This window comes from Rattus rattus, chromosome 4 (genome assembly GCF_011064425.1).
Source record: "Rattus rattus isolate New Zealand chromosome 4, Rrattus_CSIRO_v1, whole genome shotgun sequence".
Lineage (NCBI taxonomy): Eukaryota > Metazoa > Chordata > Mammalia > Rodentia > Muridae > Rattus > Rattus rattus.
The window spans coordinates 82,365,359-82,487,385 of NC_046157.1; the positions used below are offsets into that span (position 1 = coordinate 82,365,359).

At 51.2% G+C, this 122,027-nt stretch overlaps 4 protein-coding genes across 5 annotated transcripts; 3 read left to right on the plus strand and 1 right to left on the minus strand.

The window, feature by feature from the left end:
• Positions 1–14,384: 14,384 nt before the first annotated feature.
• Positions 14,385–26,946, plus strand: Taf8 (TATA-box binding protein associated factor 8). Its single transcript, XM_032900585.1, has 8 exons — positions 14,385–14,429; positions 15,780–15,936; positions 17,858–17,956; positions 18,258–18,320; positions 19,976–20,100; positions 24,000–24,147; positions 24,816–24,958; positions 26,803–26,946. Exons 1-8 carry the CDS (start codon positions 14,391–14,393, stop codon positions 26,944–26,946), a joined length of 918 nt encoding a protein of 305 aa, XP_032756476.1. The 5' UTR covers positions 14,385–14,390.
• A 20,403-nt stretch (positions 26,947–47,349) lies between these two features.
• On the minus strand, positions 47,350–83,271 carry C4H6orf132 (chromosome 4 C6orf132 homolog). The gene is made up of 6 exons (XM_032900588.1): positions 83,110–83,271; positions 72,332–72,438; positions 53,240–53,315; positions 49,977–51,601; positions 48,058–49,556; positions 47,350–47,654 (listed from the first exon to the last, which is right to left on the minus strand). Exons 1-6 carry the CDS (start codon positions 83,252–83,254, stop codon positions 47,537–47,539), a joined length of 3,570 nt encoding a protein of 1,189 aa, XP_032756479.1. The 5' UTR covers positions 83,255–83,271; the 3' UTR covers positions 47,350–47,536.
• On the plus strand, positions 83,215–104,314 carry LOC116899085 (uncharacterized protein 114841037). Of its 2 annotated transcripts, XM_032900586.1 has the most exons (3): positions 83,215–83,452; positions 86,338–86,425; positions 103,795–104,314. In XM_032900586.1, exons 1-3 carry the CDS (start codon positions 83,235–83,237, stop codon positions 104,140–104,142), a joined length of 654 nt encoding a protein of 217 aa, XP_032756477.1. In that variant the 5' UTR covers positions 83,215–83,234; the 3' UTR covers positions 104,143–104,314. The 2 variants fall into 2 exon arrangements, with proteins under 2 accessions (XP_032756477.1, XP_032756478.1); XM_032900587.1 differs by lacking the exons at positions 83,215–83,452; positions 86,338–86,425 and adding an exon at positions 98,408–98,416.
• A 6,869-nt stretch (positions 104,315–111,183) lies between these two features.
• On the plus strand, positions 111,184–120,846 carry Guca1a (guanylate cyclase activator 1A). The gene is made up of 4 exons (XM_032899433.1): positions 111,184–111,542; positions 119,183–119,332; positions 120,200–120,293; positions 120,580–120,846. The coding sequence occupies exons 1-4, from the start codon at positions 111,342–111,344 to the stop codon at positions 120,741–120,743; spliced, it is 609 nt and encodes a 202-aa protein (XP_032755324.1). The 5' UTR covers positions 111,184–111,341; the 3' UTR covers positions 120,744–120,846.
• The last annotated feature ends 1,181 nt before the right edge of the window (positions 120,847–122,027 follow it).

Consider the following 122,027-nt stretch of genomic DNA (forward strand, 5'->3'; position numbering starts at 1 on the left):
CTGGAAAAAATGACAACAAACCTGCTCTTTGACAACCTCAGGCTTGGTGGCACATGCCTGCGATCCCAGCATTTGGAGTCACGTGTTCGAGACAAGTCGTGGACGACTGAGTGACTTAGTCTGAGACACTGTCTCAGAAAATCAAAACCAAAAGCTGCTCTTGGATCATTTCTCACCAAAACCTCTTCTTGGGGCTGAGGATTATGGCTCTGCAGTCGGGGACTTGTCTAGCAAGGGTAGACAGTGGGTTTGATTCCCCAGCATGGAAGCAGGGGGCACACCCGCACAGAATACAAAACCAAAACCTCTCCTCTTTGATTTCCTCACTTTCCAGTGAGAGGAAGTCCCTGGTCAACCTAATGGTGTGCAAAAGTAACCAATCCTTCCTCCAATTCCCACAGGACTGCCACATGGACCCTTCCTGTGGCCCCGCTAGCCCACAAGACTGTGCACAGTGAACTTCTAAATACAAACACTTCACAGTGACTAATTCAAGTGGAGGGGCCAACGGGTTGGTGGGTATACTGTAGTTCCTGGTCCTGAGTTCAACGTAAGAATCACATGAAGACTTGGTTGGGTACACCAGAGAAAACCAGCTGTGTTACAGTCTTAGATGTAGCCTGGGTTTTATGAGAAGATCAAGGTTATTTTAATAATGGTATCTGGAGGGGAACTGGTAGAGAGAGAGAGAGATACAGATATAGACAGACAGAGTCTCAAGTGTCACAGGCTAGTCTCAAACTCATTATATAGCCAATGTTAGCCTTGAACTCATGAACCTCCTGTGTCTAATTCCCAGGGACCAGGTTCACAGGAGAAAACCCATCATACATGGCTTTAATAGTTTTTGCCTCGGGGGGGGGGGGTGGGGGGATTAAGATTTGTAACAATGTGTATGTGTAGGTGTGTGGACTTATGCATGGGAATGCAGTGTCCATAGAGGCCAGAAGAGGGCAGCAGATCTCCTGGGGGGCTTATAGGGTGTTGTGAGCCACCTGACTTGGGTGCTGAGAATTATTGGCCTATAGCAGAACAGAGAATGCTCCTAACCAAGCACCAAGTCATCTCTGCAGTCCTATGATAGCTTTGATGTTTGTTTTTTTCCCTGACTTTGAACCCAGTACTGAATACGTCATAGCATTCTGCACATTTAATACAGACAAATGGATACTTTCAAAGCCTCTGAGTATTTTTCGATGACGCTGGATGACTCTATGAGGTGGCTGAGCCCTATATCCCTTCAGTCCTGTCCTCTGGATGGGACATGGATAGCCCTAGGCAAGGCTACTGCCTATCTCTAGGTGAACTATGAGAAGCCTCAAACCTTCCTCAGAGGCCAAGTCACCATTTCAGTTCCAGGACCCACCCAGCTTAACCAGGAGCTTCAGTTGGACCCTCAGCTACTGCCCCAGTGCCACACCCCAGTAAAGCTGTGATGGGAAAGCCTGAGAAAAAAGGAAATGAACGTTAGAGGAGGGGTCAGAAGAAAATGTCTGCACCTTCGTTTCAGTTGGGTGGCTGTGGTCTGGCTGATTCATCCAGGGCTCCACAGATAGGTCAGAAACCCAGCTCCACCTAGCAAAGCGCACATCCACCATCACTCGCTCCTGCTTCCTGGGTCCTCTGTGATACCTGACCTGGCTGCTGGGGCAAGGCCAAGACAACTCTGTTCTATCTGGTTTGGCTTAGTGAATGTTGCTGGGGCTCTGGCTAGGACACCTAAGGGGTCCAGGATGCAGGATGCTCTGTGGATGTGGGGTCCAGGATGTAGGATGCCCTGGTATGCTATGAGTGGAGGACAACACTCCCTACACCACCTACTTCCAAGACACATGTGCATGTGATGTCCAGAAGCTCCGGTCCTCTGTGTTACTACCTAAAACTATCTCATTAAGAAACCTGGTGTCATCTCTCGCACACCCTCCATGGGACATACATGTGCCAACCAAGCTGGCCTTGAACTCATCGAGGTCCATCTGGCTCTGCCTCCCAGGTACTGGGATCACAGGTGTAAGCCATCAAGGCCCCGGGCACTGGGCTTTCCATACTGACCATGGGCTAAGCTGTTTGGCCTCTTCACTTTCATTCTTCACGCATGCAATAAGAAACCTCAGCACTCGCTCATTGTATGTGCATGTGTGTGTACACGTGTGGAGGGCACAGGATAATCCTGGGTGTCATCCTCAGGAAGGCCAACTGCTCTTCTGAGGCGGGGTCTCTCAGTGGCCTAGAGATCACAACCTGGGCTAACTGGTCAACCTGGTAGAATTCTGTCTTTGCCTCCCAGGCCCTTGATGACACATAAGGCATAACACATAACACGTGTTATGAGGCTCAAACTCACGCCTTCATGCTTGTGGGCCAAACACCTCCCTGACCTAGCAGCCTTCCAGCCTTTTGTTCTGTTTTTCTTTTTTGAGACAGGGTCCCAGGTTGGTCTCTCTCTCTCTCTCTCTCTCTCTCTCTCTCTCTCTCTCTCACACACACACACACACACACACACACACACACACACACACACACACGTAAAAAAAAGCTGTATGCTCATAACAACAGCCAAAAAGGACTCTCAGCAGTTATGATGTCTGAGGAAACTTTCTGAGGGCCATCCAGAGGCACCAAGGTCAAGTTCAGTGGTTATACCAAGTCTGAGCCAACCGCTAAAAGACCATCTCTCCAGAGATCTGAGAGGCCGATTCAGCTGGTCTTATGAGCAGAAGCTAAGTCGATCGAAGAAAAGACAGATGCTGGACCTAGGACCAGCAGGGACCAGCTGACTGGAGAGAAGGGAGGGCTCAGAGAATGCCCTACATCTCTGCTCTTGCTTGGTCTTCTAGTATATCTGAAGGTCCGTGACTCCAAGACCCTTGCCACTGTGGGTCGTGGGTCTGTAGGGGGCTTGTCTTAGGAGGAGGGGAGAGCAGAGAGGGAAGATGAGGGAACCTTCTGAGCTTCCCCTTCCCTCCCCAGCTTCCCCAAGCTACCTTGGTGGAGTCCACTCGCTAAAGGTCCAACCCTCCCGGGGTCGCATTCAAAGTGGACTCCAACCATAGCAAGCTCGGCAAACTAGAGGTCAGGAAAGTTTCTGGGACAGTGGACAAAAACCTTCATGGGACAAGCGGACGGGACCTACAGGTGCCCTGTCCTCCCCGAGCCGGGCCCCCCTCCTCCAGCTGGAGCTTACGCTGATGCTCAAGGCCTGCATCTGTCTGAGGCCCCGGCCCTGACTTCCTTTCCCAGAACTCAGGGAGCCCAGGGGAGGGGCAGGGAGGAGCAGCCTGGAGAGAAGGGAACAGAGATCCGGATGGAGGGTGGGCTGGAAGCAGAAAACGAACACTGGGGCCAGAATTGGGAGTTTCTGGGATTGCCCCAACTTCAAGGACTCTGTCCAACCATCTCCCCACAGGCCAGAACTTTCAGGTCTATTTTTACTCAAGAAGAAAACAGGCTGGGAAGCAGGAGCTAGGGCTGGGTGGTAGAGCATTTGCCTAGCGCACATACCGAGCCCTGGGATCAATCCCCAGCACCATATGAGAAAGGTGTGGTGGTGCAAGCCTGCAATCTCAGCACAGGGGAGAGGGAGGGGAGAGAGTCAGAAATTCAAGGTCAGCCTTGGCTACAGAGCAAGCTTGAGGCTAGCCTAGGCTACGTGAATCCATGTCTGAGAACAAGCAAAGCAAAACCAAACCAAGCCACACTGAAGTGCATTAGCACACATACTTCTAATCCTGGTACCCGGGAGTCAGAGGCAGGCACTGCGAGTTCAAGACCAGCCTAGTCTAAAAAGGGAGTTTCGGGTCAGCCAGAACTACAAAGTAAAGTCTTGTCTCAAAAATAAAAGTGTAAGAGTGTATGTGTGTGTGTGTGTGTGTGTGTGTGTGTGTGTGTGTGTGTGTGTGTGTGAGAGAGAGAGAGAGAGAGAGAGAGAGAGAGAGAGAGAGAGAGAGATATGTGTGTGTGTGTAATGGAGCCATAGGCAAATTGGGGCCAACCCCGTTTCCCACCCCAAGGAGGATAGGCTGGAAACTTATTTTGTCACAAAGACAGAAACTATCACTCATCAGAACCCGTGGCCTGCCTGGCACAGGGCAGGACTCTGTTTCATCTCTGAAGTCCTGGAGGTTAGGCTCTTTACCCGGCCATATCCTATGCCTTGTTAGAATAACATCCATCTTACCAGGGATGTAGCTGAGTGACTGAGTACTTGACAACACGTACAAGGGCCTGGGTTTGAGCCTCAGCATGCGTGCGAGCACACACACACACACACACACACACACACACACACACACACACACTGGCTTCCTTGAGCTGTGAGGCCATAAAGATGCTCCTTAGCATATAGGAAACATTTAGCTAGTGTTAGCCACCATGAGGGAGGGTCACAGATGAGGAAACAGAAGCCAGAAAGGAACCTAGCAAGAACAAAGCCAGGCAGTGGCAGTTTATCTGTACGGGCTGCTCTCTGGCCAGCCTACCGTAGAGTGAAAATGGACAGCAGGTTACCATTTGAGGCCAAACAACCCTATCAGCCTGTCAGCTGTGTGAAACTTAGCAAGACGTTTAACTTCTCTGTGCAGCGGCTTCTTGGCCTGTAAGATACGCTTCCTGTCCATGTCTCTTGAGCGGGTGGGGGAAAGAATGGATTATTAAATGCTTGGAAATCCCAGCCAGACTCTGTTCAGGGGCTGTCCTCCGCACGGCAGCCATCTTGCTCATTCTGGGCTGTATCTGCTGTGTCCTGTAGCCCACTGACTGTATAGCTTTCTTAGTACTCTGTCTCTGAAACGAGTTCTTGCCCAGTAGCCCTGGCAGGCCTGAGATTGCCTTCATGGAAAGCAGGCTGGCCTCAAATTCACAGAGATCCACCTGCCTCTGCCTCCCCAGTGCTGAGGCTAAAGGCCTGTGCCATCAAGCCAAGCATGTGACAGTCCTTAATGGGTCTGACAGGCAGCACTAAGATCTGGCCCGGATACTGGAAGAACCAGCACCTTCCTTCTGCCTCACCTTCAGAGAGCCATGGTTCAGCCTTTGCTTTCTAATCTCAGGAGAGGCTGCTGGAGAACTTTACCCAACAGGGGAGAACTGGCCAAGCTGTAGAGGGCTAATACACCTTTCAGAAAGGTGTGGTTTCCGAGGTCCCTTGCAAGCAACAATGTAAGTGTTACACCCTTTGAAGGGTAGGAAGGGTCATTCCCTGACTTGCTGGCCCTGGCAGGCGTTTGGGTCCCTCTGTGACAAGGACACGGGAAGGTCAGGAATCGGAAGACGAGTGGGAGGGCCCCTGCCTGGGGAGCGGAGCACATTCTCCCAGGACTGCACACTTGGGCCAGAGTACATTTTATGGAGATTCTGACGGGTCCGGTCAGAACAGCTCTCTGTGTAAACAGCTGGGAATGATGGGGTGGGGACAGAGGTCCCAGGAAACCAGCTGGCGCCTGAAGGGCCAGGTGGGGTTCTTCACCCAATCCGGGGCCCCTGAGGCGACACTCTGGGCTACAGCTCCATCTGGTGGACAGAGTGCGAGTACCATGGGCCAGGGCCACCGCAGGCCGAGCGATGACGCAAGGGGGCCTCGGTGAGTAACCCAAGTTTCTAGGCAGAAAGGGGTGGAGTCTTCACATTGACACTCTGGCAGAGGCCCTAGGTGCATGCGCTCTAGACTCCTGTGGCTGGGACTCACGTCATTAGGCTGGGATCACAGAGCTATTTGTTAGAAAGTCCTTACATGTTTGCCAAGTGGGCGTGGTACTTTCCATGTCTCTGATCCCAGATCCCAGAAAGACAGAGATTGCTCCAAGTTCAAGGACACCCAGGTCTATTTACTATAGTACTGGGGGCTATATGGCAAGGCTCAAACAACAACAACAACAACAATAATAATAATAATAACAACAACATTATTATTGTTGTTGTTGTTGTTATTATTATTATTATTAAAAACTAATGCGTCCCAGAACTACCTCAAACATTTAAATACTTCTTGTATCTCCTTCAGTTTCTGGAGTCTAACTTCATTTTTTGATGCTGCCTTGCTTTCTGCCTTGGTTGTTTTGAGACAAAGTCTTACTCCACAGCCTAGGCCCCTTCCGACTTCCAATGATCCTCCTGCCTCAGCTTCCTGAGTGCTGGGACCACGAGCAGTCACCACCTCAAAAATCACTGTTTATCTTTTCCCTACTTAGCTCTCCTGTTTTTAAACTAAAAATATTACTTATATGGTTGTAAGGTGTGTGTGGGTACCAACTGGGGCCCAGAGAGGGCATCAGATCCCTTGTAGCTGGAGTACCAGGCGAAATGGATACTGGGACCCTGCCCTGGGTCTGCTGGAAAAACAGCGATAACCACTCCACTGGGTGTTCTTTTCTGAAGTATTTACTTGCAAAGACTCCCTCCCTGTTCTACCCCAAGGCCTCCCCTTCTCCACACGTTACACAGCATCACCGTGTTATGTGTTTGCTTAAAATTGTATTCGTATTGGGGTTCGTCTCTATCTGGGTCTGTGCGCCACGTGTGTGTCCGGTGCCCAGGAAGGTCAGAAGGACAGAGTTACACAGACTTCCTCTCAGTAGGTGGACAGATAGGGAGAGGGGATGAGGCTAGGTAATACCTGTAGTGAATTCCAACTTCCCAAAGTGCACCGCCTCCTCCTCACCCTCCGGACTTGAGACAAAAGCCGGGCAGCTTAAAACAAAGGCTTTGTTTGCTCCCGCCCCCGAACCCCCAGCTGATGGACCCGCTCAACTACTTCAAGTCCTGGATTTTTTTTTTTTTTTACTCAACAGTTGTAGGCTAATCAAGCATCCTACCTTTCTTCAAATTGACCAATCCTAAATTAGGGGAGAAGGACTTTTCCAGAGACTTAAAAGGCCTCCACCCCTCCATTTTTTTGTTTCCCAGGTCTGCGCTCTGCCTTGCAGGGTCTTTCCTCTCTGTCTGCTACATGTGTGTTTCCTCGTTCTGAACACATGCCCTTCTTCAACTGCCCACTCTGCCGCTGTCTGCTTGCAGTGTTTTGAGATTTCCCCGATGCTACCAGCTGCTTCCTGCTTTCTAAGTGGCAGAGAACATGAAGCTGATCAAAACTTGTAGACCTTAAGAAAAGGGCATTGGGGGGTTGGGGATTTAGCTCAGTGGTAGAGCGCTTGCCTAGCAAATGCAAGGCCCTGGGTTCGGTCCCCAGCTCCGGAAAAAAACAAAAAACCCAAAAAAAAAAAAACAAGAAAAGGGCATTGGAGGGGCTGGGGATTTAGCTCAGTGGTAGAGCGCTTACCTAGGAAGCGCAAGGCCCTGGGTTCGGTCCCCAGTTCTGAAAAAAAAAAAAAAAAAAAAAAAGGGCATTGAGCCCCCTGGAACTGCAGTGACAGAGGGACAGTTGTGAGTTGCCATGGGAGTGCTGGGACTCGAACCTGGGTCATCTGGAAGAATGCCCTGTGCTTTTCTGGTGTTGTTTCTGAGACAGGGTCTCTCTGGCTGTCTATGAGGACTCACGGAGATCTCCTGCTTCTACTAGCATTAAAGGCGTGTTCCTCCACACTCAGCTGCAGCATTATTTAATGTATTTTATTTTACACAGATGGGTGTTTGGCCTGCATGTGCACATTCAATGTGGATGCTGGGAATTGAACCAAGTCCTCCGGAAGAGCGATCGGTTGCTCTTAACCACCGAGGCATCTCCAGTCCTGGCAGCGTTATTTAAAAACAAAGAGATCTTTAGATCTCAACTTCCATTACTGAAAGTAGAAAGTGCATTGTCTGAATTGAGATAGACCCATCTTCCACTCTGAACTCTGTCACTTACTAGCTGTGCGACTTTGGCAGGGTCCTAACCCTCTCTGGATTCTGTTTTCCATGATAATACACTGAGATAGAGGCATGCACACCTAGAATTACGGTGCGCATCAAATAAGAGAAACACTTAGGTGCCCCTGGGGACACTACAAACCAAACCCCTAAATGGGTTGAAGCCACATTCCCCAGAGTTGAAAGGTCGGAGAGGTGCGTTAGGGAGAAAGTGAGGGGCAGAGACCAGAGACAACACAGACGCCAATCTTAGAGCAGAAAGACCAGGACAGGAATTGACAGTTCTTTGAAACTCGGAGGATTTAAACTTTATGTCTTTGTGGGCAGGATAAACACACCTACCGCTCAGCAGGGAAAGGGAAACTTGGCAGAGGTCCCAGAACTTTCCCCACCCACAAGCCGCCTTAAACTTCCTCTTGTGGTTTCTCAAGGGTACAATCTGTTCTTCCCCAGCAAATGAGGGTGGAGGACAGGGGGCGTGCCCAGGATTCCACGGACCGACCGAGCTGAGGGGAAGGGGTGGGCGGAGCCAGAGGACCTCTGTTTGCATTATTCATAAGCTTCAAAACCGCGGCTCCCTCACCTTCAACATCAACACCCATCTCAATACCCATCCCTTCTCAGGATCAATGCTTAGCCGTTCTTCATGGATGTTTTGCCTGAGTGTGTGTTTGAATACCCTGTGCATGTACCCTCCAAGGGAGGGGCTTTAGATTCCCCGGATATTGTGAGCAGACACATGGGTGCTGGGAACTGAACCTAGGTCCTCTAGAATCTCAGCCAGTGCCCTTAACCTCTGAGCCAACTCTCCAGCCCCATAAGTTGGTATTTTTTAATGCAGGGTCTCACTTATGTAGACCAGGCTATCCTCAAGCTCAACTCGCTGACACTAGCCTGTCTCTACCTTGTGAGTGCTGGGATTATAAATTGGTTTTTGATCATAGCAGGCATAGAGACCTCCCCTGGGCATTTCCAAATCTATACAGAGAGTTCCTCAGAGAAACAGAGTTTCAGAGAGGAGGCAGAGAAAATAGAATTCAGGTATTGTTCCCCCTGTGGGGAGTAGAGCCGAGGGCACTACTCATGAAGTGACACGGGAGATTTGGGGGACAGTACCTTAAGCTTCTCCCACTCCTATATCATGTCCTTAATCAGATTCCAAGTGCGAGTGTTCTCCTTGAGATCTAGGATGAGAGGGATCTTAAGTCTGAACGTCAGGACAAAGCAAGTGTGGTAGATAGCACACGCCCTTAACCCCGGCACTCTTCAGAGGCGACGCGGGCCAGAGAGGCTTGAAGTTCAAAGTCAGCTCACCTACATAGTTTCTGGCCAACTCAGGTTACAAGACTTGTCCTCAAAGGACAAATGGAACTGAGGACGTAGCTTGTGGGGACAGGAGTGGGTGGGCACGTTCAGATCCGAAGCAATCGTGTAAAAGCTGCAAATATCAGTGATCCAAGCACAGTGAGGAAGGACGAGGAGGGCGTCAGGCGGATACCAGGGGTTGGGGCCAGGGCTTCCTGACTAGCCAGGCTACCCCCACAGCAAGATCTAGGTTCAGTGAGAAACTCAGAGAGCTCGGAGGCAGGTGACTGGCAGCTCTTCCAGAAGACCCAGATTCGGTTCCCAGTACCCACACAGCAGCTCACAGCAACCTAACTCCAGTTTAAAGGGATCCAGCACCTTCTTCTGGCTTCTGTGTACACCAGGCACACATGTGGTACAGAGACGTGGATGCAGAAAAGACATGCATACACATAACATAAATACTGTGTTTGAGACATGGTCTCTCGCTGTAGCACTGGCTGGCTTGGAATTTGTTAAGTAGACACTGGCTGACAGTCAACACCAATATTCCCGTCCTTCCCTCCCAAGTGCTGGGGCTAAAGGCATGTGATATCACATCCCCCGGGCACACGCCTATATGAGAAGGATCCTATCTCTGCTGTGCTGTCCCCAGACTCCTGAGCAGGCCTTTGAGGGACTCTCTTTGAGCAGTACTAAGATCTGAGCTCTTCTACAAGAGACCTGCCTTAGTCCAGTCACATTGGCTGTACCACAGGTCTATGAAGGACCACATACTGACTTTAAACAGCACCCAGCTTAACTGCATGTTCTGCATGCCTAAGGAGGCAGGGTGACCTGGCAATCAAGAGCAGGGACTCTGACCTGGATGTAATGATGGGTACCTGTCATCTTAGCACAGGCTAGGAGGTTGAGTTAGCATTGGGTTGGAAGCCAGCCTGGGATACAGCAAGACCTTGCCTCGAGGGGAAAAAAAGGATAGGATCTCTTAAGTCAAGCGACTTGCACTTAAGTCCATCTGTGACATCCTTTCACTTTTTATTTTATTTTATTTTATTTTCTGGAGCTGGGGACCGAACCCTAGCAAGCCTTGAGCTTGCTAGGCAAGTGCTCTACCACTGAGCTAAATCCCCAACCCCCTTTCACTTTTTAAAAAGAGACTTATTAGAGCACCAGTGGAAGGGGAAGCCCTTGGTCCTGCCAAGACTGAACCCCCAGTGAACGTGATTGTAGGGGTAATGGGGGGAGGATGGGGAGGGAAACACCCATAGAGAAGGGGAGGGGGAGGGTTTAGGGGGATGTTGGCCCAGAAACCCGGAAAGGGAATAACAATCAAAATGTAAATAAGAAATACTCAAGTTAATAAAGATGAAAAGAGAGAGAGAGAGAGAGAGAGAGAGAGAGAGAGAGACTTATTTATTTTGTTTATGTGTATGCACCATGCTCGTGTCTGGTACCTGCAGAGACCAGAAGAGGGCATGAGAACCCCTGGGTATAGGGAGTGCCAGAAAAAAAAAAAAGGCAGAAGAACCTCTTCTACCCCGGGGACTAGTCCCAGAGGACACAGTGGTGACAGCCATGAGACAAGGCTTGTTGAAGAAAACAATCCCAGGGTCCAGGATGGGGAGCGGGTGTCTGGCATGGTGAGGACTGCCCAGCTTCAGCCGCATCCAACTGGGAGTTCAGGGGATCCAGCTTGTCTTTCCCAGAACTGCTTCCTGTTCCTACTTCCTTATGCTGGGAAGTGAGTGGAACAAGAGGGAACTGTTTCCCATTTACCAGTCTATCCCAGTGCCCAATAATTGCCTAGAGGCAATTCAGTTTGCCTCTAGGGGAAATAGTTCCCCAAAGACTCTCAATCTAATACCCTGAAGCCACCCCAAACATCTCCTTCCCAGCCAGAGGCTAGCCCTTCATCTGCGTGGTCCCTCATAAGACACCAGCTATGACTGAGTAAGTGGGCAGCATATTCCGGCATCTGAAACAATACTGAGCACACAGTAAGTGTTCAGGTGGTGCAAATGAATGCTGCTTCTTGATACCCTCTCAAGACCTTCAGGAAAGTTCTATCCTTTGGCTTCCCTCCTTGGCTCTAGCAGATTCAAATGCCACCGCCTCCCTAAGGCAAGCTGCTTTGCCCTCCAACCCCAAAAGCTGATATTTGTAGCTAAACCCCTTGGGCTTGCACGTGAGCCTGGAGGAAGGCTGTGCGGAGGACCTACACACGTTTTCCGGGCTCGGGGACAACTGGGGGGCTTCTCTGACCCTTAGCTCTGGTCAATAGATCATACACAGTAGGAAAGTAAGCTAAGCGTTTGCGGCAAAAACTGAGGTAAGAGGGACGAGGTGATCCACTGAACCCACACACCTGCTGTGTCCATTTCCAGATCTCCGGCCTGAACATCTTAGTAACATCCTAGGCAAAGCTGGCAATACGGACATCATCACATGTATTCTGGCTTCTCCAGCCCCAAGCCTACCTCTTGGCAGATGAACTCCCCGAGCTTTGATGGTGGCCTCTCGTTCTCTCCCGCTGCGGGACATCCATCTGTTTTGGGCCAGTAAGGGTGATCACAACCGCCAGCCACAGACAGGCCAGGGGCGTGCACTCCATTTCCTGGGCACCCAAACAGAGCGAGTGTCCACCCCCACCGGCGCGCGGTGTTTACAAAGTCCTCGCTGCACCGCAGATCGCGAGCTGGAAGCTGGGCAGGAAGTGGGGACGAGGGGGCGGGTGAGACAAAGGCGCTGGGTGCTGGGCTCTGCTTGGGTCTGGTCTCTGACACCCAGAGAAGCAGTCCGAAAAAGAGTCATTCAGCTCTGAACTCTACCCCACCACCGGGGTCTACAGACCTTGTGTGTGGGGGTTGGGAGGGGAGCGGGGTTTGCCGCTCCGTCAGGCTGAGGGGTACACACTGCAGAGGAATGCCTTCCGGGCATCTGCAATTCCTGGCAAACGCTGCCCAGGAAGTAAACAGTAGTTCTTAACTCTTACTACAGAGCCAGGTACCGTGACACCTGTTATCTCACCCATTATTTCACCTCGTCCCCAGTCATCACGTGGGGGAAACTGAGGTTAGGTAATGTGACCTGAGTCTGAGGGCTAACACGCATTAGGATTCAAACCCAGTGACTGCATCTGGCCAGGTATACCCATCCCCTACCCTTGCCCCCCCAGATCAAGATGGATAAGGAGAAGCAATCTCTCTCCAAGAGTTCCCAGACCAGAGAGGCTGATGGGTAACATGGACACAAAGTTCTGGGAGTGAGAGGGACAAGGGACAAGTTTTCATGCTCACTTAGCAAACACACAGTCGGCTGAGGGCTAGAGGCAACAGTGCAGGGGAATCACCCAAGGAGCCTGGTAGGGAGACAAAAGCCTGTGCACAGGTATAGGCTGTTTTCAAGAGTACTTGGCTAGCACGCAAAACACCCCTGGGTTCCCCCAGCACTACTTATGTTGAGTATGATGGTGAGTTATTGTAGCCCCGGCTCTCTGGAGAAGGAATGGGTAGGAAAATCAGGGTAGAATGTCTGTCTCAGTCATTGTTCTCTTGCCTAAAGACACCACGACTAAGGCAACTCTTATAAAAGGAAGCATTTAATTGGGGTCTCACTCACAGTTTCAGGTTTACTCCACTGCCATCGTGGTGGGGAGCGTGGCAGCGTAAATGGCGCTGGAGCCGTAGCTGAGAACCCTATGCTATATCCTGATGTTCAGGTTGAGAGAGGCACAGGGGGCCGGGGGGAGAGAGACAGACAGACAGACAGAGACACACACACAGAGACAGACAGAGAGACAGAGAGAGAAAGAGGCAGAGAGAGAGACACAGAGAGAGAGACAGACAGAGACAGACAGACAGAGAGAGAGAGAGAGAGAGAGACAGACAGAGACAGACAGACAGAGAGAGAGAGAGAGCAGAGAGAGAGACAGAGACAGACAGAGAGAGAGAGAGAGAGAGAGAGAGAGAGAGAGAGAGAGAGAGAGAGAGAGAGAGAGAGAGAGAGAGAGAGAGAGAGAGAGAGAGAGAGAGAGAGAGAGAGAGAGAGAGAGAGACAGACAGAGACACACACACACATACACAGAGAGAGAGAGAGAGAGAGAGAGAGAGAGAGAGAGAGAGAGAGAGAGAGAGAGAGAGAGAGCGCGCCTGGGACAGGTGCAGGTTTTGAAACCTCTAAGCCCACCTCTAGTGACACCTCTCCTCCAACAAGGTGTCCAAGTACCTTGGTGACTGGTGACTAGGTATTCAAATATTTGAGCCTAGGAGGTGGGATTCATATTCAAACCATCTCGATGTTCAAGGTCATCCTCAGATACAGAGTAAGGTTGAGACCAGAGTAAGGTGAAACCCAGGCTCACACTAAATAAAACAACCATACAGAGGCCCTCTCTTGAGCGAGTGAGATCACTGGAACTGGGCTGGCCCAGTTCGGCAAAGCTAAAAACCGGGAAAGTTGGGAAATCCGGGCTTATGTAAACGACCTCTTGAGTCTTTTCAAAAACACCTTTAAGGGCTGGAGAGATGTGCTGCAGTTAAGAGCACTTGTTCTCTTCCTGAGATCCAATTCCCATCATCCACCTGGTAGCTCACGACAGACTGTAACTCTAATTTTAGGGCATGCTAAGCCCCCTTCTGGCCTTCTCTGGCACCAGACACACAAGTAGTTCACAGACATACAAGCATGCAAAATGGTCATACTCATAAAATGAATTTATTCGTGTGTGTGTGTGTGTGTGTATACATGTGAGTGTCCCCAAAGCCCAGAAGAGGGATTTGATGTCACAGGCATGTTGTGAGTCAACAAGAGTGCTGATGTTTTCCTAACCACTGGGCCACCTCTCTGCCCCAAAGTGTATTCTCTGACAACTTACTTAATATCAATGGCTTTGGTTTTGTTTTTATTCTATTCTTTTAGGAAAGGTCTCTTTATGTAGTCCTAAGCTAGCCTGGAACTCCAGATCCTTTGGCCTCAGCCTCAAAGTGCGAGGATTATAGATAGCAGGCTCTGGCCAAAATATGTTTCTTTTAACTCAGTGCAACCCACAAAGCGCCTTCCAGATCAATTGCTACAGCTGCTGAAGTGCCGACGAAAGCTTGGGTCACACAGAGTCACATGAGCTTGGGATATCCCGACCTCACTCCATAGTGCAAGACTCACACATGTTCACAGAGCTTTTCTACAAGGCGGGGCCTCATGCCCCGCCTTTCGCTACCTCCCCACCCCACAACTACAAGTCCCGTCGTGCCCCGCGCTCACGCACATTACGCGAGAGCAAGATGGCTGACACGGCGGCCGGGCCTGGTGGCTCCGGAACGGTAAGGTTGGAGAGGCGCGGCATGAAGTCAAAAGAGCTTCTGGACTTTTCCCACGGTTTTGGCCACAGTCTCTTATGGAGAAACCCAGGCCGGCTCTGAGATCCGGGGCTGGAGAATATCTTTGGCCGTAGGCGTTCCCCGCTGCTTGGCACTTGGCAGCGGCCTCCTAGATTGCTGTACCTGAGACTTGATTGGCTTGTTCCTTGTTGAGGGGAACCCGGAACACCTTCTGATTGGTCGGAAGAGGCGCTTACTGGGCAGCCAAAGTTGGTTGTCCCTTCGCAAAATACTTATTTGCTTTGCCTTTCTTTGCGGTTATTCCTAGCTCTCCTCCGCATCTGGTGGTGTTACTATTTTAATTTTCTTTGTTATTGAAATGGTATGATGGGACAAGAAGATAGTAAATTCATTCGTCCAATACCATCATTCGTGTATATATTCTTTCTCTCTTTTTCCCTCCCTTCCTCCTTCTCTACCTTCTCTCGTGCCTGCTTCTGCCTTCCACGTGCTGGGAATAAAGGCGTGCCCACCACCAACCAGCTAGTGTGTGAATATTCTGATAATTTGCTCCAGAAAGAAGTGAATGGGGCTGGAGAGATGGCTTAGTGGTTAAGTCAGACTTGCTCTTTCAAAGGACCTGAGTTTGGTGGAGTGGCTCACAACCACCTGTAATTCCTTCACGTGATCCGGGCCTCTGGGATGCGGTACCTGCACTCACAGGAACACACACACACCCCATACATATCTATCTACAAGTAAAAAAAAAAAAATTGAGCAAGTAACGTTTATCCTATTGGAAGTCTCTGGATTTGGATACTCAGTTATTACTCATTTGGTAAGATTTCTAAGTCTTAAGTATTAAACGCTGATCGATGTTTACCAAAAGAGAACTTTTACTGTCCAGGCAAAAGTTAGTACACACTTGTAATTTGTGGGCTTGGCAGGAAGAAATAAGAGGATTGTAGTTTCAGTCTAGGCTATGTATCTAGTGTTAGGCCACACTGAGTGAACTGCAGAGTAACCCTTGGGGGAGGGGAGAAAAACACTGGACATTTTGTTTGTTGTTGTTCTTACTGGTGTGAATTCTGTGGTTTCATTCTCTTTTTCTTTTTAAAGATTTATTTACTTCTTATATATGAGTACACTGTAGCTGTCTTCAGACACACCAGAAGAGGGACTTGGATCCCATTACAGATGGTTGTGAGCCACCATGTGGTTGCTGGGATCTGAACTCAGGACCTCTGGAAGAGCAGTCAGTGTTCTTAACCACTGAGCCATCTCTCCAGCCCCTGTGGTTTCATTCTTGTCTACTAGTTCAAAGTCTCCTCTCTCTGGGCTTCTGATTTCCAGAGACCAGGAAATAAACAGTCCACCAACCCGGCTGATAACTACCATCTGGCCCGGAGGAGGACCCTGCAAGTGGTTGTGAGCTCTTTGCTGACAGAGGCGGGATTTGAGAGCGCGGAGAAAGCATCTGTGGAGACGTTGACAGAGATGCTGCAGAGCTGTGAGTACCGAGAACCACTAGGCCTGCTGTCTCCTTTACAGACCCCAGCTCCATAAACTCCATCCCACATACTGTCCGACCTTCTCTAGGAAGACTGTTAGAGACTCAGCTTCAGGCAGAAGAAAGGAAAATGTCCATTATAGGATTAAACTGTTTTGATGTTTGTCCATGCCCAGAGCCCTGTACCCCTGCACAGAAGTGGGTTCTGTCTTCTCCACAGCCCCAAGAACTTCCATCTACTCTCTGTCTCTGAATTTGTTCTTCAAGACAGGGTTCTCTGTGCACCCCTGGCTTTCCTAGAACTCACTCTGTAGACCAGGCTGGCTTTGAACTCACAGATCCACCTGCCTCTGCTGGGATCAAAGGCATGTGCCACCACCACTTAGCCTGAGCCCTCTTCAGACACAGCAGAAGAGTGCATCAGATCCCATTAAAGATGGTCGTGAGCCACCATGTGGTTGCTGGGATCTGAACTCAGGACCCCTGGAAGATCAGTCAGTGCCCTTAACCACTGAGCCATCTCTCCAGCCCTACATATCTCTTTAAAAATCATTCTTTATTTCCTTGTTTGTGTGTGTGGTAGGGACTGCATGCATGTCATAGCACAAATATGGAGGTCAAAGGATAACATGTGGGAATCAGTTTACTCCTTCCACCACATGAGCCCCAGAGACGAAACTCAGGTGGGTCAGTGACAGCAAACACCTTTACCGTGAGCCGTTTCACAGGCTCTGCTTTTGATTTGTGTCTATTTTTTCCTCTGTTCTTCAGATGAATGGAATCGGAAGATATTTGTCCTTCTGTGCCTGGCTTTTTTCATTTACATAGTGTTTCAAAGCTTATCCGTGTTATAGTTTTCATTCCATTTGAAGAATTTCATTCCTTTTGAAGGCTGACCAAATACTCCATTGTGTAGCTGGGTATGGTGGGCACACTGAAATCCTAGCCCTTGGGAGGTAGGTAGAGGCAGGAATATCAGGAGTTCAAGTCCAGTGTCTGCTGCCCATGGAGTTTGAGGCTATATGAGAACTTTTCTCAAAACTAACAAACAAAACCACTCCATTGTGTGTGTATATCCGAGTTGATTTATCCATGTGTCAGAGGATAGATTCTTTCCCACCTTTTGATTGTTGTGAATTTTGTAAATGTATCTTTTATTTGTCTGATGTAATTGTTACCTTTGGGGCTTACCACCTCAGTCTGCTAACCGAGGCCTAGTCCTGGGAGCTTCTAGTCTGCATACAATCTTATCTGGGTCTAGAATGTTTTCAGCCTCTGAGACTTGCTGCTGAATAAGCTCACCCCTTCCTAGTTCTTTCTGAAGTCTGACTGGCTGCTCAGCTCAGCTGTTCTCACTCAAACTCCTTTCTAAGTTGACTGAATCTGGCTTCTCTCAGTTTCTTACTGAAATGCTCGGCTTGGCCTCATACTTGCTTGGGCAATCTGTTCCAATCTCTGGCTCCTTCTCTTTCTCTGGCTAATTCTATTTGTTCTCTTCTAACCGTCCCGTAAAACAACCTGCCTTCCCCCCCCTCTGCACTGCCCCTGACTTAGCTTCCCTTTCCTCTCGAGAGTTGGGCGTACCCTATTTTGTCAGACCTTTCTCTGATTCCTCACTTTGTCTGCCACTCAATTAGACATCACTTCCTTCTACAAATTAACTTTACCTCCATTGTTTGGGATTAAGGCTGAGCCACAGCACAGCTAGAAACAGGTTTTCCTAGTAAACACCACAATGTTAGGCTTCACAGTGTGATCAGATATCCTGCAGCAGAATGTGTGCTGCTGTGTGTGAATGCACACTAGGGCCTGTCTGAGCCCTGCCTTTGGTCGTTTGGGCATGTATATAAAGTATCGCTGGCGGCCCACCCGGTAATCTTATTTTGAACTTTGGAGAAACTCTGGCCTTTGACTCTTATAGACATCTCAGAAATTGGGAGAAGCGCCAAGTCATACTGCGAGCACACAGCCAGGACCCAGCCCACGCTGTCGGACATCGTGGTCACACTGGTTGAAATGGGTAAGTGCGTGTCCTGCGTAGGATCACCAGGGAGGGAGGAAAGCCTGGTGGTTCCATGTCTGCTGAGTGTTCTTGGATTCCACCCTGTTTCCCCTGACCTGCTTTTAGTTGGAAAGTTACGAGGAAGGAGTCCTTTGACCCCGTCTTAGAGAGCTCCTGAGTCCTATGGGAGTTCTTTTGAGGGGCAGAATAGTGGCTAAGTTGGGAGTTTAAGCCCCCTTTCCACACAGGAATCTCCCTGTTCCTGTTCAGTATTATGCCGATATCAGGACATGGCAACAACTGGTTTTCTTGTCCCTAGGGTTCAATGTTGACACTCTACCTGCTTATGCAAAACGATCTCAGAGGATGGTCATCACTGCACGTAAGTAGCTTCGAACCCAGGTACTTAGTACGTACTCAGTGACTGTAGTGTGCCTTGGTGAGAGAAGGCAGGCCTCAGAGTGGCAGCTGCTTTCCTGTTTCGGGGTCTCTTCCGGGCTCTAGGGTTGTGAGCTACTCGCAGCCTGGTTTTGTCTGAGCCGTGGGATTAGAATGTGAAGCCCAGTCTCCAGGCAGCAGAGAGAACCATGTCTGAGCTGCCGCGTTACTTCAGGGCTGGCAGCCTGCGGCCTGTGGATGAACCGCGCTGGCTTTTGTAACAGTTCCTTGGGTGCAGCTTGCTCACTCACCCCGTGGTTGCCTTCACCTTACAGGGCAGAGCTTTGTGGCTCACACAGTCGGAGCTGCTGCTGGTTGATGGATGTACCTGTAACCCTAGCACTTGTGAGGGTGTGGGGGTGCTCTAGAGTCTAGTGCGTGGTAGATAGTGATTTCTATCCTAGCCTGAGCTACATAGGTGGGACTCAAGCTCAAAGAACAAGCAAACAAACGAAGTCTAAAATAGTTATCATGTATCCTTTTATGAAGGAAGTTTTAGTCTGCTTTAGAGAAAAGTAGGTCCTTTAAGGCAAATAGGGAGTAACTGCTGTAGGGTTAGGACTTGACGGGGAAATGTTGTGCTTGGTTTTGTTTCGTTGGTTTGAGTTTTCGAGACAGAGTTTCTCTGTGTAGCCCTGGCTGTCCTGGGACTCACTCTGCAGACCAGGCTGGCCTCAAACCGGGAGCTCTGCCTGCCTCTGCCTCCTGAGCACTGGGATTAAGTGTGCGCCACCAGCTCCTGGCTCTGCTCCTTTCTTTTTTTTTTTCTTCGTTTTTCTTTTTTTCGGAGCTGGGGACCGAGCTCAGGGCCGCGCTCTACCACTGAGCTAAATCCCCAACCCCTCTGCTCGTTTCTTAAAGTCACTTTTTCCCTGCATTGGCATCTTTGTAGACATTGGATCTACTTGTCTGCGTGTGTGCGTGTGTGTGTGCACGTGTACGTGTATGTGTGTGTGTGTGCACACGCATGCTCATGCCATATGCAGGTGGAGGTCAGAGGACAACTTTGTGGAGTTGGCTGTCTCCCTGCACCATGTCAGTCCTAGAGACTGGCTCGGTGACAAGCTCCTTTCCCACTTCCCGACCCGCACTGGAGAGGAACGTGGGAAGTGCTGTGTCTTCCCTCTTGCAGGTGTTAGCTCACACTTCCCCAGCTTAGTGTTGGTTATTTGGTGTGAATGCTGAACAGTGTATGTGCTAAGGTCCAGTCCCCAGGGTGTCCTGCACGCCGACCATATGCTGCACCACTGAGTGCTGTTCCTCGTGCCCACCTACCCTCTGGAAAGACAGCCAGCAGCCCACCACAGTCCTCGTGAGCCTCAGCGTGTCCTTTTTATGTAGTGGCTTTGGGGACAGGCACTCCTGCTGATGCAAGAGGATTGCAGACAGATTGTCACAGATTGAAATATCAAGCAAGATTACTGGGCAGGGCAGGGCAGGGCTGGGCAGGACTGGGTATTGTGTGCTGATCTGGAAGGCCTTTGGTCAATAGAATTACAAAGTGCCTAATTGTGTCCGGTGAGAAGGCAGGGATTTGACAGAGACCATCATCTGTAGAGTGAAGGGGTTGGAAACTAACTAGTTGCAATTCTGTTGCAGCTCCGGTGACCAATCAGCCAGTGACACCCAAGGCCCTCACTGCAGGACAGAACCGACCTCACCCGCCACACATCCCCAGCCATTTTCCTGAATTTCCGGATCCACACACGTACATAAAAACTCCGGTGAGTTCTGGAGCTGTGCAGGGCCATGTGCCTGTGCAACACAGCTGATGGAGGTTGCAGGGGAGAGTACCCTTCCGCTCTCCTGCAGGGATGCCATCTTGTTATGGGGCATGGTGGCTCGCCCCTGTCACTGTGGCCCTTGGAAGACTAAGGCAGAAGGATTGCTATGTATTTGAGGCTAGCCTGGGCTACAGGGTAAGATGTTGTCTCACAAAGAGAGATAGAAAGGGGAGAAGAGGGGTTGGGGATTTAGCTCAGTGGTAGAGCGCTTGCCTAGGAAGCGCAAGGCCCTGGGTTCGGTCCCCAGCTCCGAAAAAAAAAAAACCAAAAAAAAAAAAAAAAAAAAAAAAAAAAAAAAAAAAGAAAGGGAGAAGCACAGAGTAAAGCAATCTGGCCAGTAAGAGGATTTATTTAAAACGTTTTATGTATGTGGGTGTTTTGTCTGTGTGTATGTCTGCACTGATTGTCCACAAAGGTCAGGAGAAGGCATTGAATCCCCTGGAATTGGATGTGGGTGCTGGGAATTGAACCCAGGTCCTTTGAAAGAGTGGCCAGTGCTTTTAACCACTGAACCATCTCTCCAGCCCCTAGAATTATGATCTTCACGTTGCTAGCACAAGGATAGTTGACAAGAAATCACCCCTCCCACCAAACACAGCTCCTTAGCCACACAGAGCAAAACTGGGAGGCTGTCCCACACGTTCGTACTGATTCTTGGGGAGGTTACTGCTTGCTGTGGTGGTCCTGCATGGACTTTCTGGATTTTCCAAATTTCTCATTACCCGAGAGTCATTTTGACCCAGGAGAAGTTGCTTGAAATACGTGAATTACTTGAATACCATGAAGAACTGGCTGTAATAGGCTCATGCTGACCTTTGGTGTGCTTGGCGAACAATTCCGCCATCCCTCAGGCATGTTGGTGCCTCCACAGATAGAACTTGCCACATGTCCTTGGAGAAGGAGTGCTGGTGCGGAACGTACAGCGAGCCTTGGGTGGTCTCCCCCAGTGTAGGCTGGGACTGTCAGGGAAGGGACTGACACAGCCATTGGCCTGGACTGCAGCCTCTCACAGTGGCCACAAACTAGATGACTTAGCACAGTACAAAACGTATTAGATCACAGGCCTAAGGGCCAGAAGTTCCCTGTGAAACCTCTAGGGAGCCTGTGCTCACCTTGCTCTAGGTGAGGGGCTGGGGAAGGGGCAGCATTTCTCCAGCATTTCTTGGTTTATAGTCCCATATGGTGCTGGCTACACCATACCTCTACAGTTTAAAATACTTTGTCCCAAAAAAAAAAAAGTTATGGGGTTGGGGATTTAGCTCAGTGGTAGAGCGCTTGCCTAGCAAGCGCAAGGCCCTGGGTTCGGTCCCCAGCTCCGGAAAAAAAAGAAAAGAAAAAAAAAAAAGTTATTTGCTGACAGTAGTGGTGCACATATTTAACGCAGCTCTCTGGAGGCAGGGCATCTGTGTGAGGTAAACCAACCCACTTTGCAGAGTGAGCCCAGGACAGCCAAGGCTACTCAGTGAAACCCTGTCTCAGAAAACAAAACTCAGTGGAGTACTTTGTCTTCCCAATGGCACCATTTGTCTTCACTCCATGACTTCTTCCTAACTGATGGCATCTTTGGTGACTCTGTTGCCAAGTAAGGTCATGTGAGAGGCCAGGAATTAGAGGTTCTCTACATCTAAACACTTGAGGGAGTACAATTCAATACATAGTGTTAGTCCCTCTTTTACACAGTGCATTAGTGGATCCTGACAATAAAAATAACTGGAGAGGCTCCCTTTAGTGTCGGTCGTCTGGGACTGCGTCTCAGCAGTGTCACAGTGTGCAGTTAAAGGTGACGTCAGACTGCCGGTCCTCCAGCCTCTACCTCTGAGGTGCATTGTCACGCCCGCGTCAGCGTTCTTCTTTATGAGGTCTGCTCAGTCTACTACAAAATAGTGTAGATTAAGAGATAACCTTGGACTGGAGAGATGGCTCAGCGGTTATGAGCTCCGACTGCTCTTCCTGAGGTCCTGAGTTCAATTCCCAGCACCCACATGGTGGCTCACAACCATCTGTGATAGGCTCTGATGCCCTCCTCTGGTGTGTCTGAAGGCACTGACAGTGTACTCATATACATAACATAAATAAATCTTTTTTTTTTTTTTCGGATCTGGAGACCGAACCCAGGGCCTTGCGCTTGCTAGGCAAGCGCTCTACCACTGAGCTAAATCCCCAACCCCATAAATAAATCTTAAGAGATAACCTCACTCTCCCTGAAGGTTCACAAAGTCTGTGACGTGAGTAGGAGCCTTGGTGTAGGATATTAAGTTGCAAGCCCGATCTTTAGATCAGTTTACTTCAGTTCTTTAATGCTTCTAGTAAAAAACAAGTTGTGTACCAAAAGATGTGTCCAGGCATGGTGGCCCACGCCTCTAGTCACAGCACTTGGGAGGCAGAGGCAGGTGAATGTCTGAGTACCAAGCCAGCCAGAGCTACATACTGAGATACTGTCTCAAAAAATAATAATAAAATAAAAAACTGAAAGGACTCAGTGTGTAGGAGTGCTTGCTGGTCTCTCAGAGGGGCAGAGTTCAGTTCCCAGCACCCGTGCAGGGCAGTCCACAGCCGCTGTAACTGGTTCCAGGGCATTTGCCATCCACTTCCGGCCTCCACAGGCACCTGCATGGCCATGAGCATTCCCTTCTCTCTCCTTCTCTTTCCTCCCTTTCTCTTTAACATTTTTAAGATTATTTTATTAGCATATAAGAGTTTTTGCCTGCATGTGTGTCTGTGCACCACATGCATGCTGGTGCCTGCGGAAGTGACGAGCCTTCCTGTGGGTACTGGGTATCAAACCCAGGTCCTTCATAAGAACAACAAGTGCTCTTAACCCCTGAGCCAACTCTCCAGCCCCGGAAAAAGTCTTTAGAAGTTTAAAACCTGCCTTTCTGTGATGACAAGCTGGTTTTGGTCAGTGTTGCAATGTCATTTCCGCCATTACATTGTAAAACATGTTGAAGTCCTTCTCCTCCTTCCTGGATCCTGAACATTGACCCGAGATGCCCAACATGGGCAAGCTTGGCGGAGTCTCCTGTCCTCGGCCTTCTCAGTCCTACTTACAGTAACAGCCTCAATCGGGTTTTCCTTCCTTTTTTAACAATTACATTTATTTCATTTATCTGTGTGGGTGGCCACTCACCACAGTGTGTGTGGTGTGCACAGATGTGTGGCAGTCAGAGAAGGTGAGGGAGTTGCCTCCCCTTTGAGCTACGTGGTCCTGATGAGAGCTCGGGTTCTCAGGGCTCACACCTTTACCTACCGTGAGCCGTATCACCCCCCACCTGTATTTCATTTCCCCTCCCTCCTTCCCTCCCTCCCCGCCTCCCCCTCTCTGCGTCCCTCCCTGGCCTCAACCTCACTGATACCTGCCTGAATGTGCCACCAGGGCCAGCATTTTGTACTTCTAGGGGAGTCTTTGGGACCAGTGTGTCTTTTTGGAGAAGTGGATTTAAGACAAGGGGATGGTACAGTGTGCAAATGCACCTGGGCCACCACTCATACACTGTAGGTGCCAAGTTTCTCTGATGGGATGCAGTCTCCTTTTAGGGCTCCTTGAGAGTTCCAAGTCTTCTTTTAGGATCTGTCCTACAACTAAAGCTAGCTGCCTTAGAAGCTGAGTGAAGACACAGTCACCTGTGTAGTAAATAGTCGTTTTCTTAGTGAATGTGTGTACACTGAGACGGTCCTCCATTGTGCGCTGTTCTTCACGCACCTTTGCTCTAATGTTAGTGAGCAGGCCATGTTCTCGGAAGGAAGGTCTCTGTCCTTCCGAGAATGCGACCTGCAGCAAGGCAGGCTCTGAGGGGAGCAGAAGGCAACAGGAACTCAGCCTGGTATCTCTGTTCTCCTAGACATACCGCGAGCCAGTGTCTGACTACCAGGTCCTCCGAGAGAAGGCCGCGTCTCAGAGGCGAGACGTGGAGCGAGCACTCACCCGCTTCATGGCCAAGACAGGCGAGACCCAGAGTCTCTTCAAGGATGACGTCAGCACTTTCCCCTGTGAGAGTCACCCCTCTGGACCCTGTTGTTTGACATAGTGACGCCATCTTCCCTTTGTCTCGGTGCGGTGGGGACAGACGAGTATGCCTTCATGATTTTCTCTAGTGCACCTTCTCTAGGTCTGTGGCCCTTTCCCCACATCCCATGCGCCTGTTCCTACCTGGTGATTCCCAAGCACAAAGCTTTTCTCTCGTTTCTTGGCTGCAGTGAGTGTAGGCTAGCTTGTGGGGCCTGAGCCCGGGCGGCAGAGAGCCTCTTGTGGGAGTGGGGTCTCAGGTGGCAGGAGGAACACTGGTGTCTGCGGCCAGTTGCCCATCAGTGTCCTTTCTTGGGTCACATGTAGGCTTCGTTGACCAACTCCCTTACCTCTAAGGGCCCTCGGGTGACGTGGAGCTGAGTGAGGAGATTGGCCCATTTAGTCAGCAAGCATCCGCTTGGTGCCTGCCAGGTGCCTGGCTCTGCAGTCACTGGGGACAGAGATGAGCAGGTGCTAACCGTGCCCACACAGCACCTCACACAGCCCTTACAGACCCGTGGGTTAATAACCCTTAGCTTAGAACTCGGGAGTGTGGGAAAGGGAAATTAACTGAAGGTTGTGGTGACGGGACAGCACTCGGACCTGGCTCCCTCTGCCTGCTTGACAGACTCACTTCTTGTCCAATTCCTAGTGATTGCAGCCAGACCTTTCACCATCCCCTACCTCACGGCCTTGCTCCCCTCCGAGCTGGAGATACAGCAGATGGAAGAGACGGACTCCTCGGAGCAGGACGAGCAGACAGATACCGAGAACATCGCGCTTCACATCAGCACGGTGGGTTCCCCTCTGCCTGCCACACTCCACCCCTGCCCTGGGATCTCTGCCTGTCTCTTAGAAGCTCGCACGGTAGGGTGCGTGACCAGTCTCCATCTTGAGAGACACATCCTGGGGAGTCACACATTCAGCAAATGTTGAGCGAGCACTGCCAGGTCCAGACCCTGGTCCCGGTGCTGAGGAACCAGGAGGCACGACAGACAAAGCACTGCCCTCAGGACGAAAAGATTAGACGTGAGCTGTGGAGTGGTGGAGGGATTGGAGGTGACATTTGGGTAAAGACTTGAATAGGCTGACACCTGCACACATCTCTGGCGTTTTCAGGCGGGGAGAGCACTTGCAGGGTCCGTCTGAGGCAGAGTGAGTGAGCTCGTGGTACCCTCTGCTGGGTCAGGCTGCATGCCACACTCTCCGTATGAAGCACAATCAAGACTGTTACTTAGATTTGTCACTATTCTGGTGGCCTGCAAATGAAATCCCATGCTAGAGATCCTGACCCTGCCTCTGCCAGCCAAGTGCTGGGACTAACGCTGTCACCTCTCGTCCCGTGACCAATGTTAAACTGCCCCCACCTCCTGGCGTGTGGGCGTCTCTCAGGGACTGTGGCTGTGGGGCACCTTAACCCTGACCCTTCCTCCATGCCCTTGAACATAAAGGAACGATGAGTTTAGAGTAGCCAGTGGTTTTGTTCTGTTCTCTCATTTGAACTAGCTCTTGTGCAGGCAGCCCGGAAGTTTAAACTGTTCTTCCTTATAAAAAGCCAAGTTCTCAGTGAGCAGATGTGCAGCGAGCATGCATCTGATCCTGCTGTGGCTGCTCAGGGTACAGCAGCCACCCCCATATGGAAAACCTGCTCCTGAGAGCCTGTAGAGCCATCCCTCACACATTCAAGATGGAGCAGTGCTTCCAGGAACAGCGCACTCAGGGTGGATCATCCCAAGTGTTGAGGCCCAGTAAGCCAGAGCCTGCTGTCTGCTCCCAACGCAGCAGTCCCTAGAGACCAAGCCTCTACTCCTCTTTTGCCATCTGGTCACAGTATGATGGTGACAGCCGCTCCTGGTTGGAGTCTGAGGCCTCCTTTAAACTCAGTTCCTCCAGGGCACCGTGGTGTCACCAGGGGGCACTACAGGTCAGCTTCTGGTCACTGGGCCTGAGTGGCCAGGTCAGGCTTTGAGTGTGGTGGTCCATGCCCTGGCCCTGCTGCCACTGCTCAAATAAAGAGGAACAAAAACAAAATGACAGACAGTGTGGGACTGGGAGAGTATACAGAAAGGAGACTCATCAGCCACGCCTCCAGGACAGTTTCTAAATTTAAAGTCATGGACTCTGCCTTGCTGAGCTTCACTTCAGGATTCCAGAAAGTTCTTGAATATGCTGGAATATGCTCATTGGTTCTGTGTTCCAAGTGCCAGAAATGAGAGATTTGGGGAAATGTATTAGACCCATGTTAGTTTGGGTCTAGGAGATTTATACCCTGTGCATTGATTGTTCTGGTCTGTGTCCCTTACTCCAAGATTCCCATGGTCACTTCCTTTCCTCATCCTATTGGTTAGACTTCCTCCCAGAAGCATGTAAATTCTAACCTTCTAGGTCTCCATTCTTCATATCCCCACTTCTGAAGATGCCAAGGACCCTGGAGTATTGTTTTGTCAGAGTTCACAGTTTCTCCCTGTAGAGCCGGTCACTGCCCGGGCGGTGTCATCGAGGCGTGCAGAGGCAGCACTGGAAAGACGGTGCTCCTGTCTCCTCATTTCTCAGTAGAAACACCAGAGGTGGTTCTTGTCCCGGGCAGTCTCCCTCCTCATGCCACTGGTGTTCTGCTTTATTCCGGCTTTTGCCCAAAGGACGAATCCGGAGCTGAGAAGGAGAACACTTCTGTCCTGCAGCAGAACTCCTCCTTGTCCGGCAGCCGGAACGGGGAGGAGAGCATCATTGATAACCCCTATCTGCGGCCTGTGAAGAAGCCCAAGATCCGGAGGAAGAAGTGAGTGGGAGGCTCCAGCCTGCTCCAGCCTGCCTGTCTGCCCCTTGGTAGGAATAGGCGCGTCAGTGGGTGTAGCTTGCTGGGCACTGCTTGGGCGAGAGGAAGGCTTCCTCGCTTCTCTTCCTTGGCTCCCTCGTGCACTTCGATGGCTGTGTCCTGCCAGCCCTATGCTGCTCTCCTCCAGGAGAGCAGGAGGGGCCCACAGCAACCTCTGTGGTTCTTGTTCTTTCTAGGTCCCTCTCGTGACCTGAGAAGGAAGCCGCCCTGTAAAGGGGAGAACACTGCTTTCCTGGGGGAGTGGAACCACAGAGGGAAGAGGAGGGGGCATCCGTCTTCTGGCCGTGTCCAGGCCATGCCATTTAGTAGCACCTTTCTCTGAAGACAGCCTGTTGAGCTTGAGTACGTGGAAATCATGGTGCAACAGGGCCAGGACCGCTGGTGACTCCATTGATCAATCACGGGACGTGATTCCTTTGGAACTGGAGGGCCATGGAAGAGCTAGAAAGAAGGTTCATGTCTCTGTGGCTTGCCGAGAAGACGGCCAAGTGTATCTTCCGGACCTCTCAGATCCCTGGCCATACAAACCCATCAAGTTCTCCCTTCTCACCTGGGCCCCAAGGTCCTGGCTGAGCAGATGGAAAGTGACTTTGTAGCTCACCTCTGATCTGGGGCTGCCAGAAGCTAGGAGCACAGGAGTCAGTATCAATGACAGTGGCCATGGGGCAGCACTTGATTAGAGCTGACCACAAAGGTGAAGCGCCCCTCTGGGAAAGCTGGTCTGCCCAGAGGCTGGGATAGAGTTCTTATCCTGTGACTTAAAAAGGAGCCGTGGATTTCAGGCTCCACAAAGAGGACTTAGCAGGTAGGAGAGGACTGAGCTTAGCTGAGAAAGCCAGCTGTGGTAGGAAGCTCCGTGCCTCCTGCCTGTGGGAGGGGCTGAGAGGACCCTGCTGAGGCATCGGAATCCGCCCTCTGCCTCCTCCCTGGCGAGAAGACGCCACCCCACACTTCCCCACGAATCATGAATCGGGCCTCCAAGGAAGGATGGTGGGACACGTGGAAATTGAGATAACATGGAGAAGGTGTTCCTTGGTTGGAATGCCTCCTCCATCCTGGCGGCTGCGGCTTCTCCTTCAGTCTTGCTCACTCTTTCTCTCCCTGCCCCTCATGTTTCAGAGACAGGCTCTCTGTAGCCCAAGCTATCCCAGAACTCTGTGTCCCAGGCTCAGTGTCGTCCTGCCCCTGCTGCAGGTCCAGGTGTGCACCCCATGCTTGCCATCCGGAAGCTGGCAGAGGCCCCGCCTTCCCTGCTGGTCTTTGGTCCCCTTCTGGAGGAACAGAGCTCTGTGTCTGGAATCGAAGGACAAGGAATGGTGAGGAAATGAGCTTTCTCACCTCCTGGCCAAACAGGAATTTTCACTGTGACTCAGAACTTCCAGGTCAGAACAGGAAGACTGACCTGGGTGGCTCCCGAGAGCTCTTGACAACTTGGTGCCAGTCAGTTGGGATCTAGTCAGGGTCAGACAGGAGGTGCTTCTAGTGAGCACGTCTGTAAATCCTTCACTATTCCCGCTGCCGGGGGCCAGTGCCTGTTGAGAATATTGGGGGAGGAGCGGGGTTCTTACCTGAGGCCTCAGAACTGCGGGCTTTCTTTCTTCCTCTAGGAAGAAAGATGCTGGGACGTGGGCCTGAGTGCTGATGTGCTGAAGCATATAACTCTCATTGTGTGTACGTTTATAGATTTCTATTTTTTATAATTGGGGGTCTTATCGGAAGGAAAAATACAGTGTGAAAGGCCTGTAATAAAAATTCAGAATAAAAACTTTGTAGGTGAATCAGACATAAGGCCTATCGAGCGGTAGGCAAAAGAGCACTGTACACAGCTTTTCCTGTGACTTTATTTCCTGTGTTTCTGCATGTTGAGCGGTGGTAACACACACCTGTGCTTGGGATACTGAGCTCAGGTCAACCTGCACTACATAGCAGGCCCCAGCCTCAAAACCAGAGCAAGTTGTTGGTGCTTATTTGTTTGTTTTTAAGACTTTTAAAATTTTGTGTGTGTGACTGTTTTATCTGCGTGTGGGTATGCATGTGCTTGGCTCCCTCAGAGGTCAGAAGATAGACCTCAGGTCAGGTCGATATGCTGGAGCTGGAGACAGAGCTCCCGTGTGACTACTGAGCCTCTCCAAGAGCAACAGTGCTCTAAACCACCGAGCCATCTCTCCAGCCCCAAGTTTTTAGGTTGTTTTGTTTCTGTAAATGGCCCTGGTAGAACTTGTCCTCCTTCCTAGGTAGCTGTGGTCACAGTCCTCAGCCCAGCCTCTATAATAAAATTTCAAACACAGAAATGGATAGGTGTCCTTTGCCCAACTCCATCTTGTCAGTTCTAATTCATCTCTCTCCCTCCACACACTGACTCATTGTGTATCCCTACCTGTCCTAAGTCAGGCTGGCTTCAAACTCAGATTCTGGGATCCAAGGGGAGGCTCCTTGGAGGCCCGAAGAGGGCACTGGACCTCTTGGGAGAAATTGAGATCTGCCAACTGTGGAAGCTGAGAATCCATCTGACATTTTTGGCAAGAGTAGTAGTCATTCTTAACTCCTTAAATCTCTCTAGCTGCTCTTCCAGCAACTACCTTTGAGGGTGTGTGTGTGTGTGTGTGCACTGTGGATGCTAGACAAACCCCCTTCCACTGAGCTACACTCCCGTCTCAGAGGGTAATCCTCTTGCCACAGTTGTGTTTTATACATCCCAGATCATGAACACTCATTTATCTTCTAAAAGCAAATGTTCTGGGTCTGCAGCAGAGAACACCGTGGTGCTCAGGCCTTCTGCCCCAGACTCTGCTGTTTTCTTTAGAGGCTTGGATAGATGCTTTCCAGTGGTCGGGGACTCTGTCCCTCTGATCACTCCATCAGGTCCACGTACTGACTGACTGGCCCTCTGGTAGAAGAGATTGAACATGGACCCAGTGGAGAGTGGCTTAAGTCAGAAGTCCATGCCTAACTCTAGCAGGCCATTCTGGAGTATATAGACCTTGTCTCAAACACCTCCACCACCTCCACACACACACGCACACACACACACACACACACACACTATGCACACACACACGCACACACACATACTCCTCCACATATAAGCACCCCCCCATGTGGCATCCTTCCCCCCCACCCCCAGAAATAAAGCATCTGCTTTCCATGAAATGTGTAGCTCGCACAATGACTGGGTCATGCTGCAGGAACTCCTCTGCATGTCGACTCCTCCATCCCCTGGGGTTCAGATCACAGTCACAGGACAGGAGGTAGAAGCCACCATCTCCTGGGTGCATGTTCCAGGGAACAGATTGCGAAGAGGCCTAGGTAAATGGATCTTTGACTTTCCTTCTAACAGCAAGACCCAGAAGCCGTATCGTGCCCCTGCCCCCCACCTTCCAAACGTGAGGTTGCTTTCTTGCAGAGGAAGTTAGAGTGTGTGACTTTAGTTAAATGGCTCTGTGCCTAAGTAAAGAAGTGAGCTTTTCACTGCAGAAAGAAGGAGCTGGTGGCTGGTGGGCAGCTGAGAACCTGTCACTAAGGTGTTTTTCAGAGTGCGTTCAGGGGAGTCCTGTCAGGACAGAAGCACACTGCTCAGCAGTGCTGAGCACCTTATGTGACAGTCACTTTTGCAGCCAGTCCTACCCGCCCACTGCCCTTTAGGCCCTGGGTCAGGCCAGCTTCTCCTGGCGTGTGTGGTCACTTCCTCTTTGACCCTGTTCCTTTGCCTTCTTTGCCGATGTCCTGGACCAACACCCTGGTCTTTCTTCAATGGCTTTTCCATTGAGCCTGCCCAACCAGCTAGGGTCCTGGAAGTGCCATCTCTCATGTCAGGGACATGGTCCCTCCTGTTCTCCACCTCCACACATTACCCTGCCCACCCAGCTGGTCTCACATCAGCTGTTTGTACCCAGTCGTCTGGGTATTTGTTGTCGCTGATGTTGTTTGGTTTTTGTTTGCTTGTTTTTGAGATAGGGGCTCCCTATGTAGTCCTATCATGGGCTATCCTAGAACTCTGTGAAGAGCAGGGTGACTCCACACTCACAGAGATCCTCCTGCACTGTCCCCCAGTGCTGGAATTAAACATGGATATACTTACAATATCACATCAGATTTAGCTTGACTTAATGGTTGCCCCCAGCCACATGCACTTCAGGTAGAGGTCAGAGACCAGCACTGAGAGCAGGCAGCCCTGACTTGCTGACTTTGGGACAGGGCTGCAGGCTGGGCAATGTGGCCTGACTTCCAAATCCTCTGCATAGACCACACTAGGTGCTAGGGTCTTACTCATTTGTATCCAGACAGTGCACTCTGCCTCCTTGCGAGTCTGATGCTGCCCCACCCAAACGCGCAGTCTCCCTGCTCTTCTCCAGCCGCATCCCCTGCAGAGGAGACCTCATCTGCCCCTTCTCCGCCCTGCAGTAAGACCGAAGGTCCTCCCAGAGACCGGCCACCCCTAGTCCAGACAGCTCCAGCGCAAACCTGGCCGACGAGGTTCCCCGACAGCTCTGTGTTCCTGCAGGTCACTCATCCTCCTGTGATCCAGTTAGCAAATAGGGACCCAGAGTCTCCTGTGTATGCATGGCACTGTGCCAACCCTGAGACACTCTGCTGAACAAGACATAGTTCCTGCCTCCAGGGAATTCACTCTAGTGGGAAACTACCCAAGACAAAACGAAACGCATTATAGGCTGTAGAGGTGCCAGACGGGGGCTTCTACCCTGCAGGGAGAAAGTCTTCACTTGGTTCCTGGGTGTCATCTGCCTCTCCTTCCCTTCTCCAGTCACTCACACTGCAGTTGAGCTGCTTCTAAGGGGGACCATTTGGATCCAGATGCTGACAAGCACCAGGGTGGTCCTAGGTCCCTGCTTCCTCAGCTGACAAGCACCAGGGTGGTCCTAGGTCCCTGCTTCCTCAGCTCTTACAGTGTGTGTGTGTGTGTGTGTGTGTGTGTGTGTGTGTGTGTGTGTGTGTGAACAACACACAACACACATCGTATGTCAGATCCATGGTACCATTAGAGCGCTGGAGGAGAGCAGTGCGGGCCACAGTGCTGGAGACAAGGGGACAAGTGAGGTCACAGTGAGGACAGGGGACGAGAAAATAAGAGCCACAGTGGGTAGGTGGTGTGCAAAGCCTAGGCTTGCACAGGGAGCAGGCAGTTGGCTTCCACAGAAGCCCAGCAGGCACTGTGGCCTGGGGGGAGAGGCCAGTGGAGAGGCCAGCCAGAGGTCTGAAGGACCTGCCCTCCACCCCACTTCTTTCAGGATCTCTGACGGACTTGAGAGCTGTCGATGTAGATGTGGGCCATACAAGCAGCCACCTTGTGGGGACAGGGTTTGGGGCGGCTCTGGCAGGGCAGACCGAGGCAGCGCTTGTCACAAAACAGGGCAGGAGGAGTTGCTGTGAGAGCTGCCCTTTATAAAAACACCATGACTTGCTCTCGTTGAGCAGAGCAGGAATTGCAGCCATGTCTGTGGAAAGGGAACAGCAAACAAGCATTCTCTCGGTCAGAGGCAGGAGCGTGTGTGCCCCAGACTGTGGACAGAAGAGCAGGGAGGGCTGAGGAGGACGGTCAGCAGGGTTTGGGGGTGCTCTTCAGAGGGAGACGCCAAGGCAGGGGACCACAGGCAGGACTGGGAGTAAGGTTCCAGGTAGCATGAGAAACTCCACACAGAGGGCAGCATTTTCCAATTATGATGCATGGTGGGGTAGGGGCTGGAGCAACCAGCCATTCAGAAACTGGGGGAGAACGGATCCAGGCCCAGGGAGCCAGAGTGTACCTGTACCTAAGGAGAGGCAGGAAACAGAAACCTGCTGATAACCTGATGACACCCCCCTGCCAAGGCCTGTGTTGCCAGGGAGATGGGTAAACACACAGGAACCTGTTCTGCCTCCTCTGACCAAGAGGAAGGAGGAGAGGCTGCTCTGAGGCCTGAAGCCTCTACTGAAATCCCAGTGGGTGGGGTTGGCCAAGTGAGCCTTAGGAAGAGCAGGGTAAGCAGAGGGAGGTGGGAGGGCAAGTGGGTGAGCTTGGAGAGGCCTGAGAGGCCTGAGAGGCCTTGTTCCTGTTGTCTCTGGAGACCAGTGTAGTGTCAGTTGTGAGGAGCCTTCGCCCTTATGAAACAGGATTATACCAGACTGAGGAGGGCAGGGGTTGGGGCATTTCTGTCACTGAATCAGGGAATCAGGGCTGTCCTAGGAAAGGGGCAGAAGGAGTTGATGAGACTTCCTTAACTCTGGGAAGCACCACACTCCTGTATCCTGAGGATCCCAGGCCTCCAAATGCTTTACCTAACTTCCCTTTCTCTTTCTTGGAGCTGGGGATGGAGGTCCAGGGCCTTGTGCCCTGCTGGGCACACTGTCTACCACTGCGTGGCATCTCCAGCCCAGGGCACAAGAGGGTCCTCAGAGTTTCTCCCAGTGTCTTCGTAGGAACAAGGAGAGCCTGAGCCTTGTCATTTATTGCTCCTCTGAATTTTCCTGGTGACAGGTTTATCCTTCTTCTGTTTTACTCAGGCTCACCCGGAAGCGAGTGCTTGAGTCTCTGACCATCAGCGTCCACAGCCCCAGCTGCAGGTCTAGGGAGAGGAACCAGCCTGCAGGTACAGCTTTGTCATGGACCCTTCCGGCTCTGGAAACAAGAGCAAGGTATTTCCCCTCCTGGTGCTCATGGTTTAGGTCCTCTCCAGTTTGCTTGTGTCGTCGTTCCCTCTTTGTCAGAAGTTGTTTTATTTAATTGTGAGCAGACGATATATGTATTCAGCACAGAACTTGAGAGGCAGAAAAAGATATAATAAATTCCTTCCTCTCCCATGCCAGCTCTCGGGCCGCACCCCTGGAGACTCCTGATGAGTCATTGCGGTTTGGTGTGCCAAACACACGTGTCAATATGTCCCTTTTATAGCATGATAGATACCATCTAAACAGTATTTTCTCCTTAGTGTGTCCTCCGTGCTAATAATAAAGACCTTCTTTCTGATTCCAAGGCTGTACTGCTGTGACGTAGGCTCTCCCTCCACTCACCTCTGCTTTGGGGGAAGGGGTTGTTTATTTGTCAAGACAGACTTTCTCAGTGTAGCCCTGGATGTCACAGAACTCGCTGTGTAGACCAGGCTGGCCTCAAACTCAGGGATTTGCCTGTCTCTGCCTCCCAAGTGCTGGGACTTAAGGTGAGGTGCTTTTTTTTTTTTTTTAAGATTTAGTTTTAGCCGGGCATGGTGGCACACATATTTAATCCCAGCATTTGGGAGGGAGAGGCAGGCAGATCTCTGTGAGTTCAAGGCTAGCCTAGGGAATTCCAGGATAGCCAGGGCTATTTAGAGATACTCTGTCTCAGAATAAATACAAAGATTTATTTTCTTAGAGAGAGAGAGAGAGAGAGAGAGAGAGAGAGAGAGAGAGAGAGAGAGAGAGAGAGAGAGAGAGCGCGAGCTCGGTCTGTGCATGTGGGACAGGTACCCACTGTAGCCAGTAGAGGGCGCCAGAAGCCCTGGAGTTGGAGATGCAGGCAGTTTGTAAACTGGAAAGGAAACTTGCATCTTCTGGAAGGGAAGCAGTGCCTGTTCTTTTCCATTCTGAGGATCCGTCCGTTTCATTCTGTGTACCAGTGCTTTGCTTGTATGTGCGCATGAGCACCACCTGTGCCTAGTACCCACAGCGGTCAGAAGGGGGCATCAGATCCCCTAGAACGGGAGTTATAGGTGGCTGTGAACCACCATGAGGATGCTGGGAACTGAACCCGGCCCCTCTGTAAAAGCAACAAGTGCTCTTTAAGTACAGAGCCATTTTGTCAACAGCACCTGCCGCCCCCGCCCCCCCGCCCCCCGCCCGCTCTTTTGTGTGTCCATTCAGTGAATCTCTGTGCGTGTTGCTTTGCTTCATACACCTGCTAAACAGGTCACCCAGTTCTTTTTTTCCCGGAGCTGGGGACCGAACCCAGGGCCTTGCGCTTCCTAGGCAAGCGCTCTACCACTGAGCTAAATCCCCAACCCCAGGTCACCCAGTTCTGATCCTGCCGTTCTGCACTCCTCCTGCCTCTTCGCCATGCCAGTGGCCTGGAACCTGTGGAAGTTTCCTGGTCTGATGGCAGGAAACTGTCTTACCAGGGCATCGTCCCAGGGCAGTCAAGTGCTCCTGTGTGGGATCGTCACAGACCAGCGAGGGCGCATCTGCGTGGTGACATCTGCAGACACACACTATAGTACCTGGCCTCTCAGAGGAGGGTGCACAGCCTTTTTTCTGGGCTGCACTGGTGACAATTGAGTTGGACACTCAAGTTGACCAAGCCAAAGGAAGGAGGAAGGGAAGGAAGGGAAGGAGGGAGGGAAGGAAGGACAGACATCTAGGTAGAGAGGAGAGAACACAGGAGTGGCCCAGACTGAGTATAGCTGAGGCAATAAGGCCGTGAACAGACCTGAGAGCTCTCTGGCCTCACTGTGGAGTCTGCATTTTTGATCAGAAACCACAATACACTTGGTTTTTGTCTTGTTTTTAATTTTGCTATCCTTTATATTTGCTATGGATGCTGGCTTTGAACCGAGAACCCTCCTGTGCATCGTCTAAGTGCACAGGGATTGCAGATGAAGGCATGCACCTGGTCCAAGATGGCCCTTGTTTTATCTTTATTTCTGTTCTTTTTTTCGTTTGTTTTTGTTTTTATTTCTTTGAATCAGTTGTCTCCCTTCCACCATGTGGGTCCCAGGGATCAAACTCAGGTTTTCGGTTCTGACAGTCAGTGTCTTTCCCACTGAGCCACCGTCTCCCCAGCCCCCAGGATGCTGGAACTTATAAACAGACCAAATCTCACTCCTCACCTCAGCCCAGGAGTGGAGAACAATTCTCCTGGGTGACACGTACGTCCCTTCATTTCTTAGCACCAGAAGAAATGAGCTATGAAGCTAAGTGGCTTGCACGAGGTCACCATGCTGTCAGTTGCTGGGGGCGGGCAGCACCTTGAGGGCATGCACACTTCTGTATTGATGTACCTTCAGAGTGTCCCTTCCTTTATGGTGCAGGCTGAACATGTCCACAGTCATTCCTGCCCATCGCCCTAACCCACTGAGCATGTCCCATACTCTTGGCACCTATGTTGCCCTTAACTCGCTAGAGAACCCAGGCTGACCTCAAAGTCAAACGATGCTGCCCCAGCCTTCTGAGAGCACACTGCAACACGTGACCCTCCCCCTCCTTACTAAACAGACCCTGAGCTGAGCATAGCTCAGTACTGCTCAGTTCACTATGTGGTCCAGGCTGGCCTCCAGCTCACAGAAATCCTCCTGTCTCAGGCTCCCAAATGTTGGGATTACAGGGGTTACACCTACATGCCCAGCTTATTACACACTCCTACCCCCCACCCCCGACACACATGCACACCTTGCTATTTCTTGGAGGTCATTCCTGGTACATAAGCAGCGTCCTTATTGGCTTGTGCGGGTGCAAAGCATCCTATCACATGCCTTACCATAACAGATGGCCTGTCGTTCACAGAAACTGAGCTCTTGTCAGCAAACAATGCTAGGATGGCATGATGTCGTTGTATTAGTCTAGCGGGAGCCACCATCATCAACTCGTGTGCATACGTGCTCTGTGTGTGTGTGTGATGTGTGTCTGAGTGTGTGCCTGTGTGTGTGTGCCTGAGTGTGTACTCGTGTGTGTGCTCATGTGTATGTCTGAATATGTGCCTGAGTGTGTACTCATGTGTGTGTGCTCACATGTGTGTCTGAGTATGTGCCTGTGTGCATGTGTGTGTGCTCACATGTGTGTCTGAGTGTGTGTGTGCCTGTGTGCATGTGTGTGTGCTCACGTGTGTGTCTGAGTGAGTGTGTGTGCATGTGTGTGTGCTCACGTGTGTGTCTGAGTGAGTGTGTGTGCATGTGTGTGTGCTCACGTGTGTGTCTGAGTGAGTGTGTGCCTGTGTGCATGTGTGTGCTCACGTGTGTGTCTGAGTGAGTGTGTGTGCATGTGTGTGTGCTCACGTGTGTGTCTGAGTGAGTGTGTGCGTGTGTGCATGTGTGTGCTCACGTGTGTGTCTGAGTGAGTGTGTGTGCATGTGTGTGTGCTGACGTGTGTGTCTGAGTGAGTGTGTGCCTGTGTGCATGTGTGTGCTCACGTGTGTGTCTGAGTGAGTGTGTGCCTGTGTGCATGTGCGTGTGCTCATATGTGTGTCTGAGTGTGTGCCCGTGTGCATGTGCGTGTCTGCTGAGACCAGAAGCAGTCGTCAGTGACCGCTGGGTGCTGGGTCTGAACTCCTATCCTCAAGACCAAGCAGCAAGCACTCTCATTGGATGAGGCATCTCTCTGGTCTCAGTGCTAATTTTAGCCTTCAAACCCTCAGGACCTGTTTTTTTTTTTTTTTTTTTTTTTTAAGTTCCTCATGCCCGTGAGTCTCCATGGGTGGAGCTTTGTCCCAGCAACCTGAGCAGCTTGAGACAGTGACTACTGCCGAATGCCCTCACTAGGGTTGTGGCACATTAGCCTCCCTCCAGGAGGGAAAAAAAAAAAAAAAAACAAACCAAAACCCAAAAATCCTGGTTTCCCACACTGCAGCCAACACCGCGTGTTTTAATCTGCGGCCAATCTGATGAGTGAGAAAGAGTTTCAGAAGCGTTTCATATTGTGCTTAATGAGATAATGAGGGGGCGTTCCCAGAGTGATGTTTGAGATAGAATCCCTAGTGGGCAGCTCACCTGAGGGCCGGCCGAGCCAGGATATTCTCTGAGTGTGGAGTTCTCGCCTCCCCTGGAATGCCTGGCAGCTGCCAGTCATTCAGGAACAACCCTGGTGTGCACAAGTGTGAAGCTACTGAAACCCAGCCTTCCCACAGGGTGAGCTCCCCTCTGCTCCCCCAGGCTACACCTTCTCTCCAGAGCCAGCATCTGTCTCTTCCCTGGTGACTAAAGAATCAAGCAAAGTGGTGTTCCTTTCACTGCTGTTCTCTGGGGAAAATGCACTAATTTTATTTGTATTTATTTGTCTGTCACTTCTTTATTGAGGCAGCGTTTCTCTGTGTAGCCCTGACCGTCCTGGAATTTTCTTGGCAGACCAGGCTGGCCTTGAACTCAGAGATCTGCCTGCCTCTGCTTCCTGAGTGCTGGGATTAAAGATTTGGGCCACCAGTGCCTGGCTCGTTTTAATTTTAAAAATCGTCTATTATTAATTTTTGTCTGGGTATCTTGCTTGCCTTTATATCTGTGCTCTGTGTGTGCAGAGCCCACAGAATCCAGAAGAGGGAGTGAGACCCCCTGGAGCTGGGCGGCTGTAACATGGGTGCTGGGCACTTTGCAGGAGCACTGGGCACTCTCATCCTCCCAGTGGCCTTTGCAGCCCTTGTGGGCTGGTTATGTATTCACTTCTCTGCCGACGTTGTTCTTTAGACAGAGTTTGGATTGGGCAAGAACGACACAAGGCATCCAGCCTCCCTCTTGTGGGGTTAATTTAGGACCAACCTTTTTTTTTTTTTTTCTTTTCTTTTTTTTATTCAAGACAAGGTCTTGTGTAGCCCAGGTTGGCCTTGAGCATAGTAGATAGCCTTGGTATCAGGAATGGTGACCAATGTCTGAAAACTCAGTGCCTAGAGGCAGAGGCTGGAGGACCAGCCTTAGCTGCATCTCTGAGTTTGAAACAAGCCTGAGCTAATGAGACACGATTTCCACACAAGTCCAGCTGAAGATAGCCTCGCTCTTCCTGTCCTTCTGCCTCCTGTTCCCAGCGACAAGGGAACACTTGGTGGGCAAGTTTTCAAGTTGGGTTTGTGTAAATGAACCAGGAGGTAAGTAAGAAGCAGAATGTCCAGGAAAAGTAAAGCCCCAAAATGTATGATGGTGTGGTGTGTATGTGTTTGTGTATGCACATCTGTGTGCACATGTCTGCATGTGTGCACATGTGTCTGTGCATGTGTGTACACATCTGTATGTGCCCGTCTGCATGTATGTGAACATGTGTGAGCACATGTGTATGTGGTGGTATGTGTACGTGTCTACACAGGTGTATGTCTACACAGGTGGTCTGTGTGCATGTCTGTGTACATGTGTCACATGGCTTTTTGTCCCAGTTTTCTGCTGGGAGTCCTGGTAGAAAGGCATTAGAAACACAAATCTAATAAACAGGCCTATTATTCAATAATAATAAGTATTTTCATACTTTTGATTAGGTAATAACTTAAAAGCACTTTATTTGGTCGGGGTTGAGGCAGGATTTCTCTGTATAACAACCCTGGCTGTCCTGGAATTCACTCTCTAGACCAGGGTAGCCTCAAACTCACAGAGATCCGCTTGCCTCTGCCTCCCAGGTGCTGGGACTAAAGTTGTGCCCCACCAGCACCTGGCTTTAAAGGCACTTTATAACAAAAACAGTAAACCACAAAATATATGAAATTAAAAAGTAGAGAGCGGCTGGAGAGATGGCTCAGCAGTTAAGAGAATTCCCTGCTCTCACAGAGGACCAGTGTTTGTTTCCCAGCACTCAAGTTACAACCAAGGCTCACAACTCCAGCTCCAGGGGGTTCAGTGCCCTCTTATGGCCTCTCTGAGCATGTGCACATATGCAGAATTACACACACACACACACACACACACACACATACGTAAATTTTTTAAAAATCCTTTTAAAAAATTAGAGTCCAGAGCCTGTGTTGGTTAAATATACCTGTCACACCAACATTCCAGAGTCAGAGGCAGGAGGATTGCCTTAGTTGCCTGGACTATAGGAAGACTTCCCTGCCCCCCAACCCCCACCCCCAATAAAAACCTAATGAAAGAAAGAAAAATAGAGTCAAGCTTGAGGGTGTACACCTTTAATTCCCACACCCAAGAAGCTGAGGCAGGAGGATTTTTCAAACTGCCAAATTTGAGGGCAACCTGGGATACACAGTGTCAACCAGCCAGAGTTATGTAACAAGAGCTTGTGTCAAACTGCTGTTAAAGCAAGGAAGCACACAAAGCAAGATGTGGAGGATGGTGGTGAATAACTCAGCATGGAAGTCAGGACACCAGGCTTGGAATAAATAAATAAATGCAGGGTGTTAGCAGATGGTGGAAAATGCTAAGGAACAAACCATAAAGGAGGGTGTTGAGACTAATGTATGCATGAACAGGGTAAATGCTTTTTATGGGGTGTTTAAGGAAGGCTTGTGGGCTCCAGGAGGGGGACATTTGAATCTAGACTGGGAAAATAACTTTGGGGTAAAGGTCCCAAGCGGGAGCAGGCTTAGCTAGACGGGACTCAGTTCACCTGGGCAGTTGTCAGACGTCAGGTAACGTCAGATGGCCACGTGGAAATAAATACTGGGTTGCCAGCTGGTGTTGAGGGAAGAGTTGTGGGAGTCGGGGTGAGAGTGGGGGCTGCGGGATTAGACGTGGGTGTGCTAGAGTCTCCCAGACACCTCGAGCCATGCTGAATTAACATGGGAGGTTTACTGGGGAAGCCAAGTGTGATACTCGCTCCTATAATCCCAGCACTCTGGAAGCTAAGGTAGGAAAATTGTCTGTAGTGCAAGATCTGCATTAGTACAACTTTAGCCCCAGCACAAGGGAGGTAGAGGCAGGTGGATCCCTAGGCTGTAAGGTTCCCAGCGTCCACACGATGGCTCAAAACCATCCTGAATTCACATTCCAGAAGATCGGACGCCCTCTTCTGGTCAACTCAGGTACTGCATGCATGTGCGCACGCGCGAGCGCGCACACACAAAAGCAGGCAACACAAACACATAAAATAAATCTTTTATTTTTTTAAAAAAAGTGTGCTGAATGTATAATTTGATTAGTAGAATTCTTCCTTTGCATGAACAAGGGCCAGGGTTCAATCCCCAGCAGTGCATAAACCGTTGTGCTATCACGTGTCTAATCCCAGAGCTTGGAAGGCGGAGGCAGAAATTCAGCGTCATCCTCAGCTGCTGTCGTTCTAGCCTAGCCTGGGTTAGCAGGTTTGGTGGCAAGCACCTTTACCCACTGAGCCATTTCTCCAGTCCAAAGTGTAGGGCTTCTCATCTTCAATGCTGCTGACGTTTGGGGCTCAATACTGGGGAACGGCCCTGTGTGCTAATATTAGCTCGACCTAATATTAGCATCCCTAGCCTCTGCCTAGAGAAGGCTGGTAGGCTTCTCCTCCATGGTCAGCAAAACAGTGTCTCCAGACATTGCCACTGCCCTGCTGGGGACCAAAGTCAACCCTAGACAAGGAGCACTGAACTTAAGTCTAACCCCAGGGCTGTGTCCAGGTGCCAAGGAGACACTGCTGGAAGAGAAGTTCAGTCAGCAGAGACCTCCTGCAGGCCAGAGCACGCCTTCCTCGCCCTCTGAATGTTCCTGGGGAGGTTTTCAAAGCCTTCAATGCTCAAAGCTTGACTTTTCCCACAGGAATCCTGGTTCTGCTCATGCCAGCTCTGTCTGATGTCTTATTGTACTTACTTTTCAGTCAGAGTCTCACAGTGTAGCCTAGAACTCTTGCTATGTACACAAGGCTGGTAAAATGTCTGTGTGCATATATCTGTGAGGGGTGTGTGTGTGTGTGTGTTGCAAGAAACCTTGGGTCAGATTTCTTCACCATTTGGTGATGAAGGAGCTTATGTCCTGGGGTCATAAGGAAGACCACGAGAAAGGGGGAGAAAGGGCGTGAGGGAAGCGGCTGTAACCATGCCTGGTTCTGAGCCAGCTGCTGTGAGAGCAGCCCCGCTGGAGATCGAGGCTTATGTGTAAAGGAGCTCTGTGGAAGTGCCCTAGGGCTATACTGGGAAGGAGAGGAGAAGGAGTGGGGGGCAGAGATGCCATGATCCTCCAGGACTGAGGGAAAAGAATGGTCAACAGTGGGAGGTGTGGCCCTGGGTGGGGCGGTGCCTTAAGGGAGAGACTCCCATGAGATCAGCAGGGAAGCTTCTGGCCTCTGGAGTGTTTCTCTTGGCCTCCAGAAGTCTGAGGGCTTCAAGCTAGGGGTGTGGCTCAGTGATGGAGAACTTTCCTGTACCAAGCAAGCGTAGCCCCAGTGTCCACCCCCAGTACCACAAAGCGTGTCCCTGGTGTGTGGATGTGATGCCAGTCCATGCAGAGTCCACCCTGTGAGCTGATGCCTCTGGGATTGAAAGTGCCTCTGCACATTGTAGATGCCAGGGAGTTACTCTCAGTCTAATGGTCGCCATGTTCCTGGCTGTTCCCAAGCCACCTCCCCTTCCCTCTCTGTCTCTCTTGGAACAAGAATCTGGACAGGCGCAACCACACACACCACACTGCCTTGGAGGCAGAGGGCAGATCTGGAGGTGGTCCAGCTGTGTGGCCTGGGATGGTCGTTTGCACCATGGGGACTGTAGTTTTTCACAGGGAGCTGAGCGCGATTATCTGCTGAGAGAGCTGAGCAGACAGTTCTCAGATGTGTACCCACCATATCTGGGAACCAGTTAGAAATAAGTCTCAGGAGCTTATTTTTCAGGAGAACTCCAGTGCATCCCATACCCCGAGAAGTCAGGTCAACCAACAATCCTTGGGTCTAAATCTGAACTCAGAACCTCATCTGTGCTGGGGGAAGTACGGGCGGCGGTGGGCACAGCGCCCCCTGCTGGCCGATTCAGGAGTGCTGCCGGGGCAGCTAGGACAGCAGGGCCAATGCACGGATGGGGATGCACTCTCCTTCGCTCTACCCTGGAAAATCAGGTGCAAGTGAATGTCAAGAGAAGCAGTAAGTGCCCAAGAGAGTCACCAAAGTACAACAGCCAAGCGCTTATGCTTACATCAGGCCACCTAGATGTTAGGTCACTTACCTCTGTCAAGTGTTTGAATGTGACAAGCATGAGAGGCGACCCTCCTTCCCCAGCACAGCTGCAGTCCCAGTACTACCACAAGCCCCTGTCCCACAGGGCCATCTCTCACCTTCCTGGTTAAAAGGCAGCTAACAGGTCCCAAAGCAATTCCACAGTGCCTGGCTGCCCAGGGCCTTTGCAAGGAGGTACAGGACGAGGCCCCAGATCAACCCATCCAGGCTTGCTGACTAATGGTGGGAAGCCGGCCCCACCCTTTAGCTGTAGCGATGAAAGGGGCCACAGTGTCAGAGGGTAGGCAGGTGCGGTTGGCAGGTCAGGACTGGCTTGCTTGGCAGCTCAGCCCTCACCCCTTTGGCTCCAAAATTACCTGAACCACTGGGTTTGATACCCAGTGCCACAAGAATGAACAATAAGTCAATAAAACAGATGCGGACATTTGGCATCCAGGAGGTTGAGGCAGGAGGATTGGGAGTTCGAGGCTGTCCCCTGCTTCATAGCAAGCTCGTGTCCAGCCTGGGTTATAAGAAACCATGTCTGAAGGGGGTGGGCAGAGGCAGATGCGGGGTCCATCTCTTCTGCTGAGGGAAGCTTCCTCTCTTGAGTCTGACTCAGAAGCAGCTTGTTCCTCAGGGGTGCCAGGCCCTGGGCTCCAAACACAACCATCCTTTGGACCCGCCCGCCCTTGCTGCTTTAGGCCAGGCTGGCTCACTGGGTCTGAGGTCACAACTAAGGTGTGGCCAACCAGACCCTGGCACACAAGCATACCCTCAGCTGCTCACTTATTAGCATGGAGCGGCTTCCCCCATCTGCGTCCTGATCTCACTGTGCTGGGCGAATGGAAGGTATGTGGGTTGGCGCCCTTGGAAAAGCCTGAGCCACGGAATGGTCATAGCTCGAACACAGGCAGCTGCGATGAAACAGGGCCAGGGTGTGAGTCAGGTCGGCTATTTGGAGCAACATGATTCCTGCGTTGGAGGCTTGATTTCCTCATCACCGCAATGCAAACAGGAGTCTAACACCCCAGTAAATGTTAGAGGACTGTCCTAAGCAACCAGGCTGAGCAAACTTTCCAAACAGCCAGGGTTATGTAAGTGTTGGTAGTCCCGGCTGCCACATCGGGAGTTTTCACCCTGAAGTACATGGATGGGGCAAGTGTGAGGGCGTAGGAATGGCTATCCCTGTGATGGGAAACTCTCAAGAACTCAGGCCTGGAACCAACAAAGGATCAGACTCACACACCTGAAGTCCAGACCTGCCATTTTCAGACCAGCGAGTGAAAACGCAAGGACACAGCGTTAGGAGGGGCAGCAGGGGGTACAGCTCAATGCTAGAGGGTATCCCTAGGCATGCAGGGGCCCTGGGTTCAGACCTCAGTACTACAAAATTAAAAGAAATAAATAGAACCTTAAAGCCCAGCATGGTGGCGTCCAGCACTCTTGAAGGCGGAGGCAGGAGGATTTGAGAGTCCAAAGCCATTCTTGCCACACAGCCATTTGTAGCCAGTCTGGGCAACATGAGACCTTGCCCAGAGGGGGGAAAAAGCAGCAAACATGGGGTCCTTATCCTGGGTTCGCCTCCATGTCCTCCTGCTACACTTCCAGTGCTCCATGAAGGGAGACGTTCAGTGGCAAATCAGATGTGTGGCAAGAGGCCAGATATGGAAGGACCATAGAGACGGGACAGACCCTGAAGGATTGAGAGACCGGAAACCTGGCCCGTTGGCTTCATCACCCCAAGACTCCCCCCAAAATCTCCAAGGAGAAAATGCATTTGCTTCCCCAACACGTCCTGAGATGACCTCTATGATTCAGTTTCCCCTTCTAAAGAAAACTAAGGTGGAGGAGGTGGGATGGTCAGAAACAGCTCAGTAGAGCATGGTCAGGGGTTTGGGGAAGACGGCTTTACTGAAACTGTTGAGCCAACCATAATGTAAGAGGATTGCGGTTCAGATGGAAGCCAGTGTTTTCTGCACCCCAGCAACACCACCTGGGGTTCCCTCCCTATTGCATCTTATAGGTTTGTATTTTTTTAAAATGTATCTCTATGTATCCCAGACCGGCCTTGAACTCATAGTGATCCTCCTGTCTCACTTTCCTAGCTTGCTAGAGATGGAAACCAATGCGCTCTACCACTAAACCACATCCCCAGTCTTTTTCTTGTTATCATTAATGAGATAGTCTCGAATGAGATAGTCTCGCTATGTAGCCCAGGCTAGCCTTGAACTCAGAGAGCTTCCTGCCTCCGCCTCCCAGGTGCTGGGATCAAAGGCATGTGCCTGCACCACCACAACCAGCCTCTTGTGTGTTAATTTATTTTGTGCATGTGAGAGGGAAAACCATGTAGAAGCCAGAGGACAACCCTCCCATGACGCGGATCCCCGGGTCTGAACTCAGGTTGCCACATCAGCAAATTTGCTTTACCCCTGGGTCATCTCACCAGCATTTTAAAAAAAATAATAGTTAACATTTCTGTGTGCTCTTTTTTTGTTTTGTTTGTTTAAATACAGTCCTGTTTGTCCTGGAATTTGCTATGTAGACGAGGTTAGCCTTGAACTCACAGAAACCCACCAGCCTCTTTCTCCGAATGCTGGGATTAAAGGTGTGCACCACCACGCCTGGCTTGTGTGTCCCTTTTTATCGGCATGTGTGTGTGAAATCTGGAGGACAGCCTCAGGTATAACCTCAGGAAGGTCCTCTACCTTGAGACAGGTTCCCTCACCGGCCTGGGTCTTAAAAGTTAGGGCCAGGCTGTGTGGCCAGATCCCCCTGTCTCGGCACCAGGATTACAAGCAGGCACCAAGCATAGAGTTTTTTTTTTTTTTTTTTTTTGGTTCTTTTTTTTTTTCTGAGCTGGGGATCGAACCCAGGGGCCTTGGGCTTCCTAGGCAAGCGCTCTACCACTGAGCTAAATCCCCAACCCCGAAGCATAGAGTTTTAATGTGGGCTCTGAGGACTGTGCTAAGGCAAGTGCTTCACGGAGGGCGTGGGGGGGGGCATTGCTCCTCCCCGGGGCTGAGTGCAAGTCCTTATGCTGCAGGCAAGCGCTTTACCTGCTGGCCCAGCCCACAGCCGCTGCGAGCTCTGTGCCTATTCTGACTTCTTGCCTCTTCAAAACTGTAATTATTTTTATTTCCGTTCCCAATTCCTGCGGCTCTTGTTTGTTTCAGTTTGAGGTGGGGGGTCTCACGTAGCCAGTATTGATGCTTTAGACTGTACGGACCTGCCTGCACTTCCTCAGTGCTGGGATTCTAGGTCTGTACCACCACGCCAGGTTTTAGACTATGGCTCAGGACACAGACCCGCTGTCAGGGCTGTCCCAGAAGGAACACCAGGCTGTCTCTGTTCCTCAGCATTGATGAGGTACGGTTACTACGAAGGAGGAGTCTGAGGCTCAGGCCGAGACTTGCTTAAGGACAGTCTCTTTATCATGTGACTTCACCTCTGTGCCTGGTCCCCTGTGCTTAGCACCGTCCAGCCGAGCACCCATAGCATCCCATGATGCCTGGGTAGATTTAAGTCACCAATCTATAGCTGCAGAGCAGAGGCCAGTCCAAACTGGCTATTTATTCCCATGCCGAGTGAGACCAAGCCCTTCTCCACCCACGCCAGAGCACTCCCACAACTGGGAGACCACACCCTACTCTTCCCAGGGCAGCAGGTGAATTAGCAAACTCTTCCCCACTTAAGGAAAACCCATTTATAGACTAGCTGTGTTGACGGGCTTGGCTTTGTGAGCACAGCGAAGCTGTCTGCCGGCCCGAGCCACCTGGGTGCCAGCCATCTATGTGAGATCTTTACCTGAAGTGGTTCACCTGCTGTCCCAGCCACCTGGTACTGCAGCTGGTACCACAGGTCACAAAGCCTCCAAACGAGGCTTCCTCTTGTCTGCACCTGCTCATCTGAGACGGGACAATCTCCCCTTCCGTTCCCATCTGCCTTGACCTAGTTCCAGGTCCAGCCACTCCCCACCTGAAGAACTATTGCTCCTGTCATACTTGACATAACACACAAACACATATTAGAATATATTATACATATATTCCAGTTCACTGGTATAACCCTGGGCCGGCCAGGCAGAAGACAAATGGTCACCCTATTGACAAGTGTCCCCTGCTCTGAACTGGCCTTAGCAGACTACCTTGATTTTACAAGACCCATCTCTATGTTCTACATACTTCCTGAGTCCAATAGCTTGAGTCCAATCCCTTGAACCAGGACTTCAAGGGCCTGAAAGGAAAAGCAAGCCTTCATCCTCCACCTCCCATTGCAGACTTCTCAGGGCCTCCTTGTGAGTGAACGCCAAGGAGCAATGACCTGCTCCTTGCATGAGGCGTCTGATGCAGAGTCTGTGTTGTGCAAACGGCCTTGAACTCATCCCCAACTGTCTAGGAAGGTCAGCCATTATCTGCTCAGTGTAACAGGCAGAAGTTAAAGACAAGCTACACTATCCTTTGTGAGGTTTGGACAGGCAAACTGTCACCCCCGTGGGTTTCAATAAACCTTGCTAACACAGACAGTACCAGATAACAGTACCAGATAGCAGAAACGGCCCAGAGAGCTCCTCCCCCCACCCCTATCTGCAACATGTCCCTAGCCAAGCTGTCCCTCGGTGCTTTCAGAGCCAGATGTTTCCGTCTTCTTCCACAGGCCTCTGCTATTCATACATCCGTTCGTCTGTCTGTCTTCCAGAACAAAGGCTGTCAGTGGTGTCCGAGCTGGGACCTGTAATACCTTGTGCGACCTGACCTCCCACCCCCCCGCAAAACAACTGCCCAGATCCAACCCCTAGAAGTCAGCCGAGTGAACCGCGTGGCTCAGGAAGTGGCTTTCCGATGGGTCCCAGAGTAAGCGTAGGAGATGGGATGGCGCGTCCCAGGCCTCACCGTGAACGTATTGATGGGGCTTCCATAGTGGGCGTTGCCGTGAGGAGACCTGGAAGGAGAGGAGAGCAGAGTGGAGGTTCACAGGCAGCTTGGTTGGTCCTCACTCTACCGCCCGCCCCAAAGCAGATGTTCTAGATTTCTGCCCTCCAGAGCGGAACCACAGAACACCCTTTTTTGTATCCTCTGCTTACTCAAACTCCTTTGCTCTCACTCTGGGTCTTTCTACCCGGTGCCACTAGGTCTCCTTTTCCTCTACACTGATTCGCAGCCCTGAAGCTCCAGAGGATGAGGTGGGTGAAGAGGTGTGCAGGGAAGGAAGGTGCTAGTTAACAGCACCCTCTCCAGGTCTCTGGGCCTTCCTCTCTTAGTCGCAGGCGATGGCCCGTGACCTTGGCCTTAGCTCTGTTCACGCACCCCCAGAGATCCTTCTACCTTAAGAGAACCCAGCTCACCTGCTGACTTTGTGAGGGACAAAGCCATAGTCCCCAGTTTTGCTGCCACTACCACCGCCTCCGCCAGGCGCCTTGTACTTGACCTCGGCCGCGCCCCGGGCGCCCTCCAGCGACAACCTCCGGGCGTTCAGGCCACCGGGGGCCGCGCGGCCCGCAGAGTTGACTCGTCGCATCTCAGGTCCTCCTGGCTGCGGTCCGAAGCAGTTAGGGGAGCTCAGGCTGCGGCCAGTAGAACCACGGGACGTCCCGGGATTGCGATGGGGCTCCCCGACGTACAGGCGTTTCTTGATGAGCGAGCGTCCGCTGCCCGAGAAGCGATCCAGGCCCCCGGGCTCGGGGTATTGAGTCCCCGGGAAGCGCGAGAAGCCACGAGCCGGACTGGATCTCGAGGACTGCCCCAAGTCGGAGAAGTTGTTCCTGGGTGGGGACCCGCGGCGGCCCTGCTGCTGCAGCCCAGAGACCGGAGGCTCTGGGTCATTGCTGAACTCTGGCGGCGGAGGAATGATATCAAAGCTGAACTCCTCCTCCTCCTCTTCCCTCTTGTAGGAAGGAGAGGGCGGAGAAGAGAAGGACTTGGGGAGGGCGCGGCCGTAGGGTAAGCTTGAGGGAGCTGGTCTTTCCCGGGCCACAGGGGCTGGGGATTCGTCCTTGGTCCACCCAGGTCTGTAGGTTGGATCTGAGGCTTGTGTGTCTCGTCCCTGCTGGGGCTTCCACTGACTGGGCCCAGTGGGCCGTGCTGAGGCCACCTGGGAGTCCTCTGTCTCACTGGGCACCTTAGGGACCACAATGAAGGAGTTGGGCCGGCTACCTCTGTAAAAGATGCTGTCAGAGCTGGCCTCTGGTTGGTTGCTATGGTCACGGAGACTCCCTGGCAAAGAGGACCGTCCAATTGCAGTCCCTCCAGGTCTAGTCTTCTGTGCCCTTTGTCTGGCTGCGAGGAGCAGGGCCATTGGGGAGCCCCGCTCCACCACTTCCCCAGTCACCGGGTGTCTGAGGACTTGGTCAGCTGGCTGAACTGGCGAGAGAGGTTTGGCTGGATGGTTTTGGAGCTCCTTTTCGTCCACTAGATCCCCTGAGTCTGTAGCCTCCCCCCTGGTCCTAGTGGGAGTCACTATAGCAATCCCTCGGCTGTGGCTATTCTGGCTGCGATGGGGTCTGTAGAGAAACGGCGCTTCTTCTCCACCGGTGGATATCTTTGGTGGGAGAGCTGGAGGAGAGAGGGCGCCATTTCTGGACAGTTGGGTAGCCACCGAGTTTTCTTGAGATTCTGGTTTTTCTCTCTGCCTCATGGAGGCAAGATCCTTCTCTGCCATCGGCTGAGATAATGGGGTGGGCAGCCGGGGTGTGTCCTTGAGTAGCGTGGCCTGCCCAGGTGCATCTTTGGGTGGTGTGCCCTGCCCAGGTGCATCTTTGGGTGGTGTGGCCTGCCCAGGTGTGACCTTGGGTGGTGTGGCCTGCCCAGGTGCATCTTTGGGTGGTATGGCCTGCCCAGGTGTGACCTTGGGTGGTGTGACCTGCCCAGGTGCGTCCTTGGTTGGTGTGGCCTGCCCAGGTGCATCTTTGGGTGGTATGGCCTGCCCAGGTGTGACCTTGGGTGGTGTGCCCTGCCCAGGTGCATCTTTGGGTGGTGTGGCCTGCCCAGGTGTGACCTTGGGTGGTGTGGCCTGCCCAGGTGCATCTTTGGGTGGTGTGGCCTGCCCAGGTGTGACCTTGGGTGGTGTGACCTGCCCAGGTGCGTCCTTGGTTGGTGTGGCCTGCCCAGGTGCATCTTTGGGTGGTATGGCCTGCCTAGGTGTGTTCTTGGGTGATGTGGTCTGCTCAGATGTAGGCTTGAGTGGTAAGGCTAGCCCAGGTGTGGCCTTAGGTGGTATGGCCTGCCCAGGTATAGGCTTGAATGGTGTGGCTGACCCAAGTGTGACCTTGGGTGGTGTTGCTGGACCATGTACGACCTTGGACTGGAGTGTTGTGGCAGGCAGAGGGGCGGTAGACGGCTGGGGTGGATTCTTGGTGGCAGGCTTATGGAATCTGCCATTTTCAGTCCTGTTTTCAAAGGTTCTTCCCCCTTCCAGCCGGGGTTTGGGGGGCAGAGACGCTAAGCTGGGCTTGGCTTCTTTCTCTGCTGAGGAGGCAAATCGAGCCTCTAGCTCATTCCGGATCTGCCTGACACTGGGGGCTGGAGTATCCTGGGGGATGTAGTCCACAGGGGGTAGGGCCAGGCTGCTGGCGGCTTCTCTCTCTGGCAGGCTGCTGGAGGCTTCTCTCTCTGGCAGGCTGCTGCTGGAGGGGCTCTTCTCAGGAGCACGGGGGTGTATCTTCTCAGGCAGGCTTGGAGGTACCTCCTCTGATGGGCTGGTGCCCTTCTTGTTCTCCTTGTCCTTCGAGGCCACTGTAGGGACTGGCCTGTGATTGAGTGACCGATCCTCTTTCCTGGTCCCACAGAGATAGGCTGCCAGCTCACTTCGAAGCTTTTCCATCTGCCGGGGGTCTCTCCAGTCAACAGGTTCTGACGAGGCTGTGTCCTCCGGACTGGGCGGGTTGGGTTTGGGGTTGAGAGCAGGTGAGCTGGATTTAGAGGTCTTCGGAAATCCAGAAGATGGAGGGGCTGCCCGCTCAGTAGAGGGCAAAGGAGGAGCAGCTGGGGGCAGAGAAGATGCTGGCCGAGGGAGTGGGGGAGCGGGCGGAGGCAGGGGAGGAGCTGGGGGTGGAGCTCCTGCTTGTCCATTTGTCTGAGGTTCAGACTGCCTGAGCCTTGGGCTGCCTGGTGTCTCGGGCCTGGGCTCTCTGGGCTGCTCGGGCTCCAGGGCTCTGTCTGGGTAAACCAGAGATGCAGGGCGGACATTGATGCTGTGAGGCAGTGGGAGGTGGGCGGAGGTCTTCTGGGTGGCTTCATCCTCCTCTGGAGAAGCTCCTGGTGCTTCCTGAACTGGGATAGATGAGGTTCTGATTGGGGTTGGGGGCGGCACCTTCGGTGACCTGGGGAAGGTGAGGTGGGGCTCTGGGCTAGGCCCTAGAGGGCTCCTCTTTAGTTCAGCAGGACTTTTAGGGGGGCTGCTTCTGGGGTCCTCCGGCTGCTGGCCATTGAGTGCCACTTCTGATTTCCATTTGATGATAGCCCCAGTGGGGAAGAGACGAGTTCCAGTTGTATGAAGAGAGACCGGAACTGGGGGTCCCGGGGCTTGCAAAGAAGGTGGAGGCGGGGTTTGAAAAGCTGACGGTGGGGCAGGAGGGATGAAGTCAGGAGGGGTAGGTGTGGAAGGTGGGGAGAATGCAGATGAGGGGGATAAGGTATCTAATGCTGGGGGTGGAGGTGGGGCTGTGCTGGGTGGGGGTGGGGGTTCCACCAGCAGCGGAGGGGGAGGAGGAGGAACAGGAGGAGGTGGTGGTGGAGAGGACGCCTCTGGAGGCTGTGAAGTGTCCTGGGGTGGCCCTGGGGCTGGGCCCGGGGGAGGTGGGGGGATGGATGAGTCCAGATCATAGTGTACGGGCCTCAGGTCACCCACAGAGCTGTACAGTCGGAGGTTGCCATTCACTAGTGTGCTGGTACCTGAAAGAGGGAGGCAGAGGTAAGAGCTGGGCCAGTCCCCATCTCTCTCACTGTTTTAACATCGGGTGTGGGAGGGCGGGCACCAGGGCGCACCTGTGGAGGACTAAGGGCTTATGGAAATTAGTCCTCTCCACCCACCCTGTGGGCTCTGGAGACCGAACTCAGCTCAGATTTGGTGGTTCACCTTATCTGCTGAGCCATCTTTCCCACCCAAAGCCGGTCTCTGTGCCTGGCACAGGGAGAGGGGCTGGCCTAGGGAAACACTAGTTCCAGCCCTTTCCTCCTAAGCCGGACCGTGGAAGCAGCAACACCCGCCAGGTGCAGGTGCCGAGCTGTCCCGAGTGGTCCTCTTCTTATGTTAATGGAACACTTCCTGCTCAGGGCCCTGGAGCTGCCCTGGGTGCTTACAGGAGGAAGCTGTCTACACAAGCAGCCGACTCTCGCTTTTGGGACACCCCGAGTCTACCGAACCCCACTGCAGCCTTTAGAACCCCTGTATCGGAGTGTTTGGTGGACAGTGGAAAGGAAGGAAGGTAGCCAGGGCAATGTCGCTACAGAGATGGACACCCAGACAGCAGCCAGTTCTGCATCCCAGTCCCTGAAGAGTCCACCTCTCCCCCCACCCCCTCCACCCCCCAACCCTCCACCATGCTCATCTTCCCTTTCCCCTCCTCGTCGTGCTTAGGAGAGAGCAGTGAGCCTGGAGCAGGGCTGCCTGGGAAGGCTCCTCCCAGCTGTGTGACGCCGGGGACCTGAAAGGAGCACCCAGGGCGTCACAACCACAATAAACAAAAGAGGGACACTACCCACTAAAGCTGATTCTCGGTCTGTTCTAGGGATCAAATCTGGGGCCCTGCTCATGGTAGGTAATGTTGATCTCTGGTCTCCACACACTCCTCCACTGGCTGTCTACTCTGCCCCTGAAGCTTACTCCATAAGGGGTCAAGCCGATAATTCCATAAACTAGTAAATCATTACCACGGAGAAGGCAGTAATAAAACCAGCCAGGGAGGGGTGCCGAGAGTTGCCACTTAATTAGGAAGGCCCATTGGGAAGGTGACCTCGGAGCAGGACACTGGGAGTGGGCCGCAGTGCAGACCCTGGGGTGAAAACCTGCCCGGGCAAGCTAAGGAAATGCCTTTCGCCAAAGGTGGGGGAGGGGCAGGGAATCGGTGGCCGGGCCGTGCAGTTCTCAGGAACCTTTGCTCACAGTCACACAGGGTGTCACGCGCCTGGTTTCACTAAGTGGCACATGTCTATCCCATACATACATTGAGCCTTCTGGAGTTGGCACTGCTGTTCTCAAGCAGGGCAAGCGTCCCAGCAACAGTGACAGCTAACCAGGCTGAGTCAGGATAGATTCAGAGATAGGTCTGTCTGACCCTGAGGTCTTCCTGCCGCCCTCTCTCCTGCTGTGACCTGGGCACACTCTCTAAAATGGGTCTTAGCCAGCCACAGACTCCGCATCTCCCAGGCCCACTATTCCCACCCACCAGCCCAGTCGCTAGAGGCCTGAGGACGATGGCTTTGCCTCCAGCTGGGGAAAACGAGAGGTTTGCTTGTTTGTTTTGCTTTAAATTCAGGGCCCAAGCAGGGAGGAAAAGAAGATGAAGAAGCACAAGATCAGGGTTCTCTTACCTCTCACTTCTTTGTCTGCAAACTCTTCTGGGACAGACGGGGTGGGCACTGCCAGCCCATGGTTCTCCTGGGCATTCTGAAAGAGACCAGGGGACATGGAGAGATGAGCAGACGCCTCAAACCCCGCCTGTGAGTCTCGTATTACTGAAGAAACTGCAGGACTGGTAGTGGCCGAACGACTTCATAAGTGAACCCATTTGTTTTTAGATTAATTAATTATCTGGGCAGTGCTCTCAGAGGCCAGAAGAAGGCAAACCGGAGTCACACACAGTTGGGAAAGAACGTGTGGGCGCTGGGCATTGAAATGGTCCTCTGCACGAGCAGCAAACGCTACTAACGGATAAACCATCTCTCCTGTCCCGGGAGTGAATCTGAAAAATGAATGTGGGTCGGGGATATTTTTCAGTTGGTAGAGCGTTTGCCTAGTCGTGTAGACAAGGCCCTGAGTTCGAGCCCTCGCAGGGTAAGAACTGCGTGTGGCAGGGTATGCCCAGAATCTCAGCACGCAGGGCATGCTCGAGGACATCCTCTGCCGCATAGTGAGTTCGAGGCCATCCTGTGATACAGGAGACTTTGGGGGAAAAATGCCAAATGTCCTGTTGGTTTTTTCTCAGCTAGAGATGTATGCGTTGGGGCTCCCATTCAAATTGTTCACTGCTCTACGCACATACGAGAACAACCACGAAAACAGTGTTAGTTCCAGATCAAATTTGCCAATGCAGAATCGGCGAAGATGAGGATCAACTACGTTTGAATAAAAATCTCACTTAAAAGCAAACCAAGGAGCCAGGCATGCTCAGGGCCATCCTGGTCTACATCACGAGCGTCAGGCTACAGTGAGCCCTGTCAAAACCAAATCCAACCGATAAATCCAAAATGAGGGCTGGCGAGACGTCTCAGACGGTAAAGGTGCTTGCCACGACCTGAGCTGAGCTGAGCTGGTCTCTGGGGCCCAGAATGGAAGGAGAGAACCAGCTCCTGGAAACAGTCCCCAAACCTAACACAAAGAACCCTGCAGTGACTCAGCTGTCAAAAGCTAGCACCCTCATCCTGACCTCCAGTTGACTCCGGTTTCCATCGGGAGTTTACAGAAGAGTAACTAAGTGTCGAGCAAGGCTCTGCAAGCCCGGCAGGCGCCTCTGATCTCTAACTCAACCAAGCAGAGTGTTTGCACAGCTGTCCGCCTCTGAGTCTATTTTGCATTCTATCCGTGCTCCCCCAACCCCGGCACATTTCCATAGATCAACAAAGCACACACAGCTGCCATTTGGAAGCTTAGCAGAGCGGTGGTGCATGTGCTTCTCAGGGGTCTCGGTGGCCTGGCCTCTGGTCCCCAAGCCCACTCTCTTTTCCTGCTCACCTAGCTTTCTTTACCAGCTAACATTCTAGCCTGACAGGCTCTCTCCTAAGCCGCAGTCTGCGTTCCTCCTGGGGCTGGAGTTGGGCAAGCCGTCTCTCTATCCCTTTATTTCCTTTCTTCCAGTCACCATCCTTGGTCTCAGAGACACTATGTAACCTCCAGTTCTCCTGCCTTCACCTCCCCAATGTTGGGATCACAGCTCTCACCACCACACCTGGCTCGTGTGGTACTGAGGATTAAACTGGGCTCTGTGCCTGTGAGACAAGCGCTCTACCAACCCCTTCCATTAATTTCTAATAATACCAACCACGTGTCTTGTGCTCTGTTCAGAACCATCTCAGTCACCACTCAATGGGAAAGATGTCCCCTGCCTATGCCTACTGGATGAGGAAACACACCAAAAATGTCTCAGAAGTAATTTAAAACATATAGCTATAGCTGGCACTGCCAGACCCAGGTCCTGGGCATTTTGCATCAGCACAGCCTTTCCTTTAAGGACTACCCAGCCACAGGACTGAGAAAAAGACTTCTACCCTCCGTGTCTGCATCTCTACCTGTGAACTTGTGCTAAAACCAGAAGGTACCATGCACCCCTCCGTGATGGTTTGAAAAGGAGCAGCCCCCATAGACTCCTGTATTTGAATGCTTGGTCCACGGGGAGTGGCACTATTAGGAGGTGTGGCCTTGTTGGAGGGGGTGTGTGACTATGGAGTCCGGCTTGGAGGTCTCATATGCTCTTAAGTAGGCCTTGTGGGGCAGTCCCCTGCTGCAGATTGAGATGTAAAACTAACTCGAGCTCCCACTCCACAGTCATGTCTGCCTGTATGCTGCATGGTGTTTCTCACCATGATGAAGATAATGGACCGAACCTTTGAAACTGTGAGCCAGCCCCGATTAACTGTTTTCCGTTTTAAGAGTAGCCATGGTCACCGTGTCTCTTGACAGCGATAAAACCCTAACGGAGACACAGCTAGGAGGTTATGAAGAGTGAGTGAGGCCATGTCCGGAAAGCACTGGGCTCATGGCACAGGGAAGTCAATAATGCTCCTAATGTTACAAAGGAGCTACCGGACCCCTGTGCAAGCCAGGCCCTCCTAACCCGATGCTGTCCTGAGCCACCCAGGCAAGGCTCCGCCCTCCAGAAGTACCGCCCACTTCACCGTCTCCATTCACAAGGCAAAAACACCTTTTGTTTGGTGTGTGTGTGTGTGTGTGTGTGTGTGTGTGTGTGTGTGTGTGTGTGTGTGTGTGTGTCTGCAGGAGCCCTTGAAGGATAGAACTTCTTCAGAATCCCCTGGGAACTGGAATTATACTGGTTATGAATCACCATGTGGGAACTAGAACTAAGTTCTTTATAGGAGGAGCGAATTCTCCTGACCATCTCTCCAGCCCCTGATGATTGGACTTTTTTATTTTTATTTTATTTTATTTTATTTTATTTTGAGACAAGGTCTCTACATATAGCCTAGCTGTTCTGGAACTTACTCTGAGGACCAGACTGGCCTTGAACTCACAGAGTTTTGCCTACCTCAGCCTTCTGAGTGCTGGAATTAAAGGTGTAAGCCAATACACTCAGCTCTAGATGATTCTTGATTCCCTCCGATAAAACTGGGGGACTTCTTGGCATTCTTAGACCTGCTGGATCTTAGGCATCCTCAAATGAGATGCGGAAAGTCCAGTTGTTACTAGTGGCCTGATGTTAACCCCTAGGCTTAGGGGCTTAGTGAGGTAGATGCTCTCCAACTATCAGAATCTGGTTGCCAGGGCCCTCAGAGCCTTTCTGTGGCAGCCACGCCCTTTTCATAGTGGTAAACGACTCTGACGTTAGGCCGACCTGGAGGTGCATTCCGACTTATCTACTTCAGTGACGTCCATGCTCTTTACTGACTCTGTCCCTGCCCAGCAGAGGAGTCTCCCCAGACCTTCTGAGAAGCACCATGGAATAATCTTCACTGAAGACAGGCTCTCTGGTGTGAGGGGGCCAGGGTTGAGCCTCTCTCTCTGAAGCCTAAGTGGGAATCCAAGGCTTGAGACTTACAGCAAAAGTCTCAGGTGCCGTTTGTGTGCAGCTTTGGCCGACCCTGGGCAGTGACGAGTTAGAGTGGAGACAGTGCTGCTGCCCGTGACCCACAATGGAACGGGGAGCTTGCCCTACCTTCTCCCTCAAATCGCTTAACGCAGCCAGCATACTGATACTTAAAAGGACAAAACAAACAAAAACAAGGTCTTGCTGCGTAGTCTCACTCACGTTCACAATCCCCCTGCCTCAGCATCCTGAGTGCTAGAATTACAGTGTGCTACCGCAGAGATCCATTCAACTCTCTCACGTGTATGGGTCTTTGGCCCTCGCGCATGCGTGTGCACCAGGCACATGCCTAGTGTCTCCAAAGAGCAGGAGAGGGGATTAGATCCGGAGTTACGGACGGTTGTGAGCCACCATGTGGATGCTGCAACTGAACCCAGGTCCTCTGCAAAGTCAAGTGCTCTTAAGCCATCCAGACACCAACGCTTGCTTTTCTACGAATCCGTGAAACCCACTTTCCTGGCATAAAATGCAGAGACTAGGAGGCTCACGTACAAGTGAAAGCGAAATGCTCTTAGGCAAACCCACAAAGACAATGTTGCCCGAAGCCAATATCCTCTGTTTCCCCAACAAAGGCAAAAAGATACAAACCACCAAAGCCAAGCTTGCTGGGATCCTCCGCACCTGAAGGCACTCTCTCTCTCTCTCCCTCTCCCTCTCTCTTTCTCTCTCCCCTTGCTTCCTTTATTTGTTTTTTTGAGACAGGGTTTCTCTGTGTAGCCCTAGCTGTCCTGAAACTCCCCATGTAGACCAGGCCGGCCTCAAACTCAGAGCTCCACCTGCCTCTGCCTCCCGACTGCTGGGATTAAAGTCGTGCACCACCACCACCCAAACTGCTTGCTTGTTTTGAGGTGCTGGGGATGAACCCTAGATTTTCAGGGTTTCGCTCTGCAGGTGAGGTGGCCTCGAACTCCTGCCGAAGCCTCCTGAGTGCAGGATTTTGGATATGTACAGTGTCCAGCCGTTTTGATCCTAAAACGCTGTGAACAAGTCAGCCTCCCCAGACCGCAGCACGGAAGCCTGTCATCATAGCGTGACTTGCAGTAGCAGCTCAGGCGCGCGCACACACACACACACACACACACAGAGAAGCCCCGAAGTCCAGCCTCATCCCTCTGGTATCTCCCAGGCTGCCCAAGCCCCTGTGTTTTCCTCTCACTGCTTTAGCTTTTCACAGCTGCCTGCAGCACACTGGACAGGGGGTGAATACGAACTCATTTGAATCTCAGCCCCGGGAAAACAAATGGGGAGTTTCCTTCTTTGGTGTGGGCCCAGGACTGCTGGGATCAAGAGTACAGGCTGGAGTGGGGGATAGGGTCGGGGTAGGGGCTGAGATGGCTCAGTGGTTAAGAGCACTGACTACTCTTCCAGAGGTCCTGAGTTCAATTCCCAGCAACCACATGGTGGCTCACAACCATCTGTAATGGGATCCGATGCGCTCTTCTGGTGTGTCTGAAGACGGCTACAGTGTACTCATATAATAAATAAATAAATCAGTTCAGTGTGGACAGGGCAGCTTTGTAGGGCACCGCCCTCATGGCTGCCCAATGCCTCACCATCCTCCTTAGGCTCTGGGAACTGAGGATGCTGAGAGGGCTCAGCGGGGAAAGGGCTTGCTGTGTAAGCATGGGGCAAGTACCCTGGCACATGTGCTGGAGTTCCGTGTCGGGGTTGGTCGGGTGCTACTGTGTATTCAAATGTTAAACACCGGCCCCCGAGATCAGGTCACCTCCCCCGCCCTCCCCACCGCGAGCAGAGCCTCACTCACACCAAAGGATGCTACATAAACCCTGCTGCCCATCTAAAGCTAATCGGTTACTAAAGGGCCTGCGATTGGGCAGTAACGAGAGGAAGGTGGGACTTGAAGATCAAGTGACAGGTCTCAGGAGAGACCAGGAGAGAAGGAGAAAGGAGTTGGAGAGAGAAGCCAGCCTTGGGAGGGTACTGACCACAAGCACGTGCTCAAGTGAAATGTCCCCGAGGATGGACCGATGGAGCAGAGATAATCCCTCTAGATTCAAACAGCAAGGAACAAAGGACATATGGCTGGGCTGTAAGTTAGAACCTGCCTGATCTTTTATATGGGCTAGCTAAAATGAATGTTTTTACAGTTGCAGGCCAGTGAGAGACTCGAACAGCAGGTGGAAGACTGGCGGCTAGCTTACTCTCTACTTGACAGAAGCTAGAGTCACCTGGTTAGGGTCTCAGTGATGGACTGTCGAGAGTTGGTTGGCCTGGGGAATATTTGTGGGAACTGTCTTGAAAACAAAGAAGACCCAGCTTAAAGGCAGGTGGCACCAGGCCTGGTTTGGAGCCCTGGACTGTACAGACAGAAAGCTGCGTGAGCTCTAAGTGTGCACTCACTCTCTGCTTTTGGCTGAGCTCCTGCCGCTGTGATTTCCCCACAGTGATGGACTGGCCTGGCACTGTGAACCCAGCAAACCCTTCCTCATCTGTGGTGCTTCCTGTCACTTCTGTGCTTGGTCACAGTCACAGAAATGAAACTAGGAGAACTGCCAAGGACTGACACCGGAGGTTGCCCTCTGACCTTCACGTGCATACCCACACTCCCACACGCACCACCCAACCATCCACACAAAAAGCACGGGAACATTTAAAACCGCAGATCACACACACACATTAAACTTATCTGAAAAAAGAAAAGAAAAGCCGGGAGGTGGTAGCATACATCTTTAATCCCAGCGTTTGGGAAGGCAGAGGCAGAGGGATCTCTGTGAGTTTCAGGACAGCCTGGTCTACACAAAGAAACCCTGCCTGGAAAAACAAAACGACCAAATCAAACCAAACCAAGAGTTTAGCTGGGCGTCATGGTACATACCTGTAATTCTAGCACTTGGGAAGTAAAGGCAGAAGAATCCCGTTTAGCAGTTGTAACCCGGGCTGTATGAGACCTGTCTCAGAAATCTAAAAGCACAGTTCCATCCTTTGGTTATATCCTTCCTCGGGGCCAACGAGATGTGGTGCCTGCCAATGTAGACCTACAAACTGAATTCACTTCCCAGAACCCAATGGAGGTGCGAAGAGAGAAATCCACAAAGTTGTCCTCCAGCCTCCTACGAGTACTCATTATGCATCATGTATGTATGTATACATGTGTGCATGTATGTATATGTGTGTATGTGGTATGTGTATGTATGATGTATAAATGCACACACACATAATAATAATAAATAAAAATCTAAAAGAAAAGACGGAAGAAAGCGGGCCAGTGGGATGCTCTCTCAATGCAAACCTGACAACCCAAGTGAGATGCCCCAGATGTGGAAAGCTGGGAACAGTGGCATGCGTCTGTCCTCTCAGCCCACTGTGAGATGGGAGGCACACATGGGAGAATTGACAGGGAGGACTCAGGTCAGCTATCCTGGAGTACACTGCATAGCGCTCAAAACAAAGGAGACCTCTCCCCAAACAAGTGGAAGGCAAGGACGGTGCCCCCAAACTGTCCTTTGACCTTCACACACATGTCCTGGCACACATACCTACACTCACATATCTACACACACAAGAATGAAAGGAAGGAAGAAACTTGTCATTTACTCTAGCACTTCTATCTGGGCTACTCCTCTGTCCCAGCTACTCCTCTGTCCCAGCTACTCCTCTGTCCCAGCTACTCTGTCATTTTCCATTTTCCAGTCACTCCCACTTCACAGCAGTCCAGTGAGCCTTTGAGTCTTTATAATACCTCTCTTTCTGCAGCGTTTCCAAATGGTCCTGATGATACAGGGTCTGCAATCCCAGGGCTCCAGAGGCAGGAGCATGATTGTAAACCTGAGGCCATCATGGATTACACCAAGAGAGCCTTCTTAAACCAGTGAACAACAAAAAACAGGCTTTGGCAATGTACCAGTTGGTAAGGGCTTGTCATAAAAGCTCAAGCACATGAGTGCAGCACCCCAGCTCCCAGGGATAGCCAGGCATGCGTCTGTAATCCTCACACTGGAGAAGCAGAGACCGGAGAATCCCTGGAGCTCACTGGCTGCCCAGCCCAGGGGATGCATGATGAGGTATGGCATGGTTGAGGTGGACAGTGGACACTGACATCTGCCCTCCACACACGTACACATACCTATGCACATGGCCACATGTACACAATCAAGGACGCATTCCATGCAAAGAAAAGGACAGCGCCTGAGATGCAGCTCTGTTTCCACAGTGCATGGTGTGATGTCTAGGTTGGATCCCGAGCTCTGCAGACGCTAAGTATGGCAGCAAACGCTACAGTCGCAGCATGGAGATGGGAGGACCACAAGTTCAAGAGAATTACCCTCAGCTGCAGAATGAATTCTGTCTGAGTCCAGGTTGGACCCAAAACTGTCTCAACACCACAAACAGAACCTCTGCATTACAGTTCAGGGGTAGCTCCCTTGCCTGACACACGTGAAGCCCTGGGCTCACTTCCAGCACAAACAACATAACATTTTGCAGGACACTGTGGACGGCTGTCTATTTGCAGGTGAGGGCGGGCACAGGATAAGGGGAGAGCCTGTGATTGGGCAGTGGAAAAGGAAGGCGGGCTGAGAGTTTTAGAGATGAGCACAGAGAGTACAGGGAGACAGAGGAAGGGACAGAGAGAAGACAAGATGGGACCTATAGGAGAGGAAGAGGAGCCAGAACACACAGTCCTGGGGGCCATAAGTGTTGGGGATTTCTTAGGTAGAGGATAAGAAGTAGGATGTGTTTGCCCCACCTAGTGCGTAGCTTGTGTCTATAACAGTTGAGTTTTGAGGTCATCGTGCGGGCGTTTTGTGGGTTGAGAATTTACTGATATAAATCTGACTGATAAGTCACAAGTCTCTAGAGTTTTGGTTTTACCTGGTTATGGGGATTTGTGACAGCTAACCACGGGGAGCGGACGGTTGGGAACGTGAGCAGAGGCTGCCGGGCTGAGAACAGGCCGGGCCGCCTGCCCGCCGGTGCCTTGCGGGCGGAAGCGTAGATTGCTGCTTTACTATTTCCCCGCTACAGGATGCTTTTCCTCTTCCAGCATCCCATCACTGGTCTAGGGGAAGAAATCCAGTTACCTTCCCACGGCGTGCGAGCAGGACCTTGCATGAGGTAGATCCTGTACAGCTCTGTCACCCTCTCTCCACTCCTCAAACTCCGAGCTCCAACCAACCCTTCCTGGAGAAGACCCGGCTTGCTCCTCAGAGCAGAAACCCCTTTGGGCAGAAACCCCTCCTTTTCAAATTTTTGTTTATCCTTGTGTTTGAGGTGTGTGGACACATGTGCCTCGGTGTGTAAGTGAAGTTGGTTCTCTCCTTCATCTTTACGTGGGTTCCGGGGATTGAACTCAGGTCATCAAGCTTGCACAGCACATAGTTTACCTGCTGGGCCATCTTGCTGACCACGGAGACACCCCTGAAGGGACTGTGCAGAGGGCCTGTGGAATGGACCTGTCACACAAGGTTGCCTAACAACATCAGAGAACACAGATCCGTCCACAGCAAAACTACAGTTATGAAGAGCTGTATTAAAGGGTCACCCATCAGGAAGGTTGAGAAGCACTGCTCTGGACGGGGGTGAGTAGCTTGAAGAAGCCCCCAGACTTGGCAACACCTGCCTCCTGCCCTCCGAAAGCTTGTGAGGTTCTTTCCTACCTGATGTGCCTCTATTGGCCTACCCAACTCCTAGCTGTCCCTTAAACCCCAGTTTAAATGCCCCTCCCTTCACAATGAATTCTATGGGCCTTAGGACACTACTTTTATAGCCGACAGTCACTACGTCATATCTCCTGAAAACACCGCTCTATGTATGTCAAACAGCAGCCCAATTAGTCTACCCAGGAGCCAGGAAAGACGTGTAATTTCCCTTCCTGGTGAGGAATGTGAGGCTCAGATAGGCTGAGGCCAGTGCCTCAGGTCACACAGCATTTGGTCTTCATGCTTCCTGTGGGTCACCTCGGTGCACACTGTTACTGGCTAGACCGTGCCACGGGCCTGCCGGAGGGTCAGGACAACCGCGTGTCTGTCTGTACGTGCAGCATGCAAACCAGACAACTGAACGAATACCTTTTGAAGGAGTAAATTCCGGAGTGAGCAAGGGGGTGGTAGAATATAGGAAAAAGAAAAATCTGTTTTCTCATGCTAGCTCAGCCACCAATCAGCTCAGAGCAAAGTCAGCCCACCGCGCCTGTAAACGCATTCTGAAGATCTCACTGACCATGGTATTTTGTGAGGCCGGCTCATACGGTGTCCCTTCTGTGGTTCCCTAACCTTGGCTGTGTGAATGACGACCTAGATATACGTTGATACTCAGGTCCCCTTACAAGAACAGGGTGTTAGGAGCCTACTTCCGTGGCCTCTGGGTGGTTGTCTAACTCCCGGGAGGAGGGCCAGGAAAAGTGTTCTCAGGAGCCACAGCTAACAATCATGGTGTGTGTGTCTGTGTCCCTGTTCGTGTGCGTGTATCTGTGAGTATGTATATGAGCCTGTCTGTGTCTCTGTGTGCGTTTGTGTGTCTCTCTGTGTGTCTCTATGTGTGTGTGTATCTGTGTGTGTCTGTGTGTGTATCTCTCTGTGTATATCTGTGTGTGTCTGTGTGTGTCTCTCTGTGTATATGTGTATCTGTGAGTATGTATATGAGCCTGTCTGTGTTTCTGTATATGTCTGTGTTTATATGTGTGTGTGTATCTGTATGTATAAAGTATATGTGTGTGTGCGTGTATCTGTGTCTCTGTGTGCGTGTATCTGTGTCTGTGTGTGTGTGTCTCTGTGTGTGTCTCTGTGTGTGTGTATCTGTGTCTCTGTGTGTGTGTATCTGTGTATCTGTGTGTGTGTTTCTGTGTGAGTGAGCTGTGCCCTACTTACCTAAGCACCACTTTATCCTTGGCCTCTAGCTCTGGTAAAATAGCAAACTTTGGGGATCAGCCTGTGCCTCCATGCACTGCACTCTGGGGGTTAAGGGTGACTGTCCACATCTCTGAGGAGTAGACCTGCCTATGGGCAGCAAGCAGAAGGCACTCAGCGAGCACCTGAGCCTTGCAAGGCCACGCCCTCCCTCAATGACTGGGGTGGAGTCTGGCCTGGCTCTGCCAGTCAGAACTGTCATGAAACTGGGCCTCAGCACTTCCTTGTCTCCCCAGTCTGACAACACCCAGTAGCTGGGGCCATGCATGGGCTGTTCATGAGGTCCCACGGCCGGTGCCTCAGCTCGGAGGAAGGCACGGGCAGTAAGTCAACTGCCCTGACTCGGGGAGCCTGGCGGAGGGGGCACCACTCCGCGAACATTCAGGTTTATTTTCTTCCTTCTTTATTTCTTCCTTTAAAAAGAAACAAAGAAACCAGAGCCCCATGTAGCCCAGGCTGGACTTTAATTCTGTGTATAGGTAGCCAAGACTGGCTTTGAACTGGTGACCTCCTGCCTCTGTATCCCACAAGCCAGATTACACGCACAAGTCACCATGCCCAGGTGTGTGCACACTATGACGGGGGTCAGAGGACACCCTGTGGGCATCATTTGTTTTCTACCATATGGCCCTCGGGGATCACATTTAGGTCATCAGATTTGGTGGCAAGTGCCTCTTCCTACTGAGCCATCATGCAGCCCCTCAGTTTCCTTTTCTTAAGAAGTGATTTTATTTCATTCATAATTAAAAAAAAAAAAAAAACCACCCGGGGTTGGGGATTTAGCTCAGTGGTAGAGCGCTTGCATAGCAAGCACAAGGACCTGAGTTCGGTCCCCAGCTCCGGAAAAAAAAAAAAGAAAGAAAAAGAACCACCCAACATAGTTATGATTCTTAATTGTAGGGTGTTTGGTTCATACTCATAGTCCATGCAGCTGGCTGGGAGGGTTAGGCAGGAAGACCAGGCTGCGTCCCTGGTTACCTTGGGCAGCAGAACAAGGCTGTCTTTAAAGACTCGTCTTTATAACTAAAATATAGCAGACACACAGTATCAACCAGCCTGGGGGGGCACACTGCCTATAATCTCCACCTGGAAGGCAGAAGCAAGGGGATGACTACAAGTTTGAAGCTAGCCTGGGCTACCTATGGAGATTCTTGTCTCTTTGTTTTATTAAAACAAAGCATAAAACAAAAACCAAAATATGAGCTGGGTGTAGTTGCAAACTCCTATAATCCCAGCACTTGGGAAGCAGAGGCAGGGGGATGAAGGGCTAGCCTGGGCTACACGAAGTCCTGTCTCAAAACAATAAGCTTGGCAGTATCCCAAATATCACAAAGGCAGTGGCAGCGCCTGTCAAAGCTTGGCGAGTTTCCCTCCTGTCTCCCAGGACTCAGCGTTCTTCTTCATACTCTGCAAAGTGAAGCGATCCTGACCTGCCTTGAGATGGTTGGACTACAGGGGCTGGGGCATGCCCATGGGCCCCAAAAAGTAGGGCAGAGGAGGGAGGTGTTTGCCATCAGGCTCTCCCTTGTGTCTAATCAAAACTCAGCGGGAGGCTGGAGAGGCTCCTCAGTTAAGAGGGCCTGGTTCGATTCCCAGCACATGAGGCTGTTGTTACAGTTCCAGGGATCCCATGTCATCCCCTGGCCTCTGTGGGCAGCAGACACACACATAGCATACAGACTTATATGCAGTCAAAAACACTCATGCCACAAACTAAAGTAAATAAACCTCAAAAAAATAAAGTTAAACAACAGCGAAGCCCTCTGTGGGTTAGTAAGAGCCTAAGACTTGAGATGCTCTGCCCAGGGCACAGACTGTGACTCCTCTGTACAGATGTTCTGAGGGAATGGGTGTGTCCCTACGGTCAGGGACAAGTCACCAGGAATCATCTCCTGTCCTCTTTGCTATCGGTTTAGGGTGGAAGAGAAGAGGAAGGGAAGCGGGGGTGGGGTGGGGGGTGGGGGGGGACCAGGAAGCACGAACAGAGGAAGTAGCTGTCCACCCCTCCTCTGACAGAGTCTGCTGCTCACCCCTGCTATGAGAGTTCAAAGAGGCACAGCTCAACACTCCATCCCACCCTGCTGACCTCCTCTTGCCCTGATACGCACATCCTCATGCCTGGGATTCTTAAGAGTTCAGCCAAGCCCCAAGGGTAGATCCCCAGGGGCTGGGCCAGCAGGTAAATGCATGGCTGACCTTGGTATTGGACAGCTCTGGTAGTTCAGCCTGAAAACCTTCCCCACCAGCTTCCTCCTCAGCCAGTCTGTGCCCCAGCCCAGGAGGTGGAGTATGGAGCTCTGAGAGGCACAGGGAGGGAGGAGATCCTACTGCAGAGCCATAGCCAGGCCTGCCTGGGTCCTCCCTCAAGCCCACCCAGAGTGGAAGGTACAAGAACTTTACAAGTAACTCAGGGTGCCGGCTGCCCCTGGTTTGTGGGGGGCCATGTAGAGGTGTTGGCCAAGGAGAGCGCTGGCAGCTCAAGACAGGACAAGCCTTAGAGCTGAGAACAGCGGTGTTCTCCATAGCATCTAACATCTCTGAATCAGATGGCTGGGTGATTTTAGCTATAAGCTCAATTGGGCTGGGGACACCTTCCTTGGTGGAGTGCTTGGTGGAGAATTACATGTGTGCTAACACATGAAGCCCCCAGTTCAGCTGAGGGTGTACTCAGTTGTTAGAATGTTTGGGGGCGCTCACTCAGCATTCAGAAAGCCCTGGGTTCAATTCCCAGCACCGAATAAATCAGGCATGGGAGTGCACGCCTGTAATTCCAGCATTCCAAAGCAGAGGCAGGAGGATCTGGAGTTTTGTGGCTAGATGGCTCAGAAGGTAAAGATTCTTGCCAGGAAGCCTGATGACCTGAGCTCAGTCTCCACGACCCACAGGACGGTAGTTAAGAACTAACACATATGTTCTTTGACCACACACACACACACACACACACACACACACACACACACACACACACACACACATACACACATACACAGAGACACACACACATACACGCTAAATAAATAAATGTAATGTATTATATGTATATATACACATAATGTGCATATATATGGTCATGCTTAGTGGCTAACACAATTTCAGCACTGAGAAGCAGACACAGGAGGATCTCTGAATTTGAGGCCTGTCTGGTCTACACAGAGAGTTCCACGCCAGCCAAGGTGACATAAGGGTTTGTTGAAAGGAGAGAGAGAGAAAGAGAGAGAGAGAGAGAGAGAGAGAGAGAGAGAGAGAGAGAGAGAGAGAGAGAGAGAGAGAGAGGAGAGAAAGAGAGAGAAATTTTAATTACCCATTAAAAGTTCAGGATGGGGCTGGAGAGATGGCTCAGCGCTTAAGAGCACTGACTGCTCTTCCAGAGGTCCTGAGTTCAAATCCCACCAACCACGTGGTGGCTCACAACCATCTGTAGTGGGATCCAATGTCCTTTTCTGATGTGTCTGAAGATGGCTACAGTGTGCTCACATACCTAACATAAATAAATCTTTAAAAAAGAAGTTCAGGATGCTCATTGGTGATGCAAGGAATTCACGAGTACACGAGTCCTTGTCTATAAAAAACTATCCCAGCTGCTCCCCACGTCTCCTTGCTTACTTGGCTTCCTGGGGTCAGAGCCGTAGGGGCCTGGCTGCTGCTGGGCCCCTGCCCTAGGTCTCAGCTCTAGTCCTCCCTCCAGGGCAAGGAGTAAGCGGGGTCAAAAGAGCAGGCCTCTGACGTCCATATAGAGCTCATATAGAGCTGATCCCGCTTTAACAAATCTGCCTGGCCAACCCTCCCGAGGCAGCAAGGACAGGGTGTGCCAGGAGCCCCAGGGGCTAGCCAAGAGGTGAGGATGAGGGTGCAGCTGGCTTTGAGGGTCTGCGTTGGGACTCTAGTGAATGAGAGGGTCAGGGGGTGGGAAGGGGTAAAACCTCCGGCCTCACTCTCACCGCCAGCTCTGACACTTCAGACTGCACACCTTCCCATTCAATATCACGGACCAGCCAGACCCACGCTGCCTTGTCTATGCCTTGAGTGTAGGGATCCGTTCCCGAGCCATCTGGGTGGGCTCCAGCAGAAGCTGCCTTCAGCCGATTCTTAGAGCTCTCAGGTGATCAGGGACTTAGAGGGAGTGGGCAGGAGAAGACCGGTCTCTCCTGCAGCTCAGGGATTTCCCCCCTTGGCAGGGCCAGGCCTGTGTGACTCAGAGGGTAGGGCAACCCAGGGAGCTCTCACCACCCCGGCACCCCAAGACCTGTCCAGCCAGTTTGTCCATATTTACCACACGGACATTTAATTTCTAATTTCTCATAAGCATCAGTCTGGGGGAACGGCAGGATCAGATGGGGTGCAGAGTCAGCTCTGCTGGGGGAGGGGGGGTTAGGCCTCGGAAGCATAGGACAGGTTCAGCCTTGAGTTCTGGGCTCCAGTTTCCCTAGGAAATAGGGTAGAGGTTGTTCTTCCTGAGGTCCGTGGCAAAGGCCCAGCTCCAAGCTCTGCTGGTTCTTATGTTTTGAGACCGGTCTCTCCGTGTAGCCCTGGCTGCCCTGGAACTCACAGAGCTCCTCTTGCTTCTGCCTCAAGTGCTGAGATTAACGCTGCACACCACGGAGCCCGGCCTCGGCTGCACTAGTCCAGTGCAAGCCTTGTCTTCCATGGGTCCAGCACTCCTTTTAGTATGTTGTCACTATTCTTATTACACTTGTTTATTTGTGTATGAGCGTGCACACGTGCACAGGTCACATGTGTGCAGGTCAGAAGATGATCCTCAAAAGTCACCTCTTTCCTAGCATTCGGGTCCCAGAGATGGGACTCAGATCATCGGGCTGGGAAGCCTTTCTCCACTGGGTTCTCTCACAGGTCCAGGTCTCTGTGTTTTTATCCCCACCCCACACCAGGGAGTGAACCCAAGGTAAGGTACAGGCTAGGAGAGTGCTCTGTCACTGGGCCACGCCCAAGCTCTCGTTTCTCCTTATTTTGAAACGAGGCCCTGTACATGTAGTCCAGACCCATCCCTAACTTTCAGCTCTCCCCTCTCCATCCCCTGAGTAGCTGGGATCTCAGGCATGAAGCACTGTGCTGGAGGTATGTCCCCTCTCGGTGACAGCTGAGGTCCTCCCACTTCTGCTGTCTGGTGGTTCTAAACTTCAACCCCACCCCCACGCCCACCCAAGATCAGTGAGGTGGGCGGGCCTCGTGGCCAGAAAGCAACCCGCCTAGAGGAAAACTCTGGATCTGTGTGTCAGACATCTGTACGTCACAGCCGGGGACACCCTAGAGGATGATTCACAGTAGTAAGCCCTACCAAAGGGCAAAGCCTGGAGAGAACAGGATCTGGTCCTCTGTCACTCCACAACCCAAGGTAGGGCTGGGACTGGGGACAGGTACCTGATGACCAATCCCAGGGCCCAGCTTAGTCACTCAGGACCCCAAAGGTCTGTTTCATGATTGGCCTTTGGTTATGGACACTTGAGAAAGTATTTCTTAGGGTAAAGCACCCGAGGGCCACCTCTTTTTGAACCTGTCCCCTGGCTGGCTCTCGAAAGGGACTGAAGATGGGATGACCTTCAGAAGAGAGCCCAGGCAGGACTCAAAGACCTGCTTTCTAGGGGGATGCTGCTTGGTGGCTTTTGTTCCTCACCTGCGGGCCTGGGGGTCGCTCTCAGCGGGCGGAAGGTAAGGAAGGGCTGAGGCCCTTCCAGGTTTAATATCACACCAGGCAGAAGGGGCGAGGCTCAGATGCTGGCCCAGAGCCCTCCCAACCTGACATGGGACTGGGGATCTGTACATGTGAGCCCATGCTCACACGTGGGTCCCTGGGAGAAAGCCCAGAGCCTATGGAAGGGGCCTGAGATCAGATAGGAAGAAATGAACTACTCAACTGACCTTCCCCAGAGCAGATGGCGAGCGAGGCTGGAAGCTACTCCAGACCCATAACCTGAAGCAACATCAGAGCTGCAGTTACAACAAGGGCTCTGAATTTGGTGGGCCTAAGAGTCTTCAGCCACAACTCTCCTTAGACCCTTTGAAGCCATTTCATTAGGGCCTCAAGGGCTCCAAGATCCAAAAGAAGCCACAGGACGAGGGTGGAGAGCACCTGGCCAGGGAGGTGGGGGTAATTCTGTCAAGGGTCCTGGAAGGGGAAGACAAAAGCTGCCAGGTGGGGTATGGAGGGAACATTAGGGCAGCCTGAGGGGCATTTGGACCTGGGGCTTGGCCTCAGGGAGCTTGGGTCTTGGCTCTGCAGAACCATATGCAAATCACTTCCGGTCTCAGGGCTACGGCCTCTGGGCTGTGAAGTGGGGGGTTTGTGGCAAGCTTGCAGAGGTGTGTGTGTGTGTGTGTGTGTGTGTGTGTGTGTGTGTGTGTGTGTGCATGTGTGTGTGTGCATGCGCGCGTGCTCTGTTCATGTATATGATCTTTGGAACTCCGTGCTAGCTGTGATCTCAAGGTGGGTGGGACAGGCAGGCCAGCACTGAAGGAATGTGGTAAATGTCCCCTCCTGGGTTCAGTTCTGGCTCTGTACAGGACCCTCCCATGACCCAATCATGGAGTTGGTTTGACACACGGCTCTCCTCTCATTCTGCACAGCCGGGCCTTCCTGTGCAGAAAGAATGTTCCCAGAGCATGTGCTCAAGACGCCAGGCACGAGCGGCCCTAAAAGCCTTGACCTGTCCTGAATCTCCCACAGGCTTCCCGAGGGTCTGCCCAGATTGGGGTGGACCCAGTGAGGACAGAGGACGGGCCAGAATAGGTGGGCATGGAGGAGATATAAGAGACTGGAGGGGGCTTCACTGACCCTGTCATCCTGGGTCTTCACGTGGTGGAGGAGGGGCCAGGACATTAGGAGCCAATCACAATTCATCGTCAGCTGGTGAGGAGGGGCCAGGACATTAGGAGCCAATCACAATCCATCGTCCGCTCCCGTAACACCATCCCCAGTATTCAGCCTGGGTCGGTGAGCGGAGAGACAGGAACTCACTTCTAGAAATAGGATGCTAACTCCAGCTGATCATTACCTCTGCGGCGGCAGCCTTTACACAGCTGTGAGCATCTCTGGAAATGGAGCCGGCGGGATCTTGTTTGTTTGTTTGTTCGTTTGTTTGTTTTGTTTAAACCTTCTCTTGGAAGTGGCAATTCCGTGTCTGGGTAGCTAAAGATGACTTTGAACTTCCGATCCTCCTGCCTCTGCTTCCCAGGTGCTCCCCATCACAGGCATACCCGGCCAGTCTTGGTGTTTTGTGATGCCGGGGACTGACTCCCGAGCGGAGCGCAAGCCCTGAGCTACAGCCTCGGCCTCAGCTTCTAAACAGCAAATGCGTGACCTGAACGGCGCGCTTGTTAGACTGTTGGCTGTGTTTAGAGAAAGGGTCTCGTGCAGACAAGGGCGACCTGCTTCTATCTCCCAAATGTTGGGGCCACCCTCAGCCGGGTTCATCTTTATTACCGGGGGCATTCCTTTCTTTCTAGTTTTTGTTTCCCTTTGTTTTTTAGGCCTTTTGGAGACATGGTCCCACCTAAGCCAGGCTTATGGGACAGGCTGTCCTTGAGCTCCTGATCCTCCGGCCTCCACCTCCCAGGTTCTGGGATTGCAGGCAGGAGACGCTACACAGGTGTTTGCGTTTTTACTTTTAATAGGGTCTCTTTAAAACCACACAGGAGCCTTTGCTCAAACAGCCTTAGAGACCAGAACCATTACCCAGTGGTTCTCTTTGCATTTAGTTATTTATTTTGTGTGGAGGAGAGGCAGCACAGGCCACAGCCCGGAGTCAGCGGACTGGTTGCAGGAATCTGTTCTCGCCTTTCACCGTGCGTTCTGGGGAATCGAACTTAAAGTCATCAGGTTTGGTGGCAAGCACCTTTGCCCACTGAGCCATCTTGCCAGCATTCCCGAGTGGTTCTTTGGGGTCTCTTTTACTTATCAAAGAGCAAAATCCCAACTGTGGCCTCTAAGCAATGTATTGGAGGCTGGAGAGAGGGTCCACTGCTCTTCCGGAGGACCCACGTTTCATTCCCAGCATTCACATGACTGCTCACAAGTGCCTGTAATCCCACCTCCAGGCCTCTGATAACCTCGTCTGGCCTCTGTTTTACCGCTTACATACATGGTGGGCAGATAAACACAAAGGCTAAACACCCATACACATTATTTATACTAAGATGTTTGCTTTGCTGGGTGAGACTGTAATACCAGCGCTTGGGAGGCAGAGGTAGGAAAATCACCGAGACATCTAAATAGGGAGTTTCGGGCTAGCCAGGGCTAGCAAGATCCTGTCTTGGAACAAAGGATGAGAGCTTTTGGTTTTCTATCGTTTCATAAGCACAAACAAATTGGTCTCAAATGCCCTTCTCCCAAGTGTCACAACTATTCATCCTATGAGGACATTCAGATGCTGCCTCTTCCAGGAAGTCCTCCTTGACCATCCCTTGCAAATACACCAGCTGCCTCTGCCTGGCCAGTGTTCTACTGGGAAGCATCTCCTAGAGTAGGCACAGAGAACCTCGAAAGCAGAAATGCCAACTATGCCATCCCTGCATCCAGGGCCTGGCAGGAAACCAGTGGCCATCAGCTGACAAAACCCCTGCTGAGCTTCCGGTTGACCCCCACCACCGGGTGCCTCTCCTAATCTCAGGCTTCCTGCTGTCACAGCCGTGCCTCCTCCCAACAGCCTACCCGGGTTGGCATCAGGAAGGAAGGGAGTGGACAGCGGGCGAGGCGGATGTGGGAGACCTACTCCATTTTTGGCAGGTGAGGTGTCGCACCCGGAACAGAGTCGAGGCCTGAACATACTCACCAGGGGAATGAAAGTCAGCAGGGGCCGGACGCGTGGCCGAGCTTTCAGTGTGGCTGTCCCCGATTCGCTCACAGTGTTGAACCGGTTGTCTCCATAATAGATCCCATCTGTGGAGGACAGAGGGAGGCACAGTGAGCTGGGGGTCAAAGAAGGGGACCGGGCCACCTGCAGATCCCAGTGAGGACACCAAGCCTTGGGGTCGCTGGCTTTGACTCTAACACAGTGAGATCCCACGGCTGGAACTGTGCTCGTGGGAGTACCAAGGTCGCATTGTGGAGCAGACTGTGGGTGTGTTCCTGAGCTTTGGCCCACAGCAGCCATCACTCTCCTGACACCCTCCCGTACATCCTTCTAGCCCTCCACATGCACAAGCACCTGCCCTGAGAGCCAGGCTGAGAGCCAGGCCGAAGCTTATCTCTGACATCTCTCTCGAGTGTTTGCATTTCTAATCTGGAACAAAGGGAGCAGAGGAGCCACCTGCTGTCCCCTGTGGTCAACACCCAGCTCTTGTACCCCTCTAGTTCAAGCACTCTCTGACCCCCAACCCATCACCACCAGTGTGTGTGTGTCTGTGTGTGTGTTCATGTATGTTCGTGTGTGTCCGTGTGTGTCTGTGTGTCCCTATGTGTGTCCATGTGTGTGTCCTTGTGTGTGTGTGTTCATGTGTGTCAGTGTGTGTGTCCGTGTGTGTCCATGTGTGTCTGTGTGTCCCTATGTGTATCCATGTGTGTGTCTCTGTGTGTGTTCATGTGTGTCCGTGTGTGTGTCCGTGTGTGTCTGTGTGTCCCTATGTGTGTCCATGTGTGTGTCCTTGTGTGTGTGTGTGTGTGTGTGTGTGTGTGTGTGTCAGTGTGTGTGTCTGTGTGTGTGTGTGTCTGTGTTTGTGTGTCCATGTGTGTATGTGTGTGTGTCCGTGTGTGTGTCCATGTGTGTATGTGTGTCCCTATGTGTGTCCATGTGTGTGTCCTTGTGTGTGTGTTCATGTGTGTCCGTGTGTGTCAGTGTGTGTGTGTCAGTGTGTGTGTCCTTGTGTGTGTGTGTCCATGTGTCCATGTGTGTGTGTCCATGTGTGTATGTGTGTGTGTTTAGTGTGTGTGTCCATGTGTGTATGTGTGTGTGTCCGTGTGTGTCTATGTGTGTGTCAGTATGTGTGTCCATGTGTGTCCCTATGTGTGCCCATGTGTGTGTCCGTGTGTCCATGTGTCCATGTGTGTATGTGTGTGTGTCTGTGCGTGTGTTCATGTGTGTCTGTGTTTGTGTCAGTATGTGTGTCCATGTGTGTCTGTGTGTCCCTGTGTGTCCATGTGTGTGTCTGTGTGTATGTGTGTGTTCATGTGTGTCAGTGTGTGTCAGTGGTGTGTCCATGTGTGTGTGTCAGTGTGTGTGCGTGTTTACACGCGTGCATGCATGCGCACCCATGCGTTTGTCTTGCTTCAGTGTACCATTGACTGCAGAATTAGTCAGAATTTGCAGAAGAGAGCAAAAGAATTAGTGCAGCAAAAATACATTTTAAATGAATCACATTGTTTAACCTCCCCAAGGCTCAGATGTCCCATCTGCCTGACGGAAGTGACAGTGGGAATCGTGTAACAGCTATGGCGCACACATGTGGCCAGTACACAGAGAGACTGCAGCAATGTGACCCCTAACCCCGAGGGAAGATGACACAGAATAGACCCTCCAGACCCTCCAGGTTCCTCCACATCCTGCTCTGGGCTGTACCTGAAGCCACAGACCCATGAGTTGCCATGTTCCTGTTCTCAACCAGTCTCTCTCATGACCTTTGACACCACTGATAAGAATTCGCCATTTCCTCCCACGTTCGTGCTTACCGTCACATCCACAGGCCTCCTGCTTTGTGGGTCATAAGTACAGAAGGCCATTGCCCTACTTAACAGACCCGAGGGAGTGAGGGACCTTCTCTCCAGCCAGAGAGGAAAGAGGTCAGAATCGCAGTAAAATAAAGCCCAGTGTGCGGTACACAGCTTTAATGCCTGAACTCGGGAGGCAGAAGCAGGTGAAATTACAACATAGCCAAGTCTACATAGTGATACCCTATCTAAAATAAAATAATCCCAGTTATCCAGAATCCCGTTGCTTTTTAAATGGAAACAACCTCACACGTTTTAGGAGGAAATCGCAAGAAAACCCAATCATTTATTCAAAAGAGACTGAGCCAGGCTGGGGGGATGGCTCGATGGGTAGAGCTGCTTCCTGCGACTGTCGACCTGAGTTCGATCCCCAGGACCCACATGGTGAAAGGAAAGAACGGACTCTTGCAAACTCCCCTCTAATCTCCATGCACACGCACACATGCACAGATACCACATAAATAATATAAATTTAAGATTTAAAAAAAATGTAATTTTAAAAGGGAATCTGGGCCAGCCAGGGAGGGTCTTGGGGCACCTATCCCTTTACTCATAGCCAGAGGCCTCCAGAAGAATCTAGGGTTTTGGATGTAACAAGGGTACCCGGCGATGGGAGGTGGTGGGGTGCATTCGAGACGCTCCACCTCCCCAGGGGTGCCCACCATTGTTCCGGAACACAGGTCCGGGATCACCGTGGGTGAACATGATCTCCCAGTCTGACTCGCCAGGCTCTGGTGGGTGGACTGTGGGCACAGACCATGGGCAGCGTGCAGCAGAGAAGCTGACCGCCAAAACCCAGCGGCGGCTACAACAGACTCTGTTCCAAGTCAGACCCCCTCATGGGCCCGAGAGGCTTCGAGACCCAGCCTTGACTCCTGGGCAGTGTTGCTGGCATTGATCTGTGGTGGCTTCACCTCTCAAGTACTGGTGCTCGAGGGACTGATGACACAGCAATGCTAGTAGCTCAGGCCAGCCTAGGCTATGCAGTGACTTCTGCGCTAGCCTGGGCTACACTGAGACCTTATCTCAAAAACAAAACAAAATCTTGGGCTGGTGAGATGGCTTGGTGGGAAAAGTACCAATGGCTAAGGTTCACAACCTGAGTTCAATTCCCCAGAACCCACAACATACATGTATACATATATATGTGTACACACACACACACACACACACACACACACACACACACACACACCACACCGAGTGTGAGAAAGAGAAAGAAAGGGACTCCTTATATAGCTGTGATGTGAAACTCAGAGACCCACCTGCTCTCTCGTAAGTGTTGGGATGAAGGGCGTACAACGTCATGCCCAGGAAAAATAATTTTAAAAGGAAAGAAAAAAGTCACCTCTACCCGGAAGGAACCAGTGGGCAGAAAGATAGGCTTGGTACTGGCCCTCCCTCACCTAAGTGTCAGTCCCTGCTAAGTGAGGGTCAGGGGAAGCTGAGGACTGTATGGCCACCACAAGCCAGGTCTTTCAAGAGCTCAAGGTCAAATTGGTTTTTCTCCCAGACTCAAGGTCAAGAACCAGACCTATGTAGAATGTCAGAAGTCCTCCCAAGTGCGGTTTCCTCTTAAAGTAGCTGAACTCTGTGGATCACAGAGTCGAGAACACTGGAGTGGGCCTTCCTGAAAAGCAGCCCCCTCTTCAGGCCAGGGGAGAGACGGAGGAGGAGGTGAAGGGGTGCCTGGAAGGAGGCCAGACAGGGCTCTTGATTCACAGCAACAGGGTTCAGTCAGGAGGCCAGGCCCCGTCTTCTCTCCACTCAGTCTGTCCGCTGGAAGGGGCTGTGTGGCCAGCAGCTCCGGGAGTGTCATGCAGGCACTGGTTGGGAAGGCAGGAGGGATTTGGAAGGCCAGAAAGGGTAAAGACCTGTATCCGGAGTGGGGAAGCTTCCAGAGGAAAGGAGAGAGGGCCTTCAGGAGTGTCCTGAGGAGCTGAGAGATCGTGAGCACGGTTTGAGTCATAACTGAACCTCAGATAAACCAAGGGCTGGACAGATAGTCCCAGGTAAAGGCACTGGCGGCCAAGCCTGAGGACCTGAGATTCACCCCTGGGACCCACAAGGGAGAAGGAGAGAAATGACTGTGCAATTACTCTTTGCTCCACACAATGGCATTGAGGACACAACACACACACACACACACACACACACACACACACACTAAATCAAATGTAATTTTTATAAAAAGCCCAAGCACATTATTATCATCACTGTCATCATCACCACCATCATCACCACCATCATCATCATCATCATTGCTGATCCCTCTCCTCCCCCTTTCTCCTGCTAAGAGTTTCAGGCTTTGAGGCTGAATGGAGTCACATCCCATATAAAGCACAGGGAGCACCTGTGCCCATGGTAAGAGCCATCGGGAGGGAAATGGCCTTTGACTACTTGCCATGATTCACTGTGAGCTCTTGATGCTTGGGGTTGCCTTCTTGGCACCTGGAAGGGACCGAGGCCCACAGTGGAAAGGACTGGATCAGAGCCACAAAGTCTCCACAGCGCCAGGGTTTACAGGTCCCTGACAAACCTCCAGCAGCAGCAGTGTGGTGTCTCCCATGGCCTGGCTCTCAGTGCCTCTCCCTGACAGGCCTGGTTCTCCAGCCTGGGGTGGGGCACGCACATGCCTCTGTGTGTGTGTGTGTGTGTGTGTGTGTGTGTGTGTGTGTGTGCGCGTGCGCACGCGCTACCTGGCAGATGCCTTAGGGAAGTCGGGGACTCACCACAAGCTCTTCATGGGCTCTTGACTCCCTTTTCCTACTCCTCCACCCAAGAGGAGGAGTCCCTGAAACCTGTGTGTCTATTCCCACAGAACTCGGGTTGAAAGCCTTCTGGTAAAATGCCCTCTGTTCCTGGGCTGAAATCTGGTGATGGATCTCCACGGTCATTGAGGCCAAAATATCAAGGGGCAGTGACCTAGCGTGTATTCTCTAAATTCTAGATCTGTCCACGGTAGCAAGAAAACCAATCAATAAATGAATGGTTAACATATATCAAGCTATGAATATTGAGCATATATTAAGCATATGCTATGTCCCGAGTATTTCTTTTCTTTAAGAAAGGTCTTGCTGTAGCCCAGGCTGGCCCAGGCCTCACTGGTTTGAGCTACTCTGACTGGTATAGGCACTATTCTTTACCTTACAGTCTTAGCAATTGAATCCAAGCCTTGTGTCTGCTAGGAAACCACTCTGCTTACCATGGGAACCATAGCACACGCCAGGCTCTAAGCTCTCATGTGCCCTGTAGGGGAAATACTTTATTTTTTTTAAAGTCATTTTCAAATGTGTTTGTGTGTGTGTGTGTGTGTGTGTGTGTGTGTGTGTGTGTGTGTGTGTGCATGCACATATGTGCCATAGCATGCATGTGGAGATCAGAGGACAGCTCTGTAGTGTTGGTTTCCTCCTCCCACCGTTACATGAGTTCTAGGGGCTGAGCCTTTCCTCAGTGAGCCATCTTGCCAACCAGGGGAAATACTCAAGAGTCTCCATTTTGATAGAAACCTGAAACGGGAAGAGGTCCTATGGCCACAGTACCACATCTGGACAACAAGAGGGGCCAGCAGCACGAGAGGAGTCTGATCCCTCTGGTCACAGCCTGCACAGGGGCGGAAGAATGCAGGTTTGAGGGTCTCCTGTCGTTGGTGTAGCCTGCAGGGAGGACCTAGGAGGTCCTTCCGGGCTCACAGCTCAGCTGCTCCAGGCAATACTTCCTGCACTTTCTCAGGCTCAGTTTCCCCAACTGTAAAATGGGGATAATGACTCCTACATTGTAGGAAGCCTTCCAAGCTGCCAGTGAAACCTTTGGGGTAAGAACAGGGCTAGAGAGGCCCAAACTGTCAGGACCCCCTGCCCTGTGGCCTCTGGAGCACTGACCACAGATCTACTGGATTTCAAGCGCTAAGGAGGAATGGAATCTTAGCTTAGGAGACATGTGGCTTTGACCCAGAGTAACCTAGAACCTTTCAACATGCCTCCCCCTGCGTCCACCACACTGCAGACACAAACCGGGGGGCCAGTACACGGGGGGTGGGAAGGCGGAACTGTCAGTTTTCCACCGCTGGAGGAGCATAGGCGTTCCGGGGCAGCAGCAAGGGGTGACCATGAGAACGTGGCCCACAAATGACATTAATGAGGCCCTTCCTTGCTAATTAGCAGGTTCACATGACAGGAACCTGAAAAGGCCAGTTTGTCCCAGCAAGCCCTAGCAGGCCTGACCTAAGCACCCAGAGAGAGGCCTTTGTCCAAGGGCAGAGAGGACGCCGCTGAAGTGTCAGCTGAGGTGGAAAGGAGGAAGGGCAGCGGGGCCCAGAGCAGAGGAGGTGACACATGGTGGCACCAGTCTTAGCACAGGGCCTGGAGAGGGCACTGGTAACCCTTTCACTCTCTAGGGAAGGCTGTGTCTCTCGGCCCAGAGCAGCTGATGACATCACCTGGAACTTGCTAGAAGCTCTGAACCTCCCCGAATCCAGACCTGTCAAATCGGGAACTGCTCTTAAGAGCCAGGTGATCGGGTGCACTTTGATTCTCCCCCTCAGTGAGGACGCTCGATTCGGGAAGATACATAATAATAGGCGGGTTTCACCAGCTCAGGAGATGAGGCTGATAGGAGGGCTATTATTCAGGTTAGGGGTGTACACCACAGGACAGCACTGCCCAACATGAGTTGGTGTTGGGGTTCTATCAATGACACTTCAGGAGAAAGAAAAAGCCGATACTCATTAACTTACAGGCTGTCTGCAGGGTCAGGGAGACTGCTTTCTGGGCTAGCTACAGCAAAAAGAGGGACTTTCATAATGGTGCTAGAGTGAGGGTTAGAGAGACAGAGAGGAGAGCACATGTGGGGTGTGTGTGTGTGTGTGTGTGTGTGCAGTGTGAGTATGTGGTCTGTGTGGGGTATGTGTGTGATGTGAGTATGTGTGTGTGTGGGTGGTATGTGTGTGATGTATGTGGTGTATGTGGTGTATGTTTGGTGTAAGTGGTGTGTGTGTGTGTGTGTGTGTGTGTGTGTGTGTGTGCGCGCGCGCGCGCCACACCACCAGGAAACCACAGCCTGTCTTTAACAGCACACCTCCAGGGTATGTTTACCCAGTGACAGGAGTGTAAACATGTCTCCTTCACACCCCAGCAAAGCACAAGTCAGCTTTCTACAAGGCGGTGATAGCCCAGCCTTGGCTGGACATAGGCACTCAGCTCTGGGAGAGTCGTGGCTGGTTACCCTTTAGCCTGGCCTGGTATGCAGAGTGTGCGTGGCCTGGGGAGAGAGCCTCAAGAAGACAGATGCTAGCCAGCAGCCATCATCCTGAATGCTGCGAAGGAGTTAGTCAGTTCAGCACACATTCATTTCCAGCCTGCTGCGTGCCCCGCGGGGGTCCTCGGGAGAAAGCCAATAGCTCAGCTCCAGTAGGGGAAGGAAATCCCAAGAATCCTCACAGCCTCTGGTACAAAGAGCCACTCGGAATGAGGCACGTAGGGAATGCTAGCCCAGCGGCTGGGCCTGAGAAATTTGCATCTGACGCGTGTCTGGAGGCTCTGCACGGCAGGCACTGTTTATTTGGTAGAACTGGGCAGGAGACTCTCCGCTTCCCATCCCTATCGCTGGGATGGGGAGGACTAGCAGCAGGAAAGGATTGAACTAAGGGGCCAACGAGAAGCAGAGGAACTGGAAGCTTGGGCAACTTGGTTGTGGCTGTTTCGGCAGTTGCTTTTTGTGGCCCTGTCTCTTATCAAAAGAGACTACAAAGACCTGTGAAGATTCAAATCTGTTTTCTCAAATGCTTGAAAGACAATCGCGCAGCCTTTTGAAGCTCTTGTTTGGCTGGCAGAAGGCTTAATTAAGATCGTGATTGCATTCAGTAGGGCTGTAATCACCAGATACACGGTCTAGAAAAATTTACCCATCATGCCCTACGCCTGTTTGCATTCTATCTGCACCCAGCCTGCCCTTGTGCAAACAGACTGGGACCTGGGACGTGGCTGTAGCTACACTCGCCAGGCAAACTCGATTCCTTCACGTACCTGGACATCGATTTCTGGCTACCCCCTACCCTCGTCCACCATTTGTCCTCCCCAACCCCCAAGATCGGGGGCCTTAAGAACTGGAATGCTCCGCCCCTTTGAAACCTTGGGGTGGCCTCCTCGCGCCTATTTCCTTTGGAGTACCGCCACCCGAGGACAAGGAAATGAAGTAGGCAGGAACAGGCAAAGTTCAGAATGAGAACGAGCCAGGAATGAATGACACACACGCTTGTGGTCCCAGCTATTAGGAGGCTGAGGCAGGAAGATCGATGGAGTCCAGGAGTTCAGGGTCACCCTGGGCAACATAGCAGGCCTCATTCAACAAAGCCAACCAGAAGCTGCAGTGATTTGAGCGCAACAAACTGTGATTTAGAAACCTCCGGAGAAGTTTCTAGAAACGCTGGGCAGCAACCACGTTAGACTTTAACAGTCTTTTGCAGCTACTTCATGCCTCATTGGAGCAGTTTCCTTTTGTGTTTTCAAAGCTTGCCAGGTACATGACTGCAGGCAGTCTAAGTCAGCTGTACTCAACCCGTGGGCCGCGACTCCTTTGGGGTTGCATATCAGATATCCAGTATATCAGATGTTTACATTACAAGTCATAACACTAGCAAAATTACAGTCATTGTAGGAGCAACAAAATACTTTTATGGCTAGGGAATCGCCACAGCATGAAGAACTATGTAGAGGGTCCCCGCCTTGGGAAGGTTGAGAAGCATTGCTCTAAGACCTCTCAGGACCACAGAACAGCAAACACTGAGCCCCCAGGAGCTAGCTATCACTGACAGAGAGGTAAGGCAGGCCCACCTGCAGCCATCCCAGAATCCCCATTGCCAGCTGCTTCCTTCCTCAACCCCAAGCAAAGCAAGGAGGAGGGTTTCTCCTGCCTGAGAGCAGCCCCAAGGAACACTGCAGAACACAGGAGAGCCAGTCTGCTGTCCATCTTCTCAAACCCCAGCCCAGCGCATGCACAGCCAAGCTGAGTCAGCTGAAGGCCCAGCCCTGCCCTGGGGACAGGGAGGAACTGTCCCCTAGACTCCTGCCCTGCCTAGACTGGTAAAAGTTGACAGGCTATCCTGTCCCTCTTCTCTCTCCAGGCCTGATTGATTCCTACCAACAGCCGGATCATCTGGCTGAAATAGGGAGGAAGTGTGAGAGGCTGTTCTGAGGCTCTTTCGAGAGAAAAGTGGGGGATGCTGGTTCTTTAGGCCCATACATACTCGTCCAGATCCACCCCCAAATCCCTTCCTCCAGAGTAAAGTCAGAAAGCCAGTTGAGAGTCCGACTCTGCCTGGGTCCAGATGTTGGCTTCCTTGCCAGCAAGACTCTGGGGTCCTGGAAATTCTCCGACTTACTTGGTAGTGACAGTTACACGAGTTAGTTGTGTACCGAAGAGCATCTGTTCGTACCGTCGGGAAACTCACGGCTCTACCATTTAAATCTTGCGGTCTTGGACCAGTTCTGTAACATCCCTGTCCCTTGACCTCCTCATCCAGAAAGCCAATAATGGGATCTTACACTAGACAGAAACTCAGTGAGTCAAAGATCAAACGTTTTAGGAGACACCTAGGAAAGAGTGGGTGACAGTTTTCTACCGATGGCTTCCTTCAGGCCAAGGAAGGCGTTGGGTCATCCCAGAATACTCTTGGGGTACGTTTGCCTGCATTGGAATCTTCTTTGCCTAGACACGCCCCCCACTTGGTCCGGCTCTCCCCCCTATACTGAAACCTATGCTCAGCTAGGAATAGCTTTCCCACTCCATTCTGAGGCTAGGTCCCCTCAGAAATACCTCTTCTCTTTCTCATGCACCTAAAGACTGTCTTTAGGTCCTCAAAGGGCAGGGGGACAAACTCTTAGGCTTGCTTGCCTGCTGATGAGAGATCTTTAGGTTGAGGAAGGGTGACAGCTTGTTCTTGCCCTGGCCCCCCAGTGTAGCCATTTGGGTGTTGAACAGTACCCAAGTACCAATGGAGGTCGCAGCATCTCCTGTGGCCCCAGCACAGTGGCCATAAAGGTGATGAGGAAGGCAGATAAAGTGAGGGAGCGATTGGTGACACACCTCTGTCTCCCTCTTCAGACACCAGAATCATGAGTCAAAATAAAAAGCGAATGCCTGGCCCCCATTTTCCCGGGGTTCCCCTCAGTTAAGAGTGTATAAACTGTAGATTGATAAAGAGATAGGGTGTCCCATAGTTCCGACTATGGGGCAGGGCCAATTTATTTCCAGTAGTTTGCAAAGACGCACCACCCTTGATTCAGACTCCACGATCTCCACTGTCTCACGTCTGACTGAGACCTCAGTCTGAGACCAGAGACAATCCAGACCCAAGAGGACCTGGCTGTGCCGCGCAGCCCCCTTTCCTCCCCAACCCCAGCCAAACCAAACAAAGCTAATTTGGTGTCGCAAATGGCTGGCAACCTGCTAACAGTGGCCCGCATCGCTGACTTCCCTTTCTCAAACAGAGCGAAAGACAAGGACAGCTGAGGCAGGCTCTCCGCGGGACAGAGGAAGCGGAAAGGGCTAGGGGCAGATGTCTAGATCCCGGGAACGCTTCTGACTCAGAATGAGGATATGCGGTGGGGTAGGAGACGCAGAAAGGACAGCCACAAAAATAGAAACCCCACCAAAGGTTGTAAAAGGGGCCGGGGACGGCAGGTGAGGGCGGCAAGGATCGCGGGCCTCGCTTCAGGGGTCCCCTGAACCTCTCCGACTCGGGCCGCCGCGCCTCCTCCCCCTTCCCAGCATCTCCTTGGCCGGTCCACAGGTTCCAACGTGTCCCTGCCCCTGCCCGCCTTCCCAGCGCCCAAGTGACGCCAGAGCCAGGAGGGAAGAGGCGCCACGGGAACTCTCCCTTGGTTTTTTTCCCACCCCGGGAGCACTCACCAAAGTCCCTGGTCCCCTCCTCTTGGGCTTCTTGGGTGAAAATCCAGGGTGGGTTGGTGGCGTAGAGGGACGTGGTGGAGGTGTGGGCATGCTTCTTCCCAAAGAGTTTGCTGAAAGTGCCCTGCATGGTCTGGTTCTTTTTCATGCTGCTGCAGGCCGATCTGTCCCCGAGGGAAGGACTTTCCGTCCCTCGCCCTGTCCTGCCCCAGACTGAACCCCGCAGCGTCTTCCCAGGGGACACTAGCAGGCCATGGCCCCCAGCCGCGCTCCCCGCCCGCGCACCCGGCGACAGGTGGTGCGGGCGCCGCCGCCGCTCGCCTGGAAATGCGAGCTACCTGGACAGGTAAGAGGCTGCCGCGGAGAACCGGCCCCGCCCCGCCGCCCAACTCCCCGGGCCACATTCCTGCCTCCTTCTACAACAGCCCATTGTTGGCATGGTGCGCTGCGCCGAGGACCTCGCCCGGCCCACGCCCTGCCGGGGGAGAAGAGCCGCCCCCAGCCGCGGGTTCCCCACGAGCACGCCCAGTCCGCCCCCACTCTTTCTTGGACCAGGAAAGGCCCGAGGCGAGTTCCTTGCTTCTGTGAGCCCTTCCTGAGCAGATCAGGGTGGACAGTTTAGAAATGACTCTTGTGTCCCAGAAAAAGTACCTGCCTAGCCAAGCTAGCATGGCCCAGAGCATCCCGTGGGCCTTGATATGTGGGAGAGAGAGTTCGATGACCACAAGCGATGTCTGTAAAATAGCAAAAGGATAGCAAGCTGGGCCAGCTTGACCTACACGGGAAGGTACAGGCCAGATAGAGTTAAGAAATTTCTGTACCATTAGAGAACACAGGAAGAAACTATCATCACGGTTAGGACTCCATATATATAAATATGTTAACATAGTAATATATTAAGTGTATAACATATTTAATATATTATATATTTAATATTATTTCTTACTTATTATTTACATAATGTATATATTATTAATGAATTAAATATATTAAATATATTGTGTATATTAGAGACCCCACCACATACATGTCATCTACATGTGTGTGTGTGTGTGTATATATACATACGTATATATGTATGTATGTATGTATCTATGGCAGGGTCTCTCTGTTATGTAGCCATTGCTGTCCTGAAATTTGTAGATCAGGCTGGACTTGAACTTATGACTATCTGGTCTCTGTTTCCCAAGTGCTGGGATTAAATGCTTGGACCACCAAGCCCAGCTTAATGTATTTTTAATGAAATAATCTTTTCTTTAGTCTTTGGCAATCTCATACAGAAAACAATGTATCTTGAGCATAGCCATGGGAACTCTCCCTCTCTCCAATACCCCCTTCTCATCCGTTCTCCTCTTCATCCTCTCCCCCTCCCTCTCCCTCTCCCCCTTTCCCTCCTCCTTCCCCTCCCCTCCTTTTCCCTCCCCTGCCCCCTCCCCTGCCCTCCCCCCCCCTCCCCCTCCCTCCCTCTCTCTCTTATCTACTGGGTCTAGTTAGTGCTACCTATTGGAAAGCTGACTGATCTCATTGGCCTGATCCTGTGCGGATAACCACATCGTAGACAGCTTCAGAACACAGAGTGACCACGTGTCATGCCCTGAACACAGCATTGGGAAATTTGGCATTTCACCAGATTCTTCTTTCCTGGGATATTCTGTTGAGACAAGGTGTTACTATGTAGCTTGGCCTGGCTTGAAACTTTCTATATAGACCAAGCTGACTGTGAATTCATAGAGATCTGCCCTACTTTGCTCCCAAGTACTGGGGTTAGAGGTACTGCATACCGGACTATGAATGTCATTTTTAAAAACCAGATTTGAGGGGTGCAGAAGAGATGGCCCGGAAGTAAAGAGCACTGGCTGTTCTTTCACAGGACCTAAGTTCAGTTCTCAGCACCTACATGACAGTGATAATGCCATACATGTATGTATGTATGTATGTATGTATGTGTGTAATTTCAGCTACAGGGGATCAGATGTCATCTCCTGACTTCCGTGTGCACTGTACACATGCAGGCAAATACTCATACACAGAAAATGTAAAAACATATTTTTTGAGAAAGGAGATTATATATATATATATATATATATATATATATATATATATATATATGGCGTGTGCCACCAGGCTAGGCATAAATAAAATTTAAAAAAAATTTATTACTATGTGTTTGAGTGTTTCATCTGAATGTATACATGTGACTCACATGCTTGCCTGGTGCCCTCAGAGGGTGCTGGTCCTTGAATCCAAGTCTTCTGCAAAAACAAGTGTGCTTAATCTCAGAGCCAAGCCTCCAGCCCCATGAATAAAACCTTAAAAAAAATATTTGGAGCCACCCTGGTGATGCAGCCTTGTAATTCCAGCTATTTAGGCTAAAGTAGGAGGTTGCCCAGTTCAGAGCTGCCTGAGCTTACATAGCTAGTTCAAGGCTAGCCTGGGCAACTTAACAAGACTCTCTCTCTCTCAAAAAAAAAAAAAAAAGATAGAGATGCAGCTTAGTGCCAGGGTCTGGGTTCAGCCCCTAGCTGCTCTCCATAGCCCAGGCTGGCCTCCAACTCACAGGGTTCTTCTGTCTCTGCCTCTCCAGTGCTGGGTTTAAAGGTGTGCACCACCATATCTGGCTAGTAAATATAATTTTAAGAACTAAAAAGTCAGAAGCAGATGGATCTCTGTGAGTTCAAAACCAGCCTGGTTTACAGAGCAAGTTCTAGGATAGCCGGGGCTACACAGAGAAACCTGGTCTCAAAAACAAACAAAAACTACATTTGGGCTGGAGAGATGGCTCAGCGGTTAAGGGCACTGACTGCTCTTCCAGAGGTCCTGAGTTCAATTCCCAGCAACCACATGGTGGCTCACAGCCCTCTGTAATGGGATCCGATGCCCTCTTCTGTCATACAGGCATACATGAAGATAGAGTGCTCACATACATAAATAAATCTTAAAAAACCAAAACCAGATCAGTCGACAGTCATGGTGTCTGGCTTCTCTCTGCACCTGCTCACACATGTACACATACACGCGGCACAAGGATACACACAAAGAAATCTGACGTTAATACACAAGTCTCATACACTAGCCAATCCATGTGAAAACAGTCCTTCTCCCTCAAATCACTTACTATTGCAGTTCTTTGCCCACAGCACAGCCAAGAGCCACACATTGCCTCTTCCTCTCCCGTCACTTAAGTCTTTCAGGTTAACAGTTCCCTCCCTGCCTGTTTGCTTTCCATGACAGTGACATTTCTGAGAAGTCTTGTTCAGCTTCAAGAGCCGAGAAGAGCCGTGCCCTCAGGACTTGCCGTTGTGAGGACACTGCTTTCCAGGTAAACCAGATGGGCAGCGTGGAATACCACTGGGGCAGGATGGATGGAAGGGACTGGTTTGGTTTTTGTTTTTGTTGTTTTTGTTTTTTTTTAATTTTTGGTAATGTTGGGAATAGAATCAAACGCTCGACGTGTTAGGAAAAGGTTCTACACTGAGCTACAGTCCCGGCCCTGGGGCAAAGGTCGTTTTAAAAGACCGTGGGAACTGAGGGTGTTGGTCAGTTGGCAGAGTGCTGCCCTACCAGGCACAAGGCTCCGGGTTCGATTCCCTGTACCACATAAACGTAGTTTGGTGGTGCCTGCTCCTAAACCCAGAACTCAAGAGGTGGAGGCAGGAGGATCAGGGGTTGGCCTCACCCTCAGTTCAAGGTCAGTCTGGGCTACAGGAGGCCCTGTCTCAAAAGAAACAACAAACAACAAAAAAACCAGAATGACAATTAAAAAAACCAAACAAAACAAAACAACCCCCGTCCCCCAAAACCTTCTTGTTGGAATGAAAAATCACGGCTTGCATCTGGTTTCTTCAAATGTTTCTGGTCAGAGACTCAACCGTGGTAAACATCCTTCTTTTCCAAGCCCAAGGCAGCCCTGACACTGGGTTCATGGGAGACCTTCCAGTGGTCACGTAGTATGCTGAGCGAATAAGGCAGGGGCTTTTTCCTTTGACTCTTTATCCCATAAGGATCTCGAGATCTCGGCAGGAAGGCAGGCCTATGTGACTGGAGGTGGCAGACCTCGGATGACTAAGTACAGCACTGTCGTAGCTGTCGCTAACACAGAAAGCAGAAGTTCACAGGACGGGAGGTCAACAGGAGCTGCCTAGTCCGGGAAGGTTTCTAAAAATGGAGAATGGAGCTGAACGGTACAGGAAGACAGGGATGCCACCGAGACAGGAAGGAGCGCAGCGAGGACAGTGCGCAAAGCCGCTGGCCCATAATACCTTCTTCATTTAAAAACGTACCTATTTATTTTCTCGTTCATTTATGTGTCTGGGTATAACCTATGTGTGAATGCCCACAGTTGCCAGAAGGGGGCATCAGCTCCTCTGGAACTAGATGGACAAGAAGCTCTGAGCCACCAGATGCGGGTGCTGGGAACCGGTATGGTCCCCTGAAAGAGCAGGAGGCAAGCTAGTGGCCCCTCCCCTTAACATTTTTATTATCTTTTATTTACTTGTGTGCCTGTGTGTGTATGAGCACGGCATCCTGTGCCTGTGGAGCCTAGAGGACAACTTGCAGAAGTCAGTTTTCTCCTTCCAACGTGTAGGTCTCAGGGGACTTGAATTTAGGTCACAGACCTAGAAGCAGGCACCTTTACCTGCTGAGCCTTTTGTCTTTACATCGTGGTCTCCCCTACTGTCCGAATGGAAAGGATACAAGGACCCCCCCCCAGTCCCACGAGGAACCCCATTAGATCTTGGACATCATCGTGACCCACCTAAGCGCTCTAGGGGCTCATGCACAAGGCAGAGGTCTCTCTCGCTCTGGATGGCTTCTGGGCTCTTAGACCCAGCCCGAGGCCTGGCAGAGTCACCATCTCATGGCTCCGATCATGTATAACAGCCACTGAGTGCTTAATGTTCTTGAAAGCCTTTGTGTGCCCAGCTCTGGACCTTGACGGACCAGATGAATCCGAGACCTGGTTTCTGAGCCTCAGGTGCAGGAGGCTGTTTGAGAAAGTGGACAGAGTCACGTTAGGACGAGCCACAGGGAGATAAATGAGAAGGAGGAGGAGGAAACACTGAACACGGTGGTCTGGGGTAAAGGGAGAGCAGATAGGGGCTTAGAAAGATGGGACTCGAGTATGAAATGTTACGGGGTTAGCCAGAGTGTGAAGAACTCAGGCACCAGGTGAGGGCCTGAGTGAGGTGGTTCAGTGGGTAAAGTACTTCCTGTGCAAGCATGTGACCCAAGTTCAGATCACCAGCACCTACCCATAAGGCACAGCGGGGTACAGTTTCTGTTCCAGTGCAGGAGGAATGGGAAGCACAGAGACGGGTGGATCCTACGAACCGGCTTTCGAGTTAGTCTAGCTGAAATCACAAGTTCCAGGCTCAGCGAGGGACCCTGTCTCCAAAAACCGAAGTGAGGAGTGATCAAGGAAGACTTTTAAAATTATCCTCTGGCCTCTACATATAGCAAAGCTCATGCACTCATGCACACATGCGCCATATTAAAACGAAAAGAGGGTTGGGCATAATTAAAACACATCGCATACAAGAATAAAATCCCCAAAGAATAAATAGACAATAATATTTAAAAGTTAAAGTAAGGAAGACACCTGGGACAATCAGAAACAACCAAGTGGCCACCAGGAGGCAGCTGGCTGAATGAATGGAGACGCATCCCACGATGTCCTTCTCTGGGAACTGTTCCACATATCCGTGGGACACATCCCCGTCACAACAAGTTGTCCAGGCTCAGGAGAGAGGAACAGTTGAGCCCAGGAGTTCAAAACCAGCTTGGGCAACATGTAAAATACCATCTCAGGAAAAGAAGAGAGATGAGTAAGCCTGCCGACACCCCAGGCATCTCTGAGATGATATGGGAACCAACCCTGGTGTGTCGGCATCCTGCTGTTTGGGGAAGGGGAGGGGACAGGTAAATATGGTGTTATTTGCTTTTGTTGGCACAGAGAAACTTTGAAAACATAAATTAAAACCCAGTAAAAGTGTTTGCTGAAGGAGGAGGCAAATGGGAGGGAGACTTTTTCGGAAGGTTTAAATCGTGTACTCGAGATTCATATTTTAAAGTTAGAAACATCTGGACAGGCACACGCCTTTAATCCTAGCGCCGGGAGGCGGGGCAGAAGCTGGAGGATTCAAGCCTACATAGTGAGTTCCAGGCCAGCTACATAACGTGACTCTGTCCCAAAATTAAAACTAAAATTAAAGCACAAAGTTGGACACCTATAACCTCACAAAGCATTTGGGATGTGGAGGCAGGAGAATCAAGCATTCAAAGTCAGTTTTGGTCAGGTAAAACATTTAAGTCTAGCCTGGTCTACCCAAGCCCTGCTTCAATAAATAAACAAATGAACGAATAAATAAATAATAACTAATCAAATAAATGAATGAATGAAAGCAAGCAAGTAGAGTTCTTGGTCTAGAAGGGCCTGCAGTTCACGAACTCCAGTGTCCGAACTGCTCGTTGTCTTTTTTTAATTTTTAAAGTTTATTTATCTGCATTTCAGTGCTTGGCCTGTGTGTATGCCATGGTGTGTCCGGTCCCTTAGAGATCAGAAGAGAGGGGTTGAGTCGTATCATGTGGGTGCTGGGGACCGAGCCCAGGTTTCCTGGGACAGCAACAAGTTGTCCAGTCAACTTTCCAGTCCTGTTCGATTCTCATAAAATTACACATTACTTATTTGGGGGAGGGGTGGTAGCAGTAGCATTCGCAGGCCACAGGTCGTAGGTCAGAGGTCAGAGGTTAGAGGACAACTCGTAGGAGTTGATTTTTTTTCCTCCTATGTGTGGGTCCCCGAGATGGAGCTTAGGGTGTCAGGCTTGGCAGCAATTGCCCTTATCCGCTGAGCCGTCTGCCCTGTCATTACCCAGAGGAGTCTTATTAAGCACACTTCTCTCGGATTAGCTTATCATCTCTCACCTGCAAAACAGGATGTTCATTAAGTCTGAGAGGCTGGAGCCGAGAGAGCTCAGCGGCTACCAGGTTGCCCCCACAGGATCCCGAGCTGAGCAGGCGAGGGAGGCTGGGAACATGCGGCTGGTTTGTTTTTGAGCAGCAAGGGAATCTAACCCAAGCTCTCGGGCCTGCTCTCAAGAGTTCTGCCACTGGGCGTCACCCCAGGCTCTAACAGCTGCCTTTTAAGGATGTCCACCCAACAGCTGGTGGGAAGGGCTAGACCGAGGGGCAGAAGGAAGCCACTTAACTGATGAGTGAATCAAACTGGTCACCTGGAGAGGACCAGGGCTGGGACTTGTGAGCTCACCCGGCAAACAGAAGGCATAATTGCTAGTCTGTGGGAAAACAATGGGCTTGGTCACGATTGGCAGGCGGAGGCAAACGTGCTGAGTCAGCGTCCTCAGCCGTGGACCGGCAGGAAGGCCAGGGGCTACGCCTGAGGTTGCTTAGGGAGACCATAGGGGTGAAGCACCCAGCCCAGGGCCTGGCACACAAGGGACGCCCCGAAATGTTTGTTCACTTCCCCCAGATCCGGTCCCTTTGCGCATGGGTGCATCTCAGCTGGGAATAGAGGCCCTTGAGGCCCTCTGTGACCCGCAAATACCAGAGATGTTTGAGGTTGAGGTCTGAGTGTCAGCATGGTCCAGGCTGGGCTCTCACACCACCATCTCTCCTCCACTGCCTTCAGACCTGGGTTGGTCGGCAGAAGATCTAGGTTCAGTATGGAGAGCCCAGCCCCCAAACTTCCAATTTCATTTTGTCGACCACACAGCTATGGAAACTCAGTTTCCCTCAGCAGAGTCAGAGCCCGATTTGGGGCTGAGGATGTGGGCGGTTTGCCAGGTAGAATGTCCGCCCAGTGTGCATACGGACCTGGGTTTAGTCCCCAGCACCACACAAAACAGGCGTGGTGGAGAGTGGCACTTGAGTGGTTGAGGCAGGGGGATGAGGAATTCCATCTCACCCTCGGCTACATAGGAAGGGGAGAGAGCGGGGCGGGACGGGAGCCTGATTCTCTTTCCTGCCTGGACTTAGTCAATTGAGAACATTACCGCATGCCTGTTGCTCTGGTGAAGGAAGCAGTCAAATAGCAGGCATCCCTTTGACGCGGACAGAAACCCATCCTGTAATTAATCTCTGCTCGGCCATTGCTCACAACCTGCAGCCTCCTGGCTCATGCTGGACTGTGAGGTGGATCTGGTCCGGGAAGTCACTGTTTAACCAGAAGTTTCTGTTAACCAGAAACCCCATCCCACCGTGGTAAAGCCTGTGTTCTCTCTGAGCGGGAGAGGCTGGCGGAGACAACTTCAGCTCACTTTTACCAGACCCTGGTCTCTGCGGCTAGATCTCCAGAGCGCCCTCCCACCACCTGACACCCAGACGAGCCTGGCTGTGGCAGCATCTTATTCCCAGGCGGAGGACATCTTAGCTCCTGGAGACCCGTGGGGGAGGGGCACCGGGAGGGCGACTTCAACCTACTTCATCTTTCCTCTGGAGAAGCCACGGTGCTAAATGGAAGTCTAGACCGCAGTCGCCCGCCTGACAGGACCCAGGAACACTTGCTTAGCTGGTGTTGAGAGGTGTGAACGTCTGGCATCTGTCCTGACCAGGTGGTTTGTGTTTGGTGCTGGGAAGACATTCTTTACACACACACACACACACACACACACACACACACACACACACACACACACTCATGTGTACCTACTTGAGACAGGGTCTCACCATACCATACAATGCTGGCCTGGAACTTGTATGTAGACCAGGTTCCATACTGTTCTTGAACTCAGAAATCCACCCGCCACCACCTCCCCAATGCTGGAATTAAAAGTGTGTGCTACCATATTTTATTTTGCACACCTATCATGTGCATGCAGGTTCCTGAGGAAGGTGTCCGATCCCCTGTGAGCTGTAGTCACAGACAGGTGTTGTGTTCAGGGAACCTGAACTTGGTCCCTCTGGACGAGCAGCAAGAACTCTTTTTTTTTTTTTTTTTTTTTTTTGGTTCTTTTTTTTCGAGCTGGGGATCGAACCCAGGGCCTTGCGCTTCCCTAGGCAAGCGCTCTACCTCTGAGCTAAATCCCCAACCCCAAGAACTCTTAACTGAAGAACCGAAGCCCCCTTCTTTTCCTTCCTTTCCATGAGCTGTGTTGGAATTCTAACCTCCCATGGGGGCAGGGCGGGGGCTTTTGGGTACTGACTAGGTTTGAATCTGGGCTGTGACCCTGGCCATGCAGTCACCTCTCCCAGCCCTGTTTGGGTCCCATGGAATGCAAGCTGCTAAGTATTTAGAGTGTCGCACGAGGCAAGGAGAAAATGAGCTAAGGCACCAGCAGATGCTCAGTCCAAGTGCCTCTGCCATGTCCGGCTGCACCGATTCTGGATGCAGAGGTACCAAACAGAAGCAAGGTGTCACAGGCAGAACAGGTATCCACAAGGTCACCTTGAAGGCAGGAGAGACATACTCACAATCTGAAGGAATGTGAGTACATGTGTGCACGTGTGCATGTGTACACATCGAGAAAAAAAAAATAAGAGAGCTGTGCCCGGTAGTGCAGGGCTGTAACTGCAGCTGCTCAAGAGAATGAGGCAGGAGGATCAAAAACCAAAGCGTACTCAAGCTAGAGGATGAGTTCAGGGTCACCCTGGGTCACTTAGTGAGACCCAGTCACAAAATAGAAAGTTAGGCCAGGAGTGGTGGTGGCACAAGTCCGAAATCCCAGCACTTGGGAGGCAGCAGAGGGAAGATCAGGAGTTCAAGGTCACCCTTAGTAAGATGAGGGGTTCAAGGCCACCTTCAGCTACAAGGGATCGATGTCTACGAATATAGCTCTGCACTGGGTAAGGCTTTGATGTGCTGATGGAGTCTGTAGTCCCGGTAACCTGGAACTAAGGCAGAAGGATCCCTTGAGTCCAGGCACTCCAGGCTAGCCTGGGCAACGATCAAGATCTTGTCTCAAAAATTCTAATTCTAATCCCAGCACCCACATGGTGGCTCACAACCATATGTAATGAGATCTGATGCCCTCTTCTGGTGTGTCTGAAGACAACAACACTGTACTTATATATAATAAATATTTAAAAAAAAAATAAAGAGGGCGCTTCAAGATGGTTCAGCTGGTAAATGTACTTGCAGCCCAGCGTGATGACTTGAATTTGATCCCTGGTGTCAACATGGTGGAATGAGAAAAGCAACTCCCACACCCTATCCTCTGACCTCCACGCGTGTGCCGTGGCACATGCACCCTGCCCACACACACACCACACACACATAAACGAGCATGATTAAAAATAAACACAAACCGACAGTTGAAATCCAGTTAGTGGTGGCGCACACCTTTAATCCTAGCACTTCAGAGGCAGAGGCAGGAGGAAATCTATGAGTTCGAGGCCAGCCTGGTCTACAGAGTGAGTTCCAGGACAGCCAAGGCTGCACAGAGAAACCTGGTCTTTAAAACAAACAAACAAAACAGCCACTGAAGGGCATTTTGAAGGACATGTATGCAATGTCATTGCCATGTTGCTTATGTGGAGAGCAGGCATTTGGGGACCATCTCTCTAAGCAAAGGGAACATGTGGACACCGTCCGTGCAAGGCCTGAAAGAGATCAGAAGTAAACTGCTACATGCTCACCCAGCCACCTGGACAGAGCTTCAAAACAGCAGGGATGGAGAAAATCTTCAGAAGAAATCAGAGCTCTAAAGCAAACAGCGGAATACGATCTAAAACACACAGTACTGCTTATGTAAATGAGCGCTACCCGCTCAGCAAACAACAGCATGTGCTTTGCAAGAACACAGGGGCAAGGAGACACTCATTACTGGCTGCCTCTGGCTGACTGGCTGGGTCAGGGACGCCATGGAGGAAGGGAGATAAGGGTAAACATTAATACAGAGTGCTTGTATGCTACAGAGCCAAGAGTATGGACGGTTCAGCCCTCTGTACTTCTAATTGGCAGAAAGTGTAAGTAATTTGCACAGAGCAGGTAGGGAAGGGGAGAAAAGAGGCCCCAGAATCAGGTTCATTAGTGCAAGGCTGTCACCTGTCCCTTTCAACCATCAGCACCTGACAACAGGCAGGCACCAGACTGTGGGTGGCTCTTCCTGTGCTCCAGGTCAGCCCACAGTCCTGATGGCTTTATCTTTCCCAAACACCCACTGGGCACCGTGGAGGGTGGACAACAGCCCTTACCTTCCAGGAACTAGTAGGATGAATAAAAAGAGACAGAGCTGAGTCAGCACTGTGTACTGGTTAGAAAGAGCAGCAGTGTAAGCCAGCAGCCAGCTGAGCGCTGAGCCCCTGGTGCTTACCAGGAGCCGTCTGGACCACGTCTGTTGTGACCCCCACTTAGTAGATTAGGAGTTGAGGCACAGCGAGGAATTTAAGCCCAGAAAGGTTGAGTCCAGAGGGCATTTATCTATCTATATATCTATGTACTTGTCTGTCTGTCTGTCTGTCTATCTGTCTGTCTGGCTGTCTGTCCATCCGTCCATCTATCTATCTATCCATCTGTCTGTCTGTCTGTCTGTCTGTCTATCAATCATCTATCTATCATCTATCTATCACCTGTCTATCTATCTATTATCTATCTATCTATCTATCTATGTATTATCTATGTATCTATCATCTATTTATCTATCCATCTATCATCTATCATCTGTCTATTATCTATCTATCTATCTATCTATCATCTATCTATTATCTGTCTATCTATCTATTATCTATCTATCTATCTATCATCTGTCTGTCTATCTATCTATCTATCTATCTATCTATCTATCTATCTATTTGTTTAGAGTCAGGGTCATGGTATGTAGCCCTGACTTGCACGGTCCAAACTGGCCTCAGCCTCAGAAATCCACCTGCCTCTACCTACCGAGTGCTGTGACTGAAAAGCTGTGCCACCGTGCTCGCCCACCTCATGGAGCTGCTGCTAGGGGTGGAGCCTCAGGCCTTGCCTGTGCTAGGCAGATGCTCTCCCACTAAACCCACCACAAAATTTGCAAATGAAATAAACTGGCTGGCCTGGCCAGCATTTCCCAAAGGGAGGTTTCCCTAGCTATTATCCCCAGCCCCCACCCCAAAACATTTCCACATCAGAGTAGCATGGTCTGGGCTAAGGACAATATTGGCAGAGCCTGGCCTAGCTGTCATTTAGAGGTCCCCATCTAAGAGCCTCCATGAGTGATGGAAGGCCCTACTATCAAATGTGCAACATCACAACACAAAAGGGGACCTGGGCCACTCAGAGGGTCACCCAGGACCCTGGGTTTACAGTCTTTGCCCACTTTGTATAATACGTATTGTTCCCTTCCTCTCTCTCTTGAACGTTCTGCCTCACAAGCTCCTCTGGAAGCTTCTTCAGGCCCAGGGCTAAAGCCAGGTCCTCTCTATTGGGTCAGAAAGGCTGGCCACACTGCCAAAGGCCCACCTTCCCATTCTTTTCTGACTGAGATCTCAGTATTCTGATTACTGGGGCCTCTTCTTCCGGTGCTCAATCCCTCCCAATATCCCTGGAAATTAGGGGTTATGACCATCAGGGTGTGAGATCTAGGTCCAGCCTACAAGCTATCAGCACCTCCACTTCCAGTTTGCCTCTGGGCCCCAAAGTCCACTCCGTCACCCACAGTCAGCAGAAGAAACACAGTGCCAGGAAGAAAACAAGGCCAGGACTAGCCTAAGTCAGGCAGCAGATGGCAAAATGGTGCCAGTCCAGTGTGGTGCACAGGAGGTAGGACCCTAATGGGTAGGGCCTTCTTTTTCAAGGTTTGTTTATTTACATTTTTTTGTTGTTGTTCTATGTATGTTTGGCTTACATGGATGTCTGTGCACCACGTGTGTGCCTAATGTATCAGGAGGCCAGGAGATGGCGTTACATAACCTGGGCCTGGAGTCACAACTGGTTCTTAGCCGCCATGTGGGTGCTGGGAGTCGAATCCGGGTCCTCTGGGAGAGCAACCAGTGCTCTGAACTGCTGAGCCATCCCTCTAGCCCGACCTTGTTTTTGAAGGTGAGATCAAGGCGGGCCATTCAACCACCCACGTGCTCGTGAATTAGCTGCCCACACAGTGATTGCTGGTGTCTGTGGGGTGATGATTTTGTGCTGGTCATTACCCTACCAACTCTGTCCCAGTCTGATAGGAAGAGACTCTCTGCCTACCCATCTCACAGTGGAGGAAAAAGAAGCAAAGACCGTCAAGCAGTGTCTCACTTGAGGAGATGGTACGGCTCAGATTCAGGTTCAGGGAACGTGGCTCCTGGGCTACGATCCGTTCTCTGAGGTACAACCAGACATCTACTCATCAACCTCCCAGCCAGCAGTCTGCCCACCCACCCACCCATCCCCCATCCCCCATCTAACAATCCTCCCACCCAACCACCCCCATCCCCCCATCCCCCCATCCAACCATCCACCTGTCCAGCCAGCCAGCCATCAATCTCTCAGTCTATTCATTTCTTAGCAAGCAGGCTCTGTCTGTCTCTGTCTGTCTCTATACCTACCCTCCCATGTCTAGGCTAACAGTCCAGCTGTCTGTCCATCTGCGTGCCCAGACCTTCATCTGTCCATCGACTCATCCATTTTCTGACCAACAAGCCAGCTGTCTGTCCATCTATTAACCCAACCACCCACCAACTCACTCCCTAGGTAGCCAATGTCTGTCCACACATCCATCTGTCCCTCAGTCTGTCCATCCATCCACTCCCTAGTCAGCAAGCCAGAAGTCTATCCCACAATCCCTTCTATTCCTCCTGACTCTGAGTCAGAGTATGATGAGAGGAGGGCTCTCTACCAAGTTCTGAGGACAGAATAGGATGTGCTTAAGAGGCTGGCTGCAGGGCGTGGTGGTGCAAGCCTTTGAGTTCGAGGCCAGTCTGGTCTAGACATCGGGTTCCAAGACAGCCAGGGGTGTTATGCAGAGAAACCCTGTCTCAAATAACAAAACCAGAAAACAAACAACCCCGCCAAACCCAAACACACAAAAAGCAAAATCAAAAAGCGAAACAAAAACAAAAAGAATTCAGCTTGTGCATAGGGAGTAAAGGAAACAGCAAGAGATGAAGGGACAGAGAGGGCTCCAATCAGGAGGGCTGGTCCATTCCCCATCTATCTATCTATCCAATCAGGAGGGCTGGTCCATTCCCCATCTATCCATCTATCCAATCAGGAGGGCTGGTCCATTCCCCATCTATCCATCTATCCAATCAGGAGGGCTGGTCCATTCCCCATCTATCCATCTATCCAATCAGGAGGGCTGGTCCATTCCCCATCTATCTATCTATCCAATCAGGAGGGCTGGTCCATTCCCCATCTATCCATCTATCCAATCAGGAGGGCTGGTCCATTCCCCATCTATCCATCTATCCAATCAGGAGGGCTGGTCCATTCCCCATCTATCCATCTATCCAATCAGGAGGGCTGGTCTATTCCCCATCTATCCATCTATCCAATCAGGAGGGCTGGTCCATTCCCCATCTATCCATCTATCCAATCAGGAGGGCCAGTCCATTCTCATCTATCCAGCAACACATCATCCCCATCACCCAATCACTTTTTACCCATCCATTCATCACTTGTCTTGCACCTCTAATTTAGAAAGTGGGCGGACAGGTAAGTCAACAAGAAGAGGGACAAACACTTAGAAGGCAGGGATCCGGGCTTAAGGAACGATTCTGCTCTCTAGAGAGTTTAAAGGCAGGTAGATGAGGGCCTGTCACTGAGCAAGGACAATCAGGGCTGGAGAGGTGGCTTGGTGGCTTACTGACAGGGTTCAGTTCCCAGCACCCAAGTGCTGACTGGTAACTACTGTAATTCCAGTTCCAGGGGCCAAATGACTTCTTATGGCCTCCTTGAGGACTTCCACATACATATATATGCAGGCAAAAATTCGTACACATAGGATAATATAAGTAAATCAAAATAAATCAAAACAACAATTACTATGAGAGAGACAGAGGGAGGGAGGGAGGGAGGGAGGGAGGAGGGAGGGAGGAGGGAGGAGGGACAAGAGACAGAGAGACAGAGAGAGGAGGTATTTCCTCTCTGCCTTCATATGACACATTGGGGACCTGCTAGAGACTAGAAATATCTTACCCCGCCGTCCACACTATGAGGGTTCTAAGGGGCACATTGTAGAGGGAGAGGGTCAGGCCCTGAGTCTGTGTCTCCTTAGGAGGATAAGTGAGTTTATGCTGTCAGGGGGCATCACAATACCCAGCCCCCACAACAGGGTGCCTTGCATTGCCACCTTCAGACCCCTCCCCTCCCGAGACTCCCCAGATGCCTCTGGATCCCTAACCACCAGAAGTTCCATTTTACCATCAAAGAGGAAACTGACCAAAGATGTTGAAAGTGAGATGACATCATGGGGCGGGGCTGGGTGGTCCAAGGTCACTGCGGTTGAAATGGACTGCAGGGAGGTGAAGGTCCTCTCTAAGCCATTTGTGTCCCTGAAGCTGGGGCTTGGATTACAAGGCGTTGCCTAACTCGGTCCCTTCCTGGGGGGGGTGGGGGGGGCTCTGCTGTCTTCTGCAGGGGAGAGGAGAAAATTAAGCCTTCCAGACTTCTCTGTTGGCATCTCCTACTGTTTAAGTTACTGCTTAGATCTAGGTATAGGTACAGGTGTGTGTGTGTGTGTGTGTGCATTCCTCTCTGTGTATATATATTATATATATGTGTGTGTGTGCATTCCTCTCTGTGTATATCTGTGTATATATATTATATATGTGTGTGTGTGTGCATTCCTCTCTCTCTCTATATATATATATATGTGTGTGTGTGTGTGTATATATATACATATATATGTGGGTGGGGTGTGGGGGTCTGTGTATGTCCCTTTGTGTATATATGTATGTGTACCTCTGTGTGTATACGTGTGTGTATACCTGTGTGTCTCTGTCTCTATGTGTGTGCCTCTGAGTGTGTCTCTGTGTGTCTATGTGTGTGTATGTGTACGTGTGTCTGAGTGTAGTTGTCTGTGTCTGTGTATGTGAGTCCGTGACATAGCATACTTATAGAAGTCAGAGAATTTGCTGAAGTTGGTTCTCTCCTTTAACCACATGGGTACTGGAGCTCAAACTCAGGTTGTCAGGCTCAGCTGCAAGCATCTGGATCTGCTGAGCCCCCTCGCTGCCCTTTATGAGTGTGGGAGCAAGCAGGGCGTACTCTAACACTCAGAGACGACACACAGTCGGTGGAGGGGGTTGACAACTGGGACAGGTAGATGGCTGGAGACCCCAGGATACTCAGGTCTACCACCTGCTGTCTTTGGAGCTCCCTTCCCCTGCTGAGGCAAGGCAGCATTCTGTGGTAAGGGTGCTACACTGTGTAAAGCTGACCTAATCGCTATGCACACCACATTCTTAGAGTTACACTGCCCACCACATTCCAGGACAAGCTGGTGAGGTCGATGGCCAAATGATGTCCATTTTGTAGAAGCTTGAAAGTTGCCTGACCTGTAAGGGCGGAGGCCAGAACTCCAGGTGCCCTGGGGTACCCTGAGGAGACTCCCAGCTGCCTCACCCAGTGGCATTTGCATTTCAACCGGGCACGTGGCCAGCTAGTGAGATAGTAAGGGGAGAATCCCAGTCCTGCGCAGGGGCTGGGGATGTAGTCTAGTGGTTAGAGCTCTTGCCTAGAGGAAGTAAGAGAGACCCTGGGTTCAGTCATCAGTACTTCAGGTTCTTGGCTAGTGTGAAATTGACTTTCCAAGCTGTGATACTCAGGCCTGGGCCAAACCAGGCCATACACCCATGGGCCTGAGGACTTTCAAGGACAGAGTGTCTTCCTAGAAGCTCTACCCTGATATCATAAATGACTTACCCTACGTAGAAAGTCTTGTCTTTTCTATCCTTTAACTTTAATATGGGTGGGTGTGCATTTGCACGGCGTGTATGCACTTGTGTGCACACAGAGGCTAAAGGAACATGTGTGGTGTCCTTTTCCGTCACTGCCCACCTTAGTGCTTTGACACTGTGTCTCTTACAGAGCCTGAAGCTAGGCTGGTAGTGGTCAATGTCCTAACTCTACCCTCTACAGTGCTGGGTTTGCAGGCGTATGTGTGGGCTGCCCAGGCTCTTTTCCTGGGATCTGAACTCAGGTCCCTATGTTTGCACAATGCTCTTCTCCACCAGAGGGGACGTCTCTCAGCCCCAGAGGGCCTTCTCCATCCAGCCTCAGCCATTCTAAATCCTGACAGAGACAAGCACATCCTGACAAGTCTCAAAGGCCTTTGGACTACCTGGGTTATGGATCGAGGGAAAGTTCTATCTGGATCCCACTTTGAGCTCTAACTTGGAAATGGAAGAGGGTTCCATAGGGAAGGGAGTGACCGTGAACCTTCCCTACTTGTCTGTCAAGGTCATTGTACTCTGTAGAATGGGGGGAGTATAAAAGACTCCTTTGCAATGTCTTCCTCAAAGGCTCTGACCAGGTCTCCTCAGCCTTGGCCTTGCAGGTCCTGGGCCATGGGAAGTCTTTGGTGGTATGGTGCTGTCCTGAGCATGGAGGGATCGCTCTCTAAGCACCCCCATGCCCAGGGTAGGGACATGACAGGAAGAGCTGGTTAAATGAAACCAGACATTAACCTGGAAAGTATGCGGCCAGCTCCCTCCAGTGCTGGCCGTGCTGGGTCCTGGGCTGAGGATGGATGCTCTCAGTGCACGAGTTAATGTGAGTTAGTCACTCAGCCTTTCTGGGTTGGCTCCTGGGAGGGGCAGGGCAAGGCTAGGCCATGAGCTCTCTCTTCCTTCTTCCTCATCTGTTTCCTTTTCTTTGTTCTCGCTCTGTCCTTTTTAAAAAAACTATTTTTATTTTACATCCATTGGTGTTTTCCCTGTGTGTATATCTGTGTGAGGATGTCAGATCAGACGGTTGCGAGCCACCGTATGGGTACTGGGAATTGAACCAGGAGCCTCTAAGAAGAGCAATCAGTGCTGTTAATCTCTGAGCCATCTCTCCAGCCCCTCTCTCCTTCCTTACATGATACGTGTCTCTCTGTGTGTGCCTCCATGCTCAGGTGCCTACCTAGTCTGGAAGAGAGTATTGGACGGACACACGGAAACCGGAGTTACAGGCCATTCAACACGGATGCTAGGGTCCTTTGGAAGAAGAGCAAACATTCCTAACTGCTAAGCTATCTCTCTAGCAACCTCCTCCCTTTTCTTTTTTCTCTTCTATCTTCCTCTCTTCCTTTCCCTCTACCTTCCCTGAACCATTCTTTGGCCAAGTTTCAGTGAGGGCTCATCTCTGAATGTGTCAAGGCCCCAAATGTGGCGGCAGCAGCAGCAGTGGTATCTAGAGCAGAGCTGACAGGTGGGGACCCAGAGCAGGTGTGTTCAGAACAGGTGTGTTCAGAACAGGTGTGCCCAGAGCAGGTGTGTTCAGAACAGGTGTGCCCAGAGCAGGTGTGTTCAGAACAGGTGTTCCCAGAGCAGGTGTTCCCAGAGCAGGTATGCCCAGAGCAGGTGTGCCTAGAGCAGATGGGCCCAGAGCAGGTGTGCCCAGAGAACAGGTGGATCCAGGCCCTGGACTGAGGCAGAGAGGGAAGGCTGGGTTGGAATTTTGGTTGTTATGAAAGTCAGTTGTGCTTTGTCAGATGCTGTGTGAACTTCAACTGATGATAGCTTAGATACCCATGAGCCTCTGCTTCAGCATCAGAAAAACGGGGTAAACACCTCATTTGTCTGTTAGGAGCCTTGGCAGAGGTGAGTGAAACATGCCTGTTGCTATGGAGAAACACCTGACTAAGGAAACTTCTAGAAGAAAGGGTTTATCTATCGGGCTTGCTGTTTTGGACGGTTAGAGCTCGTGACCATCCTGGTGGGAGGCATGGCAGCAGACAGGCATGATCCTGGAGCCGTGGCCGAGAGCTTACATGGTAAGACAACAATCATAGGCCGTGGTAGCACATGACTTTAACTCTAGCATTCAGGAGGCAAAGGCAGGTCAGTGAGTTCGAGGCCAGCCTGCTCCACAGAGCAAGTTCCAGGACAGCCAGGGCTACAAACAGAAACCCTGTCTCAAAACAACAACATCAACGACAACAACAATAACAACAACCAACCAAAACTAAACCAGACCAAACCAGACAAAAGACAACAACCATATGGCAGGGAGAGCCAACCAGAATGATGTGGGTCTATCTTCAGACTGTCTTGACCTGAGTAATGCCACAGTCACCTCTTATTAATTATGGAAGCCTTAGCTGCCTTGTTCCCACTATAATTTGAATTAACCTGCTTACACTAGTCCGTTTCCTCTCCTCAGCACCAGCCTCTGTTTCTTCCTTCACTTCTCGCTAGCAAATCCCCACACACCTGATTTCTTTCCCAGAGTTCCCATCTCTGCCCAGCAGTTCTCTTTCCTTCTGCTTTGCTCTGGGCCAGTCACTCTTTATTACCAATTGGAAGGAGACAGGGAAAATGGTTCCCAAAGACCAAGACAGGCTCTGCCTCATACAGAGACTGGCAGCCCCGGTCTTTGGGTTCCATTATCATGACTCTGAAAGTCCTCGAGAAAGAAGGGACCGGAGAGGTAGAGACAAGAGGATCAGGAATCCCAGGGTCCTTGGGCCACACTATTAAGCTTGAGGATAGCCTGGGCTACATGAGAATTCTGCTCGAAACAAACCCCACAGAGGAATTTGTCCTTGGGAGCTGGCATGGTGTTTTGAGGAACATGGTGGTTCTGTCAGAGGACATCTAAGAAATGGGATGGCAGAGGGCAAATGAATGTCAGGACAGTGTGAACGGTGTATCTTGTCAGCCAAGAGCAGAGAGGCTCAGGGAAGGTGGGCATAGATAGGCAGGACACAGTTGTAACAATGGGGGGTTCTAAAACAGAACCACACCAGCAGCTTGGAAGGTGGGGTGCCCTCTACTAGAATTCAGCTGAGGTGAACCTACCTTTCCTGAGCTCCCATTTCTGAATGTGTCAAGGCCCTCGAGGTTTGGAGTAAAGAAACAGGATTTAGGGAGCTTCTATGTCGAGAGTAAGGGGCCTTCCTAGAGACGGGAAGCAAGGGAGTCGCTTCTGCCCTGCGCTGATTGGATTCTTGAATGATTTGAAGGTGACCAAAAGAAAGGCTAGAGGGACCGGAAGCAGAAGTAGGTGGTGGTAGACACCAAAGTAGCCCAACACAGGGGTGGGCGGAGGGAGAGGAGGCTGGAGAGCTGGTGCCACATTCGACATCATGCATTCTGGACCTGTTGCTCTGGGATTCTACTTTCCAGATAATAGACACAAAAGATGGATCACGCGGTTGTCACTACCAAAAGTGGACTTTGGAGCGAACGGAAAAGGCGAGAGCTTGAAGGGAGAGTGACTCCGAAGGTCACTTGGGACGGCTCTTCAGGAGAAAGAGAATGAAGACACGATAGTGTCAGGAATTGGGGAGCGCTGCTGCTCCAGAGGCCATAGGGAGGAGAGATGATTGGCTGGAGGAGGAGGGGGAGGAAGAAGAGCACTGAAGCCACACCCAGGTCTCCCATCTTCTGGGCTGGCAGGCGCTGCTGATAATTAGTCAGAAGTCCACAGGAGCGGGGCCTGGGGAGGGGTCTTGAAGACTGTCCCCTGCTATGGAGATTCTGGCATCGTGGCCAGTATAGCCGGGGACCCCCCAGCACCGTGGCCCGTTCTCCTTCCTGCCCTGGCTCTAGCAATTGTAACATCGAAGTCTGTTGCCCCAGCGTTCAGCCCTGCCGGCTTTATCCTTCCTTTTCTCTTCTTAGGAGTCACAGAAATCCTCAGTCCCCGGTCACCGGCAAAAGACGACAACAGGCAGAAAGGGGAAGGTGCCGCCGCCCACACCAACACCATTGTCACAGAAATGGAAACGGGACCGCAAACAGTCTCTGGAGTCAGCTTATGTCCCCGTGGTGGTGGATCCTCGCGGGCAGGAGCCAGACAGTAGTTTCAGGTTCAATTTCTACAACTCACAGTATTCCAACTCTCTCAATCCCTTCTACACCCTGCAGAAACCCACCTGTGGTTACCTGTACCAGAGAGAAACTGACCACACACGGAAATGCTTTGGCATTCCTCCCGCAAACCTGGTCTTGTGGCGCAGCACCTACTAAATCCGAGACATCTGGAAGTCCCCACCCTGCACCTTCACTCTGCGGTCCTGGGTCCCAGAGGGAAAAGTCATTCATTCCTGGAGAAGCGGCATATACCTGGGCTAGCCAGGTATGCTGTGACAGCTGAGGGAGGCCTCGTCCCAATAAACTTCGTCCTTCTTTTTTTCTGGCATCCAAGTGGATAGGGCTGTTGCCTAGTGGGTTAATTTCAGAAGGGCTTGAAGAATTTTTTTCTTACTCTTAGTCCCTCTGCCCCAAGAATATGCTTTCTGCCAGGGCCAACTGTCAGTCAGTGCTGACCTCAGTTTTCCCATGGACCACGCTTGGCAGTGCTCTCCAAGGCTAAAACAGCTTGCCTACGTATGGACCCTGCTCTCTCGTGAGGTCATCTTATGCCAGACTGTAGCCTGCAGACAGTGCAGGAAGTGAGCATGTTTCTAATAACCACTCCTGGAAGAACGGCCTTTTGTTTTGTTTTGACGGGATTTCACAGTCCATTCTGGTCTCAAACTTGTTATGTAGCCGAGAGTGACCTGGAACTTTTGGCCCTCCTATCTAACCTGTCAAGGATCACAGTAGACCACACTCCCAGTCCACTGAGGGCTCATGTATGCTAGACAAGCCTGCTACTAGTTAAGCTATGTTCCTAATTATTTCTGGCATTTTGTTTTTGTTTTTTGGTTGTTTGGTTGTTTTTGTTGTTGTTGTTTTGTTTGGTTGCTGTTGTTGTTGTTGTTTGGGTGGGGGTGGGGTTGGACAGAGTCTTTCTATGTAGCCTTGGCTGTCCCGGAACTCACCATGTAGACAAGGCTGGCCTCGAACTCAGAGATCTAGTTGTAGGCCTCTGCTTCCTGAGTGCTGACTCGTGGCTTTTGCTGGAGTTGAAGCCCTTGTTCCTATTCTCTCATATGGTCCAGAACGGCTGATTAGACTTGCAAGTCTAACAATTAAGTTGCCTATGCACGGGCTCTCACGCTAGCAGCAGCACACCTGGGTGCGTCAGTCTTGCTCTCATTCATGAGAGCCATGAGTTCCAGCAGCCACACATGGCAGGGAACTTAGCTCTTACACACAGGAGGTGAGGTTGGTGCAGGGAGAGATAGAGCACTTTGTCTGAAAAGATTGCAAGGGAGAGAAGAAGAAGGACCCCAGAGAGAGGTTGGTCTAACCTGTGCTGCCAGTTGCTTACCATGGGCACTCCTTCAGCTTGCCAACACTGGCTTCAAGGAACCAGTGTGGGAAGGAATGGGGTGGCCATTCTGTAGATTTGTCCCTCCTCTTTCAGAGGGTCCTCCCATCCTCCCCAGACAGTACCCACCCCACCCCTGACCGGGGCTTCTCTGCTAGTCCAGCTGCATAGCTTTCGACCAGGTCACTGAGGCCTAGGATGCCTATTCTCCGGCTGGTGTTGCACACCTTTAATACCAGCACTCAGGAGGCAGAGGCACAGAGGCAGAGAAAGGCAGAGGTAGAGGCAGGGCAGGTGGGCATCTAAGAGTTCTGGAGCAGCCTGGTCTCTCTATCAAGTGCCAGGTTGACCAGGGCTACATGGCAAGACTCTGTCTCAAAAAACAAAACTAACCGACCAATCACACACACACACACACACACACACACACACACACATAATGCACTCACACACACTATATATACACATGCACACACACACACAGACACACACTATATATACACACACAGACACACACACTATACATACAGAGACACAAGGATACACACACAGACACACAGACACAGACACACACAGCACATACACACACACACAAGGATACACACACAGAGACACACAGAGACACACACAGATACATATACACATACACACACATGCACACACACTATATATACACATGCACACACATACACACTATACACACTGTACATGCACACACACACATACGCAAAGACAGATATATACACACACAGACACACACATGCATATACACGCACACACATGCACACAGACAGACAGACAGACAGATACACACACACCATCTGTGCAGCTCATTTGCTTTTGCAATCCTATTTTACGACCCTCATGTCTTACACCCCAGACTTGGCTCCAGAGGTCCTGGCACGTTCCTTTTTGAGCCCTAGACCTCTGTGGCTCGGGAGAACACGGTGGTTTCAATGTTCTCCACTCTGATAAATCGTCATTCTTGCTAGCTCCCTTTTTCAACCTGTCCCTCTGATGTGGGGGTTTTATCTTGTAGCCCAGGCTGGCCTGGATCTTGCTGTGGCTGATACTGGCCTAGAACTTGCCATCCTCCTGCCTCAGCCTCTCCCGAGTGCTGAGATTACAGGCATATACCACTATGTTGGTCTTGTCCGCCATCTGCCTTAATCTCTTGGGACTTGTATTTAAAACATCACTTATTGCCATGTTGCTGGAGTTTGGAGAAGCATCAGAGATAAGTGCTGTCTGTGTTCAGGCTGTGTATAATAAGGGTCTTATTCATTTATTCAATAAATTAATCTTCTTACAACAGCGAGATCGCCTGTGCCCTTCCAGACCATTCGACCCACGCTGAGGGTGCAAGGGTGAGCTCTCAGCAGTAGTTAAGTGGATGAGCCGGAGCCTCTGCGCCCCCTGGAGTCCCATCTCGGAAGCACAGCCTCCAGCGCGCCCTTTAAGTAGCTGTCCCCGCGGTCTCACCGGGACGGAATGGGATGGAGCATCTTAATCCCAGCACTAACAGTTTGCTCAGGATTCTGTTATGTTCTGGGGAGTCAGAGTGAGCTCAGCCATGCCCCAACTTCTGCCGTCCTTCTCCTGACCCACCCACACTTCTTGGTCCATTTGCTTCGGCTATAAAACTATCCAGAGAAGCACGGAGCCTTTCTGAGGTTACGCATGCTGCTCGGATTTCCCTGTTTTTGTCCTCGTGGGTGCCTGTCACGCTGCTCCACCATTCTGCAGTCACACTTGTGTTTGTTCACACTTCAACCCTTTCTGCAATCGCACGTTTGCACATTTGTTCCTCGACAATGTATTTGAGCTCAATCTCCTCTCAAATGTGAACCTGAAACCTGGTCTGCTGGTATGAGCCTGTGATCCCAGCCACGCATGAGGCCGATGCAGGGGAATCGCACATTGGAGGCTACCTCAGGCACCTTAAGTTAGACCTTGTGTCCGAGTAAAGTTAAAAAATACTGAGGAAGGTGGCTCAGTGGTCGAGAGCTTGCATAGCTTCAATCCCCAGTTAAACAAATCAAGATGTAAACAAATCAGAAAATATTAATCAAGGGGGCTGGAGAAATGGCTCAGTGGTCGAGAGCCCTGACTGCTTTTCCAGGGAACCTGATTTAGTTCCCATCATCCTAAGCTAAGAACAGTGTGCAACTTCAGTTCTGCAGGATCCCACACCTTCTTCTGGCCTCTGTGGACGCAGAGTGCGTGCGTGCGTGCGTGCGCGCGCGCGCGCACGCACACACACACACACACACACACACACAGAGTTGTAGGTGAAGTCCCAGTGAGCAGCAGCAGAAGGACACACACCACACCTGCTGAGGGAAAGGAGAGAAGGGAAGTGTTGCCATGGGAACTCAAGAACGGGGGCTGAACCCAGGAGAGTCCGTTTCTCCACCGTGACCCAGCAGCAGCGAGGAGTGAAGCCCGTGGTACCCAGCCCACCTTTCCCGCCTCTTCCTTCTCACCTCGTGCATCTCGGTGGATGAGCCAGCTCTGAGTCACAGGAGACAGAGCCAGTCCACAGGGGATCAGTGTCTGCTTGTGGTGAGGAGGAATAAACAGCCAGCAGACACAGGATGGGAGGTATTGGGTGTTGAAGGGTACAGAGAGGAGTGATGTCCGCCTTCTGGGTTCCTAAGGTAGCCTGGCCACACGACTATTTGCTGTTCCAGAGAGTAGAGTGCTATGTCTCTGTCATTGCTCAACGGCAAATGTCACCACAGACGCTGAAGTATCCCTGGTGATTTCCACTTCCCAACCTCTTGTCTGTGTACAGTCCTCACCCCTGAGGTGCTGGTGAAGCCTATAACTTCACTCCGTAGAATCCGCAGAATGTGCCAGAGGTGGTTTGTATCAGACTCATTAGCTCATTGAAGGAGCCTCCCCTTACTGCCTTGATGGAATGAGAGGCGTGCCATGCTCTGGAACAGAAGGTGTGGGCAGGTTATAGAAAACACACTACACGCACACCACACACACACACACACACACACACACACCCCACACATACCACAGTCACCATACATCCACATACACCATATACATACCACACACACTATACATATACCACATAGACACCACACACATACACACACACCATACACATACCACACACACACCACACACACACACACACACCACATACCACAGTCACCATACATCCACATACACCATATACATACCACACACACTACACATATACCACATAGACACCACACACATACACACACACACCATACACATACCACACACACACCACACAGACACCATACACATACCACACACACACACACACACACATACACCATACACATACCACACACATACACCATACACATACCACACACATTACACATATACCACATAGATACCACACACATACACACACACATACCACACACAAACCACATACATACCATACATGCACACACCACACACACCACACATACACCACATCCACACCACACATCCACACACACCATACACACCACACACAAACCACATACACACCACATACATACCACACATGGACACACCACACAGAAAACTGTACACAAACACACAGATACTATACACACTGCACACATACCACACATACACACCATACACACCACATACACAAAACCATATATATACAAACACACAGATACTGCATACATTACACACCACACACACACATACACACACACCATACCACACACCACACTTACACTATACACACCACACATACACCATACACAAACACACACCATACACATCACACACTATATATATATACCATACATACACCACACACACTACACACAAGCACACACATAAACACAGATCACACTACACACATACCACCCACACACATACCACACATATATACCATGTGCACTATACACACACAGACACACACAGACACACCCAGACCACATGCGCTACAAACACACCATGCACACACACACACACCACATACATACACACCACACACATACCATAGACATACCATACACACAATACACACTACACAATACCATGCACATACCATACACATACCACACACATACACACACACTACACACACACACACAAACACACAGACACACAGACACAACACACACACACATCATACCATGCACACACTACGCACGCCACACATACATACCACATACACACCACACACAAACTACATACATACCACACACGCACACACCACACACACGACCCGTGACTGTCCTCAATTTCCAGGAAGAAGCTAAAGGAGCTGGAGCCCCAGGCACACAGCAACAGGGAGGGGACTCTGTCCCCAGCTCTAACGAGTCAGAGCCCGTTCTTCAGTGGAGCATCCGGATGGAAGGAAGCACAGCCACCGACTCCCCCACAGCAGCCCGGGAGGCCCGGGCACGGAAACTGACACTCCTTGTGAATCACTTAGAGAAGGCATGAGTTTATATATTGTTATTATGTTTTTATTTATGTGTGCCACCAATAAACAGAACGGCCGAGGTACACTGGTTTTCACATCGTTATTCCTGTCACGTATTCTGTTCCTATGCCAGGAACAGGAAGTGGGGCCAGGCCATTAAAACCTCATCGCCCACCCTGGCGACTCTCTTCTTCCAGCAAGGCTCAGCCTCCTCCCCAACCTTCCCAAACAGCGTCACTAGCTGGGGACACATGAGCCTTCAGGGGCTATCACATGCTAACCATCGCAGCAATGTAGCACGGGGGACAGTCGGAGAAGCTTCTTCAGCAGCCGGTGCGGTTCCTTCTGGGACCATGGGACACAGAGACGCTTCCTGCTCAGGTCCAGCTTGGCTTCTGCATGCCCTACAATTACAGCACAGGCCTTCAGCAGTAGGGGTCTGCTATCTCGTTCTGGGGGTGCAGCTCTCACCACGGCACACCTTTACGGTGCGTGGGCTCCCAGATACCTCTCTCCAAAAACCTCTAGGGAGGTAACCCACCCGGGGGAGACTGAGATTCCCAAACAACAACAATGGGTGGTGACATTTTTTTTTTTTTCATCCTAACTCAGTGCCATTGTTCAAAGTCTTTTAATTGCTGGTGCCACAGATGCTGTTCACATTTTCAAGAAGCTGAAGAAGGGTTTGCTGTTATAAACTCTCTTCAGAGAGTGGGCAGGCTCTGTCCTGCGTCTCATCCGTACCAGGAGAGTGGGCTTGGGATCTGGGTTTGGGATCTGGGCAGCTTTGTCACTGAAAACCCTCCCACTGGGTGATGGCTCTCACAAAGGCTTCATCCTTCAAGCTCCCTGGGTAACTGTGAAGAGGCCCAGGGGTCTCCTCTCCTTCAGCAATTGCTTGCTAGTTATGTGACTACCAGGAGGGTCTCTGGAATCTTGCTTCATGGCATTTCATCATCTTCTTTCTTTCTCTCCAGGAGGGAATGCTTCCATCCGGGAGAAATGGAATATACTGTTCGGGGTTCCCTCCAGCTCCTGGGGACATGTCTTAGAAGTCCCTAAACGCTGAACTTGCACAGTTCTCATGTGACTGAAGCCCTCAGTGACGGCCAGGGAGAATGTACCCAGCCCTGGCCAGCTGCATACAGACGCCCAGTCAAGGGCGGCAGCATGGCCTCAGAGTGGGAAAGGAACCAGATCTATTTAACGTATTACGGCAGTTCCGTGTCTTAAGGTGAGAGGAGAGTATTGTGAATTCAGTTTGTGCAAAGGGCACGGAGGTCACGGGATCAGAGTAGCGGCTGGCCAGCCACCCTCTGGATCCTGTTAAGAAGGGATTAGCAGACTGCAAGCTGGGCAAGAAAAATCCCCTCATCTTTTAATACCAGTCCTCCGGCATCCCTAGTTTGGATGAGTTAGGGCCTGCTCCTCTCCGTTTTCAGTCCGACTCACCCGGCTATCTTTGCTTAGGCGGGTGAGAGGGGAGGTCAAGTTTCTGAAAGCCAAGCCACCCTTGTGCAGGGGACATTAGGAAATAGGGCCATCTGTCCATCTGTCCGTCTCTCGTGAGCCTGGACCATGGGCAACGTCGTGGAGGGCAAGTCGGTGGAGGAGCTGAGTAGCACCGAATGCCATCAGTGGTACAAGAAATTCATGACGGAGTGCCCCTCTGGCCAGCTCACCCTCTACGAATTCCGCCAGTTCTTTGGCCTCAAGAACCTGAGCCCCTCAGCCAGCCAGTATGTGGAACAGATGTTCGAGACCTTTGACTTCAACAAGGTGGGCAGAGGACGGGAGGGATGGGAAGGTCGTGATTCTCGGGAGATCCCTAAGAAGCCGGAGCAGCCTAGGGGGCGAGGCGGAGCGAGCAAGAGGAAAGAAGTGTCCGTCCCAACAGTAACTTCCGGTTCCCATTGTTTTGGGGGCTGAATCTTATTGTGGAGCCGAGGCTGGTTTTCAACCCATGGTGATCCATCCCCCTGCCCCAACTTCCTAGTTGCTAGGAATACAAGTGTAAGTTGCCGTGCCCGGCTTTAGGTATGAGGCAGCTTGAGCCAGTCGGTCTTGTTCATAGAAGGTGGACTTTGAGATTCGATCCCACAGAACTGCCCTAAGCATCTCAGCTTTAGGCCCTTGGGATTTAGCAATAACTAAGACCCACTTCACAGGGGAAAACAGAAGTCAGAGGCGGAAGGCAAGGCGTTCCTTGTCTACCTGCTATACCGTTCAGCGGCCTCCGAGACCGGCGCGAAGGCTTCCAAGATGGCCGCGCTCCGAGGTGCTGGTTCTGGGTGGGTGGGATGCTTGTGCAGAGACCCCTAGATGTTTTTTAGATTTGAGGCATCGAGTCAGAGGGAAGAAGGGAGAGGGGGGGTGGGGAGAGAGAGAGAGAGAGAGAGAGAGAGAGAGAGAGAGAGAGAGAGAGAGAGAGAGAGGGAGGAGAGGGGGGGAGAGGGGGAGAGGGGGAGAGAGGAGAGGAGAGGGAGAGGGAATTTATTGCAGCTCATTTGTAAAGCGGCCATTTATCTAGAACAATCGGGCATAGGATGGTGAATCGGAATCAACACCTGCTTCCTCACCGTGTGCCCCGTCTGCTGACTCTCAGCTGGGCTGTCCCCTCACTGGGACATGGGGTCTATCAGTGATATGGGGCTACGTGTCCATTGTGACAGAGGGCACCCCTCCCTTCAAAAACACCACTGTGGTCGGTGCTTCTAGAGAACGCCAAGATCCTTGTGTGGCTATTTAAAACTCACTAATACACGAGTTAAGAGGCCCAATCCGATTATGCGCGCTAAAGGATCAGCCCAAGGGCAGTGTCCTGGCTCCAAGGGCTCTTCTTAAGGGGAGCTGGGCCAGAGAGCCCAAGATAGGGTGACAAAGTGACGGAGTCACAAGGGTGGGCACCTCGAAGTGCTCCAGGGAAGCAGTGGTCCTCCGGGCCAGGCTGGGAAGGATCTCAGCACCTACCCACAACACACTGGACCATCTTGTCTCCTCCTGCTAAGGGAAGCCCTCGGAGTCAAGATGTGTCTGTGAGGAGATTCCTATAAGTCACCCACAATGCAACTCTACCTTCACCTAACCCTTGTCACTGGTGTGCGATCCCTTCAGTTTCTGTCACGTGTGTTGTCTGGAACTCAGTCCTTTTCAAAGTTAGGAGCTGGGTGGGCGTGGTGCTGTGCGTTGTAACCACAGCACACAGGAAGTAGAGGCAGGAAGAAAGTCAAGTTCACTTTCAGCTACACAGTTACCAGCTAGCGTTTGATGCATGAGACCCCGTCCCCATTCTCAGAACCCCTAAACAGAACCGTCAGTCAGCTGCTTGTTTCTACCCAGCTCAGCCTCCTCAGGACCTCGCAGCCTTCCCTTGAGTCTTTGTGCTTCTAGAATCCTCTTCCTCTCTGCTCAAGCCTTCTCACCAACACTCGTGCTGACCGTCCCGTTTGAGTTTACTGAGCAAACTGGGTCTGGCCCCATCTCTGCCTTCCCTGGCTGCAGCTCCCTCCCCACTTTTCTTTTTGGTTTTTCAAGAGAGGATTTCTCTGTGTCACCGTGGCTGTCCTGGAACCCATTCTGTAGACCAGGCTGGCCTTGAACCTGGAGATCCTCCTGTCTCTGCCTCCCAAGTGCTGGGGTTATAGGTGCGTGTTGCCGCCATCCCGCTCAGTTTTCGTTTTAAAGACTTTATTTTTGGGATATTTTTGGAGAGTCATCTCAGCAGTAAAGAGTCCTTGCAGAGGACTTGGGTTCTATTCCTAGCATCTATGTGGTGGCTAACAACCTCCCTTGGGCAACGCGAGCATGTGGTACACAGATATGCATGCGGGCAAACACCCTGTCCACGTATAAAATTTTAAATTATTTTTTACAGCTTATTAATTCATATTTTTAAATTTAAAAATGAATTCATTTAATTTCTTGCTTTCCGATGCCAGATATTGAATAGCCATAACCTCTGGTATGAGGTTCACATTCTGGGATGTGAGCTTTGTGGGGACAAAGTCTTGCTTATTGCTGTAGCTGCAGCTCCTAGGACAGTGCCTGGAACGTAGTAGGTGCTTCCTAAGTATTATATGGATAAATGAATATATGAGAAACCCTGAGCTTTGTGGCTAATATGGATTTTATAATACACATTAATTATGCACTTCTTATACTGAAGAGAGTGGCCCAGTGTGGTTGCACATGCTTGTAATTTCAGTATTTAGGTGGCTGAGGCAGGAGGATGATCACGAATTTAAGGCCAACCTGTACTGTATAGTGTCTGTCACACACACACACACACACACACACACACACACACACACACACACACACACAGTCTATGTAATACCCAATGTGCCTTCTCACACCAAACTACTCAATTACTCTGTGGGCCACAGTCTCTTGACCTTGCAGCCTGGCTTTGAGATGGGACCCACAGCCCTGACCACCTTCAGAGCAGAGAGAGGCTAAAGCTGAGCTGTTCAAATGACAGCCCCAGGACAGGGTCTCATGAAGCCTTAAAGGCTTTGCCATAGCTGAGGATGACTTTGGACTTTTGCCCCCTCTTTCCTCGGTGCACCACCATGCCTAGTTTATGCTGGGCTGTGAATCAAACCCAAGACTTCACGTATGCTCAGCTAGCACTCTACCAGTCCAGCAACACCCTTAGCCCCTGCTTCTATTTTGCAACAGAGTCTCACTATATGGTTCAAGACTGGCCTTGAACTGTGTCTGGTCCTCCTATCTCTGCCTCCTCAATGCTCGTGTCACAGCTGGGTGTCATCATGCTTCCCTAGCCAAGAACCTTTTCGTAAATAAAGGTTTTTATAAAGATTTATTTCCTGTATGTGGGTACACTGTCGCTGTCTTCAGACACACCAGAAGAGGGCATCAGATCCCATTACAGAGGGCTGTGAGCCACCACGTGGTTGCTGGGAATTGAACTCAGGACCCCTGGAAGAGCAGTCAGTGCTCTTAACTGCTGAGCCATCTCTCCAGCCCATACATAAAGTTTTATTAGAGCATACAATACTTTACCCAAGAACTGTAGGGCTGGGGTGTATCTCAGCATTAGAATGTTTGCCTGCTATGCTCAAGGCCCTGAGTTCTGTGGATGAAGCTCCATTAGTTAATAGAGTATTTGGTAGTGTGCTGGGGCTTCAGCTCACCATGTAAACTGGCTGAGATAGAGCGCATCTGTAGTCTTTACACCTAAGAGGCGGAAGCAGGAGAATTAGAAATTCAAAGTTATCCTGGCTACACAGGAAGTTCAAGACCAGCCAAGCTCAGAGACTGTCTTTAAAAAAAGCTTGGGTTCTATTCCCCAGTGTCAAAAAAAGTGTCACAGCCTTACTGAAATGACAGTGGCTGTCTGTCTGCAGGGCTGAAACCCTGGTTCATTGGACTCCTTTAAAAAATGTAGTTGTTCCAGTGAGAAGACAGCTAGGTACCAGGGAGTTGCACCAGATACACAAAAAGGAGTGAACCGGGTGGGCAAAGGAACCTGCTCCCTGCTCCCTGCTCCCTGCTCCCTGCTCCCTGCTCCCTGCTCCCTGCTCCCTGCTCCCTGCTCCCTGCTCCCTGCTCCCTGCTCCCTGCTAGTCTCTGCAGGCCATGGCTGTTCAGGGTCATCACAACTCATGCAGACACGAGTTGTCCTTCCGCCCTGTGTAAGCACTGATGCAGAGTTTAGAAAACCCAGTTTCTAGGCAAGGGTTTGTCATCTGGTTAATTGTACGGGCCCTGTCTCAATGTCAGCTTGAATGAGGACAGAAACGGTCAACTCCCGGGTGTGGCTGTGGGTGCAGTGAGCAAAGCAAAATTCTCAGCAGAGAAAGTCCATGGAAAGTGCTGGAATAAAAAGACCAAGGGCTAGGGAGATGGCTGTGCCAATAAAATACTTGGCGTACAAGAGTGAGGATCTGGATTTGCTGCCTAATAACCAGGTAAAAGCCGGGCACACACCTGTACCTTTGGCCCTGGGAGTCAGAGAGAAGAGGATCCCTGGGGCTCACTAGCTGGCCCGGTTAGCTGAGTCAGTGAGTCCCACGTTCCATGAAAGACCATGTCCCAAAATAATACAGGAATAAAGAGGAAGACACCCAACACATCAACCTCTGGCCTCCAAAAGTGTAGGCATGAACACACACATGCACATACACACACACACACACACACACACACACACAAACACCACACACAATATACACACCCCACACATACACACATCACATACACATACATATACATACCATACATACACCACACACAGAGCACACACATACACATACCACACATACATCACATATGCATAATATACACACCATACACACATCATACATACCACACAATATACACCCCACACAATATACACACCCCACACATACACACATCACATACAAATGCATATACATACAATACACACACCACACACAGAGCATGCATACACACATACCACACATACATCACATACGCATAATATACACACTACACACACGCATACACATGTGCACACATATACAACCACATATACATATCAAATATACATACACCACATACACACACATCACATACACGTACATATACACACCATACCCACACCACACACATAACAGGCACATACATATTCACAGCATACACACCACACATACACAACACAACACACACACACAGAGCTGTCAACTGTGCTATTACCGATGGGAATACGTTTCACACCTCACTTCTTTACATTGTTTTTGAGATGCGTGTCTGTGGTCTGACTGGAACTCACTCTATAATCCATTCTAACTTGAAACTCAGAACAATCCCCCTGCCTCAGACTCCAGAGTTCTTGGGATGACAAGTGTGTACATCCTGCCTGAGCCAGTCTTGAACGTTCATATTGTCCTCTGCCTCTCAGTCAAGGAAATGAGGGCTCAGTGAGGCCCAGAGACTTGTCCAAGGTTTGGTCCTTCCCAAGTGGAACCTTTGGTCTTTTGACGTTTTCCCTGTTTCTTCGTAGTCATTGTTGTAAGAAATTCCAACAGCAATATAGTTCCTTGTTAAAAAAAAAAAAATGTCAGGCTGGAGAGATGGCTCAGTGGTTAAGAGCACTGACTGCTCTTCCAGAGGACCTGAGTTCAATTCCCAGCAACCACATGGTGGCTCACAACCATCTGTAATGAGATCTGGTGCCCTCTTCTGGCCTGCAGTCACATATGCAGGCAGAATGCTGTACATAAAATAAATAAATAAATCTTTAAAAAAAAAAAAAAAAGTCCCACAATACAAGAAGATGGAGTGAAAGTCAAGCCACAAGGCCTGGAGGCACACACTCTTAGCCCAGCATTCGGGAACCAAGGCGGGAAGATCTTGAGTTGAAGGCCAGCCTGGGCTACATAAGAAGACACTGCTGATTTACCGTTTACTATGTATCAAGCCATTTCCTCACTTCTCCGGGAACTGTTGCATAGAGGCCTTGCTCCATCCCAGGGCCATCCTGGGAGGATGGAATGAGCTCAGGTCTGTGTAAAAGGCCCTGAGACACGAGATGTGACCGTGCAAACGTTCACCAGGAGCCTGGTCCTTGCTGTGGTGGTCAGTGTGGTCAAGGTCTTCCTTAAGGCCAAAGGCCAAACAGACCAGGGCCTCTCAGAGGACATCTTGCCTCTGTGTGCTACATCTGCATGTATCCAGTGACAGCTCCTATTGGCTCGGACAGCCCACCCACAGACAGCCCTGCCTGCTACAGGAGTCCTACTGCTAACTCAGATCTGCCTGCCTGGACCTCCTGGTTCCCGAGTGACAGTTGTAAACTGAGTGACAGGGACTGACGGCTCTCACCCTTCCTTGAAATGTTTAGCTTCTGAAGTGCTGGGATAGGCAGCAGCAGAGAGGTGGGGGCCCAAGGATAATCCTACAAACAGGTCCTGTGTTTCTGGAGCTGCCGATGTAGCCTAGTGGTAAGTTGCTTGCCCCGATGTACTTGGGATTCTAGGGTTCAACACCTAAGATTGTAACAATTTCCTGCTACATCTGAAGGTCACATGCTCCTCCATTTCAACCCCCTTCAGGACTCAGTGGAGATGTCACCTTTTCTTGAAGGGCCATTTGAACTCCTGTCCTGCCCTAGCAGAGTTAGATCATTCTAGAATGCCCAGGTATTGGATAGGTTGTGAGGGCAGAGCCCCCACCCCCCTGCCCCATAGTGACTTTGTATTGGTCATGGGGTTGCTCAGTGGTAGAGTGCCTGCTCCTCCAGAGGACTAGAGTTTGGCTCCCAGCTCCCAGCACCCCTGCCAGGCAGCTCACAACCGCCATAAGCTCCGGGGGAGGCGACTTTCTCTTCTGGCCTCCAAGAGCACGCACACATATACGGCACACATTTACAGACAGATACACGGAAACAAAAATAATGTTTTAGAAAGAAAGCGAACAACAGAGCTGCGTATTTGACCCTAGCCCTCGGAGGGCAGAAGCAGGCAGATCTCCGAGTTTTGAGGCCAGTCTGGTCTACAGTGCTAGTTCCAGGACAACCAGGGCTGCAGAGAGAAATCTTGTCTCAAAAATAAAACCAAACGCAAAAAAAAAAAAAAAAAAAAAAAAAACCAGAAAAACAAAACAAAACAAAACAAAACAACAACAAACAAACAAAACAAAACAAAAAAACAACCAACCAAACAAAACAAAACGAATCAAATGAATTAACTGCCTTACTGCGAGCTCTGTCTGTGCTGGGTGTTGGAATCACATGGACTCAGTTCACCAAAAGTAATTCTAGCAGCGGGCACCACTGCCATTCTCAGATGAGTAAGTCGAGTGCTGTAGAAGGGACATGCTAAGTCCTTTGTCCCGTATCCTAGAATTCGGAGGAGGATCAAGGAGGCAAGATTCAAACCCGCTCCTCCAACACTGCGCTTCTGTGAGGACGGGGCGACTGCTCCTTTGAGTTCTCTTTCTCACAGTAGAGCTCAGTGGAGCTTGAAATCAAGAGGAGAGAGCCTTTGAAGCCAAGAGGTCTCCTGCCCCTACCTGCCAGGCCAGCACCTTAAGAGCTCTCTAGAGTCGAGCCCAGCCCCGGCTTGCTTGCGTTCTGTGGGAACCGTCCCTGATTGAGAATCAAAGGGAAGCAGTGCGGATGGTTCTAACAGGCTTGATTGACAGCTTTGGGGAAGATGCGAGGCGGGCAATGTTGAAATGTCCAGAAAGACAGATAATCGTGGTACAAGGGGACTGAGCACCGCAGAGCGGAATGACTCCTGCTCCCTTCTGCTTAGCGTCTGAGGGCTTATGGCTTCAGTAGTGAGGGGTGATGAGGCCTGAAGGGGGTAGTGGGGAGAGAGAATTGGGAAGAGGCCTTGGGACCAGGTTCTGGCTGAAGAGGGCGGGGCTCTGAGTGGAGTGGGCGGAGCCCTGGTGTGCTTACCCCGCCTCGCCCATCTCCCCTCACCCAGGATGGCTATATTGACTTCATGGAGTACGTGGCCGCCCTCAGCCTGGTTCTCAAGGGCAAGGTGGAACAGAAGTTGCGTTGGTATTTCAAGCTCTACGACGTGGACGGCAACGGGTGCATAGACCGGGACGAGCTGCTCACCATCATCCGGGTAACTCCAGGTGCAAAGGGCTGGGCTAGCGGTGTGGGAGTGGCCAAGAGTGGGTGCCGGGCGGACAGCCCCAGGGTAGAAATTGCAGCCCAGGATAGGGGTGGGATTTGGGACAGGGGGGTGAGGTGGGATGGGGGTGATGACAGCTCTAACTCATTAACTGCATGATTTGGGCTATGATGTCACTATTCCTTGGGACTCAGTTTCTTCATTTAGTACTAAAACATTTAATGTTCTTTCTCTCTCTCTCTCTCTCTCTCTCTCTCTCTCTCTCTCTCTCTCTCTCTCTCTGTGTGTGTGTGTGTGTGTGTGTGTGTGTGTTTGGCGAGGGGGTGTGCGCATGTGTGAAGCCAGAAGAGGATGTCAAACATCTTGCACCTTCTTTTTGAGGCAGGCTCTTTCACTGAACCTGAAGCTAGGTTAGCGATCAGCAAGTTCCCAGCCGGCCTCCCTCTCAAATCCCTTCAGCTCTGGAGTTACAGGGGCAGGAGCCCGCCTGGCTTTTATCTGTGCAGCAAATACTTTTACCACTATCTCCTTGAGATGGTGTCTCACTCTATAGACCAGGCAGGCCTGGAACTCACAGAGACCTGCCTGTCTCTGCCTCTGTCTCCCAGAGGGCAGACATTAAAAGCATGAGCTACCATAACACGCCCCCCCCGCCCCCCTTCTTTTAATGATTTTAAGTCACTACTACTTGGCCCTTACGGACCTCGAATTTGAAACAATCCTACCTCGGTGTCCCAAGTGCGTGAAGTCCTAACCTTGATCTCCACTCTGTACCGCTCTTGGGTTCTGACAAGCTCGCTCTGCTCGACCCCCCCACCACAGGGAAGACTCTCCTCACTTCTCGCTATTTGTTCCCAGGCCATCCGAACCATTAATCCCTGGAGCGACTCATCCATGAGCGCTGAAGAGTTCACAGATACCGTGTTTGCCAAGATCGACATCAACGGGGATGGTGAGGGAGCCGAGGAGGGGTTCCCCAGGGGAGGGGTCAGCAGAGATAGCAGTCACCCCTGGAGAGGGGCAAGAGAGGAGGAGGACACAGGGCCTTCTGCTGGTGGTCTCTTCTACCCACTTCTGCTCTGGATGCAGACCTAGATTTGGGGATCCCTGCACCAGACTTTGAGTTTTGGATCCTTTACCATTGCCCCAGCACTGGCTCTGTCCCTGCCTTTTGCATCCACCTCAGAGCCCTGGACTCCTAAGACCTCATCCTGCGAATCTCTTTCTCTCCACCCTAGGGGAACTATCTCTGGAGGAGTTCATGGAAGGTGTCCAGAAGGACCAGATGCTCCTGGACACGCTGACCCGAAGCCTGGACTTGACCCGCATTGTGCGCAGACTTCAGAACGGCGAGCAGGAGGAGGCAGGCGCTGGCGACCTGGCAGCGGAGGCTGCGGGTTGAGCCTCATCCTGTGGTCTGGGTGCTGAGGGCTGGCCCCCGTGCGGTGCCTGGTGTAGTTGTCCTGTTCTTGTCTTAACATTACATAGAACCTCCCGAACTCAGAGTCTCAGCTTTTTTCTTTAGGTGCGTAGTAGGGCGCGGAGGGACAATGGCAGGAATTAGGAGCCCAGCGCAGAGAAGGAGGGTTCCTAATCCCTCCAGGGAACTCAGAGGATGCTGGCTGCTGCTTCCTGCCAGTCCCTCTCTGGCCCCTCCCATCTTCTTTCCCAACGCCCTGCTCTACTTCCAGGCCACGACCTTGAGGATGTGGAAGCTCTGAGAGAGTCTCCTGGGCCTCAGATGGAACCCTGCCTCTGCTGCCACAGCCTTGGGCAGTCAGGGTACTCTGCCCTGACCCTGGAGTCTGTTTGTGTGGCTTCAGGTGAAGAGCAAACATTTATTGAGCACTACTGTGTGTTAGTGTTAGATGAGGTTCCAGCCTGCCTCATGTACCTCCATGATTTGGGAAACGAATGTATCCATATTTTACATGGGGCATTTTCATCTAAGTGAATTCTTAGGAGAACTTTATAGCACGTGCTACAAACTACAAAACTGCAAAAGGCTGAGAGATGGCTCAGTGGTAAGAGCACTGGTTGCTCTAGCAGAGGACCTAGGCTTGACTCCCAGGACTCACTTGGTAGCTCACACACATCTGTGACTCCAGTGCCACAGGATTGGCCTCTGAGGACAGTGCACACACATGGTGCATAGACATATGAGGGCAAAATACCCATACACATAAAATAAAAATAAACAAAACAAAAACCACTTCAAGTTCATGCTGGGCACAGTGGTGCACATAAGTTAGACCAATATCCAGGGGACTAGGAACAGTGGTGCACGCCCATGATAACAGCACTCAGGGAGCTGAGGCAGGAGGATTGCCATGGGTTTCAAGCTGACCTGGGCTTACAGAACTGTCTCAATTGTCCCAGAAAACGAGAGCAAACAGCCCTTCTCCCATGCACAAAAACCTGGGCTCACACTTATAATCTCAGGGCTCTGGAGCCTGAGGCAGGAGTTCTGGCTAGCCTGGGCTACACAGTGAGCTAGCTTGAGCTACAGTGTGGGGCCTTGCTCAAACAAGCAAACAAACTTCACCTCCAGGACAATAAGTTAGTTTATTGTATTTTAATATGAAGTGTATGTCTAGTCAAGGTAACAGCAGTAATTCATCAGGCTCCAGAGAGCATCATTAAGTGTGACACACGGGTTCTACTTCCTGTCCTGTGAGGTGCCTTC

Coding starts and splice junctions, on each gene's coding strand:
- Taf8 (XM_032900585.1), top strand. CDS start 14,391: ATGGCTGACACGGCGGCCGGGCCTGGTGGCTCCGGAACG. Junction 14,430..15,779: donor GGCCTGGTGGCTCCGGAACG/GTAAGGTTGGAG, acceptor TCTGATTTCCAG/AGACCAGGAAATAAACAGTC. Junction 20,101..23,999: donor ACACGTACATAAAAACTCCG/GTGAGTTCTGGA, acceptor CTGTTCTCCTAG/ACATACCGCGAGCCAGTGTC.
- LOC116899085 (XM_032900586.1), top strand. CDS start 83,235: ATGGTCTGGTTCTTTTTCATGCTGCTGCAGGCCGATCTGTCCCCGAGG. Junction 83,453..86,337: donor AATGCGAGCTACCTGGACAG/GTAAGAGGCTGC, acceptor TTTCCATGACAG/TGACATTTCTGAGAAGTCTT. Junction 86,426..103,794: donor GTGAGGACACTGCTTTCCAG/GTAAACCAGATG, acceptor TTCTCTTCTTAG/GAGTCACAGAAATCCTCAGT.
- C4H6orf132 (XM_032900588.1), bottom strand. CDS start 83,254: ATGAAAAAGAACCAGACCATGCAGGGCACTTTCAGCAAACTCTTTGGG. Junction 72,439..83,109: donor GGAGGGGACCAGGGACTTTG/GTGAGTGCTCCC, acceptor TGTCCTCCACAG/ATGGGATCTATTATGGAGAC. Junction 53,316..72,331: donor TGCTGACTTTCATTCCCCTG/GTGAGTATGTTC, acceptor GGTCTCTTTCAG/AATGCCCAGGAGAACCATGG.
- Guca1a (XM_032899433.1), top strand. CDS start 111,342: ATGGGCAACGTCGTGGAGGGCAAGTCGGTGGAGGAGCTGAGTAGCACC. Junction 111,543..119,182: donor AGACCTTTGACTTCAACAAG/GTGGGCAGAGGA, acceptor CCCCTCACCCAG/GATGGCTATATTGACTTCAT. Junction 119,333..120,199: donor AGCTGCTCACCATCATCCGG/GTAACTCCAGGT, acceptor ATTTGTTCCCAG/GCCATCCGAACCATTAATCC.